The sequence below is a fragment of the Hemiscyllium ocellatum genome, chromosome 9 (assembly GCF_020745735.1).
Source record: "Hemiscyllium ocellatum isolate sHemOce1 chromosome 9, sHemOce1.pat.X.cur, whole genome shotgun sequence".
In the NCBI taxonomy this organism is placed as follows: Eukaryota; Metazoa; Chordata; class Chondrichthyes; order Orectolobiformes; family Hemiscylliidae; genus Hemiscyllium; species Hemiscyllium ocellatum.
Genome location: NC_083409.1, coordinates 63,305,624 through 63,427,411, shown reverse-complemented (window position 1 = coordinate 63,427,411; position 121,788 = coordinate 63,305,624). Strand labels below are relative to the sequence as shown.

Here is a 121,788-nt window from a genome sequence, read left to right as displayed (position 1 = left end):
TGTTGGATTGTGGGGGTAGTCAGGTTATGGCGATAGTTAGGATGGTTTGTTAACAGGCAGGAGGGTAATTGGGTTGGGGTCAGCTGGATATATCTATTGGAGGCAATCAGGTAGTCAGACATTAGTTGAGGCTCATTAGGGTAGTAAGGTCAGGGGTTAACCAGATAAGGTCAAGGTGGTATTCAGGTAGACGGTGGATAGTCTGGTGTGGAGCGATGTGTTCAGGGGAGTAATTAGTGGGGTTAGTTGTTAGGGTTACTCAGATGGTTGGGAATTGCTCTATGAGTCAGAGATGTACTCAGGTGGATCAGAGTGTTAGTCAACTGATGAGGGGGAGCTAGAATTGGGGCTGGTTCAGGGGTTTATTGAGGGGGTTGGGGGTTCATTGGGAGCTCAGTGGGTTAATTAGAGAGGGCAAAGCATATGATTGGGGGTTTAGTAGGGTAATTAACCAAGAGATGTATAGATTTTAATTTTTCTAATATTTTCTGGCTAATTACTCAACCAAGCACCATGGACCTATCCAAATTCTCCAACTCTAACTCAGAGTTAGAGTAATTTCTGGAGGGTCTCAGGAATCAGATGAATTGCCTATCTGAATATTTGCCTATCTAAATGTCCTGAACATTTCCCACATATGTTCATGCATCAGGGCTTCCACATTTTCCCAAGGCACATCTTCAGCCCTAACCCAGTCACTGGTGATCTGGAGACCGGAAGATTAGGCCCTTTGTGTCTGTTACTGAAATCTAAATGAGTCAAAGCGTTTCACCAGTTGAGGAATTCTCTTTTTCATGACCACGATTTCATCAGTGTCTTCAGTTAATTTCCCCAAGACACTCAAGTTATCATTATTATCTCGACATCTAACTTATGTAACTTCGACATATCACCTCAGCCCTCCATAGGCTTCACCTCATTCAAAACAATGTGGATTCTCATGCTTCCAATCATTCCAGTCTTCACTGTTTCTCAGTTTCTCTGATGTCAATTCTTAACCTTGTTTTAAGGTTCTCCATGGAAGTAGAGTCACTTGCAGCACATAACCCGTGTCTGCGTGGGTTTCCTCCGGGTGCTCCGGTTTCCTCCCACAGTCCAAAGATGTGCGGGTCAGGTGAATTGGCCATGCTAAATTGCCCGTAGTGTTAGGTAAGGGGTAAATGTAGGGGTATGGGTGGGTTTCGCTTCGGCGGGTCGGTGTGGACTTGTTGGGCCGAAGGGCCTGTTTCCACACTGTAAGTCTAATAAGAAGGCTATTTATAGCATATAAAGAGACATTTCGGCCCAACACATTTGTGCACGAGCTGCACATGAGTAAACTGAATGGACTTTCCAATATCGCCTTATTCCATAATTCTTTCATGATTTCCTCTTGCCTTTTATCTCATGACGCACACCCACAGCTCCTGTAACACAGGACTTCTCTTCGTTGTTTGCTTCACCGTCTGCAATTGCTCATTCACTCAGATTCCTCATATATCCAGCTTCTCTGCCCGGTCACCTCCCTTCATATTTTTATGTCCTTCTCAGAACACTCCTCTTCAACTGAATTCTTGATTGCTCATTCAAACCTCACCATTTTATTTCCCCTTTGCCTATTCGCTATCTCTGTTTCATTTGTTACTTCCATCTTGTTAAGTGCTCTGAAATATTGTCTGAATGTAAGGAACAATAAAAGACTGCAAGATGAAATATGTATTTAGAAGGAAGGATAATGGAAAATGTGGTAAAGCAGTGGCAGAGATGTTATTTGAGTATCTTATAAATGAACAAGTTGTTTGTGTTTATAACCATGTATGCTACTCTGTTAGTAAACTCAAACTAACAGATATATATTTATCTAACAGGTACGTATTTTAATTCTGAATTGCTTTGAGATGTAAAAGGACTTTTTATTAAGTTTATCAATCTATCCTTTAATGGGTCGTTCTGCTGATCATAGAATGATACAGCATAGAAGGAGTCCATTTGGCTTATTGTGCCTGTGATCATGAGATGCATTGCTATTTAACTAATTAACTAATGCTATAAATGGTAAAATGCTTTATTTGTCAATGTTGGTACAATTATATATTGACAGTGAAATTTAAAACAGGACCTGAACATGTTGCTAATTGAGTTTATTTGGGTGACCTAATATCAGAGGACTGTTTCTGGGCTGGGGTGTAACTTTCACAGAAATGATTTGAATGTTGTCTTGCTGATGTGTTAGAGTATCTTTATTTGTAAATCATTTATTAAAAGTTGAAATAGATTACAATTGACTCTGAAGTTCCTTTGAATCTGCAGAATCAACAGTTTTGAAGGTATTGTTGGTTATATCTACATCAGAGTAAAAAATGATTGGAAGTTAATGGGATTATATTTTATATTCCTCAGCAATAATCTCTTAATAGAATACATTGATAGAACCTAAGCTTTCTTAATGCGAATATTCCGATTGAGGGACCTGGTATCAGGTTGGATTTGAGAAATTAATTTCAGAGGATGAAAAATTTTGCATTCTTTCTTGGGATGTCGGCATTGCTGCAATGTTTCCCATCTCTAATTGCCCTTGAATGGAGTGTGATGCTAAGCCATTTCAGAGCAAAGTTACCATGTTACTTTGGAACTGTATTCACATACTAGTGGGATCAGGTAAGATTGGCAGATTTCCTTCCCTAAAGAAATTAAAGGACATCAATGTACCAGATGAACTTTTATTTCAATTGACAAAAAGTTCATGATCACCATTACTGAGACTAGCTTTCAATTCCAGAGTTTAATTTGCTGAATTTAAATACCACCATCTACCATATGGGATTTGAATTCAGATCCCAAAAGATTTAATCTGGGTTCCAGATTGCTAGTCTAGTAATATTGCCATTATACAGTCATGTTCCTTGGTGCTGAATAATTGAGAATATGATAATACAAGGAAAAGGATAAATTCTAACTCATTTCTCAGTGAAATGCAATCTATGAATTGTTCAATGTCATCATGCAGAACAAACAATATTTTGTCAAAGGGAAATCATGGTTAATTAATTTATTAAATCATCAAAGGTTATTGTGGAAAATGAAAGCTCATGGTGTAAGGAATAACATATAGGTATGGATAGAAGATTGGCTGGCTAACAGAAAGTGGAGGGGAGGAATAAATGGGTCATTTTCAGGCTGGCAGGAAGAGACAAGTGGTGTGCTACAGGGTTATTTCTGGGGCCTGAACACTTTCCACACTTTATAAATGATTTGGATGAAGGGACTGATAGTATGGTAGCTAAACCTGGTGATGATACAAAGATATGAGTTGTGAACAGGATGTAAGGAGTCTACAAAGTTAGGAAGAGAGGTTAAATGAGTAGACAAAGTTCTGACAAATGAAGTATAATATAGGGAAGTGTGAAATTGCCCATTTTAGCAGGAAGAATAAATGAAAAATATATCACCTAAATGATAAGAGTTTGCAGAGATCAGGATGCAGAGGGATCTGGGTATCCTATTCCATGAATCACAGAAGATTAATCTGCTGGTAAAGCAAATAATTAGGAAAGCTAATAGAATGTTATGGTTTATTGTGAAGGAAATTAAATGCAAGAGAAGGGTGAATCTGCTTCAGTTATGCAGGGCATTGGTCAGGCCACATCTAAAGTACTATGTCCAGTACTGGTCACCATACTTACAGAAGGACTTTAAGTCGTTGGAAGCAGTTCAAAGAAGTTTTACCAGACTAATGCCTTTATTAAGCATGTTGCCTTATTAGGGATATTGAGACAGGCTAAGCTTGTATCCTGTGGAGTTTAGAAGACTCAGAGGTGACTTAATTGAAATATATAAAATCCTGAGGGGACTTGACTGGATGAATGTAGAAAGATAGTTTTCTCTTGTAATTGAGTAGATTAGATTAGCTGACTTACAGTGTGGAAACAGGCCCTTTGGCCCAACAAGTCCACACCAACCCTCCAAAAACCAACCCACCCAGACCTATTTCTCTACATTTACCCCTTCACCTAACACTACAGGCAATTTATCATGGCCAATTCACCTAACCTGCACATCTGTGGACTGTGGGAGGAAACCCACGCAGACATGGGGAGAATGTGCAACCTCCACACAGACAGTTGCCTGAGGCAGGAATTGAACCCAGATCTCTGACACTGTGCCACCGAGCCGTGGAGTAATCTGGAACTGGGGTCATTGTTTAAAAATAAGGAATTGCCCATTTAAAGCAGAGGTGAGAAAGCAGTTTTTCTCTTGGAAGATTGTGAGTATTTGGAATTCCCTTCCTCAAAAGGCAGTGGATGCTGAATGGGGTATGGATGAATATGGAATTGTGGTTAAAATCAGATCAGATATGGACTTACTGAATAGCAAAGCAAAACTGCCAGAGGAAGTGGTGGATGTAGATACAATTCCAACATTTAAAAGACATTTGGACAGGTATGTGAAAAGAATGGTTTGGAGGGATATGGGTCAAACACAGGCAAGTGGGACTAGGTTAGTTTGTGAATATGGTCAGTGTAGACTAGTTAGATTGAAGTATGTTTCCATGCTGTATAACTCTATGTTTGTGTGGCTGAATTAACTACCTTTGTTCATACTTTGGTAGTACCCTGCCATGTGATGGAAAACATGGTGCTGATGAAGCCTATCATGCTTGAAGAGTCAGGAAGCAAGTTAATCTACAGGTAGAACATGTATCTTACAGTCTTCAGTCATGCTAAAGTGCTTCAGACAGTTCTTGATATCTTGTACGTACAACACCAGGGAGTGCTGAAAGCACAGCTTAATGGTAAAAATACAAATCTTTATCAAGTGGCAAGTTGAACTCACTTGAAAAAGTGAAGCGATCAAGGTATCTATTAGGATGACAGCAAGCAAAGGAAAGTCAATAGCATATTGTCAGAATGTCCACAACATTGGCACACAGCAGGGTTTCTTCTAGAATCACGGAATGCCTGATGCAAAAAAAAAGTCATTCAGACTTACATAATAAATTGGATACTCAAGTTAAAAATCACACAACACCAGGTTATAGTCCAACAGGTTTATTTGGAAGCACTAGTTTTCAGAGCGCTGCTCCTTCAGCAGGTGGACTATCCCTTCCTCTCACCCTATCCGTCATCAGGTGGTGAAAGAGCAGCACTCCAAAAGCTAATCTAACACTGGCACCTCCAAACCTTGGATACTCAACACATTAAGATTAACAAGTAAGGCACTAAAAGATCCCAAAAAAACAAACACATTAGAAGACCAATCCAAAATCAGTTAGGCATCTGTATTCATCAATTAAAATGCATGTCATTTGTCAGAAGCCTACAGAATCCATAGAAAACTCAGTGATGCAGAGAACAGGGCTTTCCAGAAAGAGGCGCTTGACGAACAGAAATTTATAGCATCTAGAGATGGGCAATAAATGCTGGCCCAGCCAGCAACACCCACATGATGGGAGTGAATAATAAAAAGAGCTACTGAAGGAGGGTTGTAAATGTGGACCAATCTTCACAGGTCAGCGAAACCTATAGGCCCTGACTCTACACAATAGCAAGAATACCTAAATATAGCATGACGTACAAAGTGTGGTCTTCTGCATGCATCAAGGAAATGCCCAGTTTTTGCTGTGTTTTGCAAAGTAGGTGGCATCCAGAGAGTAGTTGGCAAAACTGAGTTTTACTTGTAATGCATTGAGTAAGTTGCAAATTACTGGCAGATAGTGTTTAATATAACTGAGCAGAGTTTTTATAAATTTATAAGGTGGAAAATGCACATTTTCTATGTTACAATTCTATTAATGATGTTGTTTGCTCTCTGTATTATAGTTACAAAGAAAATATTATTAAAAATATTCTCAATTTTCTTGAATGTCTGGATAGATTACTTTTCTTCTTATGATTGCAATGACATGCAGTTTTTATACAAACATACAGTTGAAAAATGTTAATGAAAATCTGTGTTATGCTTTGAAAACTATTATGATTATATTATCATCGGACTTTATAGATTTTAGGAAAGTGCAAAATCTGGTTTCAGGCATCAAGGACTTTTACTTCAGCTTTTTTGAACAGGAGTTACTTAGAAAAATAGAAAAATAATACTGTCCTTGATTTGGCCAATCAGTTTAAATTAAAATCATAACAACCTGACTACGATCTGAACACAATCAACACCTGCCCTGAGAAAGAGGATCAAGATTATATATCAAAATCATCAGTGTTAATACAAATGTCTCTGGCAAGTTTGATCCTTTAGCCCTCTGGGCTCTTTGTTTGTTGCTCAATATGCAGTATAGTCTTATCTCGAATGTAGAGGTGGAAGGAGGGAAACCATATACAGTATAAGCTTTACCATTGTGAGAATGCATATATGGAACCTAGCTGTCCAACCCACAGAAAAATGAAAAAGTTCTTTGAACAGGCAGAAATTATATTTCTCTGATGTTAGCAATAGTGTAGCTTTTATACACAGTCACAATCAACAGAGAACAATATGCATGCAGCTAAAATTGCCGAGTTTGCCATTGTATCAGAGCAATACAAATGCTGGTTTTAATTGCACAGATATTAAAATTATGATTTTTAAGTGGTTTAAATGTAATATTCTGCAGTCAAAATTTTAAACTTTTTAGAAGAGTTACTTTCCTCTTTTTGCCTCAATTTCCAGTCCCATGTTACGTATAATCCTGCACTGAGAGGAAACCAGGCAATTTGGTTACAGACGGTCAATGGTGCCCTGAGATCAGCTAAATGCGAAATCATCCTCCAATTTTTGCCAAGTGGGAGGGAAGGGATGACAGCCTAGCCTGTGCTCAGTGCCAACTTCTCAATTGCATAATGTAAATTTGGTCTCCAGGGGTCTGCAAATCATGGATCAGATCTCACATCTGGTACAAGATATGGCAGTGCACTGTTTCAATGTGTCTGCCATTGAAACATAAATATAAAGTGACCAAGTATAACAAAATGTTCACGAAAATCTGTGTTATGCTTTGAAAACTGTTGTGATGATATTATCATGTGTTAATGATGGATTTAGGTTTTTACAGATTTTAGTAAAGTTCAAAGCTGATTTTGAACATTAAGGATTTTTGACCTTTTTTCATAACTGGAGTCAACAAGACAAATAGTAAACTAATACTGTCCTTGAATTCAGCAATCAGTTTACATTTATCTGAATCTCCTTGGAGGGGAAATTTCAGGCAGTCCAGAATCTAAAGGTTAACAGTGAAATTCATCCAAAGTGGAAAACTGTTATAGTGACACAATTTGCTCCAGCGTGCCTTTAAATTTGATACATTTGTATCTGATCAGCGAATTTGAAAATATTCTTTGCTAATTTACATTAAATGCAACATTCACAGTATGCACACAAAACTATTTTGAGAATTTATTTTTTCACCCAGAAGTGAAGCAATTCCATGGAATTCTCTGCCACAGAAATTGATTAAGCATTAAATGATTTGAAGGATTTAAATATTGTTCTTAGAGTTAAAATTAGATTAGATTCCCTACAATATGGAAACAGGCCCAACAATTCCATACTGACCCTCCAAAGAGTAACCCACCCAGACCCATTCTCCTACATTTACCCCTGACTAGTGCACCTAACACCATGGGCAGTTTAGCATGGCCAATTCACCTGACCTGCACATGTTTGGATTGCGGAAGGAAACCCACACAGACAGTTATCCAAGGCAGGAAATGAACCCAGGTCTCTAGCACTGCGAAATAGCAGTGCTAACGACTGAGCCACCATGCTCACAAAAGGATCAAACAGTATGTGGAGAAAGCAGGAACAGGTTGCTGAGTTTGATTAAATAGCAGAAAAGGCTAGAATGGCTGAATGTTTCCTTCTGCTCCTATTTTATATGTTTCTGTGTTTAAGTGACTATACTATGGGGAAATGGAAATTGAGATGTCTGCATTGCCAAAATAAACTGTTGTGTTAGTCACTATATCAGTGATCTTTTGCTTTCACTGATATATTTTCTCAACACAAAATCACATAGTTTGCTTAAAGATAAATATTGATAGTATGTTTTACAGGCCAGTGAAATATTTTTCCTTTCAATCATATCTGATTGAAATTGTATTATATCACCACCATGAAGTATTTTCAGAATGGAGAGAACATATGTATTAGTAAAATGTGACAAAGATGTGGAACCAATGGAAGATGGTGGTGGGGAGAGAGTGGGAGGGAGAGGGTAGAGAGAATGTTGGATAAGGGCTGGGTGAGGCCTGGATTGCAAAATCCAATTAATGTGCATTTATTCTTTGTGATTCAAGGAACTTCGTACTGCCTCATTATTATAATGATGAAAAACTGAAAGGCTGTACATCTCAGCAGGGAGCCCAAGATTATACAATGCCCAAGATTATACAAAGCTAAATCTATTTAAAGCCATACTAATCTATTAAAGGGGAGGTGTATTCAATCAACTATGGAATTGTTTGTAGGCGAGATTAAATACAAATTGCCATCACAGGACTGAAATCAAGGTTCTCTGAGGGCCATGTTGCTGGAGGTGAACAGGAACATAGAACATAGAACATAGAACATAGAAGGATACAGCGCAGTACAGGCCCTTCGGCCCTCGATGTTGCGCCGACCGAATCCTACCTAACCTATACTAGCCCAATAACTTCCAAATGCCTATCCAATGCCCGCTTAAATGACCATAAAGAAGGAGAGTTCACCACTGATACGGGCAGGGCATTCCATGAACTCACAACCCGCTGTGTGAAGAATCTACCCCTAACATCTGTCCTATACCTACCACCCCTTAATTTAAAGCTATGTCCCCTAGTAACACCTGACTCCATTAGCGGTAAAAGGTTCTTAGTATCTACCCTATCTAAACCCCTAATCATCTTTTACACTTCTATCAGATCTCCCCTAAACCTTCTCTTCTCCAATGAGAACAGCCCCAAGTGCCTCAGCCTTTCCTCATAAGGTTTTCCTACCATTCCAGGCAACATCCTGGTAAACCTCCTCTGCACTCGTTCTAAAGCTTCCACATCCTTCCTATAGTATGGCGACCAAAACTGCACACAATACTCCAGATGAGGCCTCACCAGAGTCTTATACAACTGCAACATGACCTCAGGACTCCGGAACTCAATTCCTCTGCCAATAAAGCCCAGTACACCATATGCCTTCCTCACAGCACTATTTACCTGGGTGGCAACTTTCAGAGATCTGTGTACATGGACACCAAGATCCCTCTGCTCATCCACACTACCAAGTAGCCTACCATTAGCCCAGTAATCCATCATCTTGTTATTCCTACCAAAGTGAACGACTTCGCACTTAGCTACATTGAATTCCATTTGCCACATTTCCGCCCAGCTCTGCAACTTATCTATATCCCGCTGTAACCTACCACTTCCTTCCTCACTATCCACAACTCCACCGACTTTTGTGTCATCCGCAAACTTGCTTACCCAGCTTTCAAGTCCTTCCTCTAGATCATTTATAAAGATAACAAAAAGCAATGGTCCCAAAACAGATCCTTGTGGTACACCGCTAGTAACTGTGCTCCAAGATGAACATAATCCATCAACTACTACCCTCTGTCTCCTTCCAGCCAGCCAATTCCTAATCCAAACCTCTAATGTATCCTCAATGCCATACCTCCGAAGTTTTAGCATTAGCCTACCATGGGGAACCTTATCGAACGCCTTACTAAAATCCATATACACAACATCTACTGCTTTACCCTCGTCCACTTCCTTAGTCACCTTCTCAAAGAACTCAATAAGGTTTGTGAGGCACGACCTGCCCTTCACAAAACCATGCTGGCTATCCCTGATCACATTATTCCTACCCAGATGTTCATAAATCTTATCCCTTACCATTCTCTCTAAGACTTTGCCCACCACTGAAGTCAGACTCACTGGTCTATAGTTACTAGGGCTATCCCTACTCCCTTTCTTGAACAATGGGACCACATTCGCTATCCTCCAGTCCTCCAGATCTCTCCTTGGGGGCAGGTGATCACTTGGACAGACACTGACACCTAGAGTTTTGCAGTTATGGAACCTCTGGACCTATCAAAACTACACCGGGAACAGATCCTATTTTCACCAGTAAGAGATCAAGGTGTGACTCATAAATAGGGGAAACCAAACTTAGCAATGTCTTTAGAACTTTGTGCTAAGTTCAAACATACCTAATTCTTGCTGGAGCAATGGCCTTACTCTGCAAGGTGTGAGTTACAAGGTTTTAGAGCAGTTATAATTGTCGTGAAGTCAGTAATAGACATGGAGAACTTTATTTCATCTCTGCATGGCCCTGGAAGTCTGCCTATGGTGGATACCAGATATGTTGGCATGGCATGGAGTGCATAGAATGGTCAATTGAAGCATTACTGTCATAAGTTGGCGTTCATTTAACATGGGAGCAATACGGAACCATTTAATGATCTCCATAAATAGTCAAAGGTCATTGAATTTAGCTGTATCTTTCAGTTTGACTAAGACAGTTATAGAGTGATACAGCACAGAAACAGACCCTTCAGTCCCACCAGTCACAGAGATGTTCAGCACAGAAACAGACCCTTTGTTCCAACTCGTCCATGCCAACCAGATATCCTAACCTAATCTAGTCCCATTTGCCAGCAGTTGGTCCATAGCCCTCTAAACCATTCCTATTCAGATTCCCATCCAGATGCCTTTGAAATGCTGTAATTGTACCAACCTCCACCACTTCCTCTGGCGGTTCATTCCATACACGCACCACCCTCTGTGTGAAAAAAATTGTCCCTTTTATATCTTTAATCAAGAGACAGATTTCAATAAAACCCATGCTGAACATAATCCCAAACTAAGATGGTCCCACCTGCCTGCTCCTGACCTCTATTCCTCCAAACCTTTCCTATTAATGTACTTGTCCAAATGTCTTTTAAACATTGTAATTGTGCTCACATCCACCACTGTCTCAGGATATTCATTCCACATGCAAACTACTCTCTGTGTAAAACTTTGCCCCTCATGTTTCTTTTCAATCTCTCTTCTCACACCTTAGAGTGTTGCCTCCAAATCATACAGTCTAGAAAACAATGAACACAAACATAGGAAAACACAATTGAGCTGTATTTCAAGCAGCACCTTGTCAGTGAAGCAGAGAGAAGGATGGATTTGCAACTGTAGCAAACTTGATAAATCTTGCATTCGCATTGTCTCGTAAAAGACCAAAGTCTAGTGAAAAAAACAAATTACAGGAACATCCAATCACGGAGATTTCAAAGAAATCTGCAATCTTCATAATGGCTGCTAGTTCAGGTTATCCTGAATCAACCATGGTCTCAGGTTAAAAGCTAACAACTCAAAGCAACTCTAAGCACTTTAAACTGTATATTTTATAATGTTCAACTTCTAAATGTTACACCTATGTTTGAGTGTATTTTGTTATTACATCTTTATTATTTTTATTTAGGCTAGCAAATAATAAAATTGTTCTTCCTTTCACTCAAGGAAGTAACTGGCTCCTTTTTTGATTCTGGTGTACTGCATTTTTATTGGAGCGAGGAAAAGTTTGTAACAACCCTCAATCATTTTGTGTTTTATAAGCTTCTCATCCATGGCTCTCAACTTCGACACAATGTGAGCTTTTCAACTATGACAGTCATATCGCATACTCACTGAGACACTTCCCTCACTCATGTAGGACAAGGTGGCACATGGTGACAGGTGGGGAAACCTAACCAATAGGGGACAGACATTGTTAGATTAACTCCCCTTCACCAGAGAGAGGGTATTGGCAAGCACTAGAGTGTTCATGACTCAGGGTCACACAGAACCAGGCCTGAAACCAGAGATGATGGTGGTTTATTCCTATCAAATCCACTTTATCTCATCTAACTCCCTCTATCAGAGTGGATACCTGCACTGTATCTATTAATACTGATAGTGTCAGCATATACCAATTGCTTACTCTCCCCACTCCCCTTCTCTCACCACAACCTAACGTACCCTTGTAAATTTCTTCATTAAGTTACCCCAAGATTGATCTGGTCAATGACTGTTTCAGAGTATGAACTGACACTGGCAGTTGCTTAAAACCATTACTTGATCTTGCACTTGCAGTCACATGTTCTTTTGGGATGTTATATGCAACCAGGGAATGTGGAAAATGCTGGTAGAGGTGCCAGCTGACCAGAGGGCGAAATTGCATAAAGATTCAGTTGTAGGGGCCTCGGATGAGGACATGAATCAGATGGCATACAGGTATGGTCCGATGAGCATCCCAATAAAATGCCTGACGTAATGACAAGCCTACCAGGAGTATCAAGGTGCACAGAGGAGTCTCCCAACAGGTTTTCTGCAGAGCTCTGAGTCCATCTTTTTCTGCCTGGAAGTGGTGACCAATCCATAAGAAGACTTACAGATCTAACTAAGACACTGCCCAGTTGTCAGCTTCCAGTTCCACACAAGCAGAAACCATCTGAGTTTGAGTGCTGCAATAGAAACTCAGACTAAGATCATGAGATCTCTATTTATTGCCATTGGAGCATAGACTTCACCTACCATGCCTGCAGGGATACCTGTGCTCAGAGTTTTGTAGAATCTCTCTGTAATCCAGTGATTAAGCAGGTTACATTCCAACAGATTATTAGAATTACTGAGCAGTGGCCTGACAGAATTGCAGTGAGTGCATGCATCTTGAACCTATTGTACTCTCTCATGATGGTAGTATTCATTCTCCCACCACTGCCTCCCACCAGCCCAGACGTCAGTTTCCATTATTAAGGATATGGCCAAATGCTGGCAAATGGGGCTAGATTAATTTAGGACATCTGGTCGGCATGGATGAGTTGGACCAAACGGTCTGTTTCTGTGTTGTACACCCTGTATATCTCTGTGACTCTGTGACTCTGTGATGTCATCTAACTCTGCTCCATTAACACCATTCTAATGCCTCCTGCAAAATCCATCTGCAATCATCCTCAGGGAAAAGCAGCACATTTACAGCATAAAAACTGAAACACCTGCAGATGTTGTAAATCAGGAACGAAATCAGAAGTTGTCGGAAAAATCGAGGAAGGGCCACTGGACCCGAAATGTTAACTCTGATTTTTCTTCACAGATGCTCCAGACCTGCTGAGCTTTTCAAGCAACTTCCATTTTTGTTCCTTCCTCAGAAGAGATGGTTGCTAGGAAAATGTTGGTTTATATGCAGAAGGTAATGTGTAAATGGTAAGTGGAGGTAAAGCCCAAAGAGAGAGATAAACGATTGGGCAGACAAAACTAGAAACAATCAGGCTGGGAGGATGAATAGCTGTTAATGGAAACTGTTAGTGGTTAACAACAGGTTGTGTGTAACTGGAGACTATGCAATAACAAAGCTTGGTTTGTGGGGTTGGGGTAAGGACATGGGAGAACTCAGGCCTTAAAATCATTGAGCTGGATATTGAGTCCAGAAGGTTGTCAAGTTCCCAAGTGGAAAATGAGGTGCTGTTCTTCTAGCTTGCACTGAGCTTTGCTGGAGCACTGCTGCAAGCTGGAGACAGAGATGTTGGCCAGGGTACAGGATGGTGTGTTGAAGTGACACCAAACTCGCTTTGGAATCTGAGGTAGCACTAAGCATGACAAAGGCAATTGCAAGGAAAGCTGAAAGGACAAACATAAATAAATGTATGCGATTAATTGAGCTTTGAATGGAATATTTGCTGGTTTATTAGATTAGAATGATTGTTCTGTGGAGTTTTTTAACTTTAGCATTGTTGCCAAAAGGATAAGATGGCCAGTGGCAGAGGGAAGGGAAGGTTTATGACTGTGTAGATTTTGGTTTGTTTTCAATGGAACTATATGAAGCAATGGCAGACAGTGAAGATGGAAAATTGACTTTTTGCTTAGCTCCTCCATCCCTCCTGTCCTTGCTCCTCAACAGTTCATTACATCTCTGATACCAAGGGCTACACCATTGTGACAAATCACAATAAGGCAGGGCTGCATAATGGCAAATAGTGTACTGATTTCTTGGAGCAATCCAAGCAAAGGAACTGTTGCTTGAGCAAGGTAATGCCCTGCCCTGCGAATATGTCAGGTAGCAGCATCAGAGTGTTTGGATTGTACACTAGAATCACGAGCCAGCTAGTCACTGAATAATCATTGATGTCCAGTGCTGGTTTGAATCAATCACTCAAGTGCTGAGGAATCTACAAAATAAATGCATTATGTCTATGGCTATTATAATAGGCAATCACCACATGATATGCTGATCACACAATACTGTACATTCAGAGAGTGGAACATTTGATATTTACATTACATGTCAGCATTGAGATGCAGCACCCCAATTTCTGACACCATGATATCATCCACTAACCTGGCAAAGTCATGGACCTTCTCCATTCTTCTCTCCAGTCAGAAAAAAGGGCATTGAACTTATCTCTCCTACTGTACTGAGCATCAGTCACTTCCCTTATTTAGCAGTGCACTGCCAATAGGAAGATGATGCAGATCTCTAGTTACAGATCTGTAGCTCTCTCTAGCTTGGAAGGATCCTGAGATAAGAGAAAAGAATTGGGGATCACAGTAGCCTTCAGACATTGGCAGCACTGTCCTTGAATCCAGTAAAAGTTGGCATACAAAAGGTGACAGATTTCAGTGAGCAGCTCTTTCATAAAAAGGAGTCCATGCACAATAGTTCTGGTTTAATTTGAGGTAGGACGGATACCTCCAGAAAACCCTGGGTGACTGGGTCTCTGACTGAGAGACTTCCTCCTTTACCTCCTCTCCATGTGGACACCCTATCATCTTCTCTGCTGCCCTGCTGCTTATCCTGACATGTCATAGGCCAAGGAGCATTGCTGCTACAGTTTCCATTTCTGAAACTAAGTCCAACATGAAACCTTTTTCACATGCAACACCACTCCTGTCAACGTCACCAGGAGGTTGCAAATCACAAAGTATTTCTACAAACTGTTAACAGCCAGGAAAAAATTAGTCAGCAACTAAACGTATGCTTGTTGATGATCCCTTTAATTACAAGCTGCACATCCTTCTTGCTGCTGAATAGAAATTCAGCTGTGCAAAGGAGACATTAAATGGAGCACTGATGCCTGAAATTGCAATGTTGTCTTCAAACCAGCATTACATAATATCATGTCCTGTCAACTCTACAGGCTTATGGGATGTTTTTCTAAAACTGCACTTGCAAACCTCATAACTAGGAAATGAGAGAGCGTTTTAAATAAATAGTGGGAACACTGTATCACTTGTGGAAAGACATGCTCCATGAGAGATTGGAGACAAGGTAAGAGAGTATAGTGGTAAAATGGGGAATGTCGGTCAGAGTATAGCAGAAAGCAGCAAAGAGAAAAAACACGACTAGAATACACCAAGTCTCAAGACTAGATGTTCCAAAGATAACATAAAGATAAAAACTAAAGGCTCTTCAGCTGAATATGCATAGCTTTCATAACAAAGCAAAAAAAATTATAGCACACATTGCTATAAGTAAATATAATTTAATGGCCATTGCAGAGAAGTGGCTTCAAGATGACAAGGGTCAGCTCATGTACATTGTTGTAAATCCTTGAACCTTATCTTTTGCATGGATGTACTGGGCTCCCTCACCTCTGAGGATGGGGATATTGGTGAAGCCTTTTCCTTTTGTATGCCCACCACAATTCACAATTGAATGTGACATGATTTCAGAGCTTAGATTTGATCCATTGGTTATGGAATCACTCACTTTGTCTATCACTTGCTGCTTACGCTGTTTAATATACAAGTAGTCCTGCTTTATAGCTTCACCAGATTGGCACCTCATTTTTAGGTATGCGGCTTGCTCTCCTGCACTGTTGCTTGAACCTTAACTGATGGTAATGGTAGAGTTGGGAGTTATGACAGACCATGAGGTTATAAATTGTGCCTGGGTCCAAATCTGATGCTCATGACCCACAGAGGTACATGGATGCCTCATTTTCAGTCCAATACAACCCCCATTGTCATTCCAAGTAAATTATGTAAATAGTTCCTTGTTTATCATTAATTTCCTTAGCTGCTTATAATGATGCCAATTAAATAAATAATATCTGCTTCATAATCTTTGGTCTTGTCTAAATGTTTGAATCTCATTACAAATACTGTACAATGTGTTCACTTGACAGTAATGTTATTTTGGCACAAAAGTGAAACCACTAACATTGAAACTACAGGAGTGAATTTTGAAGTTAACATCTTTTAATAAATCCATGGTATTGAGATTTTGATGAAGGGCTTATGTCCGAAAAATCATTTCTCCAGCTACCCGGATGCTGCCTGACTTGCTGTGCTTTTCCAGCACTACACTCCTGGCTCTGATCTCCAGTGTCTGCAGTCCTCACTTTCTCCCCATGGTATTGAGATGCCTCTGCTTTGGATGTGGATAAATAACACAATGCTGGCACAGATGCCATGGACATATATGGTGTTTATGTAATGAAAATTCAGCTAAGTGTTTCTTTCTTATTTCACATTTTAAAAATAGGTACCAAAGGTCATTATTGGGAGAATGGAAGGAATTAATGTACTGACTATTTACGTGCAAAATAGATTTGCCAGTAGAGATCATCTGAAAATATGACAACAGTAGCAGGTCCATAAAGTCTCATCTTCATGCTTATCAATCACTGATGGCCTGACGTAGAGTCATGGAGTCATACAGCATGCAATCAGACCCTTCAGTCCATGCAAAACAAGTTTCTCAAACTAAACTAGCGCCATTTGCCTGTGTTTGACCCATATCCCTATAAACCTTTTCTAATCATGTACCTGTCCAAATGTCTTTTAAATGGTGTAACTGTACCTATATTGACCACTTCCTCAGGCAATTCATTCCACACACTGTGTGAAAAAGTTGCCTCAGTCCGTTTTAAAGTCTTTCTCCTCTTGCCTTAAAAATATGCTCTCTAGTTTTGAGCTCCCACTCTGGGAAAAAGACCTTTGCTATTCACCTTATCTGTGCCCCTCGTGATTTTAAAAGTCTCTAAAGTGTCACCCTCAACTTCCTATGCTGCAGAGAAAGATGGCCCAGCCCATCCAGCCTTTCCTTGTAACTCAAATGTTCCAATCCCAGTAACATCCTGGTAAATCTTTTCTGAACTCTCTCCAATTTAATAAACTCCCAGCTCAGCGAACAGAACCACAACAATAATATCCTTCCTATAGCACAGCTACCAGAACTGTACACAGTACTCCAAAAGTGACCTCAGCAACATCCTGTTCAACCTCAACATGAGTCCCAACTCCTATACTCAATGGTCTGAGCAATGAAGGCAATTGTGCTAAATGCCATCTCAACCAACCTGTCTACCTGCTATGCAACTTTCAATAAACTGCGTACATGAACCCCTACATCTCTCTGTTTGACAGTACTTTCCAGGGCCTTATAAGAAACTGTATAAGACCTGCCCATTTTGTTTTATCAAAATGCAACATCTCGTATTAATCTAAATTAAACTCCATCTGCCACATCTCATAGGCAACAGGACTGATCACAGAAAGTACACAATTTTAAAAACAGCATAATTTATTGTCACTCAAAAAAATAAAATCAGGAAAAATATAATGGCAACAATAATGGCAGATTACTTGTAGTTTTGTCCTTCTGGTAAATGAGCTTAAAACAATGAGTCATATAACATTTGAGAATTAATTGCTTTCAATGGACTGACATTGGAAAAAATGCTGAAAGAGACATCGTCAGATATTCTTTCATGAAAATACTATCTCCATTTGATGCACTAAGTAATTTTATACGTGACATTTGTTGTGTTTTAGCTGACATAAAATATTCCACGTCTAAGTGGTAATAAAATCTAAATTTCTCTAACAATAAGCAGCATATAATCTGCTTCAGATTCAGATAATATTAAATGGCAATGCATTTACGCTATGTACAGTGAAACTATTTCATAAAAACGGTACAAGAAATATGACATTAAAATTCATAAAACAATGAAAGAGCATCCATTAGGTGATTACTGGACCATTAGCTGATTAAAACCTGCCAGCCCATTCAAAGTATTATGCCCTGAATCATTGAAAAAAATACATTGTTGATGCCCTCCAATTCTGACATTTCTACGTCATTATTTCAATCCTTTATTGTTGTATGTCAGCATAATTCTGCAATAGAAAGACTGTCCCAGTGAAGCAGAACTGTCACTTGGCAGAAAAAATGATTAGAGAAACTTATTTAAAATGAACTTAGGCAGGATATTAAATCATTCTAGACAATTGAATACAGCACAAAACTAATTGCTAGGACCTGCAAAACCTAATGCTGAGAAAACAACTGATCCAGTATGTTTAGTATAAGATTAAGTTTATCTAGTTTTCTAACATTTATCTTTGAAACTTCCATCGAGCTTCTCTTCCTCATTCCTTCTAAGGATGTAAAACTAGGTAACTATTTAGTTAGCTTGATTTTACTTTTCCTCTACAATAAACAGGCTTTTGAAATGTGATTTTTGCCTTCTTTCCTACTCCCCTTTTATCTCTCTCCTTTAAAACTATCAGATTAAATAGGTACAGCTGAAGTTCTTGGAAGAGAAGTTGTCATGCATCAGGATTTGGGGCTGTAAGTGCTTAGAAGAGATTTTGAATAAGTACATATTAGCATGATGCTATTAAGTTAACTTTGGCTCTCAAGAGCTTAAATGTGCAGCTTCCAGGAATGAAGATTAGTATTTGTAAAATATGTCTACCCAGAATGGAGCTATGGAGCTTCAACAATTTACATAAAGTGTTAGCTGGCAAGATTCTTCAGTTAACCATTCTTGGAGCATGAAGAGCTGGTGTGTGTGTGTGTGTGTGTGTGTGTGTGTGTGTGTGTGTGTGTGTGTGTGTGTGTGTGTAAAGTCATGTCTTTGGCCTTCTAACCAGCCATAACATAGAGATTTAGAGGGTGAATATTTTCAGGGCTTTATCTCACTTGACAATCATCATTTCATTCAGTAATGCATCCAGATTCTAACATTGGAGATTGTACTTTATGGAAGGAAAGACATTTTAAAATTAATCAGTTCAGAAGGTTTCTGATATAGCTTTGGAGTAGGTAGGACTTGAATGCAGACTTTCTAGTTCAGAGGTAGGGATTTTATTTACCACTGCACTACACGAGCCCCAGGGAAGTTCCTAGATAATTCTTGAAATTTCTTCTTTTTTGCCTCTTCATAGAATTAGAACAACATGTACCTGCTTCCTGAACTCCCTAGAATGGAGACAACCCATTAGAGAATGAGAGAAAGGAATCAGGAAAGATAGAAAATGCTAAAATCAGATATGTTTAATTTGCTACCTAATTTTAGCAGGTGAAACAAATATAAGAATGTACCTTCTAAATTATTCCATTGTAAATTCAAGAAATAACCAAATAGACATGTGATATTTATGAAAATAGACAAAGCATGAATAGGTCACATTGATACACATTAACTGCGCATCTCCAGCACTACCATCCATCAGATCTACATTTTAACTTCTCATGAATATTTAACATTTCCAGCTCTGAGGTAGTCATACATTTTACCAATATGGCATGAAATACTCTTGTTGAATATACATTTGCGTTACTATACTTTGGTCTCTAACTCATCTATTTCAATGGTACAGTGATCCTTTTTGGTGCCGAGACCCAACTCTATTTGTACATTATGGGATCCATCTGGGGTAATAGCATAGATTTGTTTGTTTGACTTGTTAGCATCATTCGTGCATCCATTTCTCTGATAGGCCATGATTGGATTAATGCTTATAGGTTTTGTTTCACCAATCAGTGGAACCTAAATAAGATAAAATAATTAGATGATTAGATAGATCACTCACCGTTGCTGAACAATTTGATAAATTGGCAATTACTCACGCAATGATTAATCGGTATTGGCAATACAGTTAAGATGATAAGTTTCAAAATTATCAGTGTAAGTTCTAATTTTCATTTCATGGGCAGTTGCCCAATGCAGTGGATTACTCATCTATTACTGAACCATATGGTTTAAATTCCATTGATATAATTAGGCAGAAAAGCAAGACAACTGACCCAGTCTCCTGCATGATCACTCAGTGACGATGTAAATTTATTCCTGTGTCCCAAGTATTGAATCAAACAGGTTCTATGGAAGGTAAGGATAATGGATAGCATTTCAAGATGCCAGGACATCATGTATAAGAAATCCAAAACAGTGTGAATTCAGTCAGTTACTATATCTAAGGGGCATATTATATAGCATGAACTTGTGATATTAATTGTACTTTTCTCTTTCAGTCTCCTGCTCCAGGTGCAAAGGTGAAATTGACCTGGGAAACTCAGCTAGTTTTATTTCAGCAAAAAGGCATGGCATCTGGTTCACTGACTATCATCTCCTTATAGATAAAACAGAGAAAGTGGCAAGGGATACACATCAAACCCCCCCATAGCAGCCATGGTTGACAGCCTTGATTGTTCATGTCTTTATCTCCCCCACCCAAATGTTTAGACTACGGTGATTCCTCTCACTAGAACACATACTTTTCAAAATTGTCAATATGCAAAATGCCCTAATAGACTCTGATCCAGCCACAAGTTCTGTTCTGTGCTAGGAGCACACCCATTCCCAGTTGAGGCCAATAGAATGATACACTGTAATAAGTATCTCAGTTCCACATAGCCTACACACCAGGGCTCTCCTTGACAGTTAGCTCGAGGTTACTTTTTAATTTTCAGGGCACGTTTTTCATTCTCACTAATTCATTTATTAGGTGATGCAGTCATGCAGTAGCAATACCTTCTGGATTTTTTGGTGACATATTTGGACTGAAAAGCAGAATTAGAATTCATCAATATCCCCATATAATGCTTTATGAAGGCTTCTAATTTGTAGAGTCAATTCCACAATGCTTCTAGCATTTCATATAGTGGCTGCAGATGATGCATTGTGAGAAATCACATGCATGTAGCAGTGATTTTGCATCTATTAGAATCAATGGATCAAAAATCTCGCCTTATTTCTCACAATATTATTTCTGTGAGGGCTGCTCCCCACTTGGAAACTTGGAATTGTTTCTTATGTTTGAAATGCAAACCTGTTGCCAACATGCTGGAACCAGAAGTTGATTCCACAGACATCATTGTGTTGCAACCACCACTATTGTCTCTCCCTCCACACCCTGTTATCTTCAGAAATGCACTCTGCATTCCCCTGGCAACCCTCTCACTGCCCCCTTCACATCGCTTTGCTGTTCCCCTGACCAAACCCCTGAACACTCAGGCATAAATACAAAGTTAGAAGGTTTAATTTCCATCTAGTGAAATCTCTGGATGGCCCTTTGCATCATTTTCTATTAGTTAGGAAGTATAACATAGCCTTCACATCATAAACTTCAGCAAAATGGTACATCATGGAGTGTTAGAATGTTTGAAGTTCAAACATAACACACATACAACTATTACTAATGGGCCACCATAATGATGGCAAAAGATCACCAGAAACTGCACTTATATGCCAATTAAGCTGTAGTGTCTGATTAGGAGAAACCTTAGGAAATTCTAAATCCAGCTACAATCTGGCAGGGCAACATATCTTAAAAGAGGACTGTCCCTCAATTTTGTTCACCATAGTAAGTGTTTAGGATTAGTTTCAGTGCCCCTTCTCACTGTATTTAAAAGGTTGCTACTGGTAATCAAAGTCAAGTGACTTCAATATAACTGCAGAGACAGAAAGCCATAAGACAAAAGCAAATGTTGTGTCCTCTTCAGTGATATGAGGAGCTGCTGTGTAGGTAGGTAATGATTGAGCATTGCATGATCTCAAGCAATCCCTTTTGGGACATAATCAATACATTTTGTGGATAGGAAATTACAAAATATGATGTAAATCATTTCTCCATTTTCTGAAGGCCACTATCAATAATGATCAGAATTTTTTTCTCCAGCCAGTACTAATAACTGACAAGTCCAAACACAAACCACAAATGGTACTGGTAAGATTTAGAGTGAGCTCTACACTGAGCTGAAGTTTGCCCAGGCAGATCATGGACAGGACATGTCTGCATGGAGTGCACTGTATAAACAGAAGTCTCATTGAATCTGTTCACTATAAGGAAGCAGTTTCAGCAAAACATCATTGGGCTGATACTGCTCCTCCAGGTACATTTAATATTCAAGATGATCACCAAAAGCTGCTTCCTCAAATAAAGTGGAGGTTGAAAAATAGCTTCTGGATTTGGTGAAGAGTGCAAGGAGACTTCAGTTTTGTTTTTTGAGCTGCCGTCTGAGTGATGATTCATAGTGTTTGAGTCACACAGATTTGTGTTGCAATTTCTGGCCACAATAAAGAAAATGCAAATAGCAGGAAAATAATTAAGATAATTGTAAGCCATGGCTCTTAAGTGCTTTCAGATTATTGTAGTTATCTATATTAAATTACTTAGTAACATGCAGCAATCAGAAATAACCAATTCAAAACTTGATGTGTAGGGAGTATGTTGGATCAATTATGTTTTTTTTAATATTAAAATGTTTTGTAAGGCCAAGGGGAATTGACTTAAATTGTTTCTGCTGATTTTCTTTGGCATAAGGTTTTGTGTCACCGTCACAAGGAAGCTGAAAACTGTGGAAGTGCATGAAATATCTTTGATTAAAAGCCACATAATAGAATCACAGAACCTAATTCTCTGATAAGGTTGGCACTGTCACCCATCCTATCACATGGAAAAGATTTGGACTAACCAAATTCAACTCTCAGCAGTAACTGGAATCTGGTGGTAGTCAACTGGTCACCCATTCCGCATTCCACCAGATTTTCCTTTAGTAATGTAATTCTATAAAAATCAGGTCAGGTGTTTACCAGGTAACATTGTCAAAATAATGACAGGCTGTTTTTCTTTCCTCACCTTAAATCTATTTGGAGGAAATATTTTCTTCTGAAGAAGTTACCAAGGCAATATCGTACACATCAAAAAAAAAGGCATGGTCATGTTAGTCTCAAGCAAATACATTGTAAGTTCAGCATGGAAAGGTTCAGGGACAGCAAGAAACAGTCACTTCTGCAAGAATAAACTAACACTGTCAGAGACTGTATTTAAAAAGTTCTAATATTTTCTGGGCATTGAGAAGATAGTTTAATTATCGTAATCACTGTTCAGAAGTTTTGCTTCCTGCCCTAAAAGAAGTGCAGAACTATGGGTGTTAGCTTCTGGCATCTTGCCGAAAGATGTTACATTCTGAAGGCAAATCTTAGAGAATGTAGAATGAGTCCACATGGCTGTCTTAATTGAAACTGATTCTGTCTTCACCTCATATTCACACTCTTTTCAAGAGATGTCCAGGTTGCTTTGCCTGTGACAAATTAATTTAGATCAAAGGTCAAACCTGGCATCTTTTTTTGCTGAAAGACTTATTGTCATAGCAGATAATCAACAGGTACAGCCACTGTGCTATTGCTTGAACATTACAAGTTATTTTCCATGTCCAATCATCAGATGTCCAGCCTTTAAAAGAGTTAATAAGCCACAAAGCACATCTGTTGAGTAAAACCAAGTTTGAAAAGAGAACAAAATAATTTTCCTACTTCATCATTTTCCTGAGCGAAATTCTTTCGGCAGATATGAGCCATGATTCCAGCTGCCAAAGCATCTCCCAGGACATTAATCATGGTCCGAAATCTATCCCTTTCAAAAAAAAAGCCACTAAATGTTAGCACTCTGTTAAAATACCAGCCAGCCAGGTAGAAACAACTTCTTGTAAGGTTTATAAATAGCAAAAAAAGGAAAAATCTTTGCTTTACAACTTACAGTGCCCAGTCTACTGCAATTATTAGAGTGATGTCATCTGTAGGAAGACCAACAGATGTCAAGACAATAACCATGGTGACCAGTCCAGCTTGTGGGATCCCTGCTGCACCTATGCTGGCTGCTGTGGCTGTTATGCTGCAAAAATAAACAATAACAAGATATTACTGTAAAGCGGAAATCCAACTTTTAATGAATGTTTGCTGCTTTGGCATCTAATTCTTCTCTTGTGATTGAGACTGGGCACTTTATCCACATCTCCTGCAATCCTGTGAAAAAGCCCAGAGAAAATGAAAGTGATATAAAGAATGATGCCATCTTCAACTTTGACTTCCTTTTTGTACACTTGATTACTCAGTTCTGCACAATTGGCAAAAAGACTTCTGCAGAGTTGTGTTGTCCAAAGGTTATGTCAGACAGTGTGACATGCGATTGAGGCATGGCCTACATTATTACAGGAAGTGATAGAATGCTACATGAACTTGCTCTCTTGTAGATTTGCGGCAAGCTGAAGTCACAGTAAGATTATTCTTAAATAAGTTCTCTTCATATCAGCAGACTCTAAATATTCTTTAGTAGAACAACAAACTAAGATTATAATAAGTTGAAGGCATCAAATTGTTGCTGCTTTATAATTCCGGCTGAAGATAGATACTTTCTAAAACCTTTCCAAAGCATTCCTGATGAAGGGCTTTTGCCTGAAACGTTGATTTTCCTGCTCCTCGGATGCTGCCTGGCCTGCTGTGCTTTTCCAGCACCACTCTAATCTAAACTCTGGTTTCCAGCATCTGCAGTCCTCACTTTTGCCTACTTTCCAAAACCTTGTTTATAACAGGTTATTTGACCACAAGAGCACCACTGTCAAGTTTGTGAAGTAACTCCACAGAGACCAGTATCCCATCACCAAGTCACTCTTTATTTATATGTGGACAATCCTTGGCACTGATCCAGCTCCCTCAGAGCCAATTCTAAGAGAAGAGAACCTCTGATACTCCTGTCCTTATTTGTCAGCCAGGGCTCCCTGATTGGACCAGATTAACAGCCCCAATCAGGAAACTCATATCCGAATACAATCTTTACAGCTCACTATCATTGTGTTATCTATCCAAAACATGTTTATTGTTTTGATTTCAGGAAAACATCCATATTGAAGCATTCAGGAATGCCTGATGAAGGGCTTATATCCGAAACGTTGACTCCCCTGCTTCTCGGAAGCTGCCTGACCTGTTGTGCTCTGGCAGTGTCACCCTTTTGGAAGGAATGTAACAAGTTGTGTATTTTAATACTGGTTTTGGAATCTAGAGTGTGCTAGCTGTTGTATGAGTGACTGGGATTGGTAAGGGGGACTGGGGAGGGGGGTGGTGGCAGCAAGCTGTTATATTGGTACTAAGAGTTCGTGTACACACCATAGCTCCCAGGCCTCATTTTACATTAGAGATTTAACTCCCATCTGAAGCCATTAGGTATTACTCCCAGCTGGTGGGAGAATGTGGGGATTTGGACAGCAGGAGACTACTGTTTGCAATCTAAGAGAATGGTCTATGGTGCTGCAGTAAATGGCTGAAAGGAATTAATAGAAAACCTGTGGTCTCAATGGGATAAGAAGGGGGAAGCAAGGAGGAGCAATGCCTGAAGGCTCCAAGGGAAACATCAATTCCCATTGGCCTACAATTAACCACATCACCACAGTTAGCTTTTCAAACTGCTTAACTTTCTGGATTTCTTGTATCCTTTTCCTGAAAGATTTGTCCTGGCAAAGATATCACAAGAGGTGTGGTTTCCCCATACAGGCCTCTGGGTAAGATTGCAGCACGACGCTATCTGCATAATCATTCAAGGATTTTATCAGCCTCCTGAGCTTCTGAAAATTAAAACTGAAACTCACTAAATCAGAAGGTGAATCCAATGTCATTTTAACTGTCTCCACGTCTATTAACTGACAGATGGAAGGCTCAAATTCCATGGAGATTTTCATTTTACTATGGAAATGGTGAAACTACTCCAATATATATAGTAATTCATGGACTCAAAATCAAAATATAAATCATTGGATTCTTTATAAATCCAGTGAGTAACTAATATTAAAAATGGAATCTGCCATCCCTTACTGGTATAACCTAACTGGTGTGGCCTACCTCGGACTCCATTCCCAAACTAACATTGCAATGTTTTTTTGTAGTGGCCTTGCAATCCATTCAGTTATAAGACATCAGATACTGAACAGAAATATTGGATACATCCATTGGCAATGATCCGCATCAGGAAAAGACTCAAACAGTTGTATTCTATTTAGCCCTGGAAAATTCCACCTCATAAAGAGCAGCAATAATAAGAGTATTTGGTCCTATGACGCTCAATATTGACTCTGAACTTAAAGATTTCTTTGGCCTCAGGTGAAACATACTGCAAATAAAAAGAGAAAGTGTATATTTCTGTGTTAGATGAAGACAAGTTTAAGGCTCCCTGTGGCCTAATAATAGCAGGCAGAACGCAAAAGTAATGGCAAACTGGATAATGTATTGAAAGGCAAGTGGCTCCCATTGATACAAACCCCAATGAGCAGTTGATGAGAATTCTTGTGTATGTTGGCTTCTGTCAGAACCATCTGGGATGAGTTGGATAGATTTGCTGTGACCAATCCTGCTCACTTGTATGAAACAAAGTTACTGATACCAGAAGGAAAGATGTCTATGTGACATCTAAGGCAGAAGATGGTTGCATCTTCATAACATATGTTTATAGCATGTCAGTAAACAGCTTGTTATATTCCATCTGTGATAAATAACAGTCTCTTGTGAGATATCAAGCTCAAATTAAAAGTAAGTTTTTACATCACTGTTACTGAAACATTCTCCTGGAACTGATACAGCACATAACCAGAAAGTAAAACTGGTTAGCTCCTCTTAGGAAGAGTCTGTTACAGATATTTTCTCATCAATCTGTTCAGGAATATTAAGATTTACCTCTGGTGGGACTTGAATCAATGCCTCCTGGTTCGGAGGTAGGGACACTACCACTGCACCACAAGAGTCCCTATTGCATGATATTAGTTAACCCTTGCTGGTACAAACTGTCTTTTAAAACTGGAAGCTACAAAATTTCAATTAGCTCAAATAAATGAGAACTCCATTTACCTTACAGTAATAATTTGTCCAAAGTCCAGTTCATAGTTGTTAACCTGTGCTATGAATATTGCTGCTACAGCTTCATACAAAGCTGTGCCATCCATGTTGATTGTGGCTCCCACAGGCAATACAAATCTCGCAATTCTTCTATCGATATGATTATTTTCCAACAGGCACTTGAAGGTGATTGGCAAAGTGGCAGAACTGCAAATAATCAATGGCAGCCATAGTTAGACTATAATGCAAACTTCAAATAGTGAACCCACCCACGCAGATCCAATGAAGTGCATTTTCATCCTGAGGCAGAGGTAGGATTTTGAGGTGGCTCAACTGGAAATGTATGAGGTCAACTTCCTGACAAGACTCCTGCTTTCCCATGAATTTTGTGGAAATGCCTTCTTGGAAGTTGCATCAACTTGCTAGAAAGCTGTAGCCAATCAACTGAGGCAGTTAACAAGCCACTGGATAAGGGTTCTTGTGGAACTGTGGTAAAGATCGTAGCTCTGAGCCAAGAAACCTGTTTTCAAGTCCCACCTGCTCCAAGGGTGTGTCACAACATCTCTGAACAAGTCAAGTAGAAAATGCTTTTTTAAAAAGTCAAATGATAACTTGTTCCAGGGCTGTTTTTGACACAATGCACAGGAACTGGGCTGGGTCATCAGCGTGCCTAATCAAAGGAGACAGCTATCCAATGGAGAGCCAGAGAATGGGAGCTATTCTGACACAGCACAAATAGTGCTCATGCATGACCACACACAGCTTGTTTTGTGTGGGGTAAATGGGGCAGAGCGGTGGGGGTGGGGGGAATGATCCAGGCTGCCATTCCCTTGCAACAAAATGAGACCAACTGTGGTATTTTCAGATCCTCTCTTCCTCTTTCCATACCCTCAATGGCGCTCAAAAAAAACTTACTCATTCATTTCCATAATTAAGAATTTACCCTTTCTGCCCAATATACAATCATTGCATCATGTGACTTGTATGCCAAGGAAACTCTATAATGTGTACCCTCTTTACAGGAATCTTAGCCATGCCATCAGTTGTATTTCTCCTTACACCTCCACCTGCTGCCCACTTGACCATGACCCCACCTGCCACCACCAAACCATCATCTCCCAGACCATCCATAACCTCATCACCTCAGGGGATCTCCCACCCACCGCCTCCAACCTCATCGTCCCACAACCCCGCACCGCCCGTTTCTACCTCCTGCCCAAAATCAACAAATCTGACTGCCCCGGCCGACACATTGTCTCAGCCTGCTCCTGCCCCACCGAACTCATCTCTGCATACCTCGTCATGGTCCTGTTCCCCTTAGTCCAAGAACTTCCCACCTACATTCGGGACATCATCCACGCCCTCCACCTCCTCCATGATTTTCACTTCCCCGGCCCCCAACACCTTATCTTCACCATGGACATCCAGTCCTTATACACTTCCATCCCCCATCACAAAGGCCTCAAAGCCCATCGCTTCTTCCTTTCCCGCCGACCCAACCAGTACCCTTCCACTGACACCCTCCTTCGACTGACTGAACTGGTCCTCACTCTGAACGACTTCTCTTTCCAATCCTCCCACTTCCTCCAAACCAAAGGAGTAGCCATGGGCACCCGCATGGGCCCCAGCTATACCTGCCTCTTCGTTAGATATGTGGAACAGCTACACTAGCACCACCCTCCAGCTTTTCCTCCACTACATCGATGACTGTATCGACGCTATCTCGTGCTCCCACAAGGAGGTTGAACAGTTCATCCACTTCACTAACACCTTCCACCCTGACCTCAAATTTACCTGGACCGTCTCAGGCTCCTCCCTCCCCTTCCCAGACCTCTCCATTTCTATCTTGGACGACCGACTCAACACAGACAATCACTATAAATCGACCGACTCCCACAGCTACCTAGATAACACCTCCTCCCACCCTGCCACCTGTAAAAATGCCATCTCATATTCCCAATTCCTTCGCTTCCGCCACATCTGCTCCCGGGAGGACCAATTCCACTACCGAACAACCCAGATGGCCTCCTTCTTCAAAGACCGCAATTTCCCCTCAGACGTGGTTGATGATGCTCTCCACCACATCTCCTCCACTTCCCGCTCCTCCGCTCTTGAAAGCAGACCCTCCAATCGCCACCAGGACAGAACCCCACTGGTCCTCACCTACCACCCCACCAACCTCCAGATACATCGTATCATCCTTCATCATTTCCGCCACCACCAAACGGACCCCACCACCAAGAATATATTTCCCTCCCCTCCCCTATCAGCGTTCAGGAAAGACCACTCCCTCTGCGACTCCCTCGTCAGGTCCACACCCCCCACCAACCCAACCTCCACTCCCGGCACCTTCCCCTGCAACTACAAGAAATGCAAAACTTGCGCCCACACCTCCCCCCTTACTTCCCTTCAAGGCCCCAAGGGATCCTTCCATATCTATCACAAATTCACCTGTACCTCCACACACTGCACCCGATGTGGCCTCCTCTACATTGGGGAGACAGGCCGCCTACTTGAGGAACGTTTCAGAGAACACCTCTGGACACCCGCGCCAACCAACCCAACCACCCCATGGCTCAACACTTCAACTCCCCAACCCACTCCACCAGGGACATGCAGGTCCTTAGACTCCTCCATCGCCAGACCATGGCAACACGACACCTGGAGGAAGAGCGCCTCATCTTCCACCTAGGAACCCTCCAACCACAAGGGATGAAAGCAGATTTCTCCAGCTTCCTCATTTCCCCTCCCCCCACCTTGTCTCAGTCCCAACCCTCGGACTCAGCACCACCTTCTTGACCTGCAATCTTCTTCCCGACCTCTCCGCCCCCACCCCCTCTCTGGCCTATCACCCTACCTTAACCTCCTTCCACCTATCGCATTCCCAACGCCCCTCCCCCAAGTCGCTCCTCCCTTCGTTTTATCTTAGCCTGCTTGGCATACCCTCCTCATTCCTGAAGAAGGGCTTATGTCCAAAACGTCAATTCTCCTGCTCCTTGGATGCTGCCTGACCTGCTGCGCTTTTCCAGCAACACATTTTTCAGCCAACCGTATGATGATAAGTAACTCATATTCACTATCAAGGGAACATCAGCTCCCTACCTCAATGATGAGTGCAGTCAAACAAGGCTGTGTCATTATACCAGTTCTTGTCTCTAACCTTCTTCACTGCTAAACTGTACCTCAACTGCAGCAAATTACCCATTGGCATGGAGAAACAGAACAGACAGAAAATTGTTCAACCCGCACTGTCTTGAATCCAAACTCGAATCACTCTAACTGCAGTCAGTGAGCTGAATTTACAGATGAATTTGCAAGTTTTTTTTGTCAAGGGGTGTGAGGGAGGAACAGAGCACTGCTGAGAGGTGAGTAAGACCGTTTAAAATACTTACCTCAGGTGTTGTCAAAAGGTGTGAGGGAGGAGTGAAAGACTGCTGGGAAGGTGAGTAAAAAACAAATTTTTTTGAATAGAGCGGTGAGGAAAGAAGGCAGAGAGAAACAAGCACTGTCAGCAAGCTTTTAAGTGGGTGAGATCTAAACCCGAGACCCTATACCGTAGGGCTTCCCTCCCACCCACCTCCTCTAACCTTACTAACAGTCTGTAAACTCGGTAGGTTTTCAGGCTTACTCATTTTTTTCTTTTCTTCTCTTCCTTTGTGTAGTCCTGTGTGGGTTTTCAGAGTGGCGGGGTATGGCTGATAGGGCAGTTGCGTGTTCCTACTGCAGAATCTGGCAGGTGAGAGACACTACACATGTCTCTGCTGGTCACATCTGCAGGAAGTGCACCCAACTCCAGCTCTTAGAAAACCGAGTTCAGGAACTGGAGCTGGATCTGGATGAACTAGGATCATTGGGAGGCTGAGGGAGAAATTGAGAGGATGTACAGGGAGATGGTCACTCCTCAGGCACAGGATAAAGACAGCTGGATTACAGTCAGGGAGGAAAGGGAACCAACAGATAGGGCAGGGATCCCCTGTGGCTCCTCCCCTCAGCAATAATTATACCATTTTGGATACTGCTGGTGGGGATGGCCTACCGGGGGAAGCCATAGTTGTCAGATCTCTGGCACTGAGCCTGGCACTGTGACTCAAAAAGGAAGGGGGGAAAATAGAAAAGCGCTAGTGGTAGTGGACTCAATAGTTAGACTGATTGACAGGAGATTTTGTAGTCAGGAACGGGACTCCCAGAAGACTGTTGCCTCCCCGGTGCCAGGATCCAGGATGTTGCCGATCGGGTTTACAGGATTCTGAAGGGGGAGGGTAAGCAGCCAGAAATCGTGGTACATATTGGCATCAATGATATGGCCAGGAAAGGAATGGATGATCTGAAAAGTGACTACAGAGAGCTAGGTTGGAAGCTGAAGAGCAGTACGAGTAGAGTAGCGATCTTGCGTTTGCTATCAGTGCCATGGGATAGTGAGGTGAGGAACAGGCAGCGAGTGTAGCTCAACACGTGGCTGTGAATCTGGTGCAGGAGGGACGGCTTCAGATACCTAGACCATTGGGATACCCTCTGGGGAGGGTGGGACCTGTACATGAAGGACAGGTTGCACCTGAGCTGGAGGGGCACAAATGTCCTGGGTGGGAGATTTGTTCGTGGGGTTCGGGAGGGTTTAAACTAGTTTGGCAAGGGGTTGGGAATCGGAGCTACATATCTGAGAGGGGGGCAATTGTAGATTGGGCAGTGACAGGATGTAGTGAATCTATCGGGAAGGTTTCTCACGTGATGAAACAAAGGGATTGGTTAAAGTGTTTCTGCTTTAACGCAAGGCATGTCGGTAAACTCGGTAGGTTTTCGGGTTTACTCATTTTTTTTCTTTTCTTCTCTTCCTTTGTTTAGTCCTAGGGCTTTCAGAGTAATGGGGTATGGCTGATAGGGCAGTTGCATGTTCCTCCTGCAGAATCTGGCGGGTGAGAGACACTCTATATGTTACTGCCGATCACATCTGCAGGAAGTGCACCCAACTTCAGTATTTCAAAAACTGAGTTTGGGAAATGGAGCTGGAGTTGGATGAACTAGAGCATAGATCAGTACTTTGGGCTATGATATTGTGGCCATAATAGAGATGTGGGTTACACAGGGGCAGGATTGGTTGCTAGATGTTCCAGGGTTTAGAACATTTAAAAAGAACACCGAGGGTGGAAAAAGAGGAGGGGGTGTAGCTTTGCTAATCAGAGAGTGCATCACAGCTACAGAAACAAATGTTGTTGAGGAAGGTTTGTCTACTGAGTCAGTATGGGTGGAAGTTAGGAACAGCAAGGGAGCAGCCACCTCATTGGGTGTTTTCTACAGAGCCCCTAATGACAGTAGAGAGATTGAAGAACTCACACGCTGGCAGATTTTAGGAAAATGCAGATGTAGCAGGGTTGTTGTTATGGGCGATTTCAACTTTCCCAATATTGACTGAAACTTCTCTAGTGCAGATGGTTCGGATGGAGCCTTTTTTGTCAGGAGTGTTCAGGAGGTTTCTTTACTTAGTATGTAGACAGGCTGACGAGGGAAGAGGCCATTTTGGATTTGGTGCTCGGCAATGTGCCAGGACAGGTGTCAGATCTCGCAGTGGGAGAACACTTCAGTGACAGTGACCACAACTGCCTCACATTTACCATAGCCGTGGAGAGGGATAGCAGCAGTTACCAAGGGAAGATATTTAATTGGGGAAAAGGAAATGGTGACGCTATCAGACAGGAGTTGGGAAGTACAGACTGGGAGCAATTACAGAAAGGGCACAGCAGACATGTGGAGACTGTTCAAGGAGTAGTTGTTGTGAATGATGCATGAATTTGTTCCTCTGAGACAGGTTAGAAGGGGTAAGATTAAGGAGCCTTGGATGACGAGAACAGAGGAGCTTCTTGTCAAAAGGAAGAAGCAGCTTACGTCAAGGGGAGGAAACAAGGATCTAGCAAAGCTTTAGAGGAATACAGGCTTACTAGAAAGGAGGTCAGAAATGGACTGAGGACAGCCAGGAGGGAACATGAAAAAGGCTGGGCAAGGAGAATTAGGGAGAACGCAAAAGCATTTTACTCATAGGTGGAGAATAAGAGAATGATTAAGGAGAAGGTGGGGCCAATCAGGGATAGAGTACGGACCTTGTGCATGGAGTCTGAGCAGATAGAGGAAGCCCTAAATGAGTTTTTTGCTTCAGTTTTCACTAATGAAAGGGACCTAGTTGGGAATGAGAACTTTGAGGAGATGGGACAGGCTTGAACAGATCAAAATTGCTGAAATTGATGTGCTAGAAATTTTGGCAAACATTAAGATTGATACGTCCCCAGGGCCGGATTAGATTTATACTCGGCTGCTCCGGGAAGTGAGAAAGGAGGTTGCTAAGCCGCTGATGAAGATCTTTGCTTCCTCACTTTCCAACGGAGTCGTACCGGAGGATTGGAGGGAGGCGAATGTTGTTCCTCTTTTCAAGAAGGGGAATAGGGAAATCCCTGGCAATTACAGACCAGTCAGTCTTATGTCTGTAGTTAGCAAGGTTTTGGAAAGAATTCTGAGAGTTAGGATTTATGACTATTTGGAAAAGCATAGCGTGATTAAAGGCAGTGAGCATGGCTTTGTGAGGGGCAGGTCTTATTGAGACCTCACAAATCTTATTGAGTCCTTTGAGAAGGGGACAAGACAGGTTGATGAAGATCGAGCAGTGGATACGATGTATACGGACTTCAGCAAGGCATTTGATAAGTTTCCCCATGGTAGGCTCATTCATAAAGTCAGGTGGTATGAGATACAGGGAGATTTGGCGATCTGGATTCAGAATTAGTTGGCTGACAGAAGGCAGATAGTGGTTGTAGATGGAAAGTATTTTTCCAGGTGATCAGTGTTGAATGGTGTCTCGCTACACTCTGTTCTTGGGCCTCTGCTCTTTGTAGTTTTTATAAATGACTTGGATGAGGAGGTTAATGGGTGGGTTAATAAATTTGTAGATGACACAAAGGTTGAAGGTGTCGTTGATAGTATCGAGGGCTATGGCAGGCTGCCGCGTGATATAGACAGGATGCAGAGCTGGGCTGGGAAATGGCAGATGGAGTTCAACCTGGATAAATGTGAAGTGATGCACTTTGGAAGGTCGAACTTGAATGCTGAGTTTAGGATTAAACACATGATTCTTGGCAGTGTGGAGGAACAGAGGGATCCTGGTTTTCAAGTACATAGATCCCTCAAAGTTACCACCCAAGTGGATAGGGTTGTTAAGAAAGAATATGGTATTTTATCTTGCATTAACAGGGGGATTGAGTTTAAGAGCTGTGAGGTTTAGCTACAGCTCTACAAGTCCCTGGTGAAACTACACTTGGAATATTGTGTCCAGTTCTGGTCACCTTACTTTGGGAAAGATACAGAGGCTTTGGAGAGGGTGCAATGAAGGTTTACCAAGAAGCTGCCTGGACCGGAGGGCTTGTCTTATGAAGAGAGGTTGACTAAGCTCGGACTTTTCTCTCTGGAGAGAAGGAGGAAGAGAGGTGACCTGATCGAGGTATACAAGATAATGAGAGGCATGGATAGAGTCAATAGCCAGAGTCTTTGCCCCAGGGCAGGATTGACTGGCATGAAGGGTCATAGTTTTAAGATATTAGGAGAAAGGTACAGAGGAGACGTCAGAGGTAGGTTCTTTACGCAAAGAGTTGTGAATGCATGAAATGCGTTGTCAACGGTGGTGATGGAAGCAGAGACATTAGGGACATTTAAGCGACTGCTGGACATGCACATGGACAGCAGTGAATTGAGGGGTGCGTAGGATAGGTTATTTTATTTTACATTAGGATTAATCCTCGGCATAACATTGTGAGTCAAAAGGCCTCCTCTGTGCTGCACTTTTCTATGTTCTATGACACTTGTGTGTGTGCTCTCACTGAGCTCCAAGAAATTGTTGACTCTTTCCCTGATGCATATGAGAAAATGACAGACCAACCCCTGCAAAACTGAGGTCTTCTTCCACACAGATTCCACATTACACTACCTACCCCTGATGATTAAGCTCAGCAAGGCACTGGAAAGCCTCAATTATTTTCCCCATCTTAACCTTCTCAACAAAGACAAACATAGATAATGAAATTTGCCATTATGTTCAATGTGATAACTCAGCTTATAGTTGACAAAAGACAAGATGATTTGAGGACCAAGCTCTCAAACCCAAGGGCTAAGTTCGTGGTTTAATTGGCAGTAGTATTATCCATGTTCCTGTAAGTCTTAGAGACTTCAGCAATCTACCGCCACCATCTCAAAGCACTGGAGAAGACCCACCAGAAATATCTTCGCAAAGTCCTCTAAATTAAGAGACAAGAATGGCAATTTAATAACACCATTTTCTCCCAAGCCACATGCCCCGAATCAAAACAAAAATTACTCAAAAGCAGCCCTGGTGGGTAAAATGTGGCATTAGTAAGCCTACCACAAAGTAACTGGAGAAGGGTCACTGGACTCTAAATATTAATTCTGCTTTCTCGCCAGACCTATTGAGCTTCTCCAGCAATTTTGTTTTTTGTCCCAGTGTAACTGTTGCAACAGGGGATTGCCAGGAGGACAACAGAAGTGCTTCAAGGATGTCCTCAAAATATCATTGAAGAGGTTAAACATCGCTGCCACCTCTCATGAGTCAATGGGTTGTGACCAACCAAAACGGAAAAGACTTGTTTCGGAACACACAGAAAACATCAGCCAGGAATGTACAAAGGCAAAATTCAAACATCAGTGAGTGTGTAAAAGCTTCCACAGAACTCATATACAAGATTATCCAAGCACCAGCTTCCCCTCGTGTGACAGAATCTACCAATGATGAATTAGTCATCAGGCATGTCAGAAGCAAAGTGAAAGCAGAATGCTGATTGGCTGCTGAAGACGAATGTTGATGTATTACTGAACACATCATTGAAATGAGGTGTCAAATAATTTAAAAAGCCAATTTAATTCTTCATTATATGATAATACTTAAACCTTGCAAATCATGGGACATACCTTGATGAAGTAGCCAAAGCTATGAGTAAGGCTTGAAGGATTCCTCTTATATAAACAATTGGATTTTTCTTGGTGATAAAAAGGTAAACCATGGGTAGAACAAATAGCCCATGGACCACGAGACCACAAACCACTGTGATAGCGTAGAAGCCCAGTTTTTTCCCGATTGCTGTAGGGTCATCCATCTCCAGAATTTTGCCAGCAATGAGAAACACTATTCCTAGAGGGAAATAACTAATATAAAGAACATATTCTGTTAAATGTAACCAATTAAATCAGAACAGAAAAGAAGAAGAAACAATAGCAAAATTTAAAAGTCCAAAGCCCCCATACCCTTCTGATGCAAGAAACCCCACAGGGACCACAGTTATTTAGATTTCAAGAACTGTCTTACAGAATTACAAAGAATTCTAGTGGAGAGAAAGGGAATTGAACAAACACCTGCAGTGAAAAGATTTCCAAGAAACAGTGGGAAGTGAATTGGTTAAGTTGCTTTGCACAAAAATCAGCACAGACATGATTATCTAAATGGCCTCCTTCTCTGCTGTAAGCATTTTATGATTCTAAACATTATTTTATCCTTCTGGTGTTTTTCATGCGTGTCTGAGAAAGCTGGAGGAGACTGACTCAAAATGGTCATCACTTTGAAATAACTCTACAGAGTCATTATCCCATCACCAAGTCACTCTTTATTCACACATGAAGAGTCCTTGACACTGATCCAGCTCCCTCAGAACCTGCTCACACAGTGACCAGGATGTCTGACACTCCTGTTCTTATCTGTTAGGTAGGGCTCCCTGATTGGAATAGATTAATAGCCCCTTCTTTGAGGTCCACTTGGCTGCCCTCATTACAATCACTAAACACACTTTTTCATGTTTTTGGATTTCAATTGATCGCTTCATTGAAAAATATAATTAAATTATGGAGCAGTTAAAAAGTATTTTCAAGACTTTAGTTGTAGTGCTCCAGCACATTGAAATAGAACAGTTCACCAATTTACATCTAACAAAGATACAGAGGACTATCTAAAGTATTTATTCAAATGTTACAATTCCCAAAATATATTCATCATAAACGTGATCAGATTTTGCAATAGATTATAGGTAGGTAAAATATAATCACATTAAGCAAAACATGAACCTAGATAGCAAGTAAGCTGTAGTCCTTACTGAAATGTCACTGAAAATAATACCCCAATTGCAGGTATTATCTCAAACCATCAAATGACACCTCATGGGCCCTAATGACAGTGAATACTGAAAGTGCTGCAACAACTCTCATACACGTCATGCCTTTTACATACTAAAGCATCTTGAGAGACTTCATAGGAGTGCTATCAAACAAATTTGACACCAATCCAGATTAAGAGCAATATATGAGCAAAGGCTCAGTCAAAGAAGGTAGGTTCAAAGTACAGTTAATTTGAATGATTTGGCATTTATGCTGGGGCAGACAATCAATAGAGTAGTGCAGTCTAGAGTTAACAAAAACAACAGATGGATTGAAGCAAGATAATTAATAGAAAATTTTTGCAGACTAATATTTTAACAAAATTGATGAATATTTTCTCAAATTTCCCTGCGGCCTAGTGGAGAGTGATAGACCCTTTGTAATCTGACAGAGACAGCAATGTTTATTATTATTATTCTCTGGGAGATTAACCAATATAAGATTTATAAATATTTAGCATTTGCAAACAAAGTAAACAACTTTCAGCATTTACTGGTCACCACATTCCCATATAACACTATATAATTCAACAGATCATGAAACAGTTACTATTCATTCAAATTCAGTTCTGCATGAAGAGCACCAGACCCAGACTCACCATGTGGCAACAGCAACAATCTTCATCACAGATTCATTTAAACATTGACAGAAGCTGACCAGTGGCAGTCCATTCTTTCCCATTCTCCCCAGCATTATACCTTGACACAGAGAATATAACTTGTCACAGCTCAAGTCATTAACTTTATCTGGATGTCGCAGAGTTGCATTCCTATCCACCCTGAAACGTGGCAATTGGTTTATGCGATTCAAGAAAAGGTAGACTATGAAAACATAGTCTAACCCAAAGAAACAATAGAATGGACACCATTCTTACCCACAGGGTCTCAATTACACCTCCTCAGACACTCTTGCTCTCCTCAACCCTGGCCTGGCAGAACCCCACCCTATCCCCTCCCCTCTCATTGGGACGCAAACCTACCCTCCTCCTCCTCTTCCCCATCACCAGACTTGGCCTGACAACCCTCCACACTTTGTATGCCCACCCTGGCAACCCTGTCACCAAGCTCCACCCCGCTGCTCCCATACACAAATTGAGTATCCCTCCCCCTGCCAAGCATGACCTAACAGAAACCTACACCAACACCCTGCCACTGAACCTGATTCAACCCGCACCTCAGGTCTGACCTGAACCCACCACCAGACATGACCCAACCACCCACCATCAGATCAAGACTCCCCTGAAATAATGGTCACCACTGAACTAGATTTGTCCCACTCACCCTGACCTCCAAAGAAAAACTGCATCACATACCTGACATCTTCACCATCTTGCACCCTATCCCTAGAGCACGCTACTCACTTTTGACTTGGCACCTGGCCACTGGTATCCTACCCTCAATCCACTTGGCACCCTACTCATCTGCATCCTACCCTCCAAGCACCCTAATATCACAATTACTTTACATACTTTCCATTTGACTGCTACTGTCAAAGGGGCTTTCAGGCCCTTTAAATGTTCAGAAAACAGCAGCTCATTGCTGTGAGAAGGGAATGTGGTTTGCCTTCCTTGACATTTCAGCACTAACTGCCAGAATAGAAGCATGACTTTCACTTTTCTGAAGGAGCCCTGATCAGAATCTCCTCTCAGAAAATCAGAGCGCCCTTCTTTTGTAAAATAAATTACATGATGGTGATGTGCAATACTGGCCCTCAAGCAAGTCAACTGCTTGGAAGCTTGGTAGAACATTTACCTATACTCACTCTTATACTATATAACTATCAATGATCAAAAGCTCACTAGTGATATAAATGTAGTGGTAGGTAACAAACTATCACACAAATATTCACATTAATTTGTAAAATGCTTTTGCCATAGGATCTTTTTGCTAAATAAGCCCAGTGTCAACACTACAAAGTACTGTTACTTACACCAGAGTTCAACTTAAGAAAAATAATTGGCTTGATGGCAGGAGACAGAGGGTTGTTGTGGAGAGTTGTTTTTCAGTCAGGAGCTTGTGACCAGTGGTGTTGAGTCCACTCTTATTTGTCACTTATATAAATGATTTGGATGAGAATGTAGGATGTATGGTTTGTAAGTTGGCAGATGAAAATTTGTGGTAGTGTGGACAGTGAGGAAGATTATCTAAGATTACAAAGGGATTTTGATCAATTGGGCTAATGGACTGAGAAGTGGCAGATGGAGATTAATTTAGTTAAATGCGAAGCATTGCTTTTTGGTAAAATAAGCAAGGGCAGGGCTTTCATAGCTAATGGTAAGGCCCTGGGAAAAACAGAGAGATCTAGAGGTTTGGGTACATAATTCATTGAATGTTGTGTCACAGGTAGAGTGGTAAAGAGGGTGTATAGCACGTTGTCCTCATTGCTCGGACCATTGAATATAGGAGTTCCGACGCCATTTTGTGGCTGTACAGGAGTTTGTGAGGCCACTTTTAGAGTACAGTCTGTTCTGCTATAACATGGTAGCTACGTTCTCATCCAATCCTGTGTTATAAGAGCATCATTTTAAACTGACGGGGCTGGAATCAAGTTACAATAAGTACATGCTTTAAAACTTCACACTTTAGAAATGTTGTCCCCAATTAGTCAATCGTGTTATAGCGAATTTGTGTTAATGAAATGCGCATTATAGCAGAACGACCTGTACTGCGTACAATTCTGGTCACCCTCCCATAGGAAGAATACTATTAAATTGGAAAGAGTACAAAAAGGGTTTATGAGGATGTTACTGGGACTGGAATGTTTGATTTATAAGGAGAGGCTGGATAATCTTGGACTTCTTTCACTGGAGCAGAAAAGGTTTAGAGATGACCTTATGGAGGTTTACAAAATGATGAAGGGCATAGATAAGGTGAGGATCAAGAGTTTTTTTTTCCATTGTGTTGGAGAGTTCAAAACTAAGGGACATAATTTTAAGGTGAGAAGAGAAAGATTTAAAAGAGACCTAAGGGACAACTTTTCACACAAATGGTGGCTCGTATGCGGGGTGAACTGCTAGAGGAAGGGGTAGATGGAGGTGCAGTTACAACATTTAAAATACATTTGGACAGGTACATGAATAGGAAAGGTTCAGAGGAATATGGGCCAAATGCAGGCAAATGGAAACTAGCTTAGTTTGGGAAACTTGTTCAGTGTGGATGAGTTGGACCAAAAGGTATGTTTATATGCTATATGATTCTATGACTCTATAAGAAGATTGATATGGATAGGCAGACATTCTAGATAAAGTGTTATAATTTGCTAAAGAAATAATAAATAGACATAGGAAATCATGAATGAAAAAAAATCATTAAATAATCTATATACTGATGCTTGTTGCATAGTTTGATAGATGTTCTGTTAAAAAAAAACTCACCCATTGTTGCAGAAAATATAACAATGCCAAGAACATTCATCCCTTCACTTGATCCTGGCCCTGATTTGTAGATAATTTCTGGAGGTGGGGTGATATCCAAAGAAATGTTCTGAACTACTTCAGAGTCATTGTCACCTTGAATTCCATAGATTAAAGGCATTCGTGTGGCAGCTTCAGATCCCGCTGCTTTGACAGAAACAACAATTGGAACAATCTTGGTTCGATACTGTGAAACCAAGCAATGATGTATTTTAGTATTCTCAAGGAGAACAAATAGCAATTTTAAATATAAAGTATAGCTAAATGACTTCTATCTTCACAGCCACATTAGCCGAGCCAAAACAAAAGTTGAAAATGAAACTCTATTGCTACAAGCTGAATTTGTGACTCGCTTTCATTCGAAAAGTGTTAATTTGTGTGGGCTTTAAAATCAACAGCATGAAGGAAGTCTGGGATTTCATGTAAGTGAGAATCCTCCATACATGCATCTCTTTAACCTCCTGTCACATGAGCAATGTTTGTTATGTCCCTTATGAAGCTGAACTTCATGAGATGGTAATTTCTGAAAACTTCTCCTAAAGGGGAGAATTCTGGAAGTACCAGAGCTGAGAGAAATGCCTATGTGGTCTTGGTTACCATGATGGGTTATGGGTGGAGGAGCTCAAACAGAAGTCTACCAAAATCAAATAATAGTTTTCACATGTCTGATTCATTGTACAGAGCCAACTTCTTTTGGAGACACTGAGTGGGGAAAAAAGTGTTGAGGGAAGGGCTTAAGAAACAATTGCTGCAAAAAACAGAGAATGATTGCGACAAATAATAGGATACTTGTGAAAGTGAGAACACAGGACCAGAGTGAGTCACTAGGCCCATTGAGTCAGTTCCACCATTCAACAGATCCAAGTTGATCATTTATCTCTATGCCTTCGCTGCACTACCCCCATTTCCCTTATTGTCATTGGCAACTAGAAATCGATTGATTTCTATCTCAGCTGCAAATGTGTTGCTGGTCAAAGCACAGCAGGTTAGGCAGCATCTCAGGAATAGAGAATTCGACGTTTCGAGCCTCTACATTGAAGAAGCTCTCTTCCTCCCTCTACATTGAAGAAGCTCTCTTCCTCCCTCTACATTGAAGAAGCTCTCTTCCTCCCTCTACAAGGTTGAAGATGATTTCTATCTCAAACATGCTCAATGATGGAGCTTCCATAGCTCTCTGGTGTAGAGAATTCCTAGGCTTCACCTCTCCCCCTAAGAAGAAATTCCTTAAATAGCCTGCCCCATATTTCTCCTGGTTTTCAGCTAGTTGATTTTCTGTTGGAAAGAAAGCAGACAGAACAAAGGAGAACATTTGATGATTAAGGATATACCAAGTAAGGTTTGAAAATTAATTTTCTGCAAATACAAGTTCAATTGCCTTTTTAAAATTCTAATGAGATCTGATTCTGTAACGGATTACCACAGTCCTCTGCATGAAAAGACATCCATATTTCCTCCAGTTCCTCTGGTTCAAAATAATGAATAATCAATTCAGGTTTTTTCCCACTTGGCAGAGGAAATGGTAGAATTTCTCCTCCGTGGTGTGGTGTAAGCAATGAGCAAGAGAAATGGGAAATTATACTGTGAGAAAGCAAAACTCAACTTCCTTTTGTTGAGAACATGTTTTCTGATGTTCTCCTCAAACCTGCAAATAATGACTTCAGATCTTCACCATTGAGCAGTAACCACCTTGCATTCACATGCATTTACACCTCATTAAAGCCCCAACATTATTTATACACCATTTTTAACTCTCCTATCCTTCTCTGAAAAACTAGACAGCACAAAAGTTCCCAACATATGCATCAAAGCGGGTACCTCCCAGCTGCAGCTCACTGACTGTACTGGCCATCATCCAATTGCTGCGACATGAGAACCCCTCTGCATTATGCATGGTCACCATCTTTTTTGACCTTAAATCCACACAAGTTAGTATCAGCAAACCACCAGCTTCACCACATTATCATGGCTGCTCTCAGACCACTGCATGCATCATTTTAGCCCTTCAACATTTTAAATGCAGCTCAGACACATCTCGCACTTGCATGTTTGTGCCAGGATGGCACACATCTTATGTGTGTTCACAAGTTGTACCTTATGCTCTTAGTTTGCTTTTTTAATGCTTTCTCACCTTGCATTTACTTGGAGTCTTCCAGTCTCTATACAGTCACATAGTTTTCTTAGTGCACTTGCATTGACTTCAGCACTGATGTGTGGATAACCACATTTGTGTGACTTGCAGTGGTTTATTAGCCCATGGGTCTTTAATGTTTCATTTCAGGTTGCTGGCCTCTGTGTCTCGCATTTTTTTTTATTGCAAAGAGAGACGCAGGCAGCTTGAAATGTTGGGAAACACTGGACAGTCAAAAGGGTGGACATATCACTGTCTGGCAGCTTGCAATGTTAATATTACACCTACAGCATGTGCCAGCACTTCATGTGGAAAATATACTGCATGTGCTCCAAGCAAATGGCCATGTAAGGAAGTTAAATAGGAATGGTCCTCAGTGGGGCGAGGGTAATCTGCAATCAGTCAAGGGGCTCATCCATTTTTAGTCCAGGAGTTTGGCCATGGTCACACCCAGAGATTAAGTGCCATTAGTCCAGAGATTATAAGTAGGTCAGTCAGATTACAGTGGCAATTTCATTCCAGACAGGTAGTGGACCTGTTTTTCCTGCAGTAAGACAAAGAGAAGGATTGTGTATCGTTAAGTAGATGTAAGAGCAGTTAGCGATCATGCATGAGCAGCCAAGATGGTGGGGTGCCTCCAGTGGTTGAGAAGGAAGCACAGAGGACAGAAATCATTTTGGAGGTTAAAGTAGATGATAGCCTTTGAATGGACATGATGAATGCAATAGTGAAAGTTGTAGCGCATGAGCCTTGGTGTGATGTATATGCAATGTGACAGATTCAGAGTGAGTGATGGCCCTGTGAATGTGAGGGAGCAGATAGAAGTTGGTGATCCTTAGCCTTACGGAGCAAAGAAGACCATAGACCTTCATCCTGCTCTGCTGGGCATCTTTCTCTAAATGGGATGGTGGTGTGGATGTCTTTGATGGTCAGCTAGTAAAAGGATTGCCCTCATTTCCACCAATCCAACCACCAATCTCCCGGTCCCTCTCTGGGGTGCGGAAAGCTTTCCTTTCCTATGGGCCATGTCCTGAATGTAGAGGATGAGCATTGCATTATGAGGGTCAGTTTCTGGCTTGCAGCTGCTGAAGTGGTTTGCAGCTGGGCTTTAGGCTTCAACCATTGCGCCAGAGGCAAGCAAGCAAGAGGTTCCCAGCAGTTGAAAACTTCCAAAAGGCCTTTGATAAGGTGCCTCATGGGAGGATGCTGAGTAAGTTAAGGGCCCGAGGTGCTTGAGGTGAGCTACTGGCATGGATTGGGAATTGACTGTCTGACAGAAGACAGAGAGTTTGGATAAAAGGTTCTTTCTCGGAATGGTAGCTGGTGACAAGTGGGGTCCCGCTGGGTTCAGTGGTGGGGCTGCAGCTGTTCACTTTATATATTAATGATCTGGATGAAGGGATTAGGGGCATTCTGGCAAAGTTCACCGGTAATACGAAGTTAGGTGGACAGGCAGGCAGTACTGAGGAGGTAGGGAGGCCGCAGAAAGATTTAGACAGTTGAGGAGAGTGGTCCAGGATATGGCTGATGCAATTCAACATGAGCAAGTGCAAGATGTTGAACTTTGGACTATTTTTTAATGGTGAGAAATTCATAAAGCCAAAGTACAAAGGGATCTGGGAGTGCTAGTCCAGGATTCTCTAAAGATTGATTTGTAGGGTGAGTCCGTGATTAAGAAAGCAATGTAATGTTGTCATTTTTCTTAAGAGGGTTGGAATATAAAAGCAGCAACGTGCTTCTGAGTCTTTATAAAGCTCTAGTTAGGCCCCATTTAGAATACTGTGTCCAATTTTGGACCCCACACTTCAGGAAGGACATATTGGCACTGGAGCGTGTCCAGCAGAAATTCCCACAGATGATCCCTGGATTGGTCGGCCTAAATATGATGATCGGCTGAAGATCCTGGGATTGTATTCATTAAAGTTTAGCAGGTTGAGGGGAGATCTAATGGAAACTTACAAGATGGTGGACGCTGGGAAGTTGTTTCCATTAGGACCCGTGGGTACAGCCTTAGAATTAGAGGGGTTAAATTTATAATGGAAATGAGGAGACGTTCCTTCTGCCAGAGTGTGGGGTGGGCCTGTGGAATTCATTGCCACGGAGCGCAATTGAGGCCGGGGCATTGGGTGTCTTCAAGGCAGAGATTGATAAATTTTTGATCTTGCAAGGAATTAAGGGATATAGGGAGAGTGCAGGTAAGTAGGATTGAAACACCCATCAGCCTTGATTAAATGGTGGAGTAGACTCGATGGGCCGAATGGCCTTGCTTCCACTTCTATGTCTTTTGGTCTTATGGAAAGCACTTCCATTTCGTTGGCCCCGTAATTTCCCTAGGAAGGCACCTAAGGGCCCAAATGCTCAAATAAATAAGGTGAAGAGTGTAAGATTGTGTGACAAAACTCAGTATGAGCCCTGGCAGACCAGATGCCATGAACTTCACAGAACAAAACTCTACCTGAAAATGGAAAGATTCCACACAATATCTTTCTTGATTCATTATCAAAATCCCTTGGCATTTTGGATGTTTTATTGAGGTTTTCTGTCAACATCTCTGCTTTTCTAGGTTCTCCAATCTCCCAACTGAAGTTCCTCAGCTCAGGGGTCATAATAGTAAACTTATGTAAATAGTAAATAGTAAACAGCGAGCAAACCTACACCCTAAACCTCAACCTGAGCTACAAACCTTCACAAACCTTGCGAGTAAACTTACTCTGCACTGTTTCTCGGACTTTGACATTCTTCCTAACACGTGTTGACCTGGACCGTTTGCAATGCTCCAGTGGAGGTCCAATCAGATATTTTCAAATGGTATAATGGGACTGCTTTGTTTTCATATTTGAAGCCTTTATATACACCTGGCGGGATTCTTGAATTCCCATAAAAAATTAATCTTTAAATTACATTGTTTCTTCATCTTGCTTTTCCCAAAGTACATAATTCCATATTTGACTGCATTAAATTATATTTGGTACATGTCTTTCCATTTTACCAACCTACATCTTCTCCATACTACTTTTCTATCTTTACAGCTATTTCCCATTACTTCTCATCTAACTTATTCTTTGCCAATATCCCAATCTTCCTTTCCTTCCACAATTTACAGGATTTCAAAACCTCGGCTTGTTATCACCCAATTTACTAGAATTTATTTTGTCTTCGGTCCTTTTTTTTTCATTTTTGATCGTATTCTGCACTATGAACCTGGGTGGTTCACCTGGATTTTATAAAAGAAGGAAAATGTTACAAAGCACATTGAATTACAGAGGTTTCACAAGGGCAACTATGAATGCTCAATACATGCTGGCCTTGACAGAATTGTATAAACAGGTATGAACAGGTATAAAAATAAAATATGAACTCACCTGCTGAAAGGTAGCTTGAACTAGATTAGATGGGAACATATTCCTTTAAAAGACAAGAAAGAAAACAGAGAAATACGTTTCTCAGAATTATTATAATAATCAATAGCAAAATGCAGTTGATTGAAACTTAAACAAAAAACCAAGGACAAATATGAATCATAACAATGAAATAAAAGATTCAATGGATTAATTTAGTTCTCTAAACTTAGACACTCTCAGATTATTAGCCTATTAACAAGTGACCAATATTTAACTTCTTCAGAAACCCTTTTTAGTATGGAAAACCAAGAAATAGGCATAGCACAATGGCTCAGTGATTAGCACTGCTGCCTCACATTGCCAGGGACCTGGGTTCGATTCCAATCTTGGACAACTGTCTGTGTGGAGTTTGCACATTCTCCCTGTGTCTGCTTGGGTTTCCTCTCATAATCCAAAACAGTCCAGGTTAGGTGAATTGGCCATGCTAAATTGCCCATTGTGTTCAGGTATGTGTAAGCTAAGTGCATTAGTCAGATGTAAATATAGGGTAGGGGAATGGGTCTGGGTGAGTTACTCTCGGGAGGGTCAGTGTGGACTTGTTGAGCCTAAGGGCCTCTTTCCACACTGTAGGGATTCTATGATGGAAGATGCCACGGTAGAAGGATTTTATGAGATTGCTAATGTTACGAAAAGATACTGCAGCTAAAAGCTAAGAAAAACAATGAATGTTATTTAGAGATACAACTTTTTCATAACGTTAATTTTTGGAATTCAGAGAGGGATTGGTTAAGAAACAGATCATGCATATTTGTTTCTTTAAAACATACATGCATGAAAAGGAAACTTCCATTTTTCCAGATATGAGAATCTACTTTATGATCCCCATTGTTTTTCCTGTTATTGTGTAGTTGCAAGGGCAATTCATTCTGAATACACAATGAATAATAAATACCAAATATATTACACCAATTAAGGAAAATCTTGTTATTGAGGTCATAGAGGTGAATCACTATCCATTTTGTTATGTTTTGGTTCTTTCTCACCTTTATACCAGGATTGAATGCATAGACAAACTAGGAAAACAATACATATAAAAGTCACAACAGAGAATGGACAGATATTTTGCAAGGTTCTGGTCAGCTATCCATTAAATAATATTACATCTCTCAATTTGACCTGAAATGGCATTTAAATCCTTTTTTTGTTTTGTAACTGGGACAGTTATTTAACAGCATGAGCTCATAGTCCAAACAAAAGTTTAAATAAATTCATCTGTATAGTCTGCACAAACAAATTTACTATGAATGAGCAACAGATGTGAATTTTTGAGTATAATTGGGCCATTAAATCATTTTAAAGAACTGCGTGGCAGAAAGAAATGTCAGAAAACCAAAGGGGAATAGTTATTAAAATATACCTATCTGTTTGATTAACTGATCATCTAAATATTACCTTCCTTCAGCTCGGAATGGTTATCATGCCTCTGTTCAGGGATAGTGTTCTTTTTTATTCAAATACCAGTTTTGTATGTTAATTGTTACTGAGTCATTACGAGTAAATTCATGTTTGTTCTATGAACCAGTTGCTAGATTTCTTTTACCAATTCAAATGATGGTAGTCAAGCTTAGGAAAGGAATACTATATAATTTTGGTAAGGACATCAGAAAAGACAGATTGACCACGGTCAGAGACAGAATAAAATGTCTCATGACCTGATCTTAAAATAGTACACAAAAATTGCAAACAAACAAGATATTGCATAGCCTCTTCTGAATGAGACTTTAATTTTTCACCGCATCTTGATTTGTGATGGACTGATGGCCATTAAGAGCCAACTAAGACTAGCACGTTGATTTTGCAAAGAACTGTTATAGCCATTTCAGCAAACATCCATTCCCTCAATTCAGATCAGATTTGAACCTTGAACACAGAGGTAAAAGAGTAAGTGTGAGCTGATTGCAACAACCAGTACTTTTTATTATCAATGCAGGGAACATAAACATTGCTGGCAATACCAAGATTTATTGCTCATCCCCAAGTGCCCTTGAGAAAGTGGTCACGAATCACCTTTACAACAATTGATGGGTTTGTGAGGGTATTTCAGAAGACTGTCACATACTTTTCCAGATCAGCAGGTTTCTTTCCTAAAAGTTTAGGTTTTTCTGACAAACGGTAGTTGCATGCTCATCAACACTGAGATTTTCTTTTCATTCAAGATTTATTTAATTAACTGAATTCAATTCACTAACAGATATTGATTTAAACTCCTATCTCTGTTTTTTTTTAAACTAGCTCCCTGATTGCTAATCAAGTAACATGACCACTATGTTCCCATTTCTGTTATCTATTTGTAAAAAATATTAAAGATTAATTTAGATATGAAATGGAAACAACACATAGGCCTGAGGTCATGTACTTTGCCATGATAGGGAACTTCTTTATCATGGCAAAAATAGAGCAAGTGTCTGCAATTCAGACATATTGGCTCTGAATTTGGTTATTCACATTTTTGTGGTGGCCAGAATTGAGGCAAGCCAGGTTTTGCATATACATTTATATGAATGCACTTGACTATTTAGATCACAGCTGCCTTCACTGTAGCGGGAAGTTAGCATCCCTGTAGCATCAAACCTGGATTATGTACATTAGATCATTTTAAAGTTGACATTAGGGTGGGAAAGTTGCTGGTGAAGGTACTGAGGGATAAAATCTATTTATATTTAGAAAAGAATGGGCTTATCAGTGATCAGCAACATGGTTCTGTGCTGGGGAGAGCATGCCTTACCAACTTAATAGAGTTCTTTGACGAAGTGACCAAGTTGATAGATGAAGGAAGGGCTGTAGATGTCATATACATGGACTTTAGTAAGGCATTTGATAAGGTTCTCCATGGTAAACCAATAGAGAAAATGAAGTCACATGGTGTGCAGGGTGTTCTAGCTAGGTGGATAAAGAACTGGTTGAGCAAGAAGAGACAGAGAGTAGTAGTTGAAGGGAGTTTCGTGAAATGGAGAAAGGTGACCAGTGGTGTTGCACAGGGATCACCAGGGATCAGGCTTGTGCCACTATTGTTTGTGATATACATAGATGATCTGGAAGAGGGCACTGTTGGTGTGATCAGCAAGTTTGCAGATGACACGAAGATTGGTGGATTAGCAGAAAGCATAGGGGACTGTCAAAGAACACAGGAGGATATAGATAGACTGGAGAGTTGGGTGGAAAAGTGGCAGATGGAGTTCAATCCAGGCAAATGTGAGATGGTGCATTTTGAGAAATATAATTCGAGAGTGAAGTACACAGTAAATGGAAGAGCCGTGGGAAAAGTTGATGAGCAGAGAGATCTGGGAGTTCAGATCCATTGTATCCTGAAGGTTGCTGCACAGGTGGATAGAGTAGTCAAGAAAGCATATGGTATGCTTGCCTTCATCGGACGGGATATTGAGCATAAGAGCTGGCAGGTCATGTTAAACTTGTACACGACATTGGTTTGGCCGCATTTAGAATTAGATTACTTACAGTGTGGAAACAGGCCCTTCGGCCCAACAAGTCCACACCAACCCGCCGAAGCGCAACCCACCCATACCCCTACATTTACCCCTTATCTAACACTACGGGCAATTTAGCATGGCCAATTCACCTGACCCGCACATCTTTGGACTGTGGGAGGAAACCGGAGCACCCGGAGGAAACCCACGCAGACACGGGGAGAACGTGCAAACTCCACACAGTCAGTCACCTGAGTCGGGAATTGAACCCGGGTCTCAGGCGCTGTGAGGCAGCAGTGCTAACCGCTGTGCCACCGTGCCGCCCACTTGTCACCTGAGGCTGGAATTGAACCTGGGTCCCTGGTGCTATGAGGCTGCAGTGTTAACCACTGAGCCACCTTGCCAGGATAAATCTGTGTACAGTTCTGGTTGCCACATTACCAAAAGGATGTGGATGCTTTGGAGAGAGTACAGAGAAGGTTTACAAGGATGTTGCCTGGTATGGAAGGTGCTAGCTATGAAGAGAGGTTGAGTAGGTTAGGTTTGTTTTCATTAGAAAAAAGGAGATTGAGGGGGAACCTGATTGAGGTTTACAAAATCATCAAGAATATAGACAGGGTGGATAGAGACAAGCTTTTTCCCAGGGTGAAGGATTCAATAACGAGAGGTCACACTTTCAAGGTGAAAGGTAAAAAGTTTAAGGGGGATACATGCGGCAAGTACTTTACAAAGAGAGTGGTAGGTGCCTGGAACGCGTTGCCAGCAGAGGTAGTAGAGGCAGGAATAGTAGATTCATTTAATATATGTCTGGACAGATGCATGAGTAGGTGGGGAGCAGAGGGATACAGATGCTTAGGAATTGAGCGAGAGGTTTAGACAGTGGATTTGGATCGGCTTAGGCTTAGAGGGCTGAAAGTCCTGTTCCTGGGCTGTAAGTTTTCTTTGTTCTTTGCTTTTAAAGCATTCCTGACCTTTGTAAGTTAGTTTGGATAGCCAGAGTAGCTCTTTGGTGAAATAAAAGAGCCTTTTAGATATTGGACTGGGACATTTTGGAGCAGGTCAGGTAATCTTAGGTACCCTTGCAGATGGTGGTCAGGTACCCTTATAGAGGATTGTATGCTATGAGATTGTTAAAAGCACACATGCATTTCCCTAAAAGGTGCATATAACCATTAGAGATGTCAAAGAACTATCAAAACTGCTAAAGAATTTAGAATATTGGATTTCATAAGAGATTAGTTGAAGGTATTTGCATGTGGTGAATGTTGCTTTCTTTAAATCAGTTAGAAGTTTCTTGTAAAATAATCACATTTAATCAGTAGACTTACAGGGTTAAACTATATAGGGTTCTAAGCAATGTGCACAATAGGTGAGATTTGTGGTAGAGTTGGGCGTAAATTCCAGTGAGGCCCATCTCGATATTGGGAATGCCTTGTTCCATCTTTTATGTTTTTGAAAAATACATGGCAAGTTCTTTCTAGGCAACAGTGAGTTGCTAGTTAAAGTGGATCCCTTGTTAAATGCCCAACATGCCTCATTGATATTCAGCTAGATGTCATGAGACTCGACAGGAAATCAGAACAGGCATCTGGTGGATTCAGCTTACCATTTGCCTTGAACATCCTCCATGTTGGACACATTTCATGGCACTGGCCATACATACTCTATGTCCACAGACATTGACATTTAATATATGCCAGGTTCTAAAAACCCTCATGGCACATCTCCAATCCATTTACAGGTCACTTCTGTACTTCAACATTGGGCCTTGGGCTGCACTGGCAATTATCTTTGTAATGCAGTCGCAAGCGGGCTGTGTGCTTAGGGATACCCACCTAGTTCATGGCCTGGGCCAAGCTGCATGCCTGGGGTTGTTACTTGCTAACACAGCACTCACTCACTCTGAACCAATCTGGACTGGCATTGCCTTGCCTTGTCTTTGGAAGGAAGAAAGCTTGTCATATTTGTCAACATGTCTCAGTAAATTCAAGAGAGATAGCCTTCAGTCAGGTAGTTCCAGTACAACAAATTAAGGACAGCATCCACTATCAGAGTTGAGCCTGCTTGGGCCACTCAGAATCATGATCCGTTCCACCTAGAGCATGAAGAGTTAAATGTCAGGCAGCCCACGTCCTGTTTTGACTCATTCTATCTTATTATGTTTTCCTGTTGGAATAAGAAGCAGGTATTAAGGCTCAGTTGTTACTTTTGATGAGGGTGTGGAGGTCTCCCAAGCAAGTGAGTCGGAAGCGCAGAGGGCCTACTGAGTTAGCTGTGTCAGCAATTAATGTGAGTGAAAGCCACTGAATGACGATGCTGCGCATATTAGTGAGAGTGGTAGAGCATGAGACTTGGTGGGTGGTGTGTTTAGCAGATATATTGAGTGTGAGGTATTGGAGAGAATATAATTGAACATACACGAGTGGAGTGGTAAAGGTTATTGACCTTCTTCCCACATCATTGCCAAGGGCTGAGAATGCACCAACTCTAATGGTAAGTTTGGAACCGGCTGTTGGTGTGACCTCCACTGCCAGTCTTGGGGAAACAGAATGTCCCATTTGTGCACCACCCTATCCACCAGTGCCTCCAGGACCTTGTCTATAAAGCAGGGCAACCATACCCTGACGTCTGCCATGTTTCGGGTAGATGTCAGGAACTGTACAGAGCAGGTCCAGACTTACAGTGCTTGTCTGGGCGCACAACAACTTTTACGATAGTGCAGACCTAAGAAGTTCTGGGATATCCATTGAGTGGCATGCTGTTCTGGGAATGACGCATGACAAGATGGGGATAGAATTGGATGTGACAAACACCATGGAGATCGGGTAGGTAGTTAATGAGACAGGTTTAGCAAGATATAGTGAGAATACTTGCCAGGTCTTGCAGTGCAACTTTGATTAGTCATAAAACTGTAAGATTCAGTGCATAATGTTATTTTATGTGTACATGGCAACAGGCATTTGCTTGTTTTGGGTTGTCCTGCATTGTTAGAAGGAATTTGGCAAGCCTAGGACAAAAATACAACCTCCTGGGACAATGCTTCCTGAATCTGGTCTGTGGAACATGGATGGGCCTCAAACAAAAATGAGGCCCTCGCATTTTAACGTGGGTGTTAGAAACTCATAACATTAAAGCAGTGTTTGAGTTGTCATTTACATTGTCATAGCCTCAAGGGCTATGGTTTAAGAGCTGGAAAACGGGATTAATGCAGTCAGGCCATTTTGACTGGTGCAGACACAAAGGCTTATATGGCCTCTTTATGTATGTAAATCTCTATAAATCTATGTAAGTGTCATCAGCTGCAGAAACTTGCAGACCTGAAGAAGCAGCTAGTCAGCATGCTGCTTAGACCGAAATGGAGAACACATACAGGGAGATGTTGACATTGGAGTTTACCCATATTGTTGAACATTACAATGTGTGATATAAAATGCATTTAAAATAGCCTTGTCAGAGAGCCTGATTTCCCTGGAGTTACTATAATTTTAGCATTGAATAAAGGACCATACTCACACATACCGTATCAGATCTAACAATGCATCAGCAGAGCTCATGATTGGCTTTCCACTGTCATCGATACTCTCCTTCTGAGCTGCACCACCAGGATGTATAATGGAGACCATAATTATTCCTATAACAACAGCCACAAAGGTTGTCCAGAGGTAGTAAGCAATTGTGATGAGACCCAATCGACTTGAAGCTTTTGCATCCAAGGCCGCCAGTCCAGACATCAAGCTGTAAAACAAATTTAAATAGTGCAAAGGTATCCTGAACATGTCTGTCTGTACATTACTCACTGCATTGCTTTTCTCCTCCTGTTCTGAAGTGGGTCACAAAGGGAATGGCTCCAATATACTCCTCCAACTTCTTGATTGCATGGTGATTTGTCCTTTGCAATGAATATCAAGAAACAAACACAGAGAATACTGGAAAAATTAAGCAGCTCTAAAGTTATGAAGAATAGTCATTCTGGACTTGAAATATTACCTCTCCACAGATGCTGCCAGCCCTCCTGAGTTTCTCCACCATTCTCTGTGTTTGTGTCTGATTTCCAGCATTTCAGTATTTTGCTTTCACTTTGTTTTTGCCTCCCTATCACTACGCATTTAAGTCTATCAATTTAGTCTATTACTCTTCTAGTTTCATCTCCCATCATAAACTGGAGAAAAAAATCATGACATGTTTTGTTCCTGAAATAGCTGCACCACAGTTGCTTCAGACTAAGTAGTCACTTACTTTTGAGTGGCCAGAATCCCTTTCATTGTTAGCTCTGTAAGTGCTATTTGTATGCAGCGTTCTGCTCCACTCTGACCACTTTGGAATGCTTCCAATACTGAACACCAACCATGAGACCATTCATGGAATAGGGCTAGTTCTAAACTAAAGCGGCATTTTATAGAATTTACTGTGCTCTGATCCAAATACATTAGCATCAGGGATTGAGAAATTATCTACCTGCCAATATTGAATGTAGCACTATAAAGGAGCTGAATTAAGAAACTAACTTTTGTATTCATATACAGAATAGTTCATTATTTGATTTTCATCAGGGATAATGGAGTAACATAACTCAGGACGGAGCTATAAAGGTAAAATGACACAATATTCAGATTTCTGATACATCTAAATAGGTTGACCATGTAAAGTCACTGCTTATGGAGCTATAGCTGGACATTGATGCTTTTCTGGAGTTAGGCAAGCATGTTAGCTAAAATTACTGCTCTCAATTGCACTATCCCTGTTTGAAGCTCTCATCTGAAGAGATGAGGTGAGGAGGTCGACTAGCTAGACTCAACTACTTGAGTGGTTCATCAATGGTCACCATGGGATGATAATCACCATTTGGATTAAGTGCTGGAAATCATCCTGTCCTGTGAAAATATAGGATTTAGCAAGCATGCATATCAAGAGGAAAGGAGAACAATAGGAAGGAAGGAGAAATTCTTTAGAAAGATGTGGCATGTCACTTCTATTTCTAATATTCATTTAAGACTTAGAGATGCTCTTTACAACAAAAATCAGCCAGTCTTATTAGAAACACAGTGACTTTTTATTCTGCAATTAATCAGAACATTGATATGAATACTATAGGTGCATTCAAGGGCAGTTAGATAAGCACACAAGAGAGAAAGGTCTAGGTAGGAAAAAGCTCATGCAAAGCATTAATGGATTAAAACTGTCATCAGATTAATTTACAAAATGCATCATTTTATTTGCTTGTCAATATTTTTATTGATTTAAATTCCTCCTTGGGCTGGCAAAGACCAATTAATGATAATATAGTTAGCTTTTAATCTAGAGTTTTAAAATAATCTACAAGTCACAGGATAACAAATGTGGGCATACAGATATTAATCTCAAGGGGAATGTGTATAATCTGGAGTAAAAGTTCTTTCATGCTTTTGGGACAGTGCTATGCTATGTCCCTGGGTAGTCATCACACAGGCTGGCAAACAAAAAGGTACACATTAGGATGCAAATAAGTCATCATAATAAATGTCAAACCTTCTTTTAGAACATAAGAACTAAGAGCACGATTAGGCAACTTATCTCCTCGAGTCTGCTCTGCCATTTGATACGATCATGACTGACCTCATCTTAACCTCACCTCCACTTTCCTGCCTGTTCTCTATAACCCTTCAACCCATTCCTAGTAAGACCATTGACTCACTGCACAAATTCAGGAACCAATTGCCTCTGTTATTTATAGTATGATTGCATACGTAGTCTCGATAATGGCTGTTATGGTTTCACTTCAAGTAAATCAAAAGGCTTCTCACATTGCTTTAACTTCCATTTAGCACAGCATGAGGGTAACTTGGAAATTCAATGGAAATGACTTTAGCAAATAAATCCAAACCTTGGATTGAGGGTTTGCAGATACTAAGAAGTTGTATCAATATCTGAGCCAAAAGCGCTGGCAAATTTAATGTTTGCCACTTTTTAATTTTTAATCAAAGAGATAATTTCTGTTATTCTATTATTCTACTCTTGTCATTGAATGAAAATTATACCAGCTAGACTTTCTTTAGTTTTGGAATGACTTAAAAATGCAAGTTAGAAGTAAAAGTTGGCAAATTTGCAGAGAAGCTTGGTGCTGAAAGTTCACAGATCCCTAAGGCATTTGAGCATTTCCGTCTTAATTCGTCATGATGCCCAATGAAACCCTACCTCTGCTATTAAAATCTTTGTACAATAATTATATAATATGTAACACTAAGATTCTGTCCTTCACTGCTGAATTATTGCTCCCAAAAGCTAATGGCAGTACACTTGTTGTATTCTATGTTGCTAGAGACACTAATAGATCAGAAGTGTTGCTGGATACCTATTTTGGATTACTGTGAAGTTTTTGGTTGTTGTAAGGATTGCTGAACTTTGCTGATGACAGGATTTTGGTCAGGGATGCCATCTTTGCTTCTGTAATCTTTGGAGTCTGCAGCTATTGCACCCCTTGAAGCAGTGCTCCTTTCTGAGGTTGAGAACGTGAAGGAAGAATGAAAGCATTTTAGATTGCTAAGACACTGCAGATTTGCATTAATCCATCTGTACCCATAGACTTATAGCATAGTTGTAATCAGACCAAAGAGCAGCCAGATTCCAGGTACATTGTTAGGCTGCCATTTCTCAAGAGAACAGGGTCACAAGGGCAAGCAGCTGTTGGGTTTTGATGCTATTTTAGCACTTTACCCTTGGAGAGGAATATCTAGATTATGTTCTTCATCTTCTCCATATGTCCTTGTTCCCGTGTAAGGGTGTCCTGAAAAAAAACAGGTAAAACAATTCCCCGAAAGCAACTTAACCCATAGCAGGCAAGCAGAAGATCACACTTGTACCTCCTTCCTATATTGACAGTCAAATATCACAGCCCTTGTTAATGGCCACATATTAAAACTAAATCTATACATGTTCTAATATTCACATTTATCAATGTAGATTTTGCACTAATAAATCAATTGGTTGATCAGATACATACCTCAAATTAACTATTGCAGAAAACTTTAAAGCAAAGCTTCCATTTTATTTCTAATGATTTCAGTTTTGTTGCTTCAAAAGTACTGACGTTCTTTGTTTTCAACTTTGTTGTTTTGTTTAAATAGGGGGCTTGTGTTAAACTATACATAAAATCATAAAATCGGAAACAATTGCGTTCTTCTATATAAGTGCCAATAAACTATTAAAATATGCTCATATTCCTTCTGCCAGACCCTGTGCTGGCAATAACAGATTGTAATGATTGTCTCAAAGCAGGAGAACAGCTGACAGCAGGAGAGCTGAGAACAGCTAGCAGCATTGGAATATTCAATTTTGTTTCTTTATTCACAAGATGTAGGTGTCACAGGCAAATCTGGAATTTATTGCCCAACTCTAACTGCCTTGAAGAATGTGGTAAGCTGCCTTATTGAACCATTACAATCCTTGGGCTGTTGGTATATCCACAACGCTGTTAGGAGATAAGTTCCAGGATTTTAAATTAGCAACCATCGCCTTTGTCCCACTGTGCAACCTGCTCACCCTCATCATCATAACGCCTTTGAAGGAAATTAACATGGTCATCAAGAACAGGATGGGAGGTTGGAGGCATGGCCAGAGAATCTGGCAGGAAGATATGGATGAAGTGCTCATTGCCTTCTTGATGCTGTGGAATTGTATCAATGGTGAGAAAGATGGGGGACAACCTCTCAGATGATTAAGTGGTCAATTAATCCTCTTTGTGAGAGGATCCAACAGAATCAGACATTCTGAGTTTCATGGTTGGTCACCTGGCAACAAGAGCTGCCCATTGAAAACGACCTTTCCCACAGCCTGCCAATCACACTCATCAGTTGCCACGTTCTCACTCAGTCCTCCCCAGTCATTGCCCAGGTTTGCCTGACTGGCTCCAGTGATCCCAATCCTACTTGTTTCCATGGTGCCATTGATGCCAGATCTCTGGGCCAGGTGTAGTCTTAGATAATGGCCACCAAGTGGAAAAGCAGGGACTGAAGAGCTGCTCAAACTCCAATTGGTCTGCAGCTCTTGGAAATGGGAAGAAATTCTCAATAGCTGCTCTTGAGATGTTTTTTTTCTTGTCACAGAATCTTGTTGAGACTCCAGAAATGGCTGAGGCAGATTTGTCCAGTTTTCTATCCTAACACTGGGGCCACTGCTGTCCCAAGAAAATTCAGCCCAGCTGTTTAGAATCCATCTCTTAACTGTTAGAAACAATATGGAATTCACCTGGGCACAGTTAATTATAAATAAATATATGTTCAATGATTTCAATGATGAGGAAGAAAGGGTAATTCCCTCTGCAGTTAGTGAATTCTGTGGGACTGCTGTGCACTCTGCTTCACAGAAACCTGACTCAACACATCTGTTCCCGACTGAGCACTTCAGGTTGATGGTTTTTCTATCCATTGCATGGACCGTACAATGTCCTCAAGTAAGACAAAGGGTGGAAGGGTTTGCTTTTTAATCAACAACTTGTGGTACATGGACATTACAGCCCTGGGCAGCCATTGCTCCACAAACCTTGAACTCCTCGCCATCAAATACCGCCCTTTCTATCTACCATGGGAATTTACTACTGCTATATAAACTGCTACGTACATACCACCACAAGCAAAGGTTGAGGAAGGTCTGCATGTGCTGTACTCCACCACGAACACTCTGGAGATGGAGCACCCCGAGGCCCTGCTTATTGTGACTGGTGATTTCAATCAAGCCAATCTAAGGAAGGTGTTGCCCAATTTGGTATGCTAACCTTTACTGGTCAGAGTATTGAGTACAGGAGTTGAGAGGTCATGTTGTGGCTGTACAGGACATTGGTTAGGCCGCTTTTGGAATACTGAGTGCAATTCTGATCTCCTTCCTATCGGAAGGATGTTGTGAAACTTGAAAGGGTTCAGAAAAGATTACAAGGATGTTGCCAGGGTTGGAGGATTTGAGTTATAGGGAGAGGTTGAATAGGCTGGGGCTGTTTTCCCTGAAGTGGAGGCTGAGTGGTGATCTTATAGAGGTCTATAAAATCATGAAGGGCATGGATAAGATAAACAGATTAAGTCTCTTCCCTGGGGTAGGGGAATCCAGAGCTAGAGGGCATAGATTTAGGGTGAGAGGGGAAAGATATAAAAGAGAGCTAAGGGGCAACTTTTTCATGCAGAGGGTGGTATGTGTATGAATGAGTTGCCAGAGGAAGTGGTGGACACTAGTACAATTGCAACATTTAAAAGGCATTTGGGTGGGTATATGAATAAGAAGGGTTTGGATGGATATGGGCTGGGTGCTGGTAGGTGGGACTAGATTGGATTGGGATATCTGGTCGGCATGGACACATTAGTCCAAAGGGTCTGTTTCCGTGCTGTACATCTCTATGACTCTATGACTTTATGACTCTAAGTATCACCAGAACATTACCTGCCCCACGAGGGGCCCAAACATTTTAGACCACTGCTCCACCACTGTGAAAGATGCTCCATCCCTTGCCCTCATTTTGGGAACTCCGACCATAATGCTGTGTTTCTTCTCCCGGCTTACAGGCAAAAGCTCAAGCAGGAGATTCCCTCACGGATACAGGTCCAGTGCTGGTTGGAGGAGGCAGAGGATAAACTCTGGTGCTGTCTGGAATCGGCTGATTGGGCCATGTTCGTACAGTCCGCAGGTACCTTGGACGAGTATGCCACCACCATCACAGACTTTATCAGCAAATGTGTGGAGGACTGCATACCGAGGAAGTCAATCTGGGTGTTCTCCAATAGGAAACCCTGGATGAATCAGGACATACAGAACCTGCTAAGAACCACTCGTGAGGCCTTCAGATCAGGAGACCCACTCAAATATAAGGAATCCAAGTATAACCTTTGCAGAGCCATTTTGACAGTCAAGGACTAATACTGATCCAAATTAGAGACCCAGATAGACACCTGGTGACTATAGCAAGAAATGAATGACAACACAGGTTCTAAAAAGAGACAGTGCAAGATAGCAGACAATGACACACCCCTCCTAGATCATCTCAACACCTTCTATGCTCACTTTGAGCAGAATTTTGGTAGATAGGTAACACCTATTCCGACAAGTCCTGACAAACCTATCCCAACAGTCACTGCATCAGAGATCAAATCAGTTTTCCTTCATGTGACCCCAAGGAAAGTGATGGGACCAGACGGAGTACCAGGCCGTGCACTCAGAGCATGTGCAGATCAACTGGCACAGGTCTTCTCGGACATCCTCAACCTCTCCCTGCAGCAGGTCACTGTCCCTGCTTGTTTCAAGACAGCCAACATCATTCCTGTGCTTAAGAAGGCTCATGCAGCATGTCTGAATAACTAACGCCCAGTGACCCAACTTCAGTGGTCATGAAGTGCTTTGAAAGGCTGGTCATAGCATTAATCAATTCCAGCCTCCCCACTACTCTTGACCCACTCCAATTTGCCTATTGGACCAATAGATCCACAGCAAATGCCATTTCACTTGCCCTTCACTCCTCCCGAGAACATCTTAACACCAAGAACAGCTACATACAAATCCTATTCATCGACTACAGTTCAGCCTTCAGCACTATTATTCCCTCAAGACTGATTACTGGACTTAGTGATCTCAGACTAAACCCCACTCTCTGCAACTGGATCCTCAGTTTCCTGACCCACAGGCCACAATCAGTGAAGATTGGAGACAATATTTCATCCTCACTAACACTCAACACTGGAGCCCTCCAGGGTTGCGTACTCAGACCCTTACTGCACTCATTGCATACCCAAAACTGCGCCGTCAAATACCAGACTAATGCCATTTACAAGTTTGCTGATGACATCACCATAGCCGGTCAAATCTCAGATTGCGCCAAAACAGACTACAGACAGGAGGTGGAAGACCTGGAAAATGGTGAACTGAGAACAACGTCGCTCTCAATGCTGGCAAAACCAAGGAACTCCTTATTGATTTTCAGCAGGATGTTACTGGGTGGTAGTCACTAAGACATGCTGCATGAGTCCTCTTAGTCACTGGGATCAGGCCCAACAACGTCTCTTCTTCCTCAGACAGCTAAGAAAATTTGGCATGAAGGCGAATACCCTTGTCAATTTCTATAGGTGTGCCATCGAGAGCATTTTATCTGATGTATCACTACCTGGTATGGCAACTGTACCATTCAAGGTCGGAGGTGGTTACACAGAGTGGTGAACTTGGCTCGGGAAATCACAAAGGCCGACCTCCCATCTGTAGAATCCATATACCAGATTCGCTGTCAAGGAAAGGCGCAAGCATTCTCAAAGATCCATCACACCCTGGCAATGTTTTTCTACAACCTCTACCATCAGGGAGAAAGTACAGAAGCCTGAACACATGCACCAGCTGGTTTTGAAACAATTTCTTCCCCACTGTTGTTAGAATACTGGATGGACTCACTAACTCTTAACATTCGCCTGTACCTGTGTTTTTATTTTTGCCGGTGTTTATTTATTATTTACTTATCTATACTACTTAACTCTGTGGTCTGCCTGTATTGCTCACAAGACAAAGCTTTCACTGTGCCTGGGTACACATGACAATATATTCAATTCAGTTCAATTCATTGTTCTTTTCACTATCTGTGGTAATTTGGCCCAAAAATTGACTCAAAATGGAAGTCTTACAGTAAAATGTTTTTGCTAAAGCCATGTTATTAAGAACACTTAGTATAGTAATTCTTTCTAAATTTCAGTTTACAATCCACTCCAAAGACAGATCCTCTGAGCAATCAAAGGCCTTTGCATGTTTTGGTTTTCATTCCATGTGTTTCTTTGCAAAAATATCCCTCATAAGTTACCTAACTATAAGTTACCCAACCTTTCACTAGTTGTCTTTTTGTGTTATGCAGCAACTGCACCAGCTCTCAGATTTGGGAATTTGAAGATAATAACCCAATTCATATTTTCCTCCCTTTCTGTCTCTGACTAACTCAGACTAAATGTTAATGTGACTTTGCAAGTGGTTCTCTCTTCTCAGGTATTTGCTACCTCTCTGTCATCCTCCCTCCTAAAAATCAAATCTGACACAAGGCCTACACATGGTCCTTCAGTCTGAGCAAAATATAATACCGTCTTCTCCACTTCAAATTTCTTTGTAATGTTGTTGCCTTCTAAAATTCATTTCAATCTTTTCAACAACTTCATGTTGAATCTCTTCAATTGGGTCCCAGCCCACATGCACACCCTTACCATCCTCCACCTATTGACTGCCACCAAAGTAAAATAGTGCTAACATCCCTTATCTGAATATGATAAATTCTCCTTCCTGTCCAGCTGTGACCTGTGACATTTGTCTGCACCATACTCTTTCAATGTCTCTCCCATGTTCTCAGCTCAATATGAGAGCCTTTACTTGCTTCCATTTTTTTTACTGACCCCCAATTCCCATGCCCAATATTGTTTTGTCCTATCATGAGTGGCTGTATCCCCAAACACTTAGTCTGAATACTCCTTTTTTGCTTTTTACATTTACCTTTTCCACAGCTTTCCTCCTTTAAACTCCCCCTGAACAAGGTTTTGATCTCCATACCTAATATTGTTGTGGGTTGCTGCTTCTAGCGAAGGTCCTTGTGGGACATTACAATGCAGCACATGCTAAATCTTAGGTTCAAATCGATAGAAAATCCTGAACCAGGGACAGACCCAAATTCCTGAAAGCCACTCCCATCAAATGATGCTCTATGCAAAGATGGTTAAGCAAGAACACTTCAGCTTTTTCTTTCATAATTAGTATCTGTTAATTTTGTTTTTGTACATCTTTTGTATTACAAGATTGAGCTATAAACAACCATAACAAGGAGAGACGTCTTATGAACTTTATGTTGTTGGTTCCTTGCAACAATGAAAAGTTGTGGCCATGCATCAATCAGCAAGTTCGAGACTCCTGAAGCTACTCATTCACAAGTCATGATTAATCATGTCAGTCCTTTTGGTATATCTTCAGTGTTGAGCATTACACTGTCTCTTACTCTAATTCATTCATTCTCTGAATCTCTAAACAAGGTAATTCCTAATCTTCTTCAGTATTCCATTATTCTTACAATTGTCAGGCTTAGTTAATCAGATTTCCAACAGAATAGGATAGAATAGAAATTTATTGTCGCACATATTTTTACGTAGTGAAAAGTTTTATACGTTGCCACACTACTGCACCTATATTAATGACTGAAGTCATACATAATAACAATATCCATTCCTCGACCACTTTTCCCTTTTCTACACATTTGATGGAGTCTTATGGATGATTTTATAGCCAGGTTGGTCAGTTTACAAAACTTCACAGCAATGGAAATAGTTCCAAGCCAACTATAGAATCTGGAAAAGAGTTTCACAGGCTACATAGGCATTCTTGTGCTTTGCTGCCAGTACGCGACTAAATACAGGAAAACCACTGCAAATCGGAATGCATAGAAATGGATAGGAAAATTCTGATAATAGCTGCTTGGAACATTTAAGAACAGAAAGATGATTCACCCCATCATTGAAGGACAAGGGGCCCAGTATTATTTTAAAAGTGGTCTCCAGCTGAAAATGGAAATAAGAGGTTTTGTTTTTCTCTCAGATGGTTGCTAGCCTTTGAACCGGTCTCTCCAAGAGACTGATGGAGTCAAGTTCATTGAATATTTTTTACATGTTGACTTAGATTATTGATTGACAAGGAAGTAAAAGGACATCAAGGTAAGCAGGAAAGTAGAGCTTATACTGAGTCAGGTTGGCTGTGATCAGATCACATGGCTTAAGAGGCTGAATGGTGTTCTCCAGCTCTTTAACTAGCTTTTTAACTAACTAATGCAATTTTGCTTTGCTTTGAATGTTTTTTTTAATGTGGCAGTTTACATTATTATCCCCCATGTCTAATAGTCCAACCGGAATTGCTTATTTACTGCTAATTTCATATTGCCTAATGTTTGAACATTTTATGGTTTAGACAATTCATTTATCTGAAGTTTATTAATTTATATTATCATTTTAACTGTATGTATTGAGTCACTTTGAAGTTGACTCCTTTACAAGATCTGGAAATCAGTTTCAAATAAATAAAACAAAATGTGAATAAAGAACTGGAGAACGAGCAGGCAAAAATACTGCTCTGATCATTCAGGAGAAAGCATTTTCATAAACAACTCATTCTCTGATTAGTGAACTGGAAAGACCAGAATGACAGGGGGCATCACTGATATTACATTTGTCACTTCAGTAAAATGACAAAGGATGTAGGGAAAATATATGAACATTGGGAGGAATTTTTCTGTTTGTAGTTAAAGTGTTTTGACAAGTAAGATTCATGCCACCTGCTCTGCCATGGCAACACACAGTCTTCTGCTCGTCATCTCATTAATTATGCAACCAGAATCTTGGGTGTCTTTCTCAGGGAATCGTGTAGCAGAAGAGTATTCAGGTCACCTGCATCATCTTGCTATATCAGACAGTGTGAGCCAGGAACTGTGCTGCTGGAGCCTCTATACTCAGGCCATGGCCAACAGGAAAGGAAAGCTTGCTTCTTACTTCATAGACAGGAACATGGAGATTTTCCTGAGTGAGCTGGTGGAGACAAAGGCAATCCTTTTTCCAGCTGATTGCCACATCGTGAGACAGGTTAAGCCTGGGCACAAATTGCAGCCTGGGTGCAGTGTCCTGGGTAAAGTGGGATGCCCAGTAGTTCAGGAAGAAGGACAGTGATTTTCTGCACTTGCAACTTCTCTCTGCTCTCTGACATTCACAGAGCTGCCACTAGCTCTAATTCTGCCACTGCACATGTATGTCACCAAGGCTTTTGGACCACAGCTCTCATTATGGCATGCACCATGTCAATGACCATCACCCACCACATCCTGACAAACAATTAACCTTCCCTGTCCTCTGCACTTTCTAGTCTCTCACTGGTAACACCTCACCCTCTTCTGCTCATGCATCACCATGAACTGCTGTTCCATACACTTCTATTGTACCCAATCCCATTTTCTGTTTCATTGCAAGAAGGAAAATTGGCCCAGTTCATGGTAATAGAATCAGATGAGCCCCTGAGTGTGACTGATCCAATTCCTAACTGTGTGCTTCCCAATCTGACTAATCACATTCCTCCTTCATCCCTACAAGGACAGCTCCACAATGACATATGGTCACATGCTTGAAGTCAATGTTGGGTAATTGCTTGTCTATGTCTATGTCTATCCTCTTGACTGTACAGTGCTCTCCACCAGGACAAGTTGGTTTTCTCTGTCTCCAAACTGAAAAGGAACAATGTGAGCCTTCATGCTGAGCAACCAGTAGCTAAATGTAAAGACCCAGGGCACCAAGAAAGCAATGTGAAGTTGACAGAGACTGGCAATCTTCAGACAAGCACTAAGTCAGTGTATACTAAAAAAGTAGGCTAACAGACAAGAAAAAGCATCCTGCATAGGGGCATCTGTGTCCCTGTGTGCAAAGTGATCTGACAGAAGTCTGCACGTCACATGTGTCCCTGAACTCCAAAATAAAGCATTGAATAGTTGAAATGGTGTGTGAGTCGATCTCAGGGTGGGCATGAATATGTAGTGAGGTTGACGGATTGCCAATGCAAACATGTGGAGAAAGAGTGAAGACTGGATTGTGGTCTTTGTGTTATTTTAATAATGTTTGAGCTGATTAAAATAAAAATGTGTTACTGCTTCTCTTAATAATGCAGACAAATGAATACCACATGAACATAGTAGTCATTAATCCATTATTAATGCCAGCAGTAATTTCTAGCCTCTGGTACATAGTAGTACAATTAGCCAATCCACAATAATGAATGATGCTATAATTATGAATGAATTTGACAGAATGACTATGAAACCCCATCCAACAGTTCACACTTTCACTGAAAAAATACATTTTAATTAGATTTATTCTGTTTCCATTGTGGCTCCATGTAGCGACAAGGCGTATGTGTAATGCGTGATGAATGAATCCAGCCAAACTCAAAATTCAAATCTATCCAACTGGAAAAGAGTTGATCAAGCTAAACCAAATCCAAACCTTTCTGCTTTGGTTGGAATTTAGCTCTGCCTTTTTTTCCCTCCAAAGCCTCAAAAGACCATGAACTGCTTATTAAATATGACAAACCTCTTGCTACATCTAAAGACTTAATCCTGGTTTGACTGTTTGCTTCAACTTCTGCCATCAGCAAGTATTTGGATTCAAGCAAATTAAATTTCAATACATGAGCTGACTGATTTAAGCCAAAGTGCTCATCTATAATTCATCTGTTTCAAAACACATGGGAGTCATTTACTTTTCCCTCTCAATGCTCTCCACTCCTCTTCAAAATGTACATGATACATTTCCATGTGTGTTCATTCCCTTTCACCAACTTATCCAAAGCTGTCATTTTATTATGGGTGAAGCTAGAAAGTGCTGGAAGGCCAAAAGGCTAACAGAAAGTGCAGGAAATTCTCAGCAGGTCAGGCACATCTAAATGAATAGAATTAGAGTTAAGCTTTCAGGTCAATGACTTTGTAACAAAACTGGGAAAAAATAGTGATGTAATAAGTTTTGAGCAAAGGAGTGGTAGAGCAAATAGGAAATAGTGAGGACTGCAGATGCTGGAGAAGTCAGAGTCAATGAAGTGTAGTGTTGGAAAAAACACAGCAGGTCAGGCAGCATCTGAGGAGCAAGAGAGCCGATGTTTCAGGCTTGACAGGGGGAAGGGGATTTGGCAATAGGTGGGCAAAGGTGATTTTGATAGGTTGGTGAGAAGGATGGAGCAGATAGGTGGGAAGGAAGATGGACCGGGAGGTCAGGTCAAGAGGGTGGTGCCGAGTTGGAGGGCTGGATCTGGGTTAGGGTAGCGGGAGGGCAGCTTTGGAAACTGATGAATTCAATGTTGAGGCCGTGTGGTTGTAGGCTCCTGAGATGGAAGATGAGGTATTCTTCCTCCAGTTTGTGGGTGGCCTTAAAACAAATGTGAAAAGCAGAAGGAGCAATTGGATGTTGGAAGAGTTAGTCTTAAGAGGCCAAAAGGAATGATGATGGGGCAAAAAGAAACAAAGAAATATAGTATGTTCCTAGAGCAAGGTGCTGCTGTCTGAAAGCAAAAATAAGAGAAAAACTGAAACTGCAGTGGAAAAGAGACAAAATGGAAATCAGAGCTTACAGTCTGAAAGTGTTGAATTCAGTGATGAGTCTGGATAGCTGTAAAATGCCTCACTGAAAGATGGGATGCTATTTCTAAAACATATATTGAGTTTCACTGGAACAGTACAGTAGGTTAAAGACAGAGAAGTTAGCGTAAGAGCAACATGGAAAATTAAAATGACAGGTCACCGGAAACTCAGGGTCATCCCAGTGGACTCAATGTAGGTATTTTGCAAAGTGGTCCCATAATTTCTGTTCGGTCTCCCTAAATACAGAAAATAAAGTATACCAAATTAAAAGATGTACACATAAATAGCTGTTACACTCGAATGAGCATTTGGAATATTGCACAGTCTGTTCCCTGAGATAGCGGAGAGTTTTTCACTGAGAAGATGTTATGCTGTTAGGGTCTTCAGGGAGCCATTCACCCATCTCCACTTCAACCAGTTCAGTGTCTGCATGACCTTTGTTTTACCCAGGAGGTGGATCTAGGATTGTGCTGTATTCCCAAAGCTGCAACTGCAGTGCAGGACAGGGGACAGTCTTACCAGCAGCCAGCATGGTCACACCAGATCCCAATTCTACATCTCAGGATCATTCCAGCTGACAACATTGCCAACATCTCATGCCTCTTCATGTAATACTTCATCTGGGAACTATCAATCTCGGAAGCAGGCGTTCCACCAGTTGAATCATGCTGATGCTTATTTATAAAAATGGCATTTCCTTTTTTGGGAAATGATTTCATTTATTGCTAATCCATTGTATTTTGAATGATGGAATTAATAACCCACATTCCCAAAACGAATAACATTTGTGGTGAAGTATAAGCAGAGATCCCGAAATGTCGATTATCCTGCTCCTTGGATGCTGCCTGACCTGCTGCGCTTTTCCAGCAACACATTTTCAGCTCTGATCTCCAGTATCTGCAGTCCTCACTTTCTCCTAGAAGCAGAGATCAGTCAAGTTGGTTGTGTTCTTTTCTCTGCTCATTCCTGAATACTGTTGATGAAATTCCTGCCAAGTACAAGACTAAAAGACCAAACAGTAACGTCCAACAAATAATGCATGAATATCAATGCCAAATAGCTAAAAGTGTTATGAGATGTTCATCCTATCATTCCATCCAAGTTAAACAGGAGTAACCAATAGAGTGCCTTCTAACCCATCACAAAATGACTGGATCAGGAGCATCACCATTTTATAAGTATTATTTTGATTCAACTGCCCTAATCTATTGAGAAGAGTACTTTGCTGCAGCACATGTAGGTTGGCAAAGATTATTGCAAGATTTAAACTGAACCAGGGTTTGACCTTTTGTAGCAAAATCTTAATTCCATTAGAATTATAAAACATGTTTCCTTGCCATGTGGACTTGCATGGTGTGAGGAAATGAGGTAACAGTGAAACTTAGATGGATGAGGTCATCCTGCTGATTTCTTTTGATGTCTACATAGAAAGATGGGGAGGTGCCAATGTTGGTCTGGGGTGGACAAAGTTAAAAATCACACAACAACAGGTTATAGTCCAACAAGTATATTTGGAAGTGCTAGCAAAAGGATAGAGATATTGTGTGACCAGCTAACACATCAAAGTGCTCCAGTTTTGCAATATCATCAGCCAGTTCTCCATCTGTGATGTCACAAATTACAAGAAAAATTCTATTTAGTTACCAAAAGACACACACTACTCAAACCTGACATTCATACTTACAGAAATACATCATTTATCCTACATCCTATCATCATCACCATCCATGAAGTGGTGCCATATTGATATCAGGGATCAAAATATTATTCATTTGTAAGGTCTTTTCCTGAGACTTTCTCAAAGACTACTTTTTGGCTTTCACGGGCTCATTTTTCAGTTTCATTACATTCTTTATTTAGTGATGCAGTCACATTTTGAATTTGTGTTGAATTCTTTTGTAAGATATGTTTCTTTGAATAGGTAACACACATACCAATTGTGTCCATATTATTAAATCATTTAATTTGGAAACAATAAATAAGATGTTTTTGTTAATTTATTTAAAGTAAGTTCTCTATGTTCCTTTCCTTGGCATAAAGTAACTTGTTGAGATTGCATCTCAGGTCTGCCACTTTTGAAAATTAATTGCAAGTAATTTGCACTCTCCATTTTTCTCTGCTTTTGTTCTGCCAAATGCAAGGTTCATTCCTATCAATGCTGCTGTTTACAGTGAGTGCTGACAAAATCATCAGTTTAGACCAAATGTAAGAACAGAAACACACACAAATAAATTTCTATGACTTTATTTCCAAGCCAGTACAACTACTTGCATGATCATTTGTTCTTTAATGAGGCATTATTGAAGCCTCAAAGTATAGAAGTATCCTCATTGCTTTAAAGATACAAATCACTTTATTGAGGTGACTAACTCCCACGAACCAAACTATCCAGCTGTCGACACTCATTTCCTCGTTCCTGAAGGATTTCATCCTATGTCATAAAAGAAGTGGCTAGTGGGACAAGGTTGGTTTTAGCTTTCCAAAATTTCTTCGATTCAGAGAAAGTTCCATTAGATTGGAAAATATGGAATGCAATTCTTTTATTCAAAATGGCTGGCAGAAAGCAGTAAAATAAAGCACAGTTAGTTTCATAACTGTCACAGAAAAGACATTAGTCACTATTATTAAAGTTAAAAATCACATAACACCAGATTTTAGTCCAACAGGTTTATTTGGAAGTACTAGCTTTCGGAGCACTGCTCCTTCATCAGGTAGTTAGTTCAATACATTGTATCAATTGTGTGGCACTTTGATGTTTTACTATAAATTCTGTGTCCTATGATCCTGCCCCACTAGCTACCTGATGAAGGAGCAGTGCTCTGTAAGCTTGTACTTCCAAATTGACCTGTTGGGCTATAACCTGGTGTTGTGTGATTTTTAACTTGTCCATGCTGTCCAACACTGGCACTTCCACATCATCACTATTTTTAAGGATGTTAAACAAAGGAAGATAGAAAATTCCTAGGTAATCAGACTTGCTTTATGAAAGGAAAATCACATTTAATCAATTTAGTGGAGTTATTTGAGCTGCAGGTAAAAGATCTATTACACTTAGATTTCCAGAAAGCATTGATAAGGTGACACATTAAAGGTTATTGCAGAAAATAAAATCTCCTAGCATTGGAGCATTATATTGGCATAAGAATAACATTGGTCAGCAGGTAGGAAACAGAGATTATGAATATATGAGCCAGTTTTGCACCAGCAAAATGTGATGGGCAGTGTACCACAGGAATAAGTGCTGGGGCCTTACTTACTGACAATTTATATAAATGACTGAGGTAAAAGGTATGAAGATATGGTCACTAAATTCACTGACAACACAAAGTAGGAAGTTGTGAAAAGGACACAAGAAGGTAAGGTTAAGTGAGTGAGAAAGGATCTGGCAAATGGAGAGTAATGTGGGAATGTGAAATTGTTCATTTTGGTAGGAAGAATAGAAAAAAGAAGCATATTGTCCACATGGTGGGAGATAACAGACCTCTGTGGTGCTGAACGATGATGTATGAAGGAACATCAAGTAATTAGGAAAGGGAATAGAATGAGGGGTATTGAATGCAGAAGTAAGGGGTTTGTACTTCAGTTACATGGGACTTTGGTAGGACCACATCTGGAGTACTGTGTGCAGCACTGGACTCCTTATTTAAGAAAGGATGTAATTGCATTGGAAGCAATTCACAGAAGATTTATTAGACTAATACCTAGAATGGGTTGGCTGTCTTGTAAGGAAGCATTGTACAGGCTAAGTTTCTATTCATAAGCATTTAAAAGATAAGAAGTGACTTGTTTGAAACACATAACATCCTGAGGGGTCTTGACAGGGTGGATGTGGAGAGGATATTTCTTGTTGTGGAAGTACTTAGAACTAAGGATTATCATTTTAAAATAAGAGAGCACCGAGGAATAAGGAGTTTTTTATCTCACACAGTGTCTTTGAATCTATTTCCTCAAAAGACGGCAAAATCAGAATATTTTTTAAAGCAGCAGTAGATAGATTGTTGGTAATAAGGGGGCAAAAGGTTACTGATCGAGATGGGAATGAGGAATTCAAACTAAACTGAAAGAAATTCATTTTCTGCTTCAGCACTTCATAGCTTTCAGAAGCTCATATTGAGTTCAACAACTTCAATATAGGAGCATTGCCCTCCACTTGATTATTCCACCTCTCAAACATTGTCTGTTTCTTGTTGGCTTTGATGTCAGCAGACTCGACCTATTTTCACCAATTCAAACTTACCATTAATATCTATTTTACAACTCAATCTCTTCTTTATTACCATCAGCATTCCCTTTGTTTTTTGCTCTGGGCACCCTCATCATTTGTTCCACTTGCTCCTCCTCCCGTTTGCCAAAAGCACAAACAACATCACTTTCTTCAATGCTGAGTCTTACAAAGAACATAGCATGTTGCAGTGCAGTACAGGCCCTTTGGCCCTCGATGTTGCACCAACCTGTGAAATTAATCTGATGCCCATCTAACCTACACCATTCCATTATTATCCACATGTATGTCCAATACCCATTTAAATGCCCTTAACATTAGCGAGTCTACTAATGTTGAGGGAAGGCCATTCCACGACCCTACTACTCTCTGAGTAAAGAAATTGACTCTCATATCTGTCCCAAATCTATCACCATTCAATTTAAAGCTATGTCCCCTCATGTTAGCCTTCAGCATCCAAGGAAAAAGACTCTCATTGTCCACCCTATCTAACCCTCTGATTATCTTATATGTCTCGATTAGGTCACTTCTCAACCTTCTCTCTCCAATGAAAACAGCCTCAGTTCCCTCAGCCTTTCCTCCTTCCAAACCAGGCAACATCCTAGTAAATCTCCTCTGAACCCTTTCCAAAGCTTCCACATCCTTCGTATAAAGCAGTGACCAGAACTGTACGCAATACTTCAGGTGTAGCCTTACCAGCATCTTGTACAGCTGAAGCATGACCTCGTGGCTCAGAATCTCAATCCCCCTACAAATAAACACCAACACACCATATGCCTTCTTAACAACCTTATCAACCTAGGTGAAAACTTTCAGAATTTATGCACTGAGATCTCTCTGCTCATCGACACTGCCAAGAATTTTAACATTAGCCCAGTATTCTGCATTCCTGTTATTTCTTCCGAAGTGAACAACCTTACAATTTTCTGCATTAAACTCCAGTTGCCACTTGTCAGCCCAGCTCTGCATCTTATCTATGTCCCTCTGTATCCCACAACATCCTTTGGTACTATCCACAACTCTGCCTACTTTAGTGTCATCCGCAAATTTACTAAACCATCCTTCTACGCCCACATCCAGATCATTTATAAAAATGACAAACAGCAGTGGCCCCAAAACAGATCCTTGCCGTACACCACTGGTAACTGTGCTCCAGGATGAACATTTCCCATCAACCACCACCCTCTGTCTTCTTTCAGCTGGCCAATTTTTGATCCAATTTGTTAAATCACTTTCAATCCTGAAACTCCATATTTTGTGCAATACCTTACCGTGTGGAATCTTATCAAACATCTTACTGAAGTCCATATACACCACATCAACTGCCTTACTTTCACCCATCTGTTTTGTCACCTTCTTGAATAAGGTTAGTTAGGCATGACCTACCCTTCACAAAATCGTGTTGACTATCTCTAATCAAATTACTTCTTTCCAGATGATTATAAATCCTATCTCTTGTAACCTTTTCCAACATCTTACCCGCAACCAAAGTAAGGCTCACGCCTGTAATTACCAGGGTTATCCCGACTCCCCTTTTTAAACAAGGGAACAACATTTGCTATCCTCCAGTCTTCTGGCACTATTCCTGTTGACAATGATGACATAGAGATCAAAGCCAAAGGCTCTGCAATCTCCTCCCTGGCTTCTCAGAGAATCCGAGGATAAATCCCTTCTGGCCCAGTGGTCGTATCTATTTTCAGATCTTCTAAAATTGCTGAAACCACCTCGTTGTCAACCACAATCTCATCTAATCTAGTAGTCTGTATCACCATATTCTCACTATCATTGCCCTTTTCCAATGCGAATACTGACAAAAAGTATTCATTAAGCACTTCCCCATGTCCTCAGATTCCACACACAACTTTCCACTACTATCTTTGATTGGCACTAATCTTTCTCTAGTCATTCTTTTATTCCTGATATATCTATAGAAGGCCTTAGGGTTTTGTTGATCCTATCCACCAACAACTTCTCATGTCCTCTCCTGGTTCTTCTTAGCCCTCTCTTTAGATCTTTCCTGGTGAACTTATAACCCTCAAGTCCCCTAATTGAGTCTTCACACCTCATCCTCACATAAGTCTTCTTCTTCCTCTTGACAAGAGCTTCAACTTCTTTAGTTAACCATGGCTCCCTCTCTCGACAACTACCTCCCTGCCTGATGGTTATACACTTATCAAGGAGCTACAGTAGCTGTTCCTTGAATAAGTTCCACATTTCAAGTATGTCCATCCCTGCAATTTCCTTCCCCATCTTATGTATTCCTACATTTTGCCCAATGACATCACAATGGCCTTTCCCCCAGCTATATCTCTTTCCCTATGGTTATATACCTATCGCTGCCCAATGTTATAGTAAACCTAACCAAATTGTGGTCATTATTGCTAAAGTGCTCACCTACCTCCAAATCTAACACCTGGCCAGGTTTATTCCCCAGTATCAAATCCAATGTGGCCTCGCCCCTTGTTGGCCTGTCTACGTACTGTGTCACAAAATCCTCCTGCACATATTGAACAAAAACAGATCCATTTAAACTACTTGAACTATAGTATTCCCAGTCAATGTTGGGGAAGTTAAAATCCCCCATAACAGCTACCCTGTTACTCTTGCTCCTATCGAGAATCATCTTTGCTAACTTTTCCTTTATATCTCTGGAACAATTTAGAGGCCTATAGAAAACTCCCAACAGGGTGACCTCTCCTATCCTGGGGTCTCAATACGTTAACTATGTTACTCTCTCTCCACAAATGCTGCCAGACCAGCTCAGTTTCTCCAGTGTTCGCTGTTTTCTTTTTATTTCAGCTGCCCAACTTTTGCAGTAGTTTGTTTTTATTGGATGTGATAGAAGTTGTCCAAAACTGCTAAAGAATACAAATGGTATGTTGGCCTTCATTGTGAGAGGTTTTGAGTACAGGAGCAGGGACGTGCTGCAGTTATACAGGGCCTTGGTGAGGCCACATCTAGAATACTGTGCACACTTTTGGTCTCCTTATCTGAGGAAGGATGCTCTTGCTGTCGAGGGAGAGCAGGGAAGGTTTACCAGGCTGATTCCAGGGATGGCAGGATTGACATATAAGGAGAGATTGACTAGGTCAGGATTGTTTTCGCTGGAATTTGGATGAATGGGGGGGGTGGTGGAATCTCATGGAGACTAATAAACTTCTGACAGGACTAGACAGGGTAGTTGCAGGGAGGGTGTTCCCAATTGTGGGGTTGTCGAGAACCAGGGGTCACAGTCTGAGGATTTGGGGCAGACCACTTAGGATGAAGATGAGGAGACATTTCTTCACCCAAAGAGTTGTGAGCCTGTGGAATTCATTGCCACAGGAAGTAGTTGATGCTGGAACATTGACTGTATTCAAGAGGTGGCTAGCTATAGCACTTGGGGTGAATGGGATCAAAGGGGCTATGGGGAGAGAGCAGGAATAGGCTATTGAGTTGGATGATCATGATCGTGTTGAGTAGCAGAGCAGGCTTGAATGGCCGAATGGCCTTCTCCTGCTCCTATTGTCTGCGTTTCTATGTTTCAAATTTGTCTTTTATTCCTGAAACTGTAACTTCAGTTTGGACCAATCCCATAATTTCCAATTTTTACTGTTTTTATCATTAGCTTTTCCATAACGGGCAGTGAGCTGGTGATGGAAGTTGATTCAATAGTAACATTCAAAAGAGAACTCAATAAGTTATTCAAGGGAAAGGAATTATTTAAGACATCAGGAAAGGCTGTCATGGGCAAGATGTCCTTTGCTTAGATTGTTTTTGTACTCAGTTAATTGAGGGCATATCCAATATCCCCTATGACTTTCCATTGCAGAAGCACTGTCATAGCAGATGTATAAATTACTCCAATGGACAGCATGCTGTTAGCATGTCAAGGAGCAGTCACAATTACTCCCCATTTCCCTTATTTTCTTGAAGATTGTGTGAGGGGTTATGAATCCATGAGTACAGGTTGCCCTCTGGTGGCCATATGTAAACCTTGAATGCAGAAGAATATGAGCATGGGGTTTTTAATCAAGTTCAAAATCCAACCACACTCACAAAACGTCTGAATGCACAAAAATTACTTCTAGAGACTAACATTTCATCTGGGAACACCATTGCTGTAACTCTTTTCTTAATAATTCACCTCGGATTCCTTGACAAGTAATTGTTGGATAATCAAATGTTGGTTTCCAACTCTTATTTTGGTTTTAGCGAGATATACAATTCACAGAATGGAAAAATAAGTTTGTAGCAGTCCACAAGAAGTGGATAAATGATACTGTCAGCATTTTCACAGATGGATCCAATGGACAGTGAAGATTATGAAATGGTAGAGCATGATATTACAACTTTTTCCCCATAAGCATAAAATGGGATTATGGAAAGTTGGATATAATACTACAGTTGGTGATACTTTAAATTCTGGATAGATGGAAAAGAATGGTTCTGATTATAAAGGACTGAATCATATTGAAGAATCAGATACTGAAACAAATCCGACTGGGTAATATAGGAACATCAGAACTTGGAAATGGAGACAGCAAGCTTGCACTACCATTCAACTAGATCATGGATGATCCACCACCTCAGAACCATTTTTTCATTTATTCCCATATTCCTTGATGTCTTCAAGAACATAAAAATAGAAGAACTGGGTGCAGGAATAGTAAATTCAGCCTCTCGATCCTGCTCCAGCATTTGGCTGATCTTATCCTGGCCTCACCTCCGCTGTCTCAATTACCCTTCAACCCATTACCAATTAAAAATCTGTTTATTTCCTCTTTAAACTGACTCAATGCCCCCACATCGACTACACTCTGGGGTAGCGAATCCCATCGATTCACAAGTAAAATTCTCCTCATCTCTGTAAAATCGAGAAATCGGTCAATCTTTGACTTGAATAAACTAGATGACTGAGTAACAGATGTAAGTATGCAAGGGGTAAAAAGCAGTTAGGGAGATAAGTTTTGTAATGGTGCAACATTTTGAGTTCCAAGGGTGGGGTAATCACCCACCCTAAACTACCCATCCGATAATTTGTTCACTTTGCTAGATGTTTAGCCCGCATAATGTGAAAGTGTATCATTGCAGTTTCACAGAGTCCTAAAGGATAATAACAAAAAAAAATTAGAAATCATACATCACAGTCCATAAGTTGCTGGGAGAGGTAAAAAACACAGGCTTTTCATGGAGTAAATGGAAAGAAAAATCTTGTAGCTCTTCAGGTAATTAAAGATTGATGCAGAGGCTACACTTACCCTAATTTATATTATCGGGTTTGCTCCTCTGAAAGTCATACAGACATACAGCTCTGGTTCTAGATTAGAGTGGTGCTGGAAAAGCACGGCATCTATTCTTGATGAAGGGCTTTTGCCCGAAATGTCAATTTTCCTGCTCCTTGGATGCTGCCCGAACTGCTGTGCCTTTCCAGCACCACTCTAATCTAGAATCTGGTTTTCAGCATCTGCAGTCATTGTTTTTACCTAGACATACAGCGCAGAAGACGCCAGTCAGCTGATCAATTCTGTGCCGGTCTATCTATCCTGGTCCCACTTTCCAGCACTAGGCCCATAAACTAGAGTGAAAGGCTTTCCATGGTTTGAGGTAATCTCATGCAAGATGTAACTTTTACTTCAATTAGATACTGAACTAGTCTCTGGTTAAAGAATGAGGGTTAAAAATTTCAACCTGTGTCTGTACCTATGTAAGTTGTAAATATAAATCATGATCCTCCAATATATCCAGTTGAAATAATTTCCTGACATAAACACAATTGAGTCTCTTCATTATTTATTGAGCTTTGATCGAATCAGACATAGTCTACTGTTCTCTAATGTTACAGACCCAATGTTTCTAACCTATCTGGATAGATTAAACTGAATCTGCTCCTTCACCCTTTACTGGGGCGGGGAGAGCTGGGGGGAAGGTAGCTGGAAATGTGGTAGGTAGATGAAGATGGGGGAGAAGGTGATAGGTAGGAGAGGAGGGTGGAGTAGATAGGTGGGTAGGAAATTGGACAAGTAGACCATTCAAGAGGATGGTATCAAGTCCTCAGTAAAGGCCTCACCTTCATCCCACTGCGTTCCTGCATCCATCAGTTCAACATGCAATGCGACATTGAACATTTCTTCCACTGCCTCTACCTCTGGGCTTATTTTTCCATCAAGACTCCCACCCACCCTTCTCGTGCCTCCAACACATCCCATCTACCTGGACACCCCATACCCAACTGCCGCCATTACACAGAACGCCTCAACTTGTCTACCCCGCTCACCTACTCCATCCTCTCACCCTTGCAATGTGCAGCCCTCTGCTCTAACCCCAACATCACCATCAGACCAGCAGGGGGGAGGCAATGGTAGTCTGGCGCTCTGACATCTATACCGCTGAAGCCAGGCGCCAACTCACGGACAACTCCTCCTACTGCCCCTTTGACCACGACCTCACCTCCCATCACCAAGCCATCATCTTCCACACCGTCCACAACCTCATCACCTCAGGGTAGCTCCCACCCACAGCCTCCAAACTCATAGTCGGTGAACCCCACACTATCCATTCCTACCTATTACCCAAAATTCACAAACCTAATGTCCAGGTCCACTCAGTGTCTCAGCCTGCTCCTGCCCCACTGAACTCATCTCTGCATACTTTGACACCGTCCTGTCCACCTTAATTCAGGAACTCCCCATCTATGTTCGGGACAGAACCCACATCCTCCATCTCCTCCATGAATTTTGTTACCCTGGCCCCCAATGCCTTACCTTCACCATGGGCATCCAATTCCTGTACACATCTATCCACTATAGCAAAGACCTCCAAGTCCTCTGTTTTTTCCTCTCATACGGAACAAACCAGTACCCTTCCAATGACACCCTCATCTGCCTGGCTGAACTGGTCCTCATGCTCAACAACTTCTCCTTCCAATCCTTCCACTTCCTCTAGACCAAAGGGGTAGCCATTGGTACACTCATGGACCCCAACTATGCCTGCCTCTTCATCAGGTACATGGAACAGTCCATTTTCCACAGCTACACCGGCACCATTCCCCATCTTTTCCTCTGCTACATCAATGACTGCATTGGCGCTACCTCATGCTCACAGGAGGAAGTTGAACAGTTCATCAACTTCACAAATATCTTCCACCCCAACCTCAATTCACCTGGACCATCCCATCTACCTCCTTCCCCTTCCTGGAACTCTCCATCTCCACTTCTTGCAACTAACTCAACATGGACATCTGCTACAAACCCACCGACTTCCACAGCTACCTGGACTACACCTCCTCCCACTCTGCTTCCTCTAAAAACGCTATCCCTCATTCCCAATTCCTCTGCCTCTGCTCCCAGGAGGACCAATTCCACCACAGAACATCCCATTTGCCTCCTTCTTCAAGGATGTCAATTTCCCCTCCTACATGGTCGACGATCCCCTCCAGTGCATCTGCATTCCAGAGAGACCATTCCCTCTACGACTCCCTTGTCAGGTCCAACCCCCGCTCCCCCCCCCATCCGCAACAAATCACCCCTCCCTTCCTGGCACCTTTCACTCCCACCGCAAGAAGTGCAAGGCCTGTGCTCACATCTCCTTCCTCACCTCCATCCAAGGCTTCAAAAGATCCTTCCACATCCAATGGAAATTTACCTGTACTTCCACACATGTAATCTACTGTATCCATTGCACCAGATGTGGTCTCCGCTACATTGCGGAGACAGGATGCCAACTTGTGGATCATTTCAAAGAAAATATCTGGAACACCCACACTAAACAACCCCACGCCCTGTGGCTGAACACTTTAACTACCCCTCCCACTCCACCAAAGAAATGCAGGTTTTGGGCCTCCTCCATCTCCAAACTTGAACCACACCAATGCCTGGAGGAAGAACACCTCATCTTTTGCCTTGGGACCCTTCAACCAGATGGGATCAAACTGGATTTCACCAGTTTCCCCATTTCCCCTCCCCCCACCTTATCCCAGGCCCAAACTTCCAACTTGGCACCGCCCTTTTAAATGGTCCTACCTGTTCATCTTCCTTCCCACCTATCCGCTCCACGCTCCTCTCCAACCTATCACTTTCACGCTCACCTTCATCTATCTATCACATTCCCAGCTACCTTCCCTCCAGTCCCACCCACCTCCCATTTATCTCTTAGCCCCCTTGGCCCGCAAGCCTCATTCCTGATGAAGGGCTTATGCCTGAAATGTCGATTCTCCTGCTCCTCAGATGCTGTCTGACCAGCTGTGCTTTTCCAGCACCACACTCTTCGACTTTTCTTTCACTCCAGGCTTCAAACCTGTTCCCTGTAGGGTACATGCATATCAAACATTATAATTGCCCATATGGTTACCTCCATACTTTCCTTGATTAAACATAATTTTCCCAACATAAATCCATACCAAAATCTGCTTGTAGAGTTTGCCTTGCTCTATAGTTCTAACATTTTCACATGGCTTTGTGTCATTCTCAAATCTGTGGATCATTCTCCCAATCCCTCTATCTAGGTGACTAATGACAGATAGTAAGTAGTAAAGGTTCTTAGCATCCACCCCTGTCAGTCACTACTCGTAACCAACCTCCAAATAGACCTAGATCATTTAACAACAGCAAAATCTTGTTCACAGGTATTTAGTCAATTCTGAATCCTGTATGACCTTTGGAACTTATAAGATGGTTCGATTTTTAACTTTCTCTATTAATTCAAAATTAAATGGAGCAGTGGAAAGGGGAAAAGGATCTCATATGTGTACTGCATCCAGAGTCAAATTCATGTGACCCAGTTACCACAGGAGTATGGGCCTAGAATGAAACCTATTTAAAGTCATGTGTAAGCTTTAATACCAGGACACGGAGGATGAGGCAGATGCCTTTCTTCATGTCCAAATATCCAGATTCTCAAGGGCATTCAGAATGAGAGTTTAGGGAAGGAGACACACAACAGGTGCTGCTACAGATAGAGGAAAAGGATTATTTTGGGGTCAATCATCAAGTGAAGTGTTGCTGAGGTTGGATTCTCAGTTCAAGAAAATAAGCATTGTGGAGAGTTAGAATCCAGTGCATTATCAAAGGACATCTTGGTTGAGTAATGCCTATTCAAGTATGCTTGGAAGATTGAGTGAAAAGCACTTTGTTTTAAAGGACACTGGAAGATGGAAGGAGTAAACAACCAGTTGAATGTCAGGAGAAATGTGAAACTTTATCTACAATGTTCTGTCTCCACTGAGAATGTGCCATTCTGTGAGGTTTACAGTGTGTGAAGATGTTAATGGGGAATAGGACAAAAGAGTAACTAGGGAGAAAATAGGGCCCTCAAAGATCAGCAAGGTGGCCTCTGTGTAGAGCAGCAGAAAATGGGGGAAATACTAAATGAGTATTTTGCATCAGTATTTACTGTGGAAAAGGATATGGACGATATAGACTGTAGGGAAATAGATGGTAACACCTTGCAAAATGTCCAAATTACAGAGAGGGATGTGCTGGATGTCTTGAAAAGCATAAAGGTGGATAAATCCCCAGGACCTGATCTGCTGTACCCTAGAACTCTGTGGGAAGCTAGTGAAGTGATTGCTGGGCCCCTTGCTGAGATATTTGTATCATCTATAGTCACAGGTGAGGTGCCGGAAGACTGGAGGTTGGCTAATGTGGTGCCACTGTTTAAGAAGGGTGGTAAGGACAAGACCAGTGAGCCTGACATTGGTGGTGGGCAAGTTGTTGGAGGGAATCCTGAGGGACAAGATGTACATGTATTTGGAAAGGTAAGGACTGATTAGGGAGAGTCAACATGGCTTTGTGCGTGGGAAATCATGTCTCACAAACTTGAATGAGTTTTTTGAGGAAGTAACAAAGAGTATTGATGATGCAGAGTGGTAGATGTGATGTATATGGATTTCAGTAAGGCATTCGACAAGGTTCCCCATGGGAGATTGATTAGCAAGGTTAGATCTCATGGACTACAGGGAGAACTAGCCATTTGGATACAGAACTGGCTCAAAGGTCGAAGACAGAGGATGGTGGTGGAGGGTAGACTGGAGGCCTGTGACCAGTGGAGTGCCACAAGGATTGGTACTGGGTCCTCTACTTTTTGTCACTTACATAAGTGATTTGGATGCAACCATAAGAGGTACAGTTAGTAAGTTTGCAGATGACACCAAAATTGGAGGTGTAGTGGACAGCAAAGAGGGTTACCTCAGATTACAACAGGATCTGGACCAGATGGGCCAATGAGCCGAGAAGTGGCAGATAGAGTTTAATTCAGATAAATGTGAAGTGCTGCATTTTGGGAAAGCAAATCTTGGCAGGATGTATACACTTAATAGCAAGGTCCTAGGGAGTGTTGCTGAACAAAGAGACCTTGGAATGCAGGTTCATAGCTCCTTGAAAGTGGAGTTGCAGATAGATAGGATAGTGAAGAAGCCATTTGGTATGGTTTCCTTTATTGTTCAGAGTATTGAATACAGGAATTGGGAGGTCATGTTGCAGTGTACAGGACATTGGTTAAGCCACTGTTGGAATACTGTGTGCAATTCTGGCCTCCTTCCTATAGGAAAGATGTTGTGAAACTTGAAAAGGTTCAGAAAAGATTTACAAGGTTGTTGCCAGGGTTGGAGGATTTGAGCTATAGGGAGAGTCTGAACAGGCTGGGGCTGTTTTCCCTGGAGCTTTGGCTGAGGGATGACCTTATAGAGGTTTACAAAATTATGATGGGCATGGATTGGGTTCGGGGAATCCAGAACTAGAGGGCATAGGTTTAGGGTGAGAGGGGAAATATATAAAAGAGTCGTAAGGGGCAATGTTTTTCACACAGAGGGTGGTACATGTATAGAATGAGCTGCCAGAGGAAGTGGTGGAGGCTGGTACAATTGCAACATTCAAGAGGCATTTGGATGGGTATATGAATAAGAAGGGTTTGGAGGGATATGGGCTGGGTGCTGGCAGGTGGGACTAGATTGGGTTGGGATATCTGGTCAGCACGGACGGGTGGACCGAAGGGTCTGTTTCCATTCTGTACATCTCTATGACTGTAGAGGCCATAGGTTTAGGCTGAGAGGGGAAAGATATAAAAGAGACCTAAGGGGCAACTTTTTCACACAGAGGGTGGTACGTGGAGGCTGATACAGTTGCAACATTTAAAAGACATCTGGATGGGTTTATGAATAGGAAGGGTTTGGAAGGATATGGGCTGGGAGCTGGCAAGTGGGACTAGATTGGGTTGGGATATTTGGTCGGCATGGACAAGTTGGACCAAAGGTCTGTTTCTATGCTGTACATCTTTATGACTCTATTTGTTCGACAGTTTAGTGAAAATATTGCTTACAAAATAATGTTGAGACTGATGTTGATTTCATTTTATTTGTTACGGTAAAAGACTTAAAAATGAAATCATGTGGTATGAATCGTTTGTTTTGACCACTGAGAAATGTGTAACTCTTTTTAAAAGTTATTAGTCTCATGGAGAATCTAACAAACCACTGCAGCAGATCCCATTTTGTAGTGTACTAGCTTGTGAGCTACCTTATCAAAGATTTTTAAAGTTCTGGTAGGCCTTAATATCCTTATCCATTAACTTGGTAATTTTTTCAAACTCTTCCATAGCAACATGGCTTTCTTTTTCACAAGTCATTTCAGAGTTCTTAGTGTCACCTTTTCCAATGAATTGGTCAAATGGAGAATCTCTTATATTACCTATGAGCATCTTACTTATTGCTGATATGAAGTGAATAGACATTTAGTCCCTTATTCCTATATTTTTAAAACCTGGAACTATAATAATATTCTTTTGGTCAGAGGAAACAAGCTATTAAACAATGACAGAAAACACTCAAAGTAGCTATTCCAGTTCCTTATAGATTCTTGAATGAATGTTATCTGGTCTGTTTAACCAATGCTAAGGTAGTATCTTTGGCTATTTTATTAATACTTTTACTGTTAGAAGCACAATCTATAGCTGTTAAATTAAGGATTGTTTTCAAAATTAATGACCAAGGCAAAATACCTATTTAACTTCTCTGCCATATCTTTCAATGTCCAGTAATCATCTCAAATAGTGTTCAGGAACACATCTCCATGTTGATCCTTTAACCAAAATAGCCAAATTTACCAGTTGACCCCCAAAAGAAATGATTAGAAAGATTTCATTTTTTGCATCTTTAACTGTAAAATTAACAATATTTTTACTCAAATAAATGTTAATTTCACTTTAATTATTCATTCCAAAACACGAGTAAAAGCAATCTCCTACAGCAGTATGCAGCTTAACAGTGCCACAATTTGTTCTTTATTCATGCAGAGTAGGTCAAAAGTCCTAACCAACAGTAGTCTTCAGCAGTAATGTGTACCTCTAAAAATCCTCTCTCTCGGTCAAGTTAACCCTAACAGTATAGTTTTCCAGAAGTTCCTGTTCAACCAGTCAATCAAAAACACTCTGGTTTATGTTTTGTCAATTCTGGGAAAACACCCAGCTCTTTAGTACCTCTGAACTATTCAGACAGATTTCCAGGATTTGACTGTTTCTCAGCCACTTCTTATACTGCCCTCCAAGAGCTGCAATCTCCTTTAATGCCTCCCCAAAAATTGACACCTTTCTGAGAATGATTTATTGATTTGTCTCACCAGAATTTCATTACTACTTCTGCACCAGTTGAAGTTCTTATGTGTCCCTTACAAATATTGCCTGGTGTGTTTCTCTCTGTGTTTCTGTGTACAATGTTTTCATATCTACATCCATATTTTTATCTTCCAGTTTCTTTGCTTATAACTTCTCTTTTTGACTTCAGCTCTCCTTTGTGTTTGGTCACACAGTCCCATACCTTAACTTCCTTCCTGTTGTACTGCTTCCAGGTCAAGAGCTGCCAGGTTGCATGGGCCAGTATTTGTCATTATTTCAAAAATTTACATTTGATCCTTTTACAACTGATGAAAACTCTTAAAAATCTTTTTGACAAGTCTCAAAAACAATTACGAGTTCCATGGACAGTTTAAAGAAATGAGTATTTTTCTGACCATATTGTTTCCTGGTCAAAGGCAACCACATTCAGGGCGTCAAATTGTGTAATTAAACCAGACAGTTACAGGCAGAAGTGAATGTGTTACTTTGTGGTACAAGCTGTCAGGGATCAGGGAAAATAAGAATTAAGCTAGGCAACCTAGAATATAGCTACAATGTGAAGGCTTTGACCTTTAGAAACATAGAGCATAGGTATCTCCAGTACCAAAGACATGCTTCGGAATTCAATTCCAGAAGCTGATGTCATCATTCCAGGAAGGATTTAATCACCACAATCATGTTACTCACATGAACAGTTCGTACAATATTTGAAACCATTGCTAGCCACTATCACATAGACCTGAATCTACAGAAAAGACTGGTTATTCAATGTTATTAACTTGTTAACTATCTAAGGAATGTCCTAACTACTGTCACCAATTTACAGTACAAACAGAAACTTATCTCAGTTATAGACAATAGATAATAGACAATAGACAATAGATAACAGGTGCAAGACTAGGCCATTCAGCCCTTCGAGCCTGCACCGCCATTCAATATGATCATAGCTGATCATTCCGAATTAGTATCCTCTTCCTGCCTTATCTCCATAACCCTTGATTCCACTATCTTTGAGAGGTCTCTCCAACTCTTTCTTAAATGAATCCAGAGACTGGGCCTCCACCGCCCTCTGGGGCAGAGCATTCCACACAGCCACCACTCTCTGGGTGAAGAATTTTCTCCTCATCTCTGTCCTAAATGGTCTACCCTGTATTTTTAAGCTGTGTCCTCTGGTTCGGCACTCACCCATCAGCGGAAACATGTTTCCTGCTGCCAGAGTGTCCAATCCTTTCATCATCTTATATTTCTCAATCAGATCCCCTCCCAGTCTTCTAAACTCAAGGGTATACAAGCCCAGTCACTTCAGTCTTTCAGTGTAAGGTAATCCCGCCATTCCAGGAATTGACCTCGTGAACCTACGCTGCACTCTCTCAATAGCCAGAATGTCTTTTCTCAAATTTGGAGACCAGAACTGCACACAGTACTTCAGGTGTGGTCTCACCAGGACCCTGTACAGCTGCAAAAGCACCTCTTTGCTTCTATACTCAATTCCTCTTGTTATGAAGGCCAGCATGCTATTAGCCTTCTTCACTACCTGCTGTACCTGCATGCTTGCCTTCATTGACTGGTGTACAAGAACACCCAGATCTCTCTGTACTGCCCCTTTACCTAAATTAATTCATTGAGGTAGTAATCTGCCTTCCTGTTCTTGCCACCAAAGTGGATAACCATACATTTATCCACATTAAACTGCATCTGCCATGCATCTGCCCACTCATCTAACTTGTCCAGGTCACCCTGTAATCTCTTAACATCCTCATCACATTTCACCCTGCCACCCACCTTTGTACCATCAGCAAATCTTCTATATCATTAACATATATTGTAAAAAGCTGCGGTCCCAGCACGGATCCCTGCAGTACCCCACTGGTCACTGCCTGCCATTCCGAAATGGAGCCATTTATTACTACCCTTTGTTTCCTATCAGCCAACCAACTTTCAATTCAAGTTAGTACTTTGCCCCCAATACCATGCACCCTAAATTTACTCACTAACCTTCTGTGTGGGACTTTATCAAAAGCTTTCTGAAAGTCCAGGTACACTACATCTACTGGATCTCCCTCGTCCATCTTCAGAGTTACATCCTCAAAAAATTCAAGAAGATTAGTCAAGCATGATTTCCCCTTCATAAATCCACGCTGACTCTTTCCTATCCTGTTACTATTATCCAGATGTGCCGTAATTTCATCCTTTATAATAGACTCCAGCATCTTTCCCACCACTGAGGTCAGACTAACAGGTCTATAATTTCCTGCTTTCTCTCTCCCACCTTTCTTAAAAAGTGGTATAACATGAGCCACCCTCCAATCCTCAGGAACCGACCCTGAATCTATCGAACACGAATTCCCGGGCCACCTCCTTCAGTACCCTGGGATGTAGACCATCAGGCCCCGGAGACTTATCAATCTTCAGACCTAACAGTCTCTCCAACATCAAATCCTGGCAAATATAGATTCCCTTAAGTTCAGGTCCTTCAGCCACTGTTACCTCAGGGAGATTGCTTGTATTTAATTGTAATTAAATAACTAAAATGCATTTAATGCTGTATTAAATATGATACATTGAGTTACATTTACCACCAAAATTAGCCACTTTCTTGAGTAACTCCATCTATTGCTCACACTTTTAGGTGAGTTGTTCTCAAACTGGGGTCCTTTCAGAATAATCTGAAAATGCTTATATTGGCTGGCTAAAAGTCACCTGAGAGACACATTCAGCACAGAGTGGTCTCAACTTGGAGTGGAACTCACTTGAAGGAGTGCTGAGAGTGACAGTAAGATTACCAGGTAAATCTACAGTTACCCAAGCTGGTAGTGGATTCCAACTGAGTTCAGACTTGTTGGAGTGGGAAGGATTGTTTTTAAATTGCATCATTTACTTAAACTCAAAGAAATATCCATCTTCTTAAAATGATTATTAAAATACTACTATTGATATGTACCACTTCCTTACTATGATTATATAGCATGACTTAGATGGGAATTCATGATTAATAATCCAATTCAAATGGGGTTCTTCAAATGAAAATGCTTGAGAAACATTGTACTACGTGATCCTGTCTATTTGCTTCTGCTAATAGTTTGTATAATCATTGTTAAAATTGTTAAAAATATATTTTTTTGTTTTGATACCCATAACTAAATAGACATGACATAACTTGCTGTTTTACATTTTCTTGATTATTTTGTAAAGAAAGGGCTCATTCTCAGTAGGGGTTTGATACAGTAAGCTTAAGTTCAATTGGAACTAGGTGATGTAAAATAGTTAAGTAGTAAATCATTGAAATAGTAGTAAGTAAAATAAGCTTAAGCAGTGTTCACAATTGAATGCAGGAGGGAGGTAAACCCTATATGGTCCCTTTGTGAAAAGTTAAGGTGAAGAAGCCAGTGGCTAAAATAGCATATGTTTTGCTTAATGCACTGTTTCAGCTAAGCATTGAATGAACTAATGAAGTCGAAGTTCATTCAGAGTGTGGCACAACTATCATTGTGAGGTAGTTTGATGCCAGATAGGTTACACCTGCTGCAGCCTTTACAATGTAGTCCACAATATCATAGCAAGAGCAGGTTCCAGAAGGGCTAGGTGTAAGTAGGGCATTTGTTAGGCAAGTTTCCATATAGCTAAGATTCAGCATCCCAAGGGGCTCAACAGACCATGATAATGTGTCAAATGCAATAGGCAACGTTCTTATAAGATAGCTACGTAAAGTCGAAGTGTGTGGGGCTGGAAAAGCACAGCCAGTCAGGCAGCATCCAAGGAGCAGGAGAGTCAATGTTTCGAGCATAAGCCCTTCATCAGGAATCGTCAACTCTGATGCTTGAAATGTTGACTCTCCTGCTCCTCGGATGCTGCCTGACTGGCTGTGCTTTTCCAGCACCACACTCTCTGACTCTATCACCAGCATCCGCAATCATCACTTTCTCCTAGATACATAAAGTGAAGAGATATGACAAAAATCAAGCAATTTTATCTACAACATTACTTATTGGATTATATCTTGCTAGTCATAGCAGACTGTTATAATAGCATAAATTGCATATTCTAAGAAGATTATAGGAGAGCACAACAAACATTTTGTTTCCCCACAGAAAGCTGAAATTTGAACAAGAATGGAAATTGCTTTTTTGGGATAAATATAAATACCCCAGTTGAAACATGTTTACATTATGGCTACCCAGTGCCAAACATGCATTTGTCCCCACCAATACCACCCGCAGTATATATAATTATCTTCACAACAATTACGCAGCAGAATGCTACAGTGTCAGGGAATCTGAAATAATAACAGAAAATGCTAGAAACACTTCAGATCTGGCAGCTTATGTGGAGACAGAATGTGCCAAGGCTTTAGGCTGGTGACCTTACATCAGAACTCAGATCCATGGGTTCCAGGTTCTGACCAAAGATGACTGACCTGAACCATTAACACAGTGCAAAATCACCACTCTCACTTACGTGAACTCTAACGCCCATTGTTGTGACATTATTCAGATTGAATAGAATAGAACACTTTTAGCTTGGACAATGCTGTGATGAAATCGACACGGGATAGTTCTGGCACTTTGCCCTTCCCATCAGCTGGACAGAGTCAGTTTGAAATGACTTTATCAAAAGGCAGAGCAGCAGTTTGGGACTGATCCACTCAGTTAAATTGACACAGACAATGAAAGACGATTAGAAAAAAAAAAGTAATGGAAATAGACATTTTTTCTAATATGCATTTGATTGAATAGTGAATTATGTGACATGTTTTCACTCACCTGGATACTACCAGTGGAAGAATTAACATTTTTAGCATCCTCATCAACAGCTCACCGGGGAACTGGAAATACTTGATTTCCTAAAAAGTCAAATATATATAACGAGGAACTGGATCTATTAAAAACTGGTAATACATTTACAAGATGGACTGAAGACAATCTTATTACAGAAATACATTTTGAAATGAAATATCAGCAAATCTGGGTAGCATATAGAAATATCATGACATGTTCAGTACTGTTTTTTAATTGCTTTTGCAATTCCTTGTGGAAACTGAGAAAAGCAGCTAAAAAGTTTCCAAGTACAGTAATTAGCTTTTTTTCTATCTTAATGCTGTGTGACATATTTAACTACTAAGTAATCAAGGCAAATCATGATGGAAGTGTAAATTATTGGTTAAAACAAAAACAGCTCCATTTCTAATTATCAGCCGCACAAATCTTCTCAAAACTGGCTAGTACACGTGATCACTGAGAGTCCTGGTCAAATCCTGATAGAATTGCCCACCTGTTCGGAGAGGTGCCTTGTCCGAAGAAAAAATCCCAGGGAGCACCCGATAATAACCGACAGCACCGAAAGAATGAGCAGACCATTCCTTTTAAAGACGCCCTTGATCTGAATGGAGACTGCTGTAAATGCTCCGGCCATTGTGCCCAGTTTGCTGGCTCAGGGGGAAACCACTAGTCCATGTGGATGGCGATGGAGCTGTGAATGCTCGCTGACAGGAGCTCAGCTCACTGACCTTAACCGTACACACAACACAGCACCCCTGATCTCCAAGCTCAACTTCGTCAGATAGAAAGCATGAACCAGCTGCCAATGTTATCCCACACGGATGTTTCTGATCCTATTATCAGAGAGTTCATTAAGTATCAAATACGATTGCTGAATACTAAGGCTTCGGTTCTGCCAGCACTCCGCATATCGGAGTAAAGCATTGGAAACGATTCCGGAGAAAATGTAAAAATATAAACTAAAAACACCCGACAATATTTATTTATTTTTAATAAGTGTCTCCTGCGGTAGCTTTGCCTGCGGATCAGTCCATAGCAAGATATCGTAAACCAAAAATGTTAATTTTAAGTTTGAAATAGTGAAATGAGAAGGAAGAGGGGTGGGGTTTACCCAACAAGTGTAGTAGAAACTTGGGGACAGGGAGGCAAAATGAGGAATAGTGGAAAAAGGCAGGGCGAATTCTGTTCTTATGTAAAAGAGGATTATATATATATATATATATATATGATAGTGCTGACGAATTTGTGAAAGACGTAAAGGGCAGTTTTCGGTAGCGAAATCCAAGAGCTTGTCAAATGGAAAATTTTGAATGGATTTAAAAATGAATGATTCTACAAATGGAGGGATCAGTAACAGTGAGGCATTTATTGCATTCAGGATTAGTTCTAAAAGCCTACATGGGAGCTTACATCAATGTTGTACATGCAGCATGGAATCTTGTGCCTTATGTTTCTATTATTATATTTAAGCGAGAACTGTTATCAACAACCAAAACATTCGCGAATACCGGACACAGTAAGGAAAGGGGATTATTGCAGATAGCTTTAAAGAAAAACTGGGATTGGTGGAGGTAAGATGTAACAAATAGACTCCTTCTAGACTGGAATGACTGCCCGCTCTCCCACCTGCCCCCATAGAGACTGCACCCTTCAAAACTGACCTCTGTCCACATTGCAACTGATTCCTTATTTAGTCCACATTCTGCCCAACGGCCCACAGAACATCAATCTCATTGAATAACGAGTTTTTAGCGGTTAGAGTCATCGAGATATACAGCACAAGAACAGACCCTTTGGTCCAACAATGGACCAGCCCACCTCATCAATGCATAAGACAAAGCTGGAGTATTTACATATATGTTTATCCAGAGGTGGTATCTGGATGATGTATCTGAGTCTTCTAATGTAATCCCCAAAATCACAGATGCCAATCTTCAGCCAAATCGATTCAACCCACATGATATAAAGAAGCAGCTGTATGTGGAAAAGGCTTTGGGCCCTCACAACATTCCAACAATCTGGTCCATGCCGACCAGATATCCTAAACCAGTCTAGTCCCATTTGCCAGCACTTGGCCCATATCCTTCTAATCCCTTCCTTTTCATGTACGCAGCCAGATGTCTTTTAAATGTAATTGTACCAGCCTCCACCACTTCCTCTGGCTGCTCACCCCTAAACCTATGCCCTCTAGTTCTGGACTCCCTCACCCCAAGGAAAATATCTTGTCTATTTACTCTATCCATGTCCCTCATGATTTTATAAACCTCTATAAGGTCACTCTTCAGCCTCTGACCCTCCAGGGAAAACAGCCCCAGCCTATTCAACCTCTCCCCGTAGCTCAAACCCTCCAAGCCTGGCAACATTCTTGTAAGCCTTTTCTGAACCATTTCAGGTTTCACAGCATCCTTTGAACAGGAAAATACACAGCAAAGATTAGACAACCCACATCCACCAACTTAGATAAATTCAAGCAGATTGCTGAGAACAACTTTATTGTCCTGAAACTATGCCAAGGTTTCCTAAGAACCTCAATCTCAGAAATAGCAAATGCCTAGAAGAGTATGTATAGAAATGTATCAATGTTATAAATATAGAAAGGTAGCTATTTCAAAAAGAGACTGGAGGGGACATGAGAAAACACTGATGGGTAACATTGAGGAAAAACCAAAGTCACAGTCTATATGTGGAACTGGAAGACCTAACTAAATATTAATTTAGTAATTTGTATTTTTATTCACTGGAGAGAAGGATGATATAGGTTGAGTACCAGGAAGAGGATTTGAACAAACTATCACTGAGGGAGAAGAGGTACTTGAAATTTCAGCAGGCTTGGAAGCGAATGAATTCCCAAGCCCAGATGAGATGCATCCCAGCCTGCTGTGGGGAGGCAAGGGAGGATTGCAGGGGCTCTGACTTTAACTTTCAAGCCTTCCCTGGTTACAAGTGGACATTATGTATCATTATTCAAGAAGGGTAGGAGGAATAAACCAGGAAATTACAGGCCCATGACAACATCAATGATGGGAAATTATTGGAAAGAGTTAATCTCCACTTGGTGGGGCATGGATTAATCAAGAGTAGGATACACGGCTTTGTTAAGGAGAAATCATGTCTAAAAAATTTGATTTTTCAAGGAGGTAAATAAGTGGTTAAATGGAGGTAGTGCAGTTACTGTAATTCACATGGACATTTGCACAGTTTTTGACAAGGTCTCACATGGCTAGCTGGTTAAGAAGCTAAGAGCCCATGGATTCCATAATAATTTGGCAAATTGAATCCATAATTGGCTTACTGGCAGGAAGCAGAAGATGATGGTCTAAGAATTATTTTTTGTGACTGGAAGCCTGTGTTTAGGTGCATATTATAGGGTATGGTACTGGGACCCTTGCTGTTTGTAGTGTACACTAATGATATAGATGTGAATGTAGGATGCTTGATCAGTAAGTTTGCAGGTCTCCTGAAAATTGGTGGTGGTCTAAATAGCAAGGAGGAAAGCTTAAGATGACAAGATAATGTAGACGGGCTGGTCAGATGAGCTAAACAATGGTAAATTTATCTAATTCTGAAAAATGTGAAGTGATGCATTTTTGGAGGACTAACAAGGCAAGGGGGTACACATTAAATGGATCCTAGGTCCTTAGGAAATACATAAGATCAGAGGGACCATGATATACATGTCCACAGATCCTTGAAGGTAGACAGGTTATTTAAAAAGTATACTGGATTGACGGTGGGTTTGAAGCAGGTGTCTGTGTTGAGTTGGTCATGGGAATGGAGACAGAGAGGTCCAGGAAGGGGAGGGAGGTGTCCGAAATGGTCCAGGTGAACTTGAGGTCATGATGGAAGGCGGTCGTCCCGGACTCTCTGTTTCCATTTCCAGCAACCGACTTAACATGGATATCTACTTCAAACCGCTGACTCCCACAGCTACCTGGACCACACTTTCTCCCATGCTGCCTCCTGTAAAGACCCTATCCCTTACTCCCAAATCAACTGCCTCCACTGCATCTGGTCCTGGGAGGAACAATTCCACTCCAGAACGTCCCAGATGACCTCCTGCTTCAAGGATCGCAATTTCCCCTGCCACATGGTCAACAACGTCCTCCAATGCATCTCCTCCACTTTCCACACCTCTGCCTTTGAACTTCACCCTCCCAACAAAAAACATTCTCCTTGTTGCTAGATGATTAATCCGCAGACCTAGTCAATGTTTCATGAGTCCAGTTTGATTCCCGCCACTGCCGAATTTGAATTCAATTTTTAAAATCTGGACTTAAGAGTCTAAGGATGACCATGAACCCACTGTCAATTGTCAGAAAAACCCATTTGGTTCACTAATGTCTTTTAGGGAGGGAAACTGCCTTCCTTGCCTGATCTGGATTACATGTGACTCTAGCAATGTGGTTGACTCTTAACTACCCTCAGGGCACTTGGAAGGAGACAAAGCCTTCACCCCATAAATAAAATCATTCTCTCTACTCTCATTTATTTACCTTCTCTCCTCCTCACTCTCCTTGCATTTCTCCCATGACCTTCTTTACACACCTAATGGTTTAGAGGGGAACCTATGTGTGCTAATGTGTTAAAAATAACCATCAATCAGAAATCGGAATTGACAGAAAGTATCACAGACCAAAGCCCCAATGCTGACTAGAATATGACTCGCTTATACCCAAAATGTCAATTCTCCTGCTCCTCAGATGCTGCCTGACCTGCTGTGCTTTTCCAGCAACACACTTTTTGAATCTAGCAACAATACCACTAGGCTGTTGCCATCCTTAGAATGAGAATGGAGAGAGATTGAACATCTCTCACATTGAGAGTGGAGAGGATGTGAATGAGTGGAGAGAGAATGAATGATAATGGAAAAAAAGATGATTAAATAAATGAGAGTGACCGAATGAATGAAAGTGGGGACAGTGAGTGAATGAGGGGGGAGAGAGAAAATGAATAAGCGGGAGGAGAGCAAATGAGTGAGAATAGAGACAATGAATGATTAAAAGTGGGGATAGTGATGAATTAAGAATGGAGAGAGGAATGAATGCGAGTTTGGAAGAAAGACAAATGAATGAATGAGTGGCACAGAATCAATAAATGAGAAAAGGGAGGGTGAATGAATAAAAGTGCAGTATGAATGGGTAAAGGGAATGAATGGATGAGAACAGGGAGGGGGATTCAGCCACAATGACTCCCAGATTTTATCATATTCAAATGTGTAACTTCCTTCTCAACCTTGCTCCAATTCTGTCATTGTGTCCTCACTTCCTTTGGTGGGGATTATGGGATGTGCAGTGGGCGGAAGTGGAATCTGTTTCGGGTGAGAGGGAGGGTGTTGCCAGGGACCGGGTGTTCGTGGATCTCCGGTCACTATGGCTGTACTGAGGCTGCCTTCCAGAGTCAGCAGGCAGCTCCCCCTGCCCCCGACCCTGACCCGGAGCCGGAGCACCTCCAGCTCCGAGCTGGACTATCTGCACAAGAGCATTGTGCCCACCGACCACTTCCAGAGGAGCCTGCCGCGGTGAGTGTCAGGCTGCAGCCTCCTGCTGCTCACTGGGTGAGAGGGCAGCCGCAGCCAGCGACCCTGGCAGCAAGGCGGCTGGGATTTGAATGGGGCAACAACAGACGCTCCTGGAGAAACTCAGCAGGTCTGAGCATCTGTGGCAGAGAGAAAGCAGAGTTAACGTTTCGGGTGCCATGATTCAGCTTTTGCCTGTTTCTGGTTTCCAGCAGCCGCAGGTGTTTGTTTGTTTGGGCGGATTGTTTGCCTCCTGAACCATCCCGGTGTTTATCTGAGGAAGGGTCACTGGACTCGAAGCAATGACACTGTCTTTCTCCCCGCAGAGTTCCTCCAGCACTTGCTGTTTTTGTTTTGTTTGTTTCAGATCACTGGTATCCGACTTCTCAGGAAGGGCTACTGGACCCGAAACGTTAACTCCGATTTCTTTTCACAGATGCTGCCAGATCTGCTGGGCTTTTCAAGCAACTTCTGGTTTTGGTTCCGCAGCTCTTTGTTTATAACATCGGTAAAGAGTTGCGTTCGACAGTGTATGTTACGGGTGGGGATAATTATTGGTGCTTTTCTTGCGAAGTTGCTGATATAACTTCAGTCTGTCACTCCTGTGATCAGTGTTGTTAAAATGTAAGGTGTTGGGTGGCTATACACATGAAATTCTTAGAAATATTTATTGTACTTGTCAGTTTTTTTTCACATTGTGAATTTAGACTCTTACTGCTAGTCTGTCTTCTAACTTTTTTGTTTTTTCTTGAAATCCTAAGATTACCGATTCCAAAATTGCAGGACACAATGCAACGTTACCTGACTGCACAGAAGCCACTTTTAGATAATGACCAGTATAAGTAAGTAAACGGAGAGCTTAGTGTGGTGTGTTGTGCCAATATTTGTTTGTTTTTCCTGTTACTTAGCTATGTAGTCGAATCATTACTGTCTTTGAATTAAATACTAAGTCATAACAATGTATCCTATCCAGCCCAGAAGGATGATTAACTTGGAGCAGAGATTATTTATAATTTAAAATCTAACAATTGAAATATAATAGCAAATATTGTTCATCTGTAATTAGCTATATATGCGCATAGTACCTTTTGAATTTGACACTATTGTACTTTGCAATTATAAGTGTGTTTTCCAGCATTGTCAATTCAATCGTGTTGTGGAATACACTGTGTTGTGAAATGCAGGTTACATTTCTTGAACTGTTACAGTCAGGTCGTGCTGAACAGAGATGAGATTTCTTTCTGCAGGAGGTGAGAAACTCTGATCATTGAAATTCCCAGCACCTTCACTGTCACATCTGCAGGGTGTCTTTAGAATATGACGAGGGGAAAAAAGAACTTGGATTTATATAGCTGTTTATGACTTCCAGTTGTCTCAAAGCACTTTATAGTCAGTGAAACTAGGTCACTATTGTAGGAAATTAGGGAGCCAATATGTGCTAAGTAGACACTTTCTGAGCAATTTGATAACAATCAATAAAATCCCTTTTTGGTGATTTTGGCTGAGAGGATCAGTGTGGATTTGTTGTGCCAAAGGGCCTGTTTCCACACTTAGGGATTCTAATTCTTAAAAAAAGAGCAGCACTGAGGTCAGCATGTTGCCCCAAAATGGCAATTAGACATAAACAGAAAAATGAGGGTGTAAATGTGAAGGAACACATTCATTTCTCTTTTTAATTAACTAATTTTCCCAACTTTTCTGTTTTAATTGTGCAGTCTTGTGTTCTAGTAGATCATTCACAACCCAGTTTAATGTAAATAGACACCAGCAATTTGCCTTTGAAAGTTCATGAAAGGATTCAAACCCGTTTATTTTTTAGCCATATCAATCTCTGAATCCAAACTTCTGTCTGATGTTATGACTTGCAAAACATGGCAATTAACTAGTCTGGCCAAATTAAATACTTAATCTCCCTTTAAACTGCATTTACTGCTTGTCACAACTTCACATTCTGTGGTTTTTTTTTACATAACGTAGGAGAACTAAACAGTTGGCTGAGGATTTTGAAAAGGGGATTGGTAAACAGTTGCACGAAGAACTTGTGGCCCAAGACAAAAGAAATAAACACACCAGCTTCATTTCAGGTGAGATTCACTTCCTGATTTGATTTGCTAGACTGAGGTTTAAAAAAATCTAAAGTCCACCCAACTCCACTGTCTGCACATAGAGGGGTTCTGGTTGTTCTTGTTCAGAAAGAAGTTGCCATGTATAAATATTTGGTTTTGTAAAGCAATGCAGATCATCCTTTTAATAACTACATTTATTTTTTTTTAGATTAGATTACTTACAGTGTGCAAACAGGCCCTTCGGCCCAACAAGTCCACACCGACCCGCCGAAGCGCAACCCACCCATACCCCTACATTTGCCCATAGTGTTAGGTAAGGGGTAATTTAGCATGGCCAATACACCTGACCCGCACATCTTTGGTGCTGCGGGAGGAAACCCACGCAGACACGGGGAGAACATGCAAACTCCACACAGTTAGTCGCCTGAGTCGGGAATTGAACCTGTGTCTCAGGCGCTGTGAGGCAACAGTGCTAACCACTGTGCCACCGTGCCGCCCATCTAATCCCACCTGCCTGTGCAAAATTACACGAATCATTACAGCTATTGTATAAATGACCCAATAATATTTTGGAATATAGCAATGAGAAAATTGTGGCACTGAGTCGCGTTGATAAAAGATCTAAGTTTGATCTTTGGTCTGTTGCCCTTCTGAATGGAGGCACCACAATTGGCTCCAGCATCCCTGGCATAGAATAGAGGGTGGTTTGCCATGATTCATTACATCTGAGCATTCAGTATTTCTTAATGGAAACAGTTTATATGGGCATTGAATGAGGGCAAGATCAAGTATGATATCTGTTGATTTAACCTCGTGCCAGGATTGTGCAGGAGAGTAACTGTTTTGGTGAGTCACTGAAGGACCTGCAATGCTTATGGAACAGTATAGTGATAATAGTTAGTATCTACAGGAAAAGGATGATAAAAATTGGATAACCAATAATAAATTAATGATGGAATATGTTAATCTATATATGCGTAATGCAAGCTATTGTCAGTGTTTTGAGAATCTTTTCTCTCCTTCCGTTTCTTTAGGACCATGGTTTGATATGTACCTCACTGCACGTGAACCAGTTGTCTTAAATCATAATCCCTTTATGTCTTTCAATTCTGATCCAAATTCTGCAAACAATGATCAGGTTATTAGAGCGACCAACATGACTGTGTCTGCACTGCGTTTCATGAAGACTTTTCGAGCTGGCTTGTTGGAACCTGAAATCTTTCATCTTAATCCTGCTAAAAGTGATACATCTTATTTTAAGAACATCATTCGATTTGTTCCTGCCTCTCTTTCATGGTATGGAGCCTACATGGTTAATGCCTACCCACTTGATATGTCTCAGTACTACAGACTATTCAATTCTACTCGTATTCCCAGACCAGGTAGAGATGAGCTGTTTACAGATGAGAGTGCCAAGCACTTGCTGGTGATGAGAAATGGACATTTCTACACATTTGACGTTATCGATAGAGATGGAAGAATCACAAAAGCTTCTGAAATCCAAGCTCATTTCAAATATATTTTGTCTGATCCGAGGCCCCCTCCTGAATTTTGTCTTGGATATCTGACAAGTGAAAATAGAGATACTTGGACCTCAATGAGACTGAGGCTGTTGGAGGCTGGGAATACAGAGACGCTGAAGAAAATAGATACAGCCGTCTTCTGTATTTGCCTTGATGATATCACTGTGAAGGACCACCTGCAGCTCTCTCATAACATGCTTTATGGAAATGGCTTCAACCGCTGGTATGACAAATCCTTCAGCATTATATTAACCAAAGATGGTCATGCAGCTGTGAATTTTGAACATTCATGGGGTGATGGTGTGGCCGTACTGCGTTTAATGAATGAAATTTTCAAGGACACAACTGAGAGACCTGCAGTTTCAGCCACTACCTTACCTGCAACAGTTGACTCCTCTCAGTCTGTGCAGAAGCTCGAGTTTAAATTTGATGATTTTCTAAAATCAGGTATTTCGAGTGCCAAGGAAAAATTTGATAACACAGTGAGCACCTTAACTTTTGATGCACTGGAGTTCAAAAATGGTGGGAAGGTATTCCTGAAAAAACAAAATGTCAGCCCCGATGCAGTTGCACAACTCTCTTTTCAGATGGCTTTTTTGAGACAGTATGGAAAAACGGTTGCCACCTATGAGTCTTGTAGCACTGCAGCGTTTAAACATGGCCGGACAGAAACAATTCGCCCTGCCACCATTTATACGAAGAAATGCAGTGAAGCATTTGTGAAGGAGTCATCAAAACACAGCATTTCAGACTTGCGGGCGATGATCAACGAGTGCTCAAAGTATCATGGACAGCTGACTAAAGAGGCTGCCATGGGTAAGTCCAGGCATTCAATGGGTCCTATCACTTGCTTTGATTGGATTGGTTAATAGTTTTGCCTAGTATTCTTCCCAACTTTGAAGGTGTTGACTCTTTGCAGGGTTTTGCTGTTTATCTCGATCACTATCGACATTCAAATGTCTGGGCTATTCAATAATGGTTTAGCATCACACTCGACAAATTTTCTCCATTATTTTCTGACATGCACCTTCCCTAGAATTTCTCTGCAGTAAGGGTGGAAGGACCTTTGGCCTGTTGCTACTGTTCTGGTTCTTTGAAATAGCTAACCATTAGTTCCTTTCCTCTTTAATTATTGATTCTCTTTTACAATAGGATTCACAGAATTGTTGCAGCAGAAATCTAATTTTGTTCGTTCAGTTCTATTTTCAGACTTGTGTAATTTTCATAACTATAGTAGTGAAGTAATTTTCTGATGAAGAGGTACATTTCTCACCTCTTCCTAATTTAGATTTAAGAGGGAAAAATGGTAGTATAGTATATTAATTTTGTCACTGTCAGGAAAAAAAATTTAAATAGCAACTTTCAGCATTTCCCATGTTATTTGGAGTCATCACACGATATCTTTTGCCACCTTGGTGATAACCATTTTTGGGGAATTTTAGTAATGTTTTACAGTTGGGTGCTGTTTCTGCTAACTTCCTATTTGTCCAGTGCTGTTAAAGCTGCAATCTCAGATTGTTGTGAACAAATAATGTTCTTTGACTAGCATATAATACCATTGTTCACTTTTATTTTCCAAAATGTCCCTAATCTTATGACAGACCTCACCAGTATTAATGCAATAGAGGACCTAGAAATCTGAGTCCTTTCTTTGCAGAATTTAATTCTGTAGAAGGGCATCCCTGCATTAAGGGCTCTTTTAGAGTTTGTGAAGATATTTAACATATCCAATGTACAAGTTAACATCCATGCTATCCTCTGCATCAACAATAATGTGTGAACCCTATTTAGTGTTTTAAGCTGAGAATCTATTTTGTGGACATCACCACCTAATTTTCTCAAAGGCTTAACAATTACCTGCTTTCCGTGAATCAGTTGGATACCATGTTCCTAAGCCTTGCATAAAAACAAAATGCAGTGTTTAATTTTGTACTCTAGATTCTAAGGGTTTCAGTTTTCAAATGTATTTAGTATTTATCAGACATCAGTAACTATTTATTATTTCTTTCTTCAGGTCAGGGATTTGACCGGCATTTGTTTGCTCTGCGATACCTAGCAAAATCTAAAGGAATATCTTTACCAGAACTATTCCAAGACCCATCATATATTCAAATCAACCATAATATTCTTTCTACTAGCACTCTCAGCAGTCCTGCAGTCCAATTAGGGGGTTTCGCACCAGTCGTTCCTGATGGTTTTGGTGTTGGTTATGGTGTTCATGATCACTGGATAGGATGCAACCTATCCAGCTATCCGGCCCGAGATCCTAAAGAATTCTTAAAATGTTTAAACAAAAGCCTGAACGACATTTTTGGTGTGTTAGAAGGACAACCTGTCAGCAGCTGAGGTACATGAACTGAGTGGCTAGACATGAATCTGAATATAATGACTGTACTCTGCAATTGTAGAATGTGCATTTATAAAGCATATTGTTGATCGGTATATTCTAGAAGAAAATGATAATTGAATCAACAGTCAGTAATTGAGGGTGAGACAATGTTGTGTATTTGCAAATCTCTATTCTACTCAGGATGGCTCACATTACCAGTGACCCAGGTTCAATTCCACCCTTGGGAAACTGGCTGTGGAGAATTTGTACACTTGCCCTGTTCCTGCATGGGTTTCCTTTGGTTTTCTCCCACAGACCAACGGTTTGCAGGTTAAGTAGACTGGCCACGTTAAATTGACCAAAGTGTCCAGGAATGTGCAGGCTAGGTGGGCTAGCCATGAAAGTGCAGGGTTACAGGGATAGGGTTGGGTCTCTGATACTATTTAGAGGTTTGGTGTGGACTCGATGGGCTGAATGGCCTGCTTCCACGCTGTCGAGATTCTATGAATCTGGGTCACACAGGACTCTAAGTGCAAGTCTCCTTACATCGCTGCCTACAAAATGAGTGTGGGTCCAAACTAATTAAGTGCTTAATGATAATGACTGGAAATATAACACTGATGCACGGGCTATTTGGTGTAGTGGTATATCCCTACCTCTGGCCCAGGAGGCCCTGGTTCAAAACCCTCCTGTTCCAGAGGTTTAAAATAAAAATACTTCCATCAGTGATACAATAGTGATGCTTTCTTGGAGAAGAAGAAAATTGTTGGGCATTTTTAAAATGTCTTTTTCATAAGTGTTGCATCTGATTTAAAAGCACTAGAAATTGTGTTTAATCCTGAATACCCAAATCTCTAGCCTTGTTAAGCACAAAATTTAGTTATTATAATTTTATGATCTGGTTCTTGACCAATAAATTTATTTGATTACTGTGACAAGTTGATAACCACTCTTTCAATGTTATACAGCTAAAAATACTGATTTAGCCACAACCTATGAACATCTCATACATCCTTGACTACACTTCAAATCTTGGTCACAAGTCTTAAAAGAATACCAAAGTATATTATTGCTAGTTCATATCAAATATAAATTTTAACTTTAATAGTTTTTCACTACCACCACCCCTATATCCTTTTTTTTTGTCAACACAATCTTACAGTGGATGTGTTCAGGAGTTTTGGCCAAGTCTTTTCTAAACATTTCTTTTCGGAGCTTACATTACATTTTAAGCATTCTATGGTTCTAATATTGGGATGTAATACTTCCCATGAAACATCATTTGTTTTTAATATTTCAATGCATCAAATTTGGGGACAATCAAACAGTTACCAAGCATTCAGATGTGATGTGTTTAATTATGCGCTCTCAATGCAATTTGAGTACTTTGCACTGTGTTCATTGTATATTTGGATCAGCAGTAGTAACATAACTGAACTTTGTAATACTCAGTGCTAAATAACTGCCGTGTTTCAAAGTTATGTTGAATAACATTGGACTAATTTTGGCCATCTGGACTAATTATATTGCATTAATGCGTTTTCAAATGAAACCAAAAATAAACTTTAGTTGGTTAACACTTATATTGAAATTGTTTGCTTCTCTCAATCTGAAGTTATTTTCTGCATTTTGTTTTGATGGGACTCATGTCATAAACTATTGGAAAAATATTTACCAGGAATTTAACAGGCCTAATTCAAGACTTGGTACATAAGGTTTTACTGGAAATCCTATTCATTCAAGTAAATCCAAGTTAGCATGTTTAAGTAACTTAATTGAATTTTTGAAGAAATAATAGACTGGGTTGATGAGGTTAATGGAGCTGATGTAGGCTTCCAAAAGACATTTGATAAAATGTCATAACAAGCTGGTCAACCCCAATCAAAATGTAAAGGCCGTAGAATAGCAGGAACACTAGCAGTGAGGATCCAAAGTTGGCTGTGTGAGAGGAAGGTAGTATTGGTGAATGCTTGTTATTTTTGGTCTGAAGGAAAAGCAGTTGGGGCAATCCCCAGGGATTGGTGTTAAAAATCACTTTCTTGATCTACGTTAACTACATGATGACTTCATCTTCATCAAGCTACCTGTTGCAGGTGCATCTCCCATAACAGTATTGGTAGGAGTGACTACCACATCGAGTAAAAAATGAGGTCTGCAGATGCTGGAGATCACAGCTGCAAATGTGTTGCTGGTCAAAGCACAGCAGGCCAGGCAGCATCTCAGGAATAGAGAATTCGACGTTTCGAGCATAAGCCCTTATTCCTGATGAAGGGCTTATGCTCGAAATGTCGAATTCTCTATTCCTGAGATGCTGCCTGGCCTGCTGTGCTTTGACCAGCAACACATTTGCAGCTGACTACCACATCGACCTTGTGGGAACAAGTTCCATCGTATTGTGGATATCCTCCGTGTTAAGTGACACTGCTACTGTGCCAACTGGGATAGATGTGGAAATAGAAACATTGCAGACATGCAGTTTTGTGTTAATGGACCAGTAGCAGCAGAATTGTAACCAACTGTTTAGCTGAATGGCCTTAAAGTCCCCACTCTGTCATGATCATTACCACCATCTTCTCCCACCGAACCCCAATCTCCCACAAAAAGTTTAACATTGAGGGCTATCTGCCTGTAAAATGTGATCTCTGCAATGCACTCGTCAGTGTGTCATCTTTGTGACATTAAGATCAAGAATCTCATCTAGAATGTAGAGCAAACAGCCATGTTAATGAAAATGCACAGCTCAGTCTCAAGAAATTCTTGGAGATGGCCATCTATGCTTTACTATGAATGAATAATGTATTCATTTGCTCTGCTAATGTTTATTACCCATCCCTAACTGCCCACTGGGCAGTTAAGAATCAACCATATGTTTTGCGTCTGGAATCATATGGAGACTACAGGTAAGGATGGCAGATTTCCTTTCTTAAAGGGCATTAGTGAATCAGATGGGGTTTTACAACAATCGACAGCAATAACACAGGTGCCATTAAATCAGCTTTGACCAATGATGTACACATCCTGTGAAGAAATGATTAAAAATTAACACAGACCATACCATCTGTGATTGGCCAACTTATCTTATCTTCATATAATTTTGGGTTAGCTCAGTTGGCTGGACAGTTGGTTTGCAATGTAGAGTAATGCCAACAGTGTGGGTTCAGTTCCAGCACCAACTGAGGCTTCCAGAAGGACTTTCCATCTTAACCTCTTCCCTCACTGGAGGCCTGGTGACCATCGGGTTAAATCATCATCAGTCATCTCAGACAACGTGTCTATGTTCCAGTGGGAGTGCACCAACTGTTCCCTTACTGTCCTCAGCTTGATTGGCTAATGTGCATCTTCTCCTACATTTCTGAAATGTAGGTGTCACTGGGAGGCTAGTATTTGTTGCCTTTGAGAAGGTGGGGAGGCAAGCTGCTTTCTTGAACTGCTGCAATCCATGTGTTGTAGGTTGGTCCACAATGGTTTTAGGGAGGAAAATGCAGAATTTTGACAACAGCACTGAAGGAACATGGATATATTTCCAACTCAGGATGGTGGGTAGCTTCGAGGGGATCTTGCAGATGATATTCCCAGGTATCCTCTACCCTTGTCCTTCTAACTGGAAGTGATGGTGAGTTTGGAAGGTGCTGTTTAAGGATCTTCGGTGAATCCCTACAGTGCATTTTGTAGATTTACATCTACTACTGAGAGTCAGTGGTGGAGGGAGTGAACGTGATGCCAGTCAAACAGGCTGCTTTGTCCTGAATGGCGTCAAGGTTCTTGAATGTTGTTGGAGCTGTACCCATTCAGGCAAGTGGAAAGTATTCCATCACACTTCTGACTTGTCTCTTGTTGACAGGCTTTGGGGAGTCAGGAGGTAAGTTACTCACACAGTATTCCCAGCCTTTTGTAGCCACTGTGTTTATGAGGCAGTTTATGGTCAATGATCACCCCAAGGAGGTTGACAGTGTAGGTTTCAATGATGGTAACACCAGTGAATGTCAAGGAGCAGTGGTTAGATTGCTCTAATTGGAGATGGTCATTGTGTGGCATGAATGATACTTGCTCCATATCAGCACAAGCCTGGATAATGCCCAGATCTACATGATTGGCTCATGGATGAACAAAAAAACAGAAATAAAAGTACATTATCTAATTTAACTTAACAAATAAATCTTTCAGCAACCAAGTGTTAGCTCCTGGAAAAATGCTTTGTAACTTGATATCCAGGCATGCTGCTGGTAACCTCACAGCTAAGGAGCTAGAAGCATGCTCAGACATGTGAAACAAAAGTTATCTTCCATAGGTGAACAGGAATGACAAAACCTACATCAATGCTAATTCAGCTGGCCAGGTGTTAATTTTTATTAAACATACTTAAACTTTGACTTGATAGACGAGGATGAACTGATTCACTAGTAAGTATATGCCAGATGAAATTGTGGTGTTTTTACTTCTCTGCCTCAGTTCATTTGAGTGAAAGAATCCTTAGCTGTTAAATGTCTGTCAGAGTCCAGTTCAGATTTTAACAAACTGATGAGTGACTTCATAGATTCCCACAGATTCCTGAATTTTTTCATCATAATCATTCCAATCCTAACCAAGATAAAACAAGTTATTTCAGATAATTGTTCAGCAAGTCCAATTTATACCTTTTCTACTTTGTATCAGATCCAGTTCCAAAAGAAGAGTGTGTAGCTAGCTCACCTTTTCCAGCAGATTAATCTCACAAAATTTTGTTCCAGACTCTGCCCCTTCTGCAGCAAATCCAGCCTAAAAGCACAGGATGCACTTTAGTAAGCAGCTGATCAACACTTCATTGCACTAATTGAATTTTTCAGCTTTTATTTTACTGGGGCAAATGATCCACGTCAATGATGCAGCTTTCATTTTCATTGCACCAGCCATTTATTACATTTGCACTTGACAGTGAACTTTCTTAAAATTTTGCACTGGAAATTTCTGTGACTAGACAGACATTTTGGTGCAGTATTCTCTCCAGGGGATCCAAGGTATGTGAGAATAGGGCAAGTCACTATCTCTTAACCAACCAGATTTAAAGAATCATGAATAAGGAGCATAGAGTTTGAACCAGGCATTGTAAGTCACAATATTTAATATAATGGCAAATCAGACACAAGGCAAAAAGAGGGATGAGAATGATTGTATTTTTAAAAAATGTTACTAAAACAAAAATGTTTTAAAATTTCTAATCAATCTTACATAGGATTGAATGTAACGTAACAGATCATTCACCCATTTACACTCCACTCAAGCCTCCTCCCTCCTTATCCAATATCAATGTAACCCTTTGTTTGCTTCACACTAACTTGCTAATTTAACTCCCCTTAACTTATTCTGCTTGTTTATACCATTCCTGTGATGGAGAGTTCCACATTCTCACAACACCCTGGATACAGAGGTATTTTTGAATTTTCTATTGGATTTCTTGATGACTTTCTCAGCCTGACTGTCTTAGATTATGTTCTTCGTTGATTGGAAATATTCTCTCAATATGCCTTGCAACAAAATATTCCATATTTTAAAAAGTTTTCAAGTTCACCCCTCAGGTATTTTGAGAGAAGAGAGACCCAGTCTCTCCATTTTTATGTCTACTCAGGTATTTCTATTATCAGGATTGTGAATCTAATCTGTACCCTCTCCAGTGCCTCAAACTTCTTATAATATTGCAACCAGATCTGTATGCAGTTCATAGTGTGATCTAATCAAGTTCAATATAGATTTAGCATTGAAATTAAAAAGGCCCAAATTGATTCAGTAACAGATGGTTAAAAATGACCGGTGTGTTCAAAGTCTTTAGTTCTTAAAGGAGTGAAAATCACAGAATTATTACGGTGCAGAATGAGGCTGCCTGACCCACTGTGTCTGCACCAGATCTCTGAATTAGCATTATAGCTTAGAGCTATTTTCCTGATTTTTTTCCCTCATAATCCTCAATATTGTTTCTAGTTAAATTATCATATAATACACTCCTGAATGCCTCAATTGAACCTACTTTCACCATACTTCCTGGCAATGGGTTCCAGATGCTAAATACTCACTGTGAAAAAGCTTTTTCTCACATCACGTTTGCACCTTTTGCAAACCAGCATCCTCTCATTCTTGATCTTTTTAATTTAAAAAAAATTCTCTATGTATACTCTGTGCAGCCCCTTCATGACTTTCAAAACTTTAATAAAAAAGATCATGAGGGGCATGGATAGGATAAATAGACAAGGTCTTATCACTGGGGTGGGGGAGTCCAGAACTAGACGGCATAGGTTAGGGAGAGGGGAAAGATATAAAAGGGACCTAAGGGGTAACTTTTTCACACAGAGGGTGGTGTGCATATGGAATGAGTTGCCAGAGGAAGTGGTGGAGGCTGGTACAAATACAGCACTTAAAAGGCATCTGGATGGGTATGTGAATAGGAAGGGTTTAGAGGGATATGGGCCAAGCGCTGGCAAATGGGACTAGATTAGGTTAGGATATCTGTCAGCATAGATGAGTTGGACTGAAAGGTCTGTTTCTGTGCTGTACATCTCTATGACTCTAAATCTTCTCAAACTTCTCATCTCTAAGGAGAACAATCAGAACTTCAATATGCAGGTGGATTGGGTAAATAATGTTGCCAGTGGATCCAAAGAAAGGGAATTCATGGAATGCTTACAGGATGGCTTTTTGGAACAGCTTGTCATGGAGCCCACAAGGGAGCAGGCTATTCTGGACCTTGTGCTATGTAATGAACCAGACTTTATAAAAAAAATCTTAAAGTACGGGAACACTTAGGAAGCAGCGATCATAATATGGTAGAGTTCAGTCTGCAGTTTGAAAGAAAGAAGGCAAAATCGGATGTAATGGTGTTACAGTTAAATAAAGGTAATTATGAGGGCATGAGAGAGGAACTGACGAAAATAGACTGGAAGTAGAGCAAAAATGGCAGGAGTTTGTGGGTATAATTGAGGACACTGTAGGGAGGTTCATCCCCAAGAAAAGAAAGATTATCCGGGGAGGGATTAGACAGCCATGGCTGACAAAGGAAGTCAGGAAATGTATTAAAGAAAAAGAGAGATCCTATAAAGTGGCCAAGAGCAGTGGGAAATCAGAAGATTGGGAAGGCTACAAAAACAAACAGAGGATAACAAAGAGAGAAATAAGGAAGGAGAGGATCAAATATGAAGATAGACTAGCCAGTAATATTAGAAATGATAGTAAAAGTTTCTTTCAATACATAAGAAACAAATGACAGGCAAAAGTAGACATTGGGCCACTTCAAACTTATGCTGGAAGCCTAGTGATGGGAGATAAGGAAATAGGAGAACTTAATAAGTACTTTGCATCAATCTTCACAGTGGAAGACATGAGTAACATCCCAACAATTAAAAGGAGTCAGGGGGCTGAGTTGAGTATGGTTGCCATTACAAAAGAGAAAGTGCTAGAAAGGCTAAAAGGTCTTAAAATTGATAAATCTCCTGGCCCCGATGGGATACATCCCAGAGTTCTAAGGGAGGTGGCTGAGGAAATAGCGGAGGCGTTGGTTGAGATCTTTCAAAAGTCACTGGAGTCAGAGAAAGTCCCGGATGATTGGAAGATCGCTGTTGTAACCCCCTTGTTCAAGAAAGGATCTAGACAAAAGATGGAAAATTATAGGCCAATTAGCCTAACCTCGGTTGTTGGTAAAATTCTAGAATCCATCATTAAGGATGAGGTTTCTAAATTTTTGGAAGAGCAGACTTGGATTAAAACAAGTCAACATGGATTTAGTAAGGAGAGGTCTTGCCTGACAAACCTGCTGGAATTCTTTGAAGAGGTGACAAGTAGGTTAGACCAGGGAAACCCAGTGGATGTGGTCTATCTAGACCTCCAAAAGGCCTTTGATAAGGTGCCACACAGGAGGCTGCTGAGCAAGGTGAGGGCCCATGGAGTTCGTGGTGAGCTACTGCTATGGATTGAGGATTGGCTGTCTGACAGAAGGCAGAGATTTGGGATAAAAGGTTCTTTTTCAGAATGGCAGCCGGTGACAAGCGGTGTCCCACAGGGTTCAGTGTTGGGGCCGCAGCTGTTCACGTTATATATTAATGATCTGGATGAAGGGACTGGGGGCATTCTAGCGAAGTTTGCCGATGATACAAAGTTAGGTGGACAGGCAGGTAGTACTGAGGAAGTGGGGAGGCTGCAGAAGGATGCAGACAGTTTGGGAGAGTGGTCCAGGAAATGGCTGATGGAATTCAATGTGAGCAAATGTGAGTTCTTGCACTTTGGAAAAAAGATACAAGCATTGACTACTTTCTAAACGGTGAGAAAATTCGTAAAGCCAAAGTACAAAGGGATCTGGAAGTGCTAGTCGAGGATTCTCTAAAGGTAAACATGCAGGTTGAGTCTGTGATTAAGAAAACAAATGCAATGTTGTCATTTATCTCAAGAGGGTTGGAATATAAAAGCACTGTTGTGCTACTGAAACTTTATAAAGCTCTGGTTAGGCCCCATTTGGAGTACTGTGTCCAGTTTTGGTCCCCACACCTCAGGAAGGACATACTGGCACTGGAGCGTGTCCAGCAGAGATTCACACGGATGATCCCTAAAATGGTAGGTCTAACATACGAAGAACGGCTGAGGATCCTGGGATTGTAATCAATGGAGTTTAGAAGATTAAAGGGAGATCTAATAGAAATTTACAAGATAATACATGGCTTGGAAAGGGTGGACGCTAGGAAATTGTTTCTGTTAGGCAAGGAGACTAGGACCCGTGGACACAGCCTGAGAATTAGAGGGGGTAAATTCATAACAGAAATGCGGAGATATTTCTTCAGCCAGAGAGTGGTGGGCCTGTGGAATTCATTGCCGCAGAGTGCAGTGGAGGCCGGGACGCTAAATGTCGTCAAGGCAGAGATTGATAAATTCTTGATGTCACAAGGAATTAAGGGCTACGGGCAGAATGCGGGTAAGTGGAGTTGAAATGTCCATCAGCCATGATTGAATGGCAGAGTGGACTCGATGGGCCGAATGGCCTTACTTCCACTCCTATGTCTTATGGTCTTAACTTCAATCTATCTTCACAACGGAAATTTCTCATCCCTTGGATCATTTTTGTAAACCTATTCTGCATACTTCCAATTGTATTCACACCTTCCTGAAGTGTAGTACTTAGAACTGTACACAATACTTGAACGTAGGTCTGTATTAATGTTATTTGAGTTCAGCACAGTCTGCATTTTATACCACTATAAATAAAGCCTAGAACACTGCATGTACAGAAATCAAAATACTTCAGGTGTTGGAAATCTGAAGTACAAACATACTCAGCAGGTCTGGCAGAATCTGTAGAGAGAGGAGTTCAGTCTAACTCCTTAGTTTCAAAGAGGAGTCATACTGAACCTGAAACATTAACGCTGTTTCCCTCTGTCCAAATGCTGCTTGACCTGCTGACTTTGCTAGCGTGTATTTATTAACTGCTTGTTCTATCTATTCTTCAACCTTCCATGATTTGTGCACGTATATAACCAGATTTCTCTACTCTTGCACACTAAGGTAATGCCCTTTACTTTTAATCTTACCTCCACGTTCTTTCTATCAGAATGTCTTACCTCATACTTCTCTGTACTGAACATCATTTGCCACCCACCTGCCCACTCTACCAATTTGTCAATGTCCTTTTATAGTTCTACACTGTTCTCTTCACAATTTATCATGCTTCCAAGTTTTGGATGATTCAAGTGTGGAAATTGCCACTATATGTAAAGATCTAATACATACATATATATATATATAATCACATAAAGCAGGGGTTCAAACTAGATTCCTGAGGAACTCCATTACAAACCTTCAGCCCAAGAAACATCTTTAACCATTGCTCTTTGTTTCCTGTTCCTCAGCCATTTTGCATCCATATTGCAATTATTGCATCTATTTCTAAGTAATACAATTTCTCACAAGTTGATCACATAACACAGTATCAACACTTTTTCGAAGTCCCTGTACACCAAATCAACAGCATTACTCTCCTCAACCGTCTTTGCTAGTTCTTTAAAAAACTCAAGTTAGCTAAATATGATTTTCGCTGAAGAAATCTGCCTGATTCTTCCTAACTTAGCCACATTTTCCATATGTCTAATTAAACTATTCTGAATAATTGTTTCAATAATGTCCACACCACTGAAGTTATTGGCCTTATCTTTACAACACTTTTTGAATATCTGTATTAGATTTGCAATTCTCCTATAGTCGAGCAAGACCCCCAAGTCCAGGGAAAATGTAAAGATCATTACCAGTGCTTCTGTAATTTACAATCTCACCTCTTTAAATATCTTTACATTTTGGAGGAGGTCACTGCAGGGGGAAAGACCACAATAAGTGAGGGTAAAGTTTTGCTGGGAAAATCTATCAAAGATAGAAGTGAGGAGTGGGTGAACAAAAAAAAAATGGCTGCAGAAATATTGTGGCAAATGTGACAGCAAAGTTAGAATTTAAAAACTGCAGATGATGAGGTCATGGAAGAATATGGGTGGTAAGCAAAGCATGGAAGTTATTGCAGATGAGCTTGTTAGTAACTGAACTCATGAAAGGGAGGCCTGCTACGGGAAATGAAAGGATTGTGGGTGAGGGTTTGTCCATGAATATGGAAGAAGGGTTTATACAAGATAAGGAGAAGTTTAGTGCAAACAGAGCAGCAGTGGAATCACTGCAGGGAAGAGAAGCAAAATTAGTTTGTAATATGGGAATGTCCCCATATTACGTCAGGACAATGTCATAATCTAGACTAGCAAGTCAGTAACTTACTTACTTGTGGTTGAAAGTCCACTGGTTCTAATCCTCGACACTCAAAGTGTACTATAGTTTTAAACTTTTCACTGTCATCAGCCTTAGTACAAAAGAAATAAAGCCTGATTAACACAGCATTTGCAGCATCATTTTGTAAATAAATACATTTGCTTGTTTCTACTGGTATATAAGATTTCTTTTCAGGAACACTGCAGATGAATGAACGGATCAAGTACTTGCTGAATGAAACAAGTTTACACCAGCACAGAGGAGGTAACACTTCATAAGGCAACTTACATTGTAAGGCTTCATTGTGTCCTTCAGAATATCTAAAAAAAAATGCAGAACCACATATCAAGGATTTAATATTCAAATAAAATTAAAATTTTAATCACTACAGTTGAAACTGTCAAATCAACCACTGCTAAAAGGTCAACTACATGACGTAACAGCTATAACATTGGTTTTAAATATCAGTCTGTACTGAACTGCTACATAATTCGGTAGCTTCAAATTTTTGAATAAAATAATGGCCAATATACATAATTAGTGGTGCTTTTGCTTTTTGTTCAGAATAATTAATATTTTATTTCAACTAAAGGATGAATACTATAGTCTGCAGCAGTAGATTTTAAATAAACAATTACCAAACTGCATACTTGATGGTCAGATTGCACTATTGTGACTGCCAGAGTAATTCTAGTGGTGAGGCCCCAACATCATTCTGCTCTGCGCTATTGCTCATCACTGCCAGGATGCTCACGAGAACTCGTAAATAAATACAATTTAGATGTCACTGAGAGAAATGCCAGTGGAAAAGCATAGATGACAGGTTGAACACAAAGTGCACTGAGGACAAAGAAGATAATGCAGGGTAGAAATAACAGTCTTTATGATGGACATGATATATTGGATCAGGCTGAAATAGTACAGTGGTTATGAACAATCTGATTCTGCCTCAGAATATTTTAGCATATTGAAAAGGACTAGAGTTGTGTTAAACACTTAGCTAGTACTGACTGTGTATATGAAGGAAATCGCTTTAACAGCAAGTGGGGTGGGGGGAGGCCAAAACTAGACGGCATAGATTTAAGGTGAGAGGGGAAAGATGGAAAAGGAACCTAAGGAGCAACGTTTACACGCAGAGGGTGGTGCATGTACGGAATGAGCTGCCAGAGGAAGTGGTGGAGGGTGGTACAATAACAACATTTAAAAGGCATCTGGATAGGTGTATAAGTAGGAAGGGTTTTGAAGGTTATGGGCCAAATACTGGCTAATGGGACTAGATTAATTTAGGATATATTGTCAGCATGGACAAGTTGGACCAAAAGGTCCATTTCCATGCTGCACAGCTCTATGACTAAGTAGAGCAACACTGAGTATACTCTAAAAATAGTCGGTTATTTGTTCCCTAGCAGCAGACATTGCAAAAGATTACATGTAACTGATAGTTATTACATTTCTATGAAGATCATATTAAAATTAGTATTTTGTTCTCAAATCATTTTTAAACCATTGATAAGACACTTCATTTCTTGTAGCAATACAAATAATTCATTGATTTTGAGAGCTAGAACTTCATACCACCCTCAGAGGTTAAGAATGGGACATTATTGATCACTACTCAGAACACAGGTAGGCTAAACCCACTGTTATGCATCAAATTATTTAATGCATCAAATCCTGCCCTAACTGCAAGCTGCTGCCAAATATTTAAATATTATGATTGCAACTTTAAATAATCTAGCTTCACAATCTTATACCTTGCTAATTGTTTCAGTGCTTGTCCCTGTACTCTGACTTCACGTTGCAAAACAAATAATTTCAAAACATTATTATTGTCACTACATGTAGAACAGCTTCTGATTGGGGAGCTGATGGTCTGGTGATATTACTGCTCGACTATTAATCCAAAAACTCAGCTAAAGATCTGGGAACCCAGTTTCAAATCCAACTAGGGCAGATTGTGGAATTTGAATTGAATAATCTAAAATCTGGAATTAAGAATCTACTGATGACCATGAAACCATTGTTTAGAAAAAACCCACCTGGCTTACTAATGATTTAGTAAGTTTGTAGATGACATCAAATTGGAGGTGTAGTGGACAGCGAAGGTTATCTCAGATTACAACGGGATCTTGATCAGATGGGCCAATGGGCTGAGAAGTGGCAGAAGATGTGCAGATTAGGTGAATTGGCCATGCTAAATTGCCCGTAGTATTAGATGAAGGGGTAAATGTAGGGGAATGGATCTGGTTGGGTTGCTCTTCGGCGGGTCGGTGTGGACTTGTGGACCGATGGGCCTGTTTCCACACTAAGTAATCTAATCTAATCCAGATAAATGCAACGTGCTGCATTTTGGGAAAGCAAATTTTAGCAGGGCTTATACACTTAAATGGTAAGGTCCTAGAGAGTATTGCTGAACAAAGAGACCTTGGAGTGCAGGTTCATAGTTCATAGAAAGTGGAGTCGCAGGTAGACAGTATAGTGAAGGCGGCGTTTGTATCCTTTCCTTAAGTGGGCAGAGTTTTGAGTACAGGAGTTAGAAGGTCACGTTGCGGCTGTACAATTACAACATTTAAAAGGTATCTGGACGGGTTTATGAATAGGAAGGGTTTGGAGGAATGGGCCAGGTGTTGGCAGGTGGGACTAGATTGGGTTGGGAAATCTGGTCGGAATGGACAAGTTGGACCGAAAGGTCTGTTTCCGTGCTGTACATCTCTATGACTTCATAATTCTCTAACTGCTTGTACAGTTGTTGCTATTGCTAAAATTAATCTCGTCCCAAAAAGGATGATTTAAACAACGCGAAAAGAAATTACAAAAATGCAGTGTAATAAAACATTAATCACAAACAGATTAAGATTCCTCTGTAAATCACCTACCAATGGAATTCTCTCTTGAACACAGCTTGCACTTCTGTATCATACTGGCACTTCCTCTCCCACCTTTGAGTGGGGCACTGTTCTGCACAAAACAACAATTTGCATTTATGTGACACCTTTAAAAATATTAAATGTAGCAGGTTGGGGGAATCATATCAGGATTTAACTTTTCAAACAGCATGCTGACCAATCATGGTCCAATGACCAAATACATGGAGCGCTACATGATTTATTGTTTCATTGAGAGTAAAAGAAAAAACAACAAAATAGGACTCACCATTAACGTAATATACTGCCATTTATCAGACACCTCTCCACAATTCTGACATTTCAACTAACATAAAAGCATACAGAAATTAATTAAATGATTGAGAGTCAGACATGTTTATGCTATAGCCACAACTAGTACCACTCAGTAGTTTAGGATTAAGACATGCTTAGACAAGTTTGTGCCCTTAAATAAAACCATTGTAGGAACAGCTTTGCTACAAGAATTGCAGTGGTAATGAGACAAAGTGTTGAGAAATTATTTTAAGTGATTGTTCAGATTTACATTTCATACAAAACTGAACAGGTTAAAAAACAAACAAAAATATAAACAGAATACATTGCAAATACCCAGGAGGTCTGGTGGTAAATATTGAAAGAATAAAGTTATAATATTTCAGACCTAATACATCAAGTTTGATATGCTTTGCGGTAGACTAAATCACAATGATGAGATGAGAGGAATTCAGTAGAATATGACAAATTACAAGTAGAACAGTACGATGTACAACTGAGCTTTAAGTTGATCAGTGCGGTGTACTCTGGGCGATTCAGTAGATATGTGATAATCTACAAGGATTTGAGTAGACAAGTTAGTCTGAGAATATTGGATTTGTGAAGAGTGATGTGTTGAGTTGTGAGGCTCGAGTAGAGCAACTAATGTGTGTGGGTTTTGTTAGAGCAGTATAATGGGCTGTGGAACATGACTACAGCAGCTTGAGCTGTGGGATATTGAGAAGAGCAATAGGATGGATTTTGAACGTTTCAGCAGAGCAGTATGTTAAGCTGTTGAATGGGCTGATGTGTATAGCAGGGTAATGAGCTGTGGGAGCTCGAGTACAGCAGTATGGGTTTGTACAGAAGTGGAATGGGCGGTGGGAGGTTGAGTAGAGCAGTATGGGTTTGTATAGGACAGTGGGAAGTTATTTAGGGCTGTGGGAGGTTGCTTAGAGCAGTGTGATGGGAGATGAGAGGGTATATAGAGCAGTGTGAGGGGCTGTGGGAGGGTGTACGGAGCAGTGTCAGGGGCTGAGGGAGGGTATGGGGAGCAGTGTGAGGGGCTGTGGGAACAGTGCGAGGGGCTGTGGGAGGGTGTGTACAGCAGTGTCAGGGGCTGTGGGAGGGTGTGTACAGCAATGTGAGGGGTGGTGGGAGGGTGTGTACAGCAGTGTGAGGTGGGTGGGAGGGTGTGTACAGCAGTGTGAGGGGCGGTGGGAGGGTGTGTACAGCAGTGTGAGGGGCGGTGGGAGGGTGTGTACAGCAGTGTGAGGGACTGTGGGAGGGTGTGTACAGCAGTGTGAGGGGCTGTGGGAGGGTGTGTACAGCAGTGTCAGGGGCTGTGGGAGGGTGTGTACAGCAGTGTGAGGGACTGTGGGAGGGTGTGTACAGCAGTGTGAGGGGCGGTGGAAGGGTGTGTACAGCAGTGAGAGGGGCGGTGGGAGGGTGTGTACAGCAGTGTGAGGGGCGGTGGGAGGGTGTGTACAGCAGTGTGAGGGGCTGTGGGAGGGTGTGTACAGCAGTGTGAGGGGCTGTGGAAGGGTGTGTACAGCAGTGAGAGGAGCTGTGGGAGGGTGTGTACAGCAGTGTGAGGGGCGGTGAGAGGGTGTGTACAGCAGTGTCAGGGGCTGTGGGAGGGTGTGTACAGCAGTGTGAGGGGCGGTGGGAGGGTGTGTACAGCAGTGTGAGGGGCGGTGGGAGGGTGTGTACAGCAGTGTCAGGGGCTGTGGGAGGGTGTGTACAGCAGTGTCATGGTCGGTGAGAGGGTGTGTACAGCAGTGTGAGGGGCGGTGAGAGGGTGTGTACAGCAGTGTCAGGGGCTGTGGGAGGGTGTGTACAGCAGTGTGAGGGGCTGTGGGAGGGTGTGTACAGCAGTGTCATGGGCTGTGGGAGGGTGTGTACAGCAGTGTCAGGGGCGGTGAGAGGGTGTGTACAGCAGTGTGAGGGGCGGTGGGAGGGTGTGTACAGCAGTGTGAGGGGCGGTGGGAGGGTGTGTACAGCAGTGTCAGGGGCGGTGGGAGGGTGTGTACAGCAGTGTGAGGGGCGGTGGGAGGGTGTGTACAGCAGTGTCATGGGCGGTGAGAGGGTGTGTACAGCAGTGTGAGGGGCGGTGAGAGGGTGTGTACAGCAGTGTCAGGGGCTGTGGGAGGGTGTGTACAGCAGTGTGAGGGGCTGTGGGAGGGTGTGTACAGCAGTGTCATGGGCTGTGGGAGGGTGTGTACAGCAGTGTCAGGGGCGGTGAGAGGGTGTGTACAGCAGTGTCAGGGGCGGTGAGAGGGTGTGTACAGCAGTGTGAGGGGCGGTGGGAGGGTGTGTACAGCAGTGTGAGGGGCTGTGGGAGGGTGTGTACAGCAGTGTCAGGGGCTGTGGGAGGGTGTGTACAGCAGTGAGAGGGGCTGTGGGAGGGTGTGTACAGCAGTGTCAGGGGCTGTGGGAGGGTGTGTACAGCAGTGGGAGGGTGTGTACAGCAGTGTCAGGGGCTGTGGTAGGGTGTGTACGGCAGTGTGAGGGGCTGTGGGAGGGTGTGTACGGCAGTGTGAGGGGCTGTGGGAGGGTGTGTAGAGCAGTGTGAGGGGCTGTGGGAGGGTGTGTAGAGCAGTGTGAGGGGCTGTGGGAGGGTGTGTACAGCAGTGGGAGGGTGTGTACAGCAGTGTCAGGGGCTGTGGGAGGGTGTGTACGGCAGTGTGAGGGGCTGTGGGAGGGTGTGTACGGCAGTGTGAGGGGCTGTGGGAGGGTGTGTAGAGCAGTGTGAGGGGCTGTGGGAGGGTGTGTACGGCAGTGTGAGGGGCTGTGGGAGGGTGTGTACGGCAGTGTGAGGGGCTGTGGGAGGGTGTGTACGGCAGTGTGAGGGGCTGTGGGAGGGTGTGTACGGCAGTGTGAGGGGCTGTGGGAGGGTGTGTACGGCAGTGTGAGGGGCTGTGGGAGGGTGTGTACGGCAGTGTGAGGGGCTGTGGGAGGGTGTGTAGAGCAGTGGGAGGGGCTGTGGGAGGGTGTGTACAGCAGTGGGAGGGGCTGTGGGAGGGTGTGTACAGCAGTGTGAGGGGCTGTGGGAGGGTGTGTAGAGCAGTGGGAGGGGCTGTGGGAGGGTGTGTACAGCAGTGTGAGGGGCTGTGGGAGGGTGTGTACAGCAGTGTGAGGGGCTGTGGGAGGGTGTGTAGAGCAGTGTGAGGGGCTGTGGGAGGGTGTGTACAGCAGTGTGAGGGGCTGTGGGAGGGTGTGTACGGCAGTGTGAGGGGCTGTGTCAGTCAGTGTGAAGCCTCCCTGTTGCAGACACTGTCACATTGATGAAGATAACCTCCACCTTCAGGTACCAGCGGAAATCCTCTCCCTCCGGCCGCACGTTGCTGATATTTTCCAAAGTCGCTTTGAACTGGAGCCCGAATTTCTGCAAACAGGTGAGTGCAACATGAGGGTCAGGAACCCATCGGACAACGGATCTAAAACTACTTTCAAAATAAAACTTGTACGTGTCACTCACCACCATCTTGGCCTCGACACACAAATCAATTTACGACTTGTCGTAACGAAGGTAATCACGACCTTCGCCCCCTGCAGCCATAGCGCCCCCTGCAGCGGGCAGCAATATTACAGGCAGAGGAGACCAAGCTAATGAAAGGAATACCTGCAGGTTAACTCCTGCTTGCAATATACTTAACACGTTTGGATTACAGAAGAATTGTCAACAACTTGGTGGGAAAAATGAAATTACATTGCACAAATCTTAGCTTTTAAATATTTCTTTTTATTGGCAGTGTTGCAGTAACAACTCTTTGTCTAATTAACATAGAGTACATTGTACCTGCATTGCAAAAGTATAGACACTGGAAAACATAAATAAAGTCAAAAGTATCAATCAATTTACTTTGGATAGAGGACTGGGACTGTTCCCAGAAAATATAAGGTGAAAAGATCATGTAGACCGTGGCACAAAGAGGACCAAATGGCCTGTTTCTATGTATTTTCAGCTGTTTCTATGTATTCTCAATGTTAGCTAAATTCGATTTCAGTTCAATGACGCACTGAAAAATTGAAATTAATTTTCATTTTGCTGTTAGCCTCCTGCCAGAAGGTTGGCAGGCATGCATCTCCATGCGTTCCTCTACATATTCCAGATAGTGCAACTGCATCCAAACTATTATATATTTTTCTAACCAATATTCATCAATCATGGTCCTCATTATCGCTTATCTAGCTTTTCTTTCCCAGATTACAATTGACAATTCCTCTGTATAATCCAGATAAGTGCAAGATGCATTTTGGGAGGACTAAAAAGGGAAGGATGTACACAATGAATGGTAAGCCCCTAGTAAGTATTGAGTAATATAGGGACCTTGGTGTACAAGTCCTCAGATCCCTGAAGATGTCAGCACAAGTAGGCAGGTGGGGAAGAAGGCATACAAGATGCTTGCCTTCATTAGGCAGGACGTTGAATATAAGAGCAAAGAAATATTGTCACAACTTTATAAAACATCAGTAATGCCACAGATAGAATATTGTGTGCAGTTCTAGTTATAGTCATAGAGATGTACAGCATGGAAACAGACCCTTCGGTCCAACTCGTCCATGCCGACCAGATGTCCCAACCCAATTCCAGCACCTGGCCTGTATCCCTCCAAACCCTTCCTATTCATATACCCATCCAAATGCCTTTTAAATGTTGCAATGTACCAGCTTCCACCACTTCCTCTGACAGCTCATTCCACACACGTACCACCCTCTGTGTGAAAAAGTCGCCCCTTAGGTCTCTTTTATACCTTTCCCCTCTCACCCTAAACCTGTGCCCTCTAGTTCTGTACTCCTCCACCTCAGGTAAAAGACTTTATCCTATTCATGCCCCTCATAATTTTGTAAACCTCTTAGGTCACCCCTCAGCCTCCGACATTCCAGGGAAAATAGCCCTAGCCTATTCAGCTTCTCCTTATAGCTCAAATCCTCCAATCCTGGCAGCATCCTTGTAAATTTTTTATGAATCCTTTCAAGTTTCACATCTTTCCGATAGGAAGACCAGAATTGCGCGCAATATTCCAACAGTGGCCTAACCAATGTCCTGTACAGCCGCAATATGACCTCCCAACTCCTGTACTCAATACTCTGACCAATAAAGGAAAGCATACCAAACGCCTTCTTCACTATACTGTCTACCTGTGACTCCACTTTCAAGGATTTTCTTTCCCAAAATGCAGCCCCTCGCATTTATCTGAATTAAACTCCATCTGCTACCTCTCAGCCCATTGGCCCATCTGATCACTATCAAAGGACATAATTGTACTGTAGAGCAGATTCATTGGTATGTTACCTGAGATGAAAAGTCTCAGTTATGAGGAGTGACTGGATGGACTGTATTTAGTTTGCTTGGAGCAGAGAAAGCTGAGGAGCGGAGAGAGGGTAGATCTCATATATTACCTGTCTGTAGAAAACTGCCTAAGATATCAATCTTTTGAGGTGTACAAAATGTGATCATGGCAGATGTGTCTAAGAGGTTGGTAGATATATGGAATATGCTGCCTGAGATTGTGTGGTGGCAGGGGAGAGTTGGAAGCAGGTACTCTCGCATTTAAGAAGCATTCGGATGAGTATTTAAAATGTTGGGGCATGGTAAGCTAGTAGGCTATGGATCAAGTGCCAAAAAATGGGATGTGGTGTTCGGTTTGTTGGTCACCACAGACATAGTGGCCCAAAGAGCCTGTTTCTATGCTCTATGACTAGCTTCTTTCCTTTCTCTATCTGAGCTCTGTCTGCACCTATTCACTCCACCCTACTCCCTGCCCCATTCCTCACCCTATCCCATCATCAGCATAAATACTACATTTTCTTAGATACTAGCAGTTCTGAAGAAGGGCAACAGGACGTAAAACAGAGTTAACATTTCTCTTCACAGATGGTAGTTTCCTCAAATTATTTTTTATACCATTATGTCTATCATCAGTATATTCCTTTGTTTCCTTCTACTATGTTTGCTATAGATTCTTCCCTCCAATAACTGTTTCTGTTTACTCTTTGTTCTAATGATGCAACTAAAGTATTGTATATTTTACCTCTGATTTTAAGCACTAATTTCCTCTTCATTCCAGGATTTCCAGCACTTCATTAATTTTTCTATATAGGAAATGAGCAACACTTTACAAAATGTCTAGATCATAAATGGGCTCAGCTTATCAATAGAGTTTGTTTGTAATCCATGTCTCTAAGCTACATAACGTAGATAACAAAGCGCAACACCTAGAAATCTTTTCCCAAAGTTCATCTTCAATTTCTGAGCGTAAACATGTCCAACGTTCTAAAAATGCTCGTCTTGGCCATCTTTATTCTCCCTCAGATCTCATATTACCCAGCCGTAGAAACCTGCCTAAGGTATGTGATCTTTTCATTTGTTCTAGGACCAATCCATTTACTTAGAAGTTTACTTTTGGAGTTATTTCTCTGCTTATCATCAATGTCTTGGTTGCCTTAACATTAATTCTTAATCAATTCTTCTGGTTCCTTGCTTTTACTTTATTTACAACTTTTTTGGAACACCTCTTCTGTATCATAAACAGTGCAGTGCAATAAGCATATCTCAAGCTTATGACTTTCAACACCTTCTTCTGCCCCCATCATTCATGTTGCAACATGGTAGATCTTTTTTGTGTCTGAAGATAGCTACAGTGTACAGGTTGATGAGTGGTGCTGACACAACACATTCCTGGCACACTCTTTTGACGAACAAGCTACAATTAGGTTTTGCCATTGTTGATTACTGCTACTTTTGATTCTGAATTCTTTTCTGTAATGTCAGTCAATTTCCAGGTTGTTCAAGCACTCCATTATTTTCTAATGGTATTTTATCAAATGCCTTCTCAGAGTCTATAAAACATATACATGGATTTTGCATTTTCAGGTAGATTTCATGATTACTGTCTCAAAAATACTCTTGCATGTTTCTTCCTTTGACTTGAATCTTGACTGAATGTTATGTTTCCATAATTTTGTCATTTCTTTCCAAAATGTTCATTAAAATCTTTATTTTAAATCACAAAAGTATCATGAGACTCATTTTATTATGAACATTCTAGGCTTTTAGTTTCTTTGTAAGCTTATGAACACTGACTGCATAAAGCCTTGAGATAAGCAATGGTATTATCGCTAGATTATTAATCCAGAGGCCAGGAAGTGCATCCAGAGATATGCGTTCAAACCCCACGGTGGATAGTAACATTTGGAATTAATAATAATCTTGAAATAAGAGTCTAATGATGACTATGCCAATTGCCAAGAAAAAACAGATTCACTAATGTCCTTTATGGAAATAAATCTGTCATCCTTACCTGGTTTGGTCTACATGTGACTTGAGACCCAACAGCCATGTGCTGAATCTTAACTGCCCTCTGGACAATCAGTAATGGGCAATAAATGCAGGCCTACCTGGTGGCGCCCACATCTCGTGAATTAATTTAAAAAACATTCTCAAACAGGGTACCAAAGTTAATATAATTCAAGTTTCTTCAAGCATTATGGTTGGATCTCATAAATTCCAAATGCTCTTGCTTTCATTTTAGTTTTGCTTCTGCTACAGTTACCTATGGTCCAACATTTCCCTCTGATGCTTCCAATTTACTCCTGTCCTTGTTGTGATATTGTCTCTGTGTACAACATTCATTGAAAAAAAAAGTAAGGAAAAGGAGAAAGGATGCTGTGGAGGTTACTAATATATCTGAAACTTTGGGTCAAGAGTGACAGAACAATATTCTAGTGAGGAGGAAACTACAGGAAAGCACTGGAAATGGATGAGAAATGTATGAAACACATGAGCCAGATCTTAAAAGGAGACAACAAAAAGTTAACTACAGCCCAGTTAGCTTAAATCTGACTGAGCCAGCCACACACCTTCAAACTTCTTAAAGTATGGCTATGGCAAGGAACTGTATTTAACAATTGTATTGAAAACATATTTACCAGCATTCCATTACCACCAACACTTCAATGCCTTTAGCAAGTAACCACTCAAATTCCCATTTAAAGGAGTACAGGAAGACAACGATGGTTTATTTTGGAAAATGTCACAAATGAAGCTTTCCTGCATTTAAACTATGAATATTCAAAAGTTCCAGTTAAATATTTCTCCCAGTAAAGTTTGTTTCATTTTTTTGGGGTCATGTTTCTTGTTACTTTCAGAATGCTGCCTCTCATCATATCCAACTGTAATTTTTCAAATTAAACACATCTTAAGTGCTAACAGAATCAATGTCAATGAGTTCAGAAGCAAGTTGTTCTCTCTCAATTCATTACTGAATTCAGAAAGCTGCCAACCTTGAGCAGTTTTTAAAAGCCCTGCTTTTTGATATCCTTTAACATAATTGCAGCACTTCTTTTATTCCCAT

The 121,788-nt window shown here is 41.1% G+C and overlaps 3 protein-coding genes across 5 annotated transcripts; 1 reads left to right on the top strand and 2 right to left on the bottom strand.

The window, feature by feature from the left end:
- Positions 1-14,771: 14,771 nt before the first annotated feature.
- slc1a7a (solute carrier family 1 member 7a) lies at positions 14,772-88,743 on the bottom strand. Its single transcript, XM_060829578.1, has 12 exons — positions 88,603-88,743; positions 88,095-88,174; positions 52,934-53,149; positions 45,951-45,993; positions 40,422-40,647; positions 37,647-37,746; positions 35,816-36,049; positions 26,873-27,067; positions 23,742-23,876; positions 23,519-23,618; positions 19,550-19,753; positions 14,772-14,903 (listed from the first exon to the last, which is right to left on the bottom strand). The coding sequence occupies exons 1-12, from the start codon at positions 88,741-88,743 to the stop codon at positions 14,772-14,774; spliced, it is 1,806 nt and encodes a 601-aa protein (XP_060685561.1).
- Positions 88,744-93,415: 4,672 nt separating this feature from the next.
- cpt2 (carnitine palmitoyltransferase 2) lies at positions 93,416-101,097 on the top strand. Its single transcript, XM_060830414.1, has 5 exons — positions 93,416-93,627; positions 94,386-94,466; positions 95,602-95,708; positions 96,725-98,029; positions 99,228-101,097. Exons 1-5 carry the CDS (start codon positions 93,479-93,481, stop codon positions 99,557-99,559), a joined length of 1,974 nt encoding a protein of 657 aa, XP_060686397.1. The 5' UTR covers positions 93,416-93,478; the 3' UTR covers positions 99,560-101,097.
- Positions 101,098-102,345: 1,248 nt separating this feature from the next.
- czib (CXXC motif containing zinc binding protein) lies at positions 102,346-116,981 on the bottom strand. Of its 3 annotated transcripts, none has more exons than XM_060830415.1 (8): positions 116,910-116,972; positions 116,733-116,816; positions 113,445-113,501; positions 113,168-113,249; positions 110,580-110,611; positions 110,305-110,382; positions 104,232-104,297; positions 102,346-104,120 (listed from the first exon to the last, which is right to left on the bottom strand). In XM_060830415.1, exons 1-8 carry the CDS (start codon positions 116,913-116,915, stop codon positions 104,043-104,045), a joined length of 483 nt encoding a protein of 160 aa, XP_060686398.1. In that variant the 5' UTR covers positions 116,916-116,972; the 3' UTR covers positions 102,346-104,042. The 3 variants fall into 3 exon arrangements, with proteins under 3 accessions (XP_060686398.1, XP_060686400.1, XP_060686399.1); XM_060830417.1 differs by having other exon boundaries at positions 116,743-116,816; positions 116,910-116,917; XM_060830416.1 differs by having other exon boundaries at positions 104,033-104,120; positions 110,301-110,382; positions 116,910-116,981.
- Between the last annotated feature and the right edge of the window lie 4,807 nt (positions 116,982-121,788).

What these genes read in the sequence shown, in the direction of transcription:
- slc1a7a (XM_060829578.1), bottom strand. Translation starts at nt 88,743, where the DNA reads ATGGCCGGAGCATTTACAGCAGTCTCCATTCAGATCAAGGGCGTCTTT. An exon ending in TATATTTTCTGCAACAATGG is followed by an intron (nt 37,747 to 40,421) that starts GTGAGTTTTTTT and finishes CTCTGTGTCAAG; the next exon opens with GTATAATGCTGGGGAGAATG. An exon ending in TCGCTCAGGAAAATGATGAA is followed by an intron (nt 19,754 to 23,518) that starts GTAGGAAAATTA and finishes TATCTTATTTAG; the next exon opens with GTTCCACTGATTGGTGAAAC.
- cpt2 (XM_060830414.1), top strand. Translation starts at nt 93,479, where the DNA reads ATGGCTGTACTGAGGCTGCCTTCCAGAGTCAGCAGGCAGCTCCCCCTG. An exon ending in TTAGATAATGACCAGTATAA is followed by an intron (nt 94,467 to 95,601) that starts GTAAGTAAACGG and finishes TACATAACGTAG; the next exon opens with GAGAACTAAACAGTTGGCTG. An exon ending in ACACACCAGCTTCATTTCAG is followed by an intron (nt 95,709 to 96,724) that starts GTGAGATTCACT and finishes CCGTTTCTTTAG; the next exon opens with GACCATGGTTTGATATGTAC.
- czib (XM_060830415.1), bottom strand. An exon ending in ATTTCCGCTGGTACCTGAAG is followed by an intron (nt 113,502 to 116,732) that starts GTGGAGGTTATC and finishes CTTTTATGTTAG; the next exon opens with TTGAAATGTCAGAATTGTGG. An exon ending in TTCAAGAGAGAATTCCATTG is followed by an intron (nt 110,612 to 113,167) that starts GTAGGTGATTTA and finishes ATTTTTTTTTAG; the next exon opens with ATATTCTGAAGGACACAATG.